The sequence below is a fragment of the Danaus plexippus genome, chromosome 2 (genome assembly GCF_018135715.1).
Source record: "Danaus plexippus chromosome 2, MEX_DaPlex, whole genome shotgun sequence".
NCBI lineage: Eukaryota > Metazoa > Arthropoda > Insecta > Lepidoptera > Nymphalidae > Danaus > Danaus plexippus.
This window is the reverse complement of record NC_083537.1, coordinates 563,529-671,773: the sequence shown is the minus strand read 5'-3', so window position 1 is coordinate 671,773 and position 108,245 is coordinate 563,529. Positions and strand designations below refer to the sequence as shown.

General features: G+C 36.6%; 2 protein-coding genes across 28 annotated transcripts; one reads left to right on the top strand and one right to left on the bottom strand.

The window, feature by feature from the left end:
* Window positions 1-8,351: 8,351 nt before the first annotated feature.
* Window positions 8,352-76,714, top strand: LOC116779806 (voltage-dependent L-type calcium channel subunit beta-2). 25 transcript variants are annotated; one of them, XR_009752580.1, is made up of 14 exons: window positions 8,356-8,503; window positions 10,520-10,628; window positions 50,579-50,614; window positions 68,385-68,501; window positions 68,877-68,996; window positions 69,231-69,411; window positions 70,937-71,156; window positions 71,460-71,583; window positions 71,943-72,083; window positions 72,223-72,390; window positions 72,620-72,749; window positions 73,110-73,151; window positions 74,844-74,925; window positions 75,347-75,486. XR_009752580.1 is itself a non-coding variant. In XM_061521070.1 (13 exons), the coding sequence occupies exons 2-13, from the start codon at window positions 10,560-10,562 to the stop codon at window positions 75,643-75,645; spliced, it is 1,650 nt and encodes a 549-aa protein (XP_061377054.1). In that variant the 5' UTR covers window positions 8,352-8,503; window positions 10,520-10,559; the 3' UTR covers window positions 75,646-76,714. The 25 variants fall into 25 exon arrangements, 21 of the variants coding, with proteins under 21 accessions (XP_061377054.1, XP_061377053.1, XP_061377052.1 ...); XM_061521070.1 differs by lacking the exons at window positions 71,460-71,583; window positions 73,110-73,151; window positions 74,844-74,925 and adding exons at window positions 71,306-71,429; window positions 74,331-74,396 and having other exon boundaries at window positions 8,352-8,503; window positions 69,231-69,390; window positions 75,347-76,714; XM_061521069.1 differs by lacking the exons at window positions 71,460-71,583; window positions 73,110-73,151; window positions 74,844-74,925 and adding exons at window positions 71,306-71,429; window positions 74,331-74,396 and having other exon boundaries at window positions 8,352-8,503; window positions 70,937-71,144; window positions 75,347-76,714.
* Window positions 76,715-77,697: 983 nt separating this feature from the next.
* LOC116779454 (uncharacterized) lies at window positions 77,698-107,973 on the bottom strand. 3 transcript variants are annotated; one of them, XM_032673743.2, is made up of 5 exons: window positions 107,777-107,973; window positions 93,997-94,152; window positions 79,898-80,154; window positions 78,751-78,928; window positions 77,698-78,657 (listed from the first exon to the last, which is right to left on the bottom strand). In XM_032673743.2, the coding sequence occupies exons 2-5, from the start codon at window positions 94,129-94,131 to the stop codon at window positions 78,331-78,333; spliced, it is 897 nt and encodes a 298-aa protein (XP_032529634.1). In that variant the 5' UTR covers window positions 94,132-94,152; window positions 107,777-107,973; the 3' UTR covers window positions 77,698-78,330. The 3 variants fall into 3 exon arrangements, with proteins under 3 accessions (XP_032529634.1, XP_032529633.1, XP_032529636.2); XM_032673742.2 differs by having other exon boundaries at window positions 93,997-94,149; XM_032673745.2 differs by lacking the exons at window positions 93,997-94,152; window positions 107,777-107,973 and adding an exon at window positions 81,301-81,545.
* Between the last annotated feature and the right edge of the window lie 272 nt (window positions 107,974-108,245).

The window sequence follows — 108,245 nt, the reverse complement described above, 5'->3', positions numbered from 1 at the left end:
TTATTGATATATATTTTGTATATAATAATTACATGTAAAACATCGACTACATCTTATATTGCATCGTTTAGCGAAAACAGTTCTTTTAACTCTACGGTACTTGGAATATGATAATAAAAAATTCTAAGTTTCCCTAACTTACCCTGTGCTCACATTAATACGTGTTGACGGAACCTAAAAGGAAAATCGAGGCGGGAACAGTTAAATAGTCCTGAGGGTTGATGCAACTGAGTTTTTATTACAAACTGTTATTATATCTTAACTCCACTCACACGTCTTACATGGTACGAGTATGTGTGAATGAAATAAGACAAGAATTTTCCGTCCGTTGGCTCTTTTTCTTCGTTTAGTTACAATGGAGCTATTCTTTGATAAAATTCTCCTCGTTTCCTACGAAACCTTCAATGTAGGGAGTGCGATTGAAAAGAATTTCGAATGCTTATATAAACTTTGTTCCTCACAAACAGTACATTTCTCTGAAGCCTATTGGCGATGAATCGATGTATCCGTTTGATTCTCACTATTGCACCCTCCTCACGAGTGCCTCCTACAGGCAGGGGAGGGGACCTCTACCCCCCGGGAGGGTAACGGCGGCCGTGGGGGGTGGGGAGTAGAGTGTTAGTTCAGTAGAAGCACCGCTGATGTGTGTGATGTGATATAGTGTATCCGTGATGGTGTCGGAGTTGCTGTTTTTCCTTAAACAGATCCTTGAAGTGCCGCTACACGAAATGCCATTATTCAGTGCTCCCTTTGTCTGGTTGCGCCAATCGATTGATGCGGGCCGTTACACTTGACGGGGTTTATTATACGTGTTAGTTTGTTTGATACTGTCTTCCATCTTTATCGTCTTCGTTGACGTTTTTAAAACCAGAAACGTCATCACGGACCACGGACGACACTGGTCCTGTTTTGTTACCTTTTTACATGAGAACTCTTTACTCTTTACTTTTGAAAATTAATTTTAACGATTCATTACACATTAATTTTAATATTTTTATAGTATTTCTGATGTTGGTAATACTATTCTATTACAACTTTCATTTCTTTATGTCTATTATCATTTTTATTACTTCGGTTTTCGTGTGATTGTTGTTAAAATTATCTGAGTATTAAGAATGAATTATTCGTGATATTGTAACATATATATTCATAAATCAAGGATACTGAAAAAATAACTTTAATGAGAGCAAATAGGATTTCTTTTAATTGAGCAAACTATACATGAAATAAAAATAAAAATAACATATAGGTATTATTATAAACTATTTATATAAAAAGCACCTCAACATTTTTCGATTCAGTAACACTATGAATTGCGGAAAGCGCACGGAGCTGAGGCTTCATTTGAAGCCGCGAATCTTTTGACTGAATCACGTTTGAAAGCAGTGAGTCACTTCAACTGACTCTGTTACTCATTGACTGTAATGAGTAAAACGTACTTAACATTTTGGAAATACCAGTTCCGTAACATTTACGTAATTAACATTACGCTTACTGTATCGTGGAGCTTTTAATTTACGTTCTTATTTTTCTCTTACTGTGTAACTTTTTATTATTTTTTGTTTTTCTCTCGACTCTTCAAAAAGACTTGGAAATCACTTTATATCTAGGTTTTGTTTTTTTCGCGTCGCCGGCCGTCGCCGGCCGTCCTGACCGCGTAAACAAAATAACTAATTCAATACCTTACATAACGTCTTGTATCTATTTTTTGTTACTTATAGTATTCACGAAATATAGGATTTTGGATTTCATCGAGGTGAAGCTACTAAAAGGTGTCGTAAAGGACGGACGGGTCCTTTCATTTGTTATTGAGGGATAAGAGTATTCCGGAACTTAGAAGATTTGACAGACTTATGAGGGATGATGAGGAAGAAGGACCATACGATAGTTTGTTTGTTATATAATGTTTATTACATTATGTGTGAGAGTTGACAGTTCGAACTTTTCAGCAAATCATTTAATATTTTTGTTTTTTTTTTTTTACATTATAATACTGTTCAAAAAGGTCGCAATAAAATTGTTAAACTAATAACTGCATGATAACGTTTAAAGCCTAGTGGCGATTGAACTTAAAGTACGGAGACTCGGAAGGGAAACCGTCCCAATAAATTAACCGGACCAAAGATCAATAACCGTCCAGTCCACTGGATGCGGAAGCAGTGCGTACATCAGCCGTCAAACCTACCCCCCACCACCTCCTCACCTCCACCACCTACCTCCCTCCACCGTCTAAATATAGACAACATACCCCCCACACGTATGTTTTGGTCATCTTTTGCGATCGGGAAAGGGATGGAATTTGATCATTGTGGTGTACTCGACCGGCGGTAGGGTTGACAAATAAAAATATTTTACGAAATTGAAAACATTTTCAATAAAATGTCGATAATGCAGACCATTCATTGATACATAAGATTACACTTAGTCAAAATGTTTACTTGAGAAAAACACACATTCCCAATAATCAGCAAAACAAACAACAGAAAACGGTCGATAGTTTAATTTAGTAAATAATGAGACCAAGTAGAAATTATAATTTAGTTGGTTGGGGTAATTGTGAGCAAGGCACGGGCTTGGGGTCACGCAGTGCGAGTAATTACACGATTTAAGGCACAATAATGTGAGCCTCAGTGTAGTAACGTGGCGTGCGTTCGCTGATGACTCTACCGTCTTGGGTTCTCTTGGATTGCTGATAAAAGGCCTAACAATTTTTATTTCACATAACTTTAAAAAATCCTTAGCTGAAAATATATACAAAACGCTATTATTTACTTAAAAGTCATGAATGCTATGTATTTTTATATCATTCTACTATTTTGTTATTAAAAATTAATATCGTAGCGAATAAATTGAAAAGTTCATAATCAAAGTGTACGGAATACACAAAGTGAGTTCTGAACGCGAGTGCTCGCGTGACCTGCACCGCGTAGCTCCGGATCGTTGCTAGTGTTCGCTTCCGCTACTAAATTGCCCCTGAATTGCCTGCATGTAAACCTCCCCGCTTCCACCCCCATTAATATCATCATACGAGTCGTTGTTTGATGCGTGCTTTCATGCAGTTCACGACTCAATAATCTGACTGATTAAGATAATTGTACATATATGTTCTAAAACTCTTGCCCTGAGTACAAAAATAGATTACTCGTATTTACAATTATGAATATTGCCTTATATCCTATGAATAAAGAGTAATGGACATGTTATGTTCAAAATAAATGAAATTAGAAATGTAAGTATTGGCAAAAAGTTTCACGAATGCCTCACTATTATATCAGATTTTATTTGTTCATCACTAAGGGCATTCATTGAAACCCAAAGGGTAGCACAAATATGAGTTAACGCTATTGGTTAAGTTGTTCACGTTCTTGTTAACTAAAGAGTTAGTGCACCAAAGACAGTGAGTACGTACAGTCATACTATAGAGTGATAGGTGTCCGGATGACTAGTGATTAGTGTCGGTGAGATGGGCGCGGTGCGGTCGATACCCTCACAACTACCCTACAATAAACAGGGGGACGGTCGCCTAAACTTAAGTATTGATTCGCGCGAAACGTGATTTGTACGCGTTCATCCAAAGTGCAAATTCGACTGCATCTCGCCGCACGAGATAACTCGCTGCGACGACTCCGACGTCTACGACGGAAATCAAACTAAACGAGAAATGTACACCGAACCGGGGATAGGTTTTCGCTAGTTGTGATCGTTTGTCCTCTGCTGAGTCGTGAACTATGGTCAATAGGCTGAACGCGGACGCACCTTCTTCCAGTAACGCGGCGCGGACACGACACCTGGCGAGTTATGACGACCTGTTTTATTTAGTGAGTGCTGGTGTTGGGCGCTGCCTTCGTAGCCGATACATTATTCGAACGGCAGCGGTTATTACTGTCTCGTGGCTCTGATTTATGGTATGGACTTACCTATTTCTCATTAAATGCCAATTAATTATTCCTAATAACATTGCGTTAGTCATCTTTTAGTGGCAATCAAAGTTTTACTGCATATAAACGAAACGGAGTATAGTGAAAACTAATTCACATAAATCGAAAGGAGGAATAAATTGTTAGGTCGCTCAATAATAATATCCGCGGCGACAGTAAGTAGGACGGTATGTTATAAGTTACACGGATTCGTTAGAAGTATTTCACAACCAGTTATATTATTATGTATGGAAATAAACCTCCGAAATAATTACCTCGTTAATGAGTCGGAGACGTTCGGATTCGCGGACACTCCGAGATTACTGTACCTAATGGAATGCGGCTCAAATTAGTGACCGATCTACAAATAGTTTTATAGATTGTCTCTAGAATCTATTAAATATATTTTTTCTAACGGCCATAAAGTGCTAATATGAACGCCGGCGAAACAATCTAGATATCTGTTATCAATCGTGAACGACTCGCTGGGAAACGTAATTTGACCGAAGAGCTTTTATTTTAATCTCTTTATTTTATCATAACGGTGTACGAATAGTGTAGACGAAATGAGACGGAATTAAATCAATAATTTACTGCGATCATATAAATATATGCGTTTGGAGATGTGAAGCCTATTATAAATTTAACGGAATCTGGACAAAGAAGTTATAAAATACGGAATTTTTTTCTAATGACATTAGCAATTTAAATATTAGAAGAGATATGTTTTTATAGCACCGGAAATGATTTGGTTCAGTACAAGTAATCCGAAGACTACGGCGGCGCACATAACGCGTGGGCTCGACTTGACGTGGGACTGAGTTTAACCAGATCGACATAAAATACAGTCAATTCAATAAATTCTAAATATTAAGTTAAGCAAGCATTTGCTATACTTGGAGTACCGTTAACAAAAAAAAACATTCTCGACAGCCGCTTACGGCAAGCCAGACTGCTAGTAAACGATATGAATAAGTTAACTTCATTAACTGGGATTGTTAAAATTAGCTTCATTAAAACACTCTCATGGCTGCGGAGGCTGGGACGAAACCGTGATACTGATGCTGTGTACTCAACAGATCGATTGTCTTAAATTATATTTTATTATTGACCACAACTATGTTCGGTAGTTATTATTGCAACATCAGATTAGACTTGTGAAAACATACGGCCGCAATAGAACCGCATGCTTTGCTATCTCTCATATATCACTAATATATTTCTCAAATATTCAATAAGGTTAAAGACATTTTTTTTCGCGGACACGCTAGAAGAGATTTAAGGTAAATAACAATAGAGGAACGAAACAAATATTACGAAGGTAGTTCGAAAAAACATCGGTACATATCTAAAACACGAATTGTGTTGCATATATTAAATAAGATGTTTATATTTAATGTGTGATACATGGAGAAACTTTCACTTTACTTCACTTCACTCGGTAGCTCACTAGACAACACCAGCTCACACACAATAATGAACTTGCTTTAATTCATACTAATTGTCGCAAACCGAATCATTCTCCCCGTTTATGTGATTTTGGATGTTTATATAACCCTGTAAGTCCGAGTGCATTTTCTTATTCATAATTTACTTAAATAAAATAAATATATTAATAATATAAGTGATTGTTACACATTTATTGTGTTTATATTTTTCGTGTGTTGAAAACGGTATTCATATACAGAGGCAGCACTTACATTGTTTGGTTATGAATTAAATGTAATTATATTAAGTTTACCTCAGCATATATTCTACAAACCGCTATTATTTAATCTAAATTATGTATTACAGATGCTTTATATGTAACTGTAACGATATATAACGTAATATTAATGTGAAATTTTATTTAAGATGACCTATCCTCGTTCGCTGTCCATCATACGTCCTAAATATTTTCCTTACTAGACTGTTTTAATTACTCAGTATGTGTTAGATATTCATTAGATTTTTAAACGGGTTTGTTTTTAAGTTAAGAAATTTATAAATACATACGAATTTAAATTGCAAAACACGAAGATGACGCGGAATCCCAATAGAAGTGATTGTAATGGCTTCAAACGAATACGTAGCGAGGAAATCAAAATATATTTTAAACTGGTGTGTGACATACTGAGTGTGTGTGAGTTTAGTCGCTTGTCGAATATAAATAACGTGTATTGTAGAATTATTAGAATATATTTAATAACAATTACAATAATGATATCATTAAGAGAAGTCACCGAGTCGGTCTGTTAAATATTTGTCTTAATTAGTTACACGCAATGCGTTCCTTTGTTACGAAATGTATAACGGGATTTTTGATACTAGAAGCTTTTTAACACTACCTTACATATATGTGATATGTAATTTCATATCTTTCATATACTTTCTATAAGTAATAATATGGAAATATATCACTAATGATCGTAGAGTTAGCAAATATAAACAGTGCTCTGAAAATATGATTAATCTAGATAGCGGTCGGTTTTATTAAGTACTAAATAGATTTATTAAAACATTTCCTTAAATGAGTAATATTTCTCGTATTTATTGCATAACAATGAATTTTTTTGACTTAGTGTAGATCACCTCCCGCGACTGTGACATGTAACGCCCTCAGTATAAACTAACACTTGATATTTCTATGCGGGATATTCTCCTTTTAAATGTTGGATATTTATTTGTATCAAGATTGTATGAATTTATAATTACCACAAATTTAAACATTGCAACTATTATAAATATCGATATACTTTCACTTCAATTCAAGTACATTTTCCGTATATTTCGACAGTGTCTCCCCCTGTTCAAACTTAGTGTTATGATCTTAATTTCCACTTCAATATGTCAAATGTCAGTGTAACATGAATTCCTTCTGTCAAAAAATATATTAAAATTTTTCGCGTCTTCGAAACGGGTCATCGGGATGAAAATCGCGATTCTGAAATGTTGAGAACTACCCACTCATAAATACTTCTTTGTCAAACTCTCTTCTGGCTCTATATTTTAAATCTTATATTTTTTCCTCAATGAAAATTATATTAAGGAATTTGATTGTTTTTAAAGATTCACCGATGAATGTGGTTGACGAATATGAATAAGGGATAAAATAGCTTTCAGTAGCTAAATGTATTTAAAAAAACGTTTCGCGCGAAGTTTTAAAGAGCTCATAATGTAATGTTTTAAGTGTTGTGAGATCTTTCTAATTGTTAGCTCAGCTGTAACTTAGTTGGTGAAATTAAACAATAACAATACTGATTTAACATGATTCTTAATTCACTACTAAACAATGATATCGCAAAGATTTAAACTGATCTTAATACGGACGGCGCTATTGTAATTATCATTGTAAGCCTAACAGAATATTGTCAAAACGTTCCTTAAGGGTTCTCCGTATCGTAACCGCATCTATTGTTATTAGAACACAATCATCACAAACATACAAACAGTGTATGGAGTAATGGGTAGCCATTGATAATTATATTATTTTCTGTCAGCAAAATGCAGCGCCATCTTTCTGGTGTAATAAGTAATACTTGTCACTCCAACAAGACGGAGGAACCCCAGGACGAAGGGCCCAAGAAAAATGACATCATTAGTCAGGGACAGTGAAAAACAGCGACCTGCCCCCAGCTGATTGGAAACCTATTAGCCCGAACAACATATACATAGGTATACTGGTACACTATCAACATACTATATTAACGTAAATGATTGTTACAAGTAAAATATATTTAAAACAAATCATATATTTTATATAAATACAATGTTTTTAATTATAGCTTTATTCCACACATATTGAAAAGAGTTTATATATCAATTGCCAATCAATTTCTTTTTACGTTGAATTAAACGATATACAGCGACATCTAGTAACAGTCTTTCCGCAACTATTTTTAATTCAATACAATTTTTAAGTACCAGTGTGTTTATCATTTTTCTTGAATTCGATAAAATTGGAATCTTTACTCTGATAGTAACAAAGTTCGTATGAACTAATGTTTTTGAAGAATTCAATTTGTGTATGATTGGACTTGGATTTCTTTTGATATTTATTTCATTAATTATTAGACACTTGCTCATTGAACAGTATCATAATGTTTGCTTGACATTGTCTACAAAAAGTAATGCCACTTACCCGAATAACGGGTATTGTGGCAACACAGGAGCCGCGCGCTACTTAGGAGGTTTCATAGCTTTCTTGCATTAAATGACTTCGCCACCGTACTTCAATAGCAGGAGACACCGGAATTAATCATTATTCTCCTTTCAATAAATCAATAAAACGACCATTAATTTTAGCATAGAGTCGGAGGCTGCTAAGTAATAGAGATCCATCAGGTCTCATTAGTAGCGGACGGGGGCGCCACCGGCGGCCGGCGGCCGGGCGCCTACATCTAGATCAATACGACCGCCGGCCCGAGCTCACCCGACATCCGCCGAAGGTTGCCGAAGGTCCGCCAGCCGTATGACAAATGTCACGGCGAAAGAGCCTGCAGTGTTCAGGCTCCGTGGAAATTCAGTAAAAAGTGCATCAACTGACTCAGTGAAAACTGCAGTGAAGTGAACGTTCGGTTGTAACAGTCCTGCGAACAGTGCTCAGTGTAAGTAACTCGTGTCGACCATTCAATGTATGCATGTGTTTATGATCTGACATACCGAGTAAATATTTATGAAAGTTAACAGAATTTGAGGTGAGTTAACAAAAGTAGAGGTTCGAATCGTAGCGGCTATTAGTAAACATTGTATTTGTCTTGGATATTGTCTCTTGTAAGGAGAATATTGATTTGGGAGGAGCATGTTTAAAAAAACTGAGACAGATTTAAAGTCTTGGCATTTGTTTACAGTGGCGACTCTGCTAAAGTGTGCATTACTAAAACAGAATTGAACCTGCCTTCGATTTAATATTAAGGTTGCCTTAAATTTATATCAGTAAGGTTTTTTTAATAATACTATGGTTATGGATAGTGCGCATGTGCCAAGCTGATGCTTTGCGTCATGTTTTGTTGAATAAACATTTTATAAATAAAAATACTTTAAAAATAATAAAATATAAGTATAATAATTATCACATATATTCTTTCTATATATTCTTTCTTAAATTATTATCTTATTTGTTTGCTCGAAAATAATAATAGACATTTTTTTTTATTTTAACCTATTTTTTATTATATGTTTTATTCGTCCATTAATTAAATACTTCTTTTGTATATAATTCAGCGATGCTTTCAGTATTTTTATCGTTGCGGATTGCAGTTGTTTCTGCAGGTATATCGACCTTGACCTACATGTGTGTTCTCTACAAGATGCAGTGACATTTATAATAAACGAAGCCTCCTGACATATTTATTTTCCATTTATTCAATGATAATAACTATATGTGACCGAATTTAATTAATTTTAACTGTCACTGTCACTTTGACAGCTAAATGTCACGTTGCGAGAAAGAGTCGGAGATAAGTTTTTGTTTTGTTTTTCCTTCGATGCCTTAAAAGGAAAGTTTCTACGGGGCTTAATTCATTAAACTTTGTATAACATTAATGTGGATCTTCGTTCTAAGAGCCTCATTTACGAAACCAACCGTGACCTCCATTAAAACATTATAGTTGTTTTGGTACATTTCACCAAAATTATTTTGATATTCATAGGTCAGAGTGACAAAACTTCATATTAACTTGTTTCTTAGTCGGAATAATCTACCTCTATCCACAATCTAGTTAATTGTATTTTCAAACCGTGACGCCATCTTGAATACTGTATAAACATATTAATTACTCGGCTAACAAGACCGTAGCGTGTGTCACCTTAGACCCCAACGGTATTTGTCAAACAAGGACGTTATTAAATGAGAATAACTTTTACGTGCAATTTTTTTTCTATTATTCGATCAAGTATTTACAGTATACAAAGTTGTTTGTTAAATAGATATAAAAAAAATATCTGGACGGTAATGAAACTGAGCATTTCCATTTGTCAGTAGACAGCATTTAATTCTGTATCGTTTATAATTTATTTTCTGGTTTAAACATACTAATTAGAGGTACAGTTATTTAAAAGGAAAGTTGTATTAGGTTTGTATGTAAACAGTCCACGATATCTGCTATTATGTATGAGTCATTTTCTTAAAATGAGCGAAGTCAGATGAAGACGTTAGTCGTATGAAGTACATCACAGTATTGCCGTGTTAAATCACACCGGTCCGTCTGTAACGCGATCTCGTTGACATCAGCGGACAAACAACTTTCAAACGCTATTAACCTTTACTCCCTGTTCGATGCCCGTTTTCTAATACTACCTTTATAAATTATTTTTAAGCATTCTTGCCATCTTGTGATGTATTCTTCGTTATATGTTGTGAAAGTTTTTATTCTCGTGTATTTGTTACGGAGACATTAGTTTAATTTATTTATGTATGGTCCTTGAAACGTTCATATTATTGTGAAATTTATAAAATGTGAATACAAAAATGTTTCTGTTAAATTGTGTAGCGAATGACCCGGGCTTATTTTCGTTAAGATTAATCTAATATATAAATACATGTTTACATGTTTATATGTATATTCCTTATGTATTATATAATAAACGGTCGTCCATACTGTGTGTGTATGTGTGTGTTACAGCGCGGCGCTGAAACAGGCGCAGGGGCATGCGTCGCGTAGCATGAGCGGTGCGCGCGCGCACGAGCCCCGCGAGCCGCGCCACCACCGCTCACACCCGCACCACCACCAGGTACGGTACAGCCAGATAAAACCTACGACCTACCACCAAGACCAGCGAGGCACAGGCCGGCGAGTGGGGACATCGATTCATCGATGTTATCTCAAACCTCTGTCGTTATTATTATAAGTCGTTTGCGCACAGGTGGAACAGGTAACGATGACCCCATAGTAAATACTCTAAGATCTAATTAGATGCTATAAAACAATTGCACTTTCAGCCGAAGCGTTTGAATTATACTAATATCTGTAGGGTATTGTATGTGAAGTTGTTTTGTTTGGAGTAACGAAACAGGAAAAATGTGTTAAAATATATAGAAAGCGATTATTAAAGAGAAATGAACGATCTCCTGCAGACCATTCATTAGACGTACGAGTGTGAAGTTTATCTCCTTCTCAGACGGTGGGGTGTCGACTCATCCGTTATTCTGATTCCGTTATTCGGAAAACAAAGTAATCTTAGCGAAGTTAATAAATGTCTTGCAAAGACAATTAGTCGGCGAGGCGAGGAACAACTAACACCACATTATATAAACGTACGGCTTGCACCACCCACACGCGACACTCAGTTAAGGTGACGACTTTTATGTCACGCGTCGTTTTCATATTAAAACTTAGAAAAAATACATAAATCAATAACTTACGTAACGATGTTCGATAACTATTTTTTAATTTTATTCTTGTGAAATTTTAAAATAAGAAGTGAAAAAATGGTTGTCGAAACTATTCAATACCAGTCTTTTAGAATATCGACGATTGTAAAGGCTTCGCCTTAAAATGTTTTTCTTGTAACAATTAAATCGTTTTCAATTTGCAAATTTCTGTAATTATTACTACAATTAGAGGTCGCCGTTTATGTGCTCCACTCCAAAAAAGACGGACACTTTTTCTACGAATTCTCGTTCCTAAATTTTAATACTTCGTTCCAAGTTTACCGTATACTTTTATTTATTTAACTCTTAATAATAGCATATCTTTTGCATGTAAAAAAAATTCTTATACTGGTCATAAATAAATATCCATTAATTGTTCCAGCGAATGCAATGGTGACATTTGAATCGGTGATTACGTTTGGTAAAAGTAGGCTTAGCAGAAGTTAGCACCCTCACATTCAATAACCTACATTAATACTATAGTGTGCCAAGGTTTGTGAATGAAAATCTTTTTTCGTGCCGTGTGTAATGTGGCTATGAACACTTGGGCTAAGCCTACTAATGTGAAATGTTACTTTAATTTTAATTACGTACTGGGTAGGTGTAATCGATTAAACGGAACGTAAACAACATCTATTGCCTCTTAAACGAAGGCTATTGGTTTTTTAAATTTTCTACACCACCTTCTTCTTTATTTTATTTTAAGGTTGTGTATAGAATATTATAAACTAATCGATTAAGATAAATAAATACATATAATTTAAAATATATATTTTCTTGACAATATTGGTATCATAAAGGGAGGAGGCACACACAGTTGGTATCGATACTTGAGTATTGTTATTGGTATTATTTGATCATCGCCCACGTAACACTTAGAGGGAGCGCTTGATTTACGATCCAACCGACGCTGTCATTGAAGTGTTTTAATGAAATGTTGATAGTTACAACTATAGAGTCTGCTTAGGAAATTTTTCGTTTCAAATTAAAATATGCTAATACTGATCAATAAGAAGTAATCGAAAAAAATATTAAAACAAACATGTTGATATTAATTTAAGTCGCCTCTCTGTTTATCTTTTTATGTCTGTTTGTCTTCATATTATAATATTTTATGAATGGAGTGACGTGAGCGGTCCGATGACTCGTCTCGTGACGATCTCTGATTGAGGTTTGATCGCATTGAGTGATTTTTCATTGGTCTTCTATGCTACTGTCGGCGTGAGGGGCTGCGGTTATGATGTCACAGTATTGGTAGTGAAAGATGTTACGTTCTATCAATGAAGAGGAGCGGGAACTTGTTAAAAGGCTTTCCCGTGATAAGCTACTAATATGTATTTCTCAGTGGATCAGTCTCGTTGACAGCGAGGTCGTGAACATACAAACAGTAACCTTTACGTCTCCAAACTTGTAAGTGAAAACAATTAGATATTGATCTCATGAAGTTTAGTTGAAGTCGGCGTCAGGAATCTTTCAACGATTTTCGTTTCTGTTTTTCTGAATAATTAATACTTTGTTTTTTTTTTAGAACTTTGACTTTTTTAAGAACATAAAGTAAGATCTGTTAGTTCCCACATTGCGTGTGTGTGTGTGCGATGGGCGTGCCTTCGGCGTTCCATGAAGCGAGCAAGGTCGTCTCGTCCGACGCCGGTGTTATGCGATTTGTGCATACACAAATAAACATACACTACACAGATTAACTAGACTAGGTCTTTGATCCATCGCTAGCTTTGTTTAGCTATTATATTAAAATACCGCGTCTCATGATGAACCTTTTAAATAACGTGTGACAATATTGTTGAATACTAAATACATTGCAAAACTCTGTTAGTCAGTTGCAGTAAATAAAAGTAGCTAAGGGTCTATGAAAAGTTGCTGTAGATGACATCATAGTTATTATAATTCTTAAAACAATGAGTTACATGTGTAGATAGAGCTAATTCACGAACAAGGTATGTCAGGACACCAGCACATGCGCACGTCTGTATAAATAGCTGAGGGTTTATAATGCTGGAGCTCGTCGGACCCGTTACAAGTTGAAACAATAACCCTATGGGAGTTAGTTTTTTCGTGTTACGTAAGAATAGCGAACATAACTGTGCTGGTCGGGAACAGAATCCGCATACCGCGGCGGCGTCGTATTATTCAGTAGTTTCCGAGAAAGATCCAGAGAGATCGGCATAATATATTTGGGCGGCCACGGCTGGCTCATTATGCGGTAAGGCCTACATTCCGCCGGCTTACAATTTGCCGAATAAAAAGTTCGCTTTGTTTTGACTATTGTTTTGGACGACGCTGTGTCCTGAACGTGTAGAGGGGCCGGACAAAAAAGTTGATTCAATTAAATCTGTCTAACATACGACCTACGTCGATAATTTATTTTTGTGGCTTCTCTTTATTACTTTTATTTTATTGCAATTAATTTTCTTCTTGCCTATGAGATGTTTAAGCAAAGCTGTCTATTTTCTTGTATACTCCTGTACAGCATCACTCCCAACCATATATCACTTTGTCTCATCTGACTGATTGTTATTCCCGCATCACTACCCTTTTAAATAAAATTCTTTAAAATTTTTACGTGTTTTAAATATTTATTGTCGTGCCACTTCTGAACTGTTCGTTGTCTTCGTATGTAACGCGGAACCTCTATCTTTTTAAGAACATATTTCTTGGCTAATTAAATGCTCCCCTAAATAGCGGCCGTTATTCGGTTTTTTGGTAGCGATTTAAATATTTCACTGTTATTAGTTGTTATATGTTGCGAGATCCTTGGGATTCTATTGGAGCGGTATAATAACTACTTCACTACATTTTGATATATTGTCTTCGGAGTTCGGGCGCTTTAGAATAAGACAGTTAATAATAAATGTTGAGATTGCGATTTGATAATTGTTTACGTAAATATCGATTTCAATGAGTAAAGTGAACTTCTGTTTCATTGTTATTTGAGTTTTTAAAAGCTTAACATATATTAGTAAACAGCGAAACAATATAATACAGAGCTCTTTTTATATTTGTTTTCCGAATTGAAGCAAAAAAATTTATGTATAAACAAATCTTAAAAACATACTTGTCTAGAAAGGAATCAGTTTGATGTTTTTTATTATTAATTTAGGAACCCACCGCTGCAAAGACAAGTTTAAGGTTGTCTAATTTGTCGAAATTGGTCAACAAGATAAGAGGGAACGCGACATACGCACACACATGAAGCATAAAAAACCTTTTTTTAGCAATAGGATAAAACCTCTTCCGTTAAAATTAATGTTTTAATTTTATTTTTACAAAAACACTTATCGCTCTCGTCCCAATCTGTGTTTTAAATAACAACAACAGCCGTTTGTTTTGCTTATAAAAACCTTCTAATATTTTACGACTGTCACAAATAGACCCTCAAATGTCGCTATTACATTGAACTCGACCAAAATGGCCGCGAAAATGACAAGAGAACTGACGCGTCTGGGTTAAGATTGTAAAGGTGCCCACACACGCTCTAATGAACCGTCGAAGATTTACTGCCCTGGTACACGCAATAACTGCAAATGTGTGGAACCTAACTCATACAAGTACATGAGTTGGACAACACTTAGTTTTTGTTGTTTACTATCTGTGGCGGAGACTTCCACCAACATTTTACACAGACGGATATACCAAGAAAAAAGGTCTCGCAGAATTATTTATACTTAAATGTGTGGATTTAAAAGTTGAATATTGGTAGTATGTTTGAACTTTTAAAATGAAAAAGAACATATACGACAACAGCGTTTTTATAAATCTATCACTAACAGATGATCACAAAAACTGTATTAATTTTTTCCTTAATATCGTTATAGTTTAAGAAGTTATAATCATTATAATTCAGTTGAATTATAATATCACAGTGAATACACAGGCCCCTTGTATATATATAAGTTCATTCAGAAATGATTACTTTGAAATACTTAGAAATTTGATTTCTATAACGCAATATTTAGCTAGAATAAAAACATCCATTTGGTCTGTTGAAAATGAGAACTACAAAACAGTTGGTAATTTAAACCAGGTAATGTATTAATATTCACAAAAAAAAACCTATACAAATAGCTAATGACACAAGGAGATATAAATCCAAGTCCCACATACAAATGGATTTCAAAAAGTAGAGTAATTGATTCAAATGGCGACATTTTAAGACTCCCCACATAAATTAGCATTTACGTTCTAAGGCGTGCATTAAAATCTAATATGGCGCTGTACGAAGCGGCCCGTGTAAGGACAGGTCTACGAACTAACATTTACGAGTGCCCAATTCATCGCATCCGCGAACTAATGACTCATGTTTGTATATTGTGATATAAAGATTTCCTCAATATATCAAACATTAGACAATCTAAACGACTCGTAATTAATAAATTGTAAATATTCAATGTTCCTCTCGTACCTTGCGATGCGAGTTTTTAAACGAGAATTCAAATACCCGCTTCCTTCATTGTGCTAATCGCTTGAATCACGCTCTCGTGTTGGAACTATAATGTCATATTTATATTAATTAATAATTTTTATGTGTATATTTCTTATAATTAAATGTAGCTTCTTTAAATTCCTCGTTTGTCTTGTTGGTTACAGCTACTGCGTAATAGTTCAAGTTATTTCGCAAGTTCCATGAATCAAGACCGCAACACAAACTTCAATATTTCTAGCACAGTTCTATATTTTTGTTTAAGTTAAATATCTCTTCTCAAACTTAGAACTTCATATTATGAGTCATCGATTCCGTAGTTCCTTTTTCTTCAACATTGTCATTTTCTGTTCGTCTAATGTCGTTAATCGACTTTCGCTGTAAACACAACACATTATTCTCTAACTAAACTAATACCACGGCCTCGCTTCCGTATCATCGACCTGCGTTACTTAAGACTGTCTCTGTCTGACTATGAATTTCATTCCTATAAAGATCAATTCTGTTACTTCTACATATAAAAATATGTTTCTGATCTTTCACTAAAGACATTTTCACGTCCAAGCACTGCAACTGTCATATATATATGTATTTTATCACTCGTAAGTATTGTATCGTCATAGTATTCGTCGCCCGCCGACGCTATTATACATTAATGCTGTAAATCCTCCCGAGTCCGTGCCAGAGGTAGCTCGTTTTGGTCGATCTATTTCCGCTGCACTCCCAGCGTCTGACACAAGTCACCACACGTGCGACTCTCTTTGATGTCGTCTGAACAAGTGAGCCCTTAATGAACGCTGCAATTGCTTTTACTTTTAACTAACTCAAGTACTCGTCGCGTGTTCCGACGGTTTTGCAATTATCCACAATAATTATATACATACATGTCTTATCTGCAAATCTTTTAATGGCGTTTAAGTGAATTTAATTCAAAAAATTAAGTCAACGAAAAGGTTTTCCATTAATGAATTTGTTTACTAAGGGTTTTTATATTTCTCAAACGTGGTTTTATATGTTCTAAAAGTCCAATATCATTTCATTTGTCACATTACCGTTTTCACTGTCACACGTTTTTTTGTACTTCTGTATAAAATCAACAAGTTGTAGAGTCAAAACAGAATGAGCACATATGTTTATATACTAGGACGCATTCTATCTCGTGTTTCGGAACGTGTGGCGAGCAATTTTTACTTTCATGGCAGTTACAAAATGCCTAATAGTACTATGAAATGTGATGTCTCTGATGTCACGACATGTATATCTAAACCTTTTCCAAGCGACGGATTATTTGTATTTAATAAATCTGCTCTTTGCTTTGTTTATTAATAAATATTTTTAAATAAATACGTATTGTTTCGTCTATTAATACTTCATCTTCCTTTCGTTACTTTTTAAAAACAAGTAAGATGTATATCATTTATAATGACCGCTTATTTTTATTATGAAGTTGTTATATTTATCTGTGTTATATAATCTAAAAGATGTATGTAACATATTGTAGATATCAATTAATTGGGTAATATATATACACATATATATTATTGATAAATCTAATGGAAGAGCATTGTGTCGTACCACAAGCAGTTTCTGCTTAAAAGAATGCCCTGGTCACTTATTTGGTAAACAAAAAATATATTGAAACAATAAACTAATATATGTATATATATATGCATATAGTGTGTTTCCATGCTTTTTATTTGTGTTAATAAATTCTGAAGTCTCAATTTATTAGCATAACATAAATCTCAACACATCATGTGATCATGTCACCTGGCGTCTGTCCGTCTGGTGTGTGTTCTGGCGTGTTCTTTAAAATGCAAATGCATTTCCATCATGAATCAAATTAAGTAAATGGAGTAAAAAATATACGAAGAATATTTTATATTTCCTTTATATTTGTTTCCACTTTGTTTGTTTTAATTACCGAGTCGGCGATAAGTTAAAGTAATGATTGTTTAGATCAGAGAGAGACGGTTTCACTAAAAGTAACCTGAACACGGAGCGTATATTCCCTGTCGCTGAGAGACTGTTTCACAATTGTATAGATACTATATTTGCAAAGACTCACCAAAATTTTCTCTCTCAATCTCCCAACATGAATAATTCATACTAGCTATCGATAGCGACGGACGCTAAGCGATTGTGTCCGTTCCAAACTTTGCTGCGATCACTTTTACAATCGTATAATGTTTTTGCAAAAACTTCATTTAATTAAAACTGTGCTGTAATGAGTTACGTAACATGTTAGAACGGTATCACTGTCGCCGTGGAGATGTGTTCGATATTTATTAATAAAAACAGATTTAATGTTTCGCAAACAATGTGTGACCGTTCCTCTTGTATATTTGAACCAGCTTTTAGAGCGGATTCAACAATGTTATTATTACGGTTTTAATATTTAGAGATTTAATTAATATTCATGAATAAGACGGACAAAGGAACTTTTATATTCTTAATGAATAGGCTAATCTGCGTATACGTAATTCACTTACAGCGTATTTATAGCCCGGTAAGAATCTGTAGAGCATATCAAAGCTCCTGGCAGCATTTCGGCGCCGCACTTTTATTAGTAGGTGTGATATTTACGTGTACAATTCAATATGAAGAGCGTTTAGTGCTCTGCGTGTTATATGATACGTTAAAAACTTTTATTGTTATATTGCGGACGTTACTCGCCGGTTGGACTCAATATGGCGACGCATGTTCGTGTTTACTTATAAATGATATAAGTTAAATATAAACGTCGTTGTAACTGCGTACGAGCACGTGCTGATGGTTCGAGGGCTGGTTGGGAAGTGGGTCAGCGTACCCTTGACTGACCGCGGGCGGCGCGCGCGCAGCGGCCTTCGACGGCAGGGGTGTCAGGCTGCACTTGAAACGAGATGAGTTTAGGGCGGGAGGAGATGGGAAAATGATATCACAATATATGGTGACCAGTTAGCTGTCTGTATATATACGAAGCCATCCCATGTCTTGTTAATGTCAGTGTTAATATTATGTATCGCTAATATTATCACGCCACTATAATGTGTATAACTGAAGAAATTAAATATATGTCATTAATTATTGCTTGTGTATTTTTATATAATTTAATTTCTGCTCTATACTTAACTGATATATCATGATTATTTATTATTGTAAGCGAGGGTCAGATTCCTTAATTAATACGATTCCATATATTTGCTGCACCGTTCCATCCCTGTGTTGAAGGTGACCCGCCGTCCCCGGCACGCGAGGCCCCTTATTACCCGACAGGTGCTCCGCGTGTTCGCAGGCCCGGGTAAACCAACACTCGCAGACATCATAACGGTTATCCTGCAAACGATACTATACCACTGTGAGGTTTAACAAACTTACAAGGAATTAAAATTATTAAAAAATGATTACATTTATTACACATGTGTAGGAAACAGAGGATTTTTTTTAAAGAGAGTCTTAAATATAAACTTAACAAAGAAAAATGTCCTGAAATGAAATACAAATAAATATTGCATACAATTTTGCAAACCATTGTATGACTAATTGCACCATTCGTATGTGTCGTGTAAAATTTTATTCCTTAAAAGGTAGATATATCGAGGAGTGAGTAACAGTCGAGTTACCGGCGAGTAACAAATGAGTTACTCACTGCGTGTCATGTAATTATTACTCAGTACGCGCTTTTAATTCCATAACATTTATTGCTGTCTGGTGTTAATATTTGCTTCAATTCATAAATATGTCACAAAATTATTATTTTTTTTATATTTCGATGTAGCCTTTATCCTAAAAATACTTTTTTTTGTTATTTAGCCGTTTACTTTTAGTAAAAGAAAATATGTTAACTTTGTTTATAATAATCTTTGTAATATATATTAAGATGTATTCGTAATCTTACAACGGTCAAACCTTTATGGAAGCAAACATTTATTTTGGATGTCGCGTTGAACGCTAACAAATTATGATATTAAAGGAATAAACGCCATTTGTTAAGACCTACACATTATTGTTAATGTATACTCATATACAGAGCGTATCAGGTTGTTTGTACTAAACTATCACTGACAGACAAACATTTGAAGTGAAAGTCGAACAATATTTCTTTGAGCTTTAAAGCCACGAGACAAAATACATAAAAACGCAGACAAACCTTAATAAGTTAATCTAAGGTAACGAAATATCACGCGGGGACAAAGACGAACACTCAGACGACAACAAACTGAATTTACTGAGGTTCAGTCGTTAATGTGTTGTAATAGAGTCTAAAGTCCTCCGGCTGAGCTGCTGATGGCAGTGTTTGTTGGGAGGAAATAAATAATTTGGGTGGAGAGATGGCGCGATAAGAGGTACCTGAGATTCGAGTACTGATCAGGGCTGGCAAAAATGTTTTTAATTAATCAAAACGAATTAAGGTGCCTTTATAATAATTAACGGCTTTTCTTAAGTTGAAGATAAATTTTATCCGGGAATATAATACTTTTCTTACTTTTGCACTCATTAATATCTTTTATGTTGTATAATTTCTAAATATTGAGGCATTTAAACAAAAAAATATAATCGTCAAACTGCATACCACATTAAACTTATCTCTTACTGTAATATATAAATTTAATCTCTAACAAGTCTGTGTGTCTTAAGCAGCGAGACGGCGAGATGGATCTTAATGAGATCTATCTATTAATTCGATGACATCCCTAATGCAAAAAAGTGTTGCGGGTACTGAATGCACATTAAGATTCCTCTCGCAGCCTCCGCGTGTCTCTGATTGTAATGTTTCACCTGGTATCTGTCTTCGCCCACGGCCCCGGCCTGCCTGCAGACGTCACCGCCTCGACGTGTACTTACAGACATATTTACATACAGTTTTAGTTTTTATAACTTAACAAAATGACTCACATGTAAAAACAAACGAATTTGAATATAACCTTATTCGTTATAGTTGTTTTTTATGAACCTCAATAATATTTTGTTTTGCGCATAGCTGATAGCGAGATTTATGAACAGTAGTTTCTGTTATGACCAGCGTCTATACGCTCAACCATCGGAGTTATACTTTTCATTTCGATATCATTGGCTTCGTAAAATTTATATCTATAAATAAAAATTAATTGATAACTGGGAATTTCTCTGGGAAGATCACGGGTTTTCCTGAATCAAAGAATATGTTAAACTGAGCTGAACAGAACACATGATGTGAGGCAATTTTTGTGCCTTTCTTAATTTAATGATGCACTTATTTTTAATACGTATGCCAATTTTTTGTCAATAGAAAAGTCACATCTCCAAGGAACGCCCTCCCCGTCCCCCCAACCCCTCGACCCGCGGCCACCCTGATGAAGGTCCGCAAAATAAAATAATATAATATCTCTTAACCGAATCTATCTTTTGTTAAAATGGATTCATGGATGTGAGAATATTAGAGCTGTTATTGAAAAATTATTTTTATTCAAGGAAAAATAATTAAATAAATTAACTGTCAATTTAAGGAGTACTTTTATTGTATTTGTTAAAGTTAGTATATTTTTTTTTTGTCACAATAACTCTAAGGATGGTGCTAGAGAAATGTCCTGAATGTATAAAAAATTGCCTCATCCAAAGTATCTTACATCCGACAATGCATATCACCGCACTTTCGTTTTTATGCTGTTAAAATGTCCCTTTTTTAGAACATTTATCATGCGGTCAGTGTTTCCTTGTATTGTTGTCAAAAAACGAACCAAACGAAATATTTGTGGCGGAGAAAAATATAGAAATGCTCACTTGTTTCGCATATTGTGGTTTAGACAGAGCTCGGAATAGAAGCTGAGTTGCTTCAATTAAATTATTTCACTTTATTTGAGCGTTATATTTTATTACGTAGATTTCTTAAGTTGCAAACACTTATATAATCTGTAGCTGATTTATATACAAGTGAATGAGATGTGCAACATCTAATCTCATCGCTCCCAATCTGGACCGCGGAGGCACATAACGCTCAAAGTGAAATTCAAATACCTCCGCAGACATTGTCTTATCAAGCTCAAATTAGTGTTATTAGCAATCTCGTTACCTATCAGATATGTTATCGGTGATATTATTTTGTTTATTTGTATATCAAATATCGAACCTGAGGATAAATTACGATAAACATATTAAAATCTAATTAAACTTGTCATTGGTTCCGTATAACTGACTATTAATATGGTGGTAATGTAATGAGTGGTTCGTGTAATTTACTCCATAAACATAGTATTGGGTAAACTCGGAGCCAGTCTCCGGTAATGCACGCACACAGACAACTCGGTATCTTCATAAATTACGGATATTCAAATGATTTCGATACTCCCGCAATTAACACCGACTGGTTTTTAGTGCTGCCTCTTCCTTACATATCGATAATTTATTGCCCTCGATATTATACTCGTTCACGTTTAGAAGGATTGATTCTTAATTTAAATAATGTATAAAGGTTTGTGACAGACTTCGTTTTATTGTTTGCTGTTTTGTACTTATCTCTGTTTCGTCTTAATTATATAGGTCTTAATATTAAGGACCAATTTTTAATTAAATTATCGTCATTAGATTTTTGTGATATGTGTGTCGTAAAATAATCAATAATATTAAAATACGATATAACGATATCAAAACATAATCGAATAAAATCGATACCTCGATGAATCATACGAGATAGGATCCCGTCCCTAGTTCAACAAAAATAGTTTCACCCGATAGCCAATAGTGTAATGAATCTTTTGAGTACAGAATAAGATAATAACGTTTTCATCTAAGTGTGTTCAAGTGTGGCCTGTTTTTACAAAATTCAAATTCTCAATACCGGTTTCCGTGTTCCGTGTCACCGCACTCAGCACTTATATACTTTATTCACTCGTCCTTAAGTGTTTTATTGTCTGACTCGGTTTTCATACAACTATCATAAAGATGACTTTTGCTATTAAAATATTCGGATGACCTTACTGATAGATCTCGGTACGTTACTCTCTGGTTAGAGACAGTAACATGTCAATAAATTTTAAAGTGAAAATTCTCATATCACCGAGAGCTATTGAATATTTTTCTATTTTGACAAGAATAATATATATATACGACTGTACAGATAAGTAATTAAAATTGCGTAAGTAAATATTAGATTGTGATATAATTAATTATTATAATGACCTTTAATTATTCTCGTCATTAAAAAGCATGTGATGGTATTATGAAATCCAATAAATATATCAATTTCAGTTGCATAATATGAGAGGAAAAAACAATAACTAAGTTTTAAGATGATCTTTTTTATTTTAGAGAACACGTTTTTTGTTTGTTTGTAAGCCGTGTGTACATTTCTGAATCGATTTAATTATGACTTTATTTCATTAGAATAATGTTTTATGAAATGATCTTATTAAGTCCAAAGGATTTTTCTTATTAACGTTACATATAGAAACGTTCCATGAAAAGCAGTTCGAGCGCATGTATACTTAGTGTAAGTTGCCGTCGTCACACATACAGAGAGTTAAGAGTTTTTCATTCATATATCCTCGCAAATTATAATACTAACGTAGGTTATTGAATGAAAAACGGGAACTTTCGTATCCAGTATAACAAAACGTACTTGTACTAAGCATACTCTTATAAAACTATAGATTATAAAATAACCTTGTATATTTTAAGGCGGCTAATATTTTCAGTCGATCAACTTCTAGATAATACAAGGGCTTCATTTACATTTAGTGTGTTAACTACTAAAACGTTAGAGCTTTAAGACAAGACAGAGAAGTCTAATTGAAAAAGCGTCAAGAGACCAACGTCACTTACGATACCAGTGAATAATTCGGTCCGAAATATTAAATAGAATATGAATGTATTATACGGTGTGTCGGAACAAAGTCACCCACACGTCCATACATCATAAACACCGGACGAATATATCAAAACTATATGCTGACCGACATCAGGATTTACCGGCCGTCTGTCACTCGCCTTACAACCGCTTTGTGAACATATAGATTTATGAGATTTATTTAATGAAATGCCATTTGTAAATAAATTGAGGCAACGTCAAATATTGCTATTTTAATGTAATTATTGAATTCACATCATAAAAGACGATCGGAACGAATCGGATCGCCGGCACCGGCCTGTTGGGAGACTAAGAATAACATATACGACTTTCTAAAACATCTCGAATAATGAGCGATCTTTCATAGAGGATACGCGGGTAGAATTACTTTGAGGATATAATATTATGTGTAGAATTTTGCTAATTAAGTAGTTCGTTCTATTACTCGCTATTTTTGATAATTTGAGGAGCTCTTGCTAACAGTTTGGAATCACTTAAACGTCTCAGAACCGTCCGGAATGACCGAATCTGCGTCTGCGGACAGCTGTGAACGATTCATTTCATAAAACAAAGCGTACCGAAGCGTCAATTGAGCTATTGTACGAAGTAATGGCCGCCGTAAATCTCCAACGTTAACTGCCATTGGCGATCCTTTAGTGACCGTTAAACTTACATGCAAATAAATAGTGTTCCTCAGTTTTAGGTGAATTTGATGTTTTAAGTTACTAGGTGGTCGTGTCTGAAACTGTTAACAGATCTGTGTGAGGTGTGAGATAAGATCACGTCTCCTAGTCTAGATTCGACACTAATGAGCGTGATTAAATGCCAATATTTCTACTTATGAGGGATTGTAATGTAGAACAATATCAAATATCATAATAATAATATAAGACATATTTACAAGGAGACGTTATTGTTACTTCTTAAGTTATCCTGAGTTGGAATGTCTTGTCCAGCTCCCTGTTTTCTCTACTTCTTTAAAGGATACAAACACTTCACATAACATCATTCCTGTCTTACTTTAACTTACTTACTGTACGTCTTACTGTATTTCTTAGTTTTATTGCTTCTAGTGGCCACACGATCACACACTCTGGTGCTTCATCTTCTGTTCAGTCTACACTTTAGAGGCTTCATAGACCTAGCAATGTTGTAGATTTCCTGCTATCTAGACTCCTCATTAAACTCCTTCAGACACAGACTTCAGTGGAGACCTACATCTGATTACAACATTGTCGCAGATTTTTACTTAAATACTACAACTGAGAAAAATATAAATGCTACTAAGATTTTGTACAAATATCTCGACCAATTAAATGTTTGTCTCCCTGAACTTTATCATATATTACAGTGCTAAGGGAACATCAGCTATTATAGTGTCCTAGATGTCAAAAATACTGTTACATCGCGGGGGTAAGGCTAAGGGAATATTGAAAAGTGTGCCAGACAGTCGGAATGTGGGCATTGCAGTGTGTGATCAGGGGTGGAGAGCGGGTGGCGGCTGGTGAGGGTGACTGTTGTCTCAGGGTGGCGCGGGAGGCCGGCGGCGCTCCGGAGGCAGGCTGGCTCGCGGCGCGCGCTCCGACCCCGACCTGCAGACTCGTCTGCAGCCCAACCTCGACACCTTCTGGGTTTGTACATGCTATCAGCTGTTGGAACTGCTGTCTCACCTAGGCGACGTTCCTCCATACGACCAGGGTATAAAGCAATTCCAACAACTGTTACACAACCATTATACGAGACACACACATCCATAACTCACAGTCACGTGAGGAAAGAACGCGGAGTATAATTAGTAATTAAATAACATTACAAATGTAAAATAATGTATAATTTATGATGATTAAAATGTGAAACTTGGAAACCAGATTCAGAGAGACCCGTGTCATTTCGTCATCATTAGTAGCGCTCGGTAGATAGCTTTGTTTGTCATTACATGCAACATACATACATACACACAGACTTAAAGATACGAACACCAAACAGATGTGTTATTGGAGCCAGCAAAGGACATCACTATATATAATATATGAAAACAATCTCCGCTTTCACTTTCTATACATTTTCTAAATGCGATGACGCGATTTAAACTCAATCATCCGCCATTTTCTTCATTAGAATTGAACCTAAATTGAATATTGAATTACAAGTGAATCAAGTGATGTGACAACAGCAAGCGTGGCTCGGTATAACTAAAATAAAATAAAAACTTATAGTAGAGGAAAAATTATCAACGATTCTGTTTCGTTAACAATAATCAATATGTATGAAGATTTTATTCTCCCCGACATTAAAACCTCTTTAGACGAGCAATAAATGACGCAACTGATCGGACTTGCGTCTCGGTCAAAAAAAAAATTAGAAACATTAAAATGGCAAAATAAAAACTAAACCTCAACGTCCTCCGTCTACTTACAGTCATTAATTCCAAACGAGACTGTAGGTGTCTTCAATCGTCCTTAAACTTTTAGACAAAGAGGTTCATCTACCAAAAATTACATATTTTATTACCGATACTTACCGAACGAACGCCGTAGTTGTAAAACGATCTCTATTCCTACAGCCGTAGAGTCGACCCGGTCGCGAGCGCCGCCTGACCCTCCTTCTGTTATTTATTGCACATTGCGTGGATACTCGTTCCCAGACATTATTCTAATATAATTCGTATATCGAAATGCCGAATGTTTTAATAGAAATCACTGACATTGTTTATTACTAACAGTACCGTCCGCCGCGTGTTCCCAAACTTTTATATATATCATTATTATTTTATATGTTTCTTTATATTACTATGACTTTCTTTTTATTTTTCTAATATCTGTCGTTGTACTAAAACTGTATTCTCTACAAATATGAAGAGGAGTTATGATATTTCATATACATACATATGATAATTATTCGTAGTAATTCATTTATAACTAGGAGCTTGAGTGAATCCTTCTCAGATTTCCATCTAGTTGAATCTGAACTAGTTCAGTTCACGCGGCATCGCCTGTGCCTGTGGTGAAAGCGTGCGATAGCTTCCCTTGCTACGTGCTGTAGAGGTACTACGCAGGCCGCTACGTCCGTAGCCTCAAGTTTGGGAAGCGCTACCGTCGGTCGGCGCTGTCGTGTTTTATGGCGTATTATGCTATAATAATATTTTTTACTTAGCACGTTTGTTTACAACCTGTCTGTGTGTGTGTCTGTGTATGTCTGTATGTGTGTGCGTGTGCGTGTGTGAGTATCTGTGTGTGCGTGAACACCGCTCACTTTAGATATTTAAAACATAATAAAATTATAAAGAATATGTTCCTTTGATTTACACTGGTGAAGTAATTAGATACGAGACGTGGTTTACGACCCACTAGCCACTATGGAACGATACAATAGATAACATATTATACAAATAATTTACTTGACAAATATTATTATAGGTAGGTGTATTAGGAATTGTGGAGAAACGAATGTTGTGTAATGTTTTTAAATGTTTTTTCGAATTCTTAGTACGAGTACAGTCAGTGAGTGAAACACTCTCTGTTCCGTGCTCGGCGTCACTCAACTCAGCTATGTAACTATTCCTTTGTTATATTCATTTATGTTTGCACTCTCACATCTTAGAGCTTTCAGGTTTTTGTTGTGAAACATTCACAATAATTTTATATATTAAATATTAATTAATATTTAGACGTGTTTTATAATGTGTTGAATGTTTACACGAGAGAAATGAAATGAGTCATAAAGTCTGAGTAGTGGGACGTAATGACGAACAAACAGACAAACTGATCAGTTCAATTGTAACATGTATTGTAAAATAAAAATATAGATAACATAGAAGTAATTGATTTCTGTCATAACAATCTCCCATTCAATGACACGTGAACAGTTTTTCTTGTTCTTAATATATTAATAAGTTAAATAAATATGACCATTAATAATCTCATTTATTATATATAATAAAATATATATTTAATGTATTTTAAGGAATTTCTTTAATTTTCTTTTATATATACATATATACGTAATAAAAATTATCGTTATCTGTAGTAGGACAGCCAGTACTAAGTGTAAACGTCCGTCTGTCCGTCCACTCACAGAACATATATCAGATCCACAGATATCAATTAAAAATGTAATCTCAGTTATTAAGACGATTAATAGTCGGACCACACGCGTTCAGGTTACACTGCACTCTTGTTAGACAAACAGACCTACATACATATAGTATATTTAGAGTTTTATAACATTTCGTGTCTTCCATTGACCTTTGATAGTGTTTTTCTGTGTTCAAACCACTATTCACATACACAGATACCCACATATATCCATTCTTATATATTATGGCCCTAATGTGTACGGAATAAGATTAATCTCATTATATAACGACGAGTTGTTTTATTTCACATAAAATTCATGAACTATTAACGTCAAATATTATCGCGTATCGGAGATGGAACTTGGAAAATGTGTCAAAGTTTTTAGAATCCATAAAGCGCGTCCCGCGGCCCAGGACGGCGAGCTCTGACGCTGCGAGGATTTATAAGAACATTACAACTCACCGGAGTTTTTATTGAACGTTTTAACGATCCTTATTTTACTATCAAAATTTTATACTTACTTCTAGTTAGTTTAATTAGTTTCGACGATTAAGTATTTGATCGTCGGCGATGCGTTCGGAGGCGGCAGGGCGTGGTATGTCGCTGTACGAGGCTGGTTCCGGATATATTATTTAAAAATCCCTTACTCAGTCACTTGAATGGATTCATTTTTCTGAAAAAACTAAACATTTGTCTTTAACTACCCTCATATCAAAGTAAATGACACCATGCTGGCATTTCAAAATAATACTGTGAAACAACAAACAGCGAGGAGATGTTTGTTAGTAAATAGTTTTTAACTATCTCAATATAATCAATAATATCTCGAATCCTGTTAATTCGAGTCCAGCAACATAAAACGTATCTCTGATAGCCTTGCGGTAAACAGTTTTAATATCTCGGCCATGATCAGATTGTCTTGAGCCTCGTAAACGATGTTTATTGTACAATAACCGAATGATCTCTGTTCGTCTCGACGCCGGCCATGTGAGTATTGTGAACGCATTTTTATGAACCGGCATTAACTCCCTTTTATATGAATCTATATCTGTTCCGATGTTATTGGGTTCATTTGTAGCTACTTAATGTATTACACGCTTCTAGTTCGGTTTTATTCGCCATCAATTCGTTTAGGGGACTCCATTATATTTAAGGCTTCGGACTGGTCTGTGTGGATATGGTTTCGCTCATTAAAATATATATAAAATTTCACCGATAGTCAGGCATCACAAACAAAGCGTCGATGCGACTGGTTTCCGAGTTTAGTCTCTGTTTCAAAAAGGAACGTGTTTCACTAGGCTCCCAGTACACCGAGACCGCCGTCTCCGTTTATTTCGGGTCACATCTCGTTATTTCTATTTTATTGTATGAATACATAATGTTATGGCCGCCGTAGAGTTGCGACACACCGCCAATTGCCGAACTTACTACGGTAAATTGTCAAAGATTAACATTCCACTAATTGGATGTAGAGGAGTGACCTGTTGTCGCCCGGACTACAGGATTATAAAACAACTTCATAGTGTTAATAGTTTGATAGAAGAAAGGATTTTAAAGTGTTGTCCTACCGCACTCTCCGTCTCGTTGTCTCTCCCTAATGTAACAAAGTCCTCTCGTCCTCTTAGCGACAAGTTAATAAAGATCCGTAAAGATTTCCATCCATAAATAAGTACGTTTCAAACTTCAATGATAGATTAATAAACAATAGCGTTTCCTGCCACTTTGCATATGGCCGTGACCACGTCGGTCCTCCTCTTCATGGACCACAATATATACTGATTGATGGAAATTATATGTCGGATTACAGCAGCTATACAAATGTCTCTTCATTAACCAATTCATGTATAGTGGTTCGAATTGAATTCGTATCGGCCATGAATATAGACAGTGCTATTTATGTCATGTATCTGGCGACATGTTAAAAAGAGATGTATGTAGTTCCTTTCGCCGTGTAGGTAGAATACTGCATCCGTCCCTTCTGCGATAATACTGATCTCTAGCGCCATTAGAATTGAATTTGATAAGTAGGTATGTGGCATATGCTTGTTTATGAGAATCCCATATCTTTATTATTCAAATTGGTGGCCAAACCGGTCCGCGTTAAAAATAATTGCGTCGGTGTACTATATAATATACCTGTATGCTTTAATGTTTCGATTCACGAATATTTTATTTTATATCGGACCTCTTAGAATGTGATTATACAAAAACAATGCACGCTAGCAATAAAATTGACGCGGATATTAAATTTATTGAATTCGTGCGAAATATTTGGCGAGGCGATTTCCTCTTGGAGATGATGTGTTTTATTCCGTTTACGTCGGGTGCGTAATGTCTTCCGCTCGTCTCGACTGTGACGAATTATACATTATTTTTATGTTTCTCCTTGTACGTACTCAGCTCCCGTCTGCCGCTAGGCTGTTGGCGCTCCACGGAACGAGGTCTCTTACCGCGCATTAAATAATCCGATTCCATTCCATCGCGTCCCATTATCAAACGTTACACACATTATTAATGAATTATGTATACGATAAGCAATAAACATCTCAGAGACGTTTACGAGGAACAACTCTAATTAAAACGGTTTAGAAAGAAAATTTCGATTATGGAACTATAATTGGTGAGAGACCTGTTGGCTGTCGTCTGAGAAACGTTACCATGAGGTCTGAACACCAGGCCATAAAAATAAAATTCAGACAGCTCGTCATACACTTAGATATAAATAGCTGACGTGGGTCAAAGGCCTTATGCCTATTGAAAGAAATTTGATAGCAGGTCGAAGTGAGGCTGTACGGCTAAAAACGTTAAATTATGTTGAATATTTTAGCATCACAAACTAGATTAAAGATTGATGTCTCCAGATACAAGCAAATTAGCGAACCGCTGTTGTGTCGTCATACGGACATTACCGATATTCAATATATAAAACAAGTTTAAATTCTTACAGAATAGAACATTATTATAGTTATGAAATGAAATAAAGAATTATGTATTGCGTGGGAGCAGAGAAGTCCATCGACCCGCTGCAGTACAAAGCGTTATAGGCACAGCTCAAATAAATATATACTTATATACGTGGAGCTAGCTGAGAGTCTAAGAAATACAAAAACTTTCTACGTGATTTACATTTCAAAAGATATTGAATATTAAAATACAGCGCATTGTACATGACCTACCAACACCTTGCAGGACGATCGGCTATCATAATACGTTGTAATGATTAAATTAATCGTTAGAAATAAAAGTCAATGGTCAATTAGTCATAGGAGTTAGTTTAAATAGATCGAAGCAGTTAATTATATCCAGACCCGTTTGAACTCGCCTTTCACCAGCCTCGTGTTTTATCGTTCAAGATATAATGTATTGTAAAATGTCCACCGTTCTTCCAATGACCCTTGTAATTATTAACAGCCTTTATCTTCTACGGAATGAGAACGTATTTTATGGTTTCTAGCAACACGAACAACGAGCACTATTCAAGTAATGGCTTACAAAAAAAAATTTAATACTTGAACACACCGTTTACAATTTTTATGATTTTTCGTACTATTTGCCATAAAAATATGATTGATTCAAAAGGTTATTACCTAAAAAATATTGTAGAGATTTCCGATACAAGATCAATAAGACGCCTGAATAATACAGTAATGATCAGCCCTCTGTTAATAGTCTAAGTGTAACAGACCAGTGAAGCCGAGACGGTCGCTCGTGAAACTGTATCTATGGACGAATTAGTTGGCCAAGTAAAATATATCAAATCCATCGTCTCTAAGTCCGGCTCCACACATGAACGTCTATTTAATTCACTTCCAACAACATGTTAGTTATTATTGTCCTAACAACAATAATACATATAACTATTTGATGGTTGTATTCTCCTGTCTCACACTACCTTTATCTTATCTTAATTAGACATTTCCAATTAAATTAGTACTGAAATTTTAATATCACTGCCGACTCACGTTGACAAAGTTATTTTCTTATTACAAGGCTTCTATTATGCTAATGGCTTTATATTTTTACAAGTGACATAACGTTTACATGTATTTCGTAGTAACTTGGTATCTCAGCACTTAATACTTAATTCCCATACAGCTTTCAAATTTCACTGCTGACTCTAATCAAGCTACAATTGTGCTTTCAATTATAACTCTTATTGCCGTGATATAGAGTCGAATTGTTTTTAATTAGCTATAACTGTGGTGGGGACCGAACATATCGTTTTGAAATTCCGATTTTGTAGATATAATATCTGTTAGCGGAAACATTTGGCCATTACCAGCATGTTACCAATATAGAAGATTATAAACTCACGGGATAACTTTGTCTCCGCGAACGCTGCGTTTTCTTATCACTTAAAATACACTATAAAAATACAAATCTTATATCTTAAAAATAAAGATGATGGGTCAAATCTAAAGTCATCTGTGGTATCACTCGTTTTAGTCGAGTGTAACCTACAGCTGTAACGTTAAAGTGACGACGCCACGTTTTAGTTTTACGTTTTAGAGCCCCGTGTTGTCTCGCCCAGAGCGTGCTTTATTGGCTGCGATCCGATGTAATATATTCAGATGGCAGATCAAATGATTTTAATTAAGCAAAGATAGTTAGATCCAGCGCTCTGCATAACGGTCACTGGAGATATATTAATGCATGAGAATAAACATTATTTAAATAAGCTTTGTTATTAACAATTCAAGTTGTGTCTCTTTATACTGGATACTTTATAACATTATTCATGTTTATACGATACTATGCTGTACGACATTTTTTTTAATTTAATTTAATAAATGACGTTTCTTATCACATACATATTTTCGAGGCTTATTTAGCATAAAAGCATTTAAAGTCTGTCCGCAACAGACATTATAAACGGACACGTACCACAAGCTTATTTTTATTACGACTAAAATCGGTTTGTATGAACAGACACATGTGCATTGCTAGTTACAGAGCTGAGGACATAATTTTTTTGCGCACAGATGTACAGGCGCGGATGTAAGCAAATGCTCGTCATGTGCACTCTTACAGGTCCAGTGCGATACTTGTGGAGTTCTGTGAGAAAATGTGAAAACCTTCAGACTAAAGAGCGACCTTTCCTGTAGAACTCATCCAACAGATTTCTTATTCGACCAAAGAACATTATTTCTATTGAATTTCATAAAAGACTTATTCATTAAAAAATACTTAAATAATTTAATACACGACACGTATTTCACTCGAACAATTTCTTTTAATATTAAACGCTGTGCGGAACTCTCCTTGTATTTCGTACCCGCCATACACAACTTGAAGTTAGTTTATTTTTTGCGGCACTTTTCGGAAGTGCAAGGAGCGTGCCATCTGTCGTCTCGGATTACAAACTATTTGACCCCCGTCTCACCCCGCGCGACTCTACCACCGACCCTCAACCCTCAACTCTCACCCCACACCCCTCACCCCGCTTAAATGTGCCATCAAACTGTGCCAGTTAGACTAAAATTTATATTTTATATAAATTTATGACCTTTATAATTGAATTATTCTTATAATCGTAATTCTGCAACACCAAAATCTATGCCTCGATATAATCTGCAACTTCCTACACAACAATATACAAATAGGTTTCTATAAATCGGTTCTAATCGGTTCTATAACAGACGAGCCGACGTTTCAATACATTTGGCAAATGCTATTTGTAGCGAAATAGAATCCAGAACTACGTGAGATTCTTTTCATCGAAGTTCACCTAAAAATATTTATTCATTCTAAGGATTTTAAGCAAGTAATTCGCATTATCATCACAATACGAGATGATAAATCTGAATGATAATCTTATAAGTATCATCGAGCAAAACTGCAGGAAGAGACTAGTCATGACATAATATACAAAAATATATCACCTATGATTAGCTGTCAGTGTCGTGAACAGTAAAAACAGAACGTCAATTAACGGAGTCGGTTAAAGGATTTTTGATGTTTTATGATAGACAACAATCACAGCCAAAACATTGAACCGAACATCCGATAAATGACATTTAGATTACTGCGCTTGTTAAATTTTATATACGTTATTAAAGTGTCTTAGCTACACGTACTTTTGTGTTTTTATGTTGTTGCGAATGTTGTAAGATTGGAAGTAATTATAGCGTTTAGGAATTATTCCGATGTTTTGATTCTTCACAGATAACTATAAAAAAAATTTTTTTTTTCGCTTTCGATGTCAAATAATCATTACTTATAAGAATATTAGTAATAATGAAAAGTCGACGCGTTTGGATCAATCTCAATAAATTACAATCCGCGAAACTTTTCCTCTTATGACTTAATTCCATTACTTTTAATATAATATTTTTTTAAATCAAATTCTTTAAATATGTCAGTAAAATGGCGAAGCACAATGAAGGTTTTAAATAAGGCTACCATTACCTGAGGTTATATTATTTTATATTGACCTTCATTAATCATATTTTTTGTATGGATGTACCTGCCTGTACCCTGTACCCTGTAATGCTTTTAGATTTAAGTCCTTTAGATATGACCCTGATAGGGATTGTCTCTTATTTGTAGAGTATGGACAGTGTTCCGTACATAACGACGTTTCTCTGATGTTACGTTATGATATAGGATTGTATTTCATTTATTTCGATATTCAAATTTATTTAGTGATATAATCAATCAGTGCGCCATCAATACGCGGACACCTGGACACCTGGAGATGTGAACTGTTTTTTTCTATACAATAATAATGAAGGTTACGAACTCTTATTTGTAGCTGCGGAACTCTAAAGGATCTTTTTGTCAAGTAACTCCTAACTATAAAACAGTTAGACCCACCAGCGTTATCCTTTTAATAATATAACCGATTGTCTCTCGTTTTTGTAACGGATCGTGTGCACAATATTATATTACGACTTACGTCAAATCCTGTACCTGTTTCTAACTTCAGCTGGCACGTTGTATTACTATCTTTATATCGTTTATGATAAAGTTCAATTTCGATCGCAGCCAATTCGTATGTCAAGTCAATCGTAGATAATTTGCTATCAGTTTTAAACTCTATGCCATAGAATTTATTTTGGGAATTGTTTGCAGCATATGTAATTTATGTAGCGGCGGGCAAGCTATACTGAGCTTTACTGGTACATGATTAAGTCTATGTTACAATGGCATAGTCGACATGTGTTATGTTTAAAGCACAATTTAATTCCGACCAGTTGACAGGTAGGATTTTTTTAATATTTACGGATATCAGACGGGGGTCGTTACAACCATTATCTTCGCACTAAGCAGGTAGAATTATAGAAATATAATACACGGGAAATTAAATTAATGATAAGAATGCTCTAGGAATTTGTAATATCTTAGTCTCACATCACCTTGAGTATTAAGTATTGAGGATCGGAAGAATCAAGTACCTTGCTCTTTCCTTAAAGTAAACGTTGAAAATGGCAAGTTAACAATTCAAATAATGTACACAACACTCGGTCATGTACAATCTTCAATTATTCTACAAAAATCTAGACACATATTTTTACATAGCTTCATAGTCTTCATCTCTTAAGGAGATTGCTGTCAGTAGCTTGGAATACATAAAGGTAACTTCAGACAAATATGTTTTACTTTGTTGTCACAATACGACCGCATTGATGTGCTTACATGTTCATTATACTTCTATCACCATTGAGCGTTGTTTAATTTTTTGAGAACAAAAGCTAATCTCATGAAGTTATATTCTGATATCGTGAGATGAAACGGAATATCATCATCGACCACACCGCGCTTCTTTTAGTAGTATTCAGGGCATCGTCAGCCTTAGGCTAACTTTCATTGCCTTTTCTTCGTCATAGGATCTCTCAAGCGTGTTTAGAGCGCAGCGTTAAAGTCTTCACTTAAACTCCTGAGAAAATCTTCAATTAGAGTCCTGTATCCTGTTCTTGGCAGTCAATAAGAAAGAGTTCCTTAGTATTACGGGTAACTGAAGCTATACATTTTCTCCACGCCACAGAAACTTTGAATTAACCTAAGAATATTGTACCACTGCTGGTAATTCTGTTAAGATTCCAGATCACAACTATGATCTCAAATTTCATTTCCAAGCTTCTTTAAAACATATTACTATCGTTGTTAGAAGTTCTCATTGATCCAGAACATATCGGACATCAGAATGATTTATAGATATCGCTGGAAACGCCTAGAATCTGAAATATATAAAAAAGCCATAGCCATTATATGTGATAAGACAAGAAGAAGTCTAGAGCGAAAACTAAGGAACAAAGCACGTGTCTGTAATGCTGACAATAAATTAGGTAAAAGGTAAATACATCCTTTTAATTATAAACAATTCTCATTCAAATCTCTAAGACGCATCACCACAAGCTTCCGAGACACATCTCCCACTCAATATCTTTTTCGTAGCTAGTAGAATCTGTTAGACATAAGAAACGCGATAAAAGTTTAAATTTGATTAAATACTCTAATGAATTAATTCGATTCCAAGCCAATAAATTGCGTTAACCAATCTCGCTAACTAGCTGATAATTACAAAACCTGTGAGAACTTCTGCGAGGTATCGTAATGGCTAATTTTATTGATCTATTTTATTGAATTGATGAAGATGGCTTCCTCGACTTGACCCAAGCCTGCTGTTATAATTTATATTACGAATTATTATTGCTTAATGTTATTTAATATCTGCGTTTTTTTTCTAAATCTAAGTAATTTATTCTTGTTAAATGGCATTTATGTATACCAGAAATACTATGTATATTACAAGTAAAGAAGCAGAACTATTGTACGGTTAGTTGTGTATTTACTAAGTGACAGCCATTTATTCAGCACTACATCAGGCGATGCGATTAAATGATTATTGATGAACCACTTTGTCTTACTTATTGAAAAAATCTATGTATTAAATATTAATTCTTGAAATAGACACCGAAATAATCAAATATTTAAATGGGGACAGCGATATATGTGACATAATGAAGTGAATTCCGATGTGGAAATCTCTGTATCATGTAAAATATTCAGTTAATGCAGAATTCCATTTTAAAAATGGCACTATTGTGCATTTGAAGTGCACTCCAACACTATGCCTACTCGTGGAGTGATAGCGAGTGAACAATCCCAATACAGAGGGTGGCTGGAGCGGCTCGGGGCGAGCGAGGGCGATTCGCACCAGTCGCGGCGATAAATCACGTACGGTTTTTGTGACGGACGTGAGAATATACAAGCTCTGGCGATCGCATGCAATATAATGCACGTGTGACATGGACATTGAGACTTTTTGTTGCATTGTGCAATATTCGCTATTAGTTTTTGTATCTGTTATATATAGCCCGGGGTGAATGGAGATTGTTACAGGTCCCGTACAGGTCCTCCCTTCACGACATTCATCCTGATCATTGTGAACATTGTTGGTGCACTTGATGACAATTAAAATAGTTTTTAGCTTTGATTTTCAGATTCAATGCAAAATATTACACCTAATATTTCAGCAGCTGTCTTAAGCTATGATGAGTGTTATATTCTGCACTCACCCGATACCTGTGAATGGAACTATTTGCACGTTTTTCATCCACTATATTTGTTTGAGTAATAATTCTAATCTTTCGTACCTGCAATGTGGCGTATAGTTGCTATTTGATAAAAAAAAAATGTATGCATTATAGTTTTAACTACGAGTATAATAATTGGGATAAATAAGGCATTGGCATCAAAGTCGGTCCTAAACAAACAGAGCTTGCGAGAAATGTTTGTATAGTACAAGGATGCCTTCATTTGGTAATTGTCACATGATCCTGGCATTGTATGATGTATGTGAAACGGATATCCCTTACTTAAATAATAACATTTATTTAAAATTCATTAATTCACATTAGGCGCAGTGCTACCTAAATACTCAATCAGTAATGCAAGGCATATGGCCTTGATAACAAGACTTTTCTCTTACATGATTATTTTTCTGCTGTCCGTCATCTATACGACGCGGCCTGTATCTGTAGGTGATAATCCTATTTCCTCGAGTATCTCCGTCGCCGTATAACCTTCAGCGTGTTGTACTCGCCGCCATGGTCCATTGTGCTGAACTGGGTCGCTCTCGTACTGAGGTGGTTTCACTTCACTCTGCCTTGAGGATGCTTCACTACTGAATCTAGTTAATTTTCTCTCAACTCTTTGATGAGTTCCGTTGTTAGTGGTATGAACGTTTATGAACGTATTGTTTTTTTATCGATTAGTTTTTTTAGATGTCTAGTTTTTTCTTTTATTCACGAAATGCCTTGTAATGTGTGAGTCGATTTAAATTTAATTTTTTCAGCTATAAACAATGTCTACCTAATTATATATTATAATTTGTTATATAAATCATATTTAGTTGCGAAATAGGTACATTGGCAGATTACATATCTGTATGTTTATATAAATGAGCGTTTCCTATAGGGCAGTTTGTCAGTCGATCAGTGTTCATCATCAGAACGGTTTGGTTGGCAACACTCAAATACAATATTATGAATTGAAATAAAAATTCATTGACCTCAGAACCCACATCTGCTCTTTGACTATCAAATAAGACTTCAGAGGTAAATGTACTGAAAATTTTAAATTATAAAACGTTTTCTGTATATATTACCACACATTATACTAAATACGAAAACTCCCTGCGGTATTGAACGTAGAGAGACATCTGTATTGTTCCGAATCCTTCATTAAGACATTTACAATAAACGCACAGCTCTATAAGAAGAACGTCTTTATAATCATATAGAATTATTTCGTAGATTTTTCATTTTTGCAATATTCTTGACTTACTTTTCATTCATCTATATTTCAGGTACATAATGCTTCACCGTTTTTGTTGTCGTTTTATCAGACTTCATTACATATGGACCACGTCTTTGACAGACAGTCTGTTACTGTCCAAACTCATGTTTTATAATTTATAAACATTTCATAGGAAGTTTAAGACATTTTGTTTTTATTCAACATTAACTATAGAAGTCGATTATATTTTAACTATTTCAATACTAATAATAAAAATAATTAAACCCGCTTAAGCTCCTATTTAACCCTAAAACAACACATTATTCATAGACACAGTGTAAATTTGGAAGTCTGTCAATACATTTAAAGCATCTTTTTACATATTTGAAAGCTTTAGCCGGAGGCATATTTTTAAAAGAATCTCAAATAAGCCAAGTGCAATAGGTTGCATTGCTTATATAATCTGTATCTGAATCCAGAGCATTTAGCTTAAAGCAGGTCAGGTATAGTCAGACTCCGTGTGACCTAGATCTTTTTATAACCAGTCGGGACGTTGAAGAAGCGAGGCTTTCAATGTATTTTCGACTTTATATATTCAGATGGTTTAGGAAACGGCTTTAAACACTAATATCGGTATAGTCTGTAGGTCATATATTTTAGTCTCCATTCATCAGGGTATTAAGAGTAACAGTGCCTCTTTAACAGTATCGAGAACATGATTTCCTGCTTTAAATATTCATTTGAATAAAGTTAATGTTATACAGAGATTATTATTTTTTAAGTTATGCAGAACTGTAACGACAGATTCATTATAATAATTTTACGCGCATGTGAGTCGAACCATCCGTCTGCGAGTTGGTAAAGGATGCTACTGAATGATGTCTTCAACACGGAACTGAACGGGAAAACAGTTACTTACAAGAAATAAGAAATGCAATTATTTAAATTATAACAAGAATATAAAATTATCAACAAATGTATCTAAATATACAGAATATTGAATTGAAATTAAATTATATTTTGTCATATAGTTCGTATTTATATGTTAACGTTAACGAGTGTAAACATAAAATTATTTTTATTTAAACGTGATCTCGTGGAAATCTTTGGAATTGTTTTGATACCTTTCATAGTCACCCGCATTAAGCATTTGAATGTATTTTTTAATGTCATAGTTGGGAAGCGAAACTTTGACCTAAAAAGTTTTAGGAAAATAAAGTAAATTTTGCATAAAAACTAATACCTGCGCGATGCTCGGTCATTTATATAGTATATATCTGTGCAGAGTATTTTACATGCATGAGAGGATATAGCGGAGCAAAAGAAAGTCTATCGGAGCCTACATCTAAGGGAGAGGACTTCAAAGGCCGGCTGCAGTGCAATGCGCTTCGATAGATTCTTTGATCACATTAGACGTAAGAACTACACATTCAATATATTTATTAATTGTCATCAAATACTTTAAAGGAGTGAAGAAATCACAAAATTTTTTAGTTTCTTTAAGATTTAGATAAAATACTTTTCACATTCTTTTTAAAACTATTCACAATTTTCCTTTACTTCATTACATTCTTAGTTCAAAATGATGGCCGTATTCTCGTATGTCAGATTGAAATCTAAGAAAATGTGATTACTTACAAAAAATAACAATTAATTAGGAATGTTTATATAGAACCATAGAAAGCGACTAGTTCTATGAAGTATTGAAGCGTTACTGTCTTCAAGCAGATGTGATGCAGCTGTCGGAGTGGATCTACAGCTTAGCTAGGGATTCAAAGACTAGGTCTTATACTGACGATCAAAGTCTTCATCCGAGTGCATACGATTTCACGTGCAGATGCATTCACAAAGGGACTCGTATAATTTATCTCATCGGACACTGATAATTTTATATATTATTAAGGGAATGTTTCCATTTCAGTGGAACAACTCTCAGGTACATCCCGAGCTCATTTAGAACAACAAATGATACGTTCATGTACCACAGAATGCCATTAACATCGCCTCATGATGACTAACACCAGTATCTCGCAAACTTTCCCTTTATTTTTTTCATTTGACTGTGATACAATTGTTTTTATTTTATTACTCAGAAATTTGCAGCCGATATGGGGAATTCGTTATTGATGATTTCTTCAAACAAAAAAGTGCTTTAACGATGTTGAATAAGTTTGGTTTCGCATTTAAACTAGTTGTACTCGTGGGACGTTTCAAAACGTTACATGTATGAGGAAAATTCAGGTGCGATGAATGAACCAGAGGACTCGTCTCACGGGGATCTAACATTCAACTTATGTACTATTGAACTTACATAAGTCCGCTACAGTCAACAGAAAGAGTATCTGTGAAACTAATGTATAAAAGTTTCTTAACGGAACAAATAATGATAGTGTTTTAATCCGAGTGTTCATTAAGATCGTATAAAACAAGGTTCGAGTGCATCGGCAATATAAGGTTATAAAACAAACGAGCTACACGCCGCCGTTACCAAACACTATTGCCCTTAATCGCTCCATTTAGTTGTAGCCGGAGTCGCTCGCCATATGTAAATGCATCGGATCCTTCTGAGAACGCTCCAACTCGCTCCCTAATTATTTTTAATTGCCGCGATCGTGTACGGCCTTCGAGGATGAAGTTCTTAGCATTTTTTTCGCGTCTAGTCACTGAATCGACGATTACTATAAATGAGTCATGTCTTCAAAGGCAACATGCGCTAAAACAACTAGTGTTTTTTACCTGACGTTCTTAGAACGCGAGGGTACTCGTAAATCAGAGACGGCGCCCTGTTATTTGGTTTCGTTCATAAAGCGAGTTAGGGCGCGGTAATTGCAACATCGGCCTCAAGCCGCGGGTGCTGCCATCGCGCCCTCTTGATTACTGTAAAATCTGTACTATTATTTTTAGCGCCATATTAACGGTATCCCTTGCTCCCTCGCTTAACATTTCTGATGTGATTTTCCTGTTACTCGACCAGTTTACCGCTCTGAATGAACGATACGAGAGGAAACATCGGGATGGTCAGAACGCGTCGGCGTCTTCAACATTATGAAGGACCGCTTCAAGTTTCTAATTCATAAATGATCGGTGATACGATGATGCATGACTGAAAAACCACAAAAAATAAGTTACTAGCTTCATAGTTTTCACATTTACCTTAGTTCTTATTCTTCGTTTTACAAACGTAATATTTCCGGTTTCTTTCAAAAACATTCAATAACAACAACCTAACTATAATTATTCAATAACGTACCTATTATTTCCTTAAGTCTGTTTTGTACATACTGTGACCTAGCGTCGACTCCCAAAGACCTTGTCCAAATTATACATCGGATTCTTTAAGATTTTAAGTTGCTAATCTTGAGTGGCGTTTTGTAAACTCGTAATGCAACCAAGAACAGCGCCGGAGGATATTGTTTACCGTCTTGTGGATCTACTTCGATGTCTTATAATACCTACTAGGTCACCAGACTAGTTAGGTCTCTGCTAATATGATCACGTTTTAGACATATACCTACTATAAATATATAATGTTTTAATTCAGTTCAGCCGTATGTCCTGGGACGATGGTGTCACTAGTTGAGGCTTTGTCCATTTTTTTTTTCTATTCCATTGTGTAACGAGAATTCTCTTGCGGGCAATTTAACAATTGCTTTTAAATAGATTTAGGACAAGTGTAATGGACTATATTCAATAAAGTATTGTAATTTTTCCATATCTATAAAATATATTGACCACATTATAAATATGCATATTCGTATTTAATGCGCCGTAAGTACATATGTAAATATATTATAGAGAATTTAAATGGACGGATGCATCAAAAATATTAGTCGAAGGGTAAAAATGATAAAAAATATAAAGCTACATATAAATTCTGAACTCCATTAAAAGGCGAAAAGATTTATCTGAGAGACCTCACCGATATACTTTATAATATTGTTTGCGCAAGCGCAAGTGCTGTCTTCAATATGAGTATCCTTACCCAGCCATGTATCACACGCTTTGATATACATTGCTCTTTATGGGTGAGCTTATATGTGTTTCGTATGGATAAAATCGGCAATGTATCGTATGTATTACGATGCGATTCCTTTAAGGTCGCCACTCACACATGTAGAGGTAAGTAGCAGTCCACACACGAGTAGTCGCAGGTACCAAAAGTTAATTGCCTTTGTATGTAAGTGAAGTCTCTACCTGTGATGGTCGGTTTAAGTGCGGACAGCTCTCGGATAGTTTTTTTTACATTACTTAGTGATTATTTTATTAACGCTCTGAATATTACATAGTAATATTCTCATTATATAAATACATAAATACATATAATATCATGTCATATGTGAAATTCACGTAAAATATATTTGTTTTCATTTTAATTTGCTCAAAAATATAAAAAAAAAAACAAAAAAAAAGTCATATTTTATTTATCCGGAATATAATAAGGTTGTAAATATTTTTTTGATGTCATATATATTCAAATTAGTTATAAAATGCAATAATGCCGATGAATTTAGCTTTTACGGCAGAAACATTGACTTGTTATTTTAGCGCCATCTCATAAACTTAGCGGACACGTCTCATAGACTATATAATTACTATCTACAGCAATAATTATAAGAGCTGAACTGGTCAATCGCTGTTTAATTCATAATAACTATAGTAATATATATAATAATTACAACACATAAAGCTCGCCTTCAAATCCTCGTATATATTTTTTTGGGTCAATACCGTGTACCTGCGTTATAGATCCGTAATTTTTAATTGACAAAAAAAAACGTATTGGAACGTTTTAAAGAGGAATTCATTTTTATTAGTCATATAAGATATGAGTACGGCGGCGTGGGCTCGACAGAAAATGTTTGAATCCACATTGTCATTTCAATATGGATCTTAAACCCATTGTATTTTAAAAAATGCAAAATACGGTAATGTTTGTAAACTTTTCTATTATAAGCCTTTGGTCCTCTTTTATTATTCCAGCTTTACATTATTCGATTTACACAATGGCGTATCAACTTGTGTCTTCTGCTCGAAAGGCGTATATAGATTTTTTTGAAGTACTGTCACAATAGCATCTGCGACTCTCATAATCGTTTTACAAAAATCCCACAGACAATTTTAGAATCAATCACTGTAGCGTAGAGAATAATTCGGTTCAAATGTAACTCAAAGGTAAACCATGGAGGTGTCGGCTGTACAATTTTGATCTCGATAGTACAGGTAGACGCGCCCGAACAATACCTGTTCGAAATTCAAACGCAAAAACGCGGTAATGAGCGCACTGTCAAGGGATAATGGCTTTCCATTGTCTATGCGGCCAGCATCGCTCCTGAAAAAAAAATGTAGTTAGGGTGAGGTTTTTTTTGGCAAATAGTTATAGCAAAAAGTTTTGCTTTATTCGGATGAGAAAGTGATATATTTTTTGTTATTTATAAATCATCTTGCATTTATGTTTTATGATCGCCATTCTATTTGATATATTTTTGTGAGACAATCGTTCGGAATGAACGGAAAGGCGCGGCTGGATATAAAAATTATTTAAATATGCTAATATATAGGAAAAGATGAATGAATTTATTTATAAACTAGTTTGATTGCAGACACATCATGGAGAAAGGTTTCGAAGTAACCATTTAAATATTGGTGAAAAATATATTTTTTATGTTTTTATTATGGAATTTTGATAGTTTAAGACATGAGCTTATTAAATTTATTCAACTTAAACCTGAGACGTAAAACTGACGCCTGACATCAATAAATATATTACAAATATTGAATTTAATATTAATTTATGAATAATTTGTAATCAATCCTATATATTTTTTCTTCGGAATTAACTTGCTTGCTTTTAGATACATTTGTAGTAACTACGATTAATTGTGTACAATTTGTTGAAAAGCTTAGAACTCAAATTTGTTAATGATTTTGATAATTGTGATGTATTTTTAAATAAATTGAAGAGCAAAACTCTAACTATACCTGTTTATTGATATAAATGAGAAAGGCCTAAAATGTGTCTGCTTACATAAACTATATTGTACGAGTATGCTAATGTGACTCAATCATTCCACTTTTTAATCAAAACAACTTCTAATAAAGCACCGGAAGCGAACGGATTTGATCAATACACAACGTCTCGCGGTAAATAACCAATTATTGGATTTTTAATACAGGTATTTATAAAATTAACTGTATTCTAAATTTTTATTTATGTTATTTTATTATTTCTCTAAATGTCACTTTGTATATTGATATTAACTAACTTGACGACTTTTTAGGTTCGTATTTGATGAACTCGACAACACCGTAGAACTTTCTAGCGTTTATATATCTCAAAACATATCCTTACTTTTATTTACTTCTAAATAAAAACAACACGAGATGTAATTTAGTTACAAAAATAAAATGTCGCGCCACGATCATCTCAATAAACTACCGAGTAATACTTGTATGCTAATTTGTAAATTAGACGAAATCTTAACTAAAATTTCCATTGGTGGACATTTTGATCGCTATGCCCGCAATTGTAGGAATATTATCGTCATTTTATGCTAATACGACCGTCTTCGGCCATTAGGTGAGCGCGCACAGATAAATTATGTGATGCGCGGGCGCAAATTTAGTATTATTTCTAAGCTCTTGATTCTCATAACGGTTGTATGTCGTGTATCGTAGAAAGTATGTTATGTATCAATATCCGGAAAGTTCTTATGCTATCCTTTTGTTGTTTTTTTTTTTCTTAACGACTCTTAATTCTCGATTGTTTTAGAAATAATTAAGAATGCCAATTATTAAATTCCCGAATGATTTTGTGTTGATTAACCGTAATGAAATAATAGCATTCTCGATTTCGAATTTCTAAAACGGAGACTCATCTGTCAAAACTGTTTAATGTTTCTAAAAAGGTTTCAAGTCGACCGGAGCCGACTCGTTATTGTTATTTATATTAAGACTGGCCGAATTGCTTCGACCCCGCACTTATTAAAAAAAATAAAACTATAAGTTAAAGGCGGGAACATTCGATTCTAAGCGTGATCCGGCGTAGGTCGACTTTGGATCGCTCCGGGTTTCTGGTAATTTTGTGTCCAAGTATACGGAATGCTGGGATTGCGATGTTTAGGTACGTGTTTTTTGTTTGTGTGCGAGCGGGACGGACGTATAAATAAGGGTCGTTTGCGAAGTGCACTAATGGTGTTATATTATACTGTACTGGCTTGCGGGTTACCTTTTTGTATGATGTATTCATTAGATAACACGATTACTTCGTGAAGTCCGTATTGTCTCTCCGAGGAGGTTTTTGTTTCACGTCAGCGTCATCCGACTTTTTTTTCAACCATAGCTACATACAGGTCATGAATTTAAGCTACATGTATCGTCATATACTCAGAATAACAATGATTCACTTACCTTCAAATTTCTACATTTAAAATGGAAATTCCACGTCATAAATAAAATAAACATGTACGGTTTTTTTAAAGACAAATTTGAGCATTTTCTAGAAAAAACATTTTTTTTATTCTTCCTTCTATTTAAGGATAATATATACGGGTATATACAATCCAAGCCAAATATCAATTCCGAGGTTTCAAAATAAAAACTAATTATAATGAATGTGAGCAATACAAAAACCGTATAAGATATAGCGGTTCTCGGAACAATAGTGATTTGCGCTGAACTAATCCAGAGATGTAGCGCAATGGGTCACATTGAGAGCTGGCGTCCTTGGACCCTCCGACCATCCGCAGGCAGAACATCGTAACTTGAGTTTTTATATATTTTGAACAATACTCAATTATATCATTGATACATTAAAGTTTGAAGGATGTTTCATGAAAATAAATCTTAGTAACATTAAGTTTGAAATAACTCACGTGGACATTTTAAATCAAGGTTTTGTAGAGTACTTCCATAAATATACAAAGATCTTATAAAATACACGATTATTTTTATCCTTTCAAGTCTTTAGCGTCGACGGCAGATACAAATCGAGAGACATCCGACTCTTCTATAATAAAATATTATATACATATAAATTTCACAAATAAAACTACGATTACGTGTAGATTTCATAAATAGATATACTATATTGAATTTCGTAAAAGGCTGGTCTGTGACGAAAATAGTTACAGATGACGCTCCGCATGTAGGGTAGTCGATGATACGCGGATCGAGGCCACGTGATAAATGGCAAGCTCTAAATATACTATTAACATACGAATGCTGAATGGTAATGTCCATTTATAACACCGATCGATATTATATTTATTGATTATTTGTACCGATAACAAATATATATAAAGCGTGTTTTATTGTTAGAAAACGGTTTAACCCCCTTCGCTCTGTCGGCGACGCGTCCGATCCCGTAACCTTTGCAGTTAGCTGCACTGTGCCTGAGTTATTATTACTAATTTCGTTACAGACCACAGAGCATCAGTTCACAGAGACTGACCTACGCTAGTTACACGAATTTTAGTTAAAAATAAAGAGCATGAAGACAGTTAAAGTATGCAGGTCTGTCTACAAATTTTATTATTGAACCTATGATCAGAGTAATCTGGATGAAGTTCCTTGTTTTCCATGTAATCTCGTCTCGTGAGTTCTCTACACCGGTTTACAACCCATCAAACCGTACAATAACAGCCATCGAACTGTCATTTAATTTATAAAACAATATTGTTTTATGGTGTTTTTATGCGAATTTTTTATTCCCTCTACCGGTATAGTATCTATGTTACAATTTTAGAAGGTTGTAAACATTTAATGGGGTAAGTTTTACGACTGACGGCTTAGGTATAGGGGCAAGTTGTGAGGTATTCGGATTTACGTTTAATGATCGGAGCCTTACGCCTCGGCGGCTTAGATCGATGCTATGCTGGAGTCCATAATTCTTACATATATATGGACTCTACGAGCTACTTCGAGGTTTAAACTTGTAGGCTTATAATGTTCGGAATGGTACTGGTAGGATAGTTTATTCCTTTTTCGTAGTGTTTGAGTTCTTTTTAAAATTATATTCTGAATCAGCACCTGATGATGCAGTCGCGGACCAGCGGACTGTATGATTTATGATAACACACGGCATCACAGCAACGGACATGACGCAGGAGCATCTGGCTCCAACCACCTGACCTGATCTTTATGCATAGTCTAAGTCTGCATCTTCACGTAACCTAGGAAACGTTTCTCGTTTCTTATTCCATAACCTATACGTACGTTATAATTATAATTTTCCAATATTTATGGATAAAAACTGCTAACACTTCGTATGTAGTGTGACAATGTCAGTTGAGACTAAGCGTACAGACTACACCGCGAAACACATTAAGAATACAGGTGTATCGGTACTGGAGATCTGGAGGGAGTCTTCTGAGTAGATAGAAATATAAGAGAGAGAAGAAGAATATATATAGTGTTGTGTATTACCATGTGAATAAAGTACATAGAAAGTAGGTCAAAACATCTGCTGAAATGTAAACTTGGAGTCAGCTCATGATCGACGACCTGACATTAGAGATTTAACGAATTGCTAAAATAGTTCCAAATTAAATATTCATGCAGATTGTCAAGTACAGCATCTTTTGAAATTATCTCGTTAGAAATTTCTTACTTGAACACATCTTACACGAAAATCTTATCGAATAAATATCAAATAACCGTAATAAATTCTGCGAAGTATTAAATTGAAAATGAGAAAGTGGATTGGGAAGAGAAAAGCTTCGAATCCGAAGCGATCGAGTTAGTGGAGACAAAGCCTCCATCCGGCGCGCACCCTCCAGCGAGGCCGGAAGTGCAACTGGGTCACTCCGCATTCTATTCACTTTTACCTGAATTTCAAAGGACTTTATATACTTTCCAGCCTTTTAGTGTCGGAGATAATGGCGAGCCAACAGCTCTAAAGAACCTAATTTCGCTGACGGCCGACATTACACCAGACCATTCCTCAATATTTATGGCCAATTATTTAAAATCAATTATCTTTATACATATGCAATTTCACAACAAAACCAAGGGCGAGACGTTGGAGTAGTTGTGGTAAGAGTGAAAGTAATTTCACAGATCACATGACGAGGACATGCCATCGCTAGGGAATCCTAGGTTCAGAAACACGACCAGAGCACTCGTTGTAACTATACACTGAGGTACCAGGGAGACGCGACTACACTTCAACAGGCCCACCGCTGAACATAAACGATCTCATTAGTGCCCACATAATACTTTATTGTATCGACGTGAAACATAAATAACCGTTTTTAAAAACCTAAATGCAAAAATATTGAACAAATGTCGGCAAATATTTTGACGACTCATCGCACCTGCCACCGAGACCTTCGATATTAAAGACTTGTTATATACAAGCTATAAGAATATTGAAGGCATTCATTATATTATATTATAGTAGCATAGTAGTATATAATATTATGGTATGTAGACAAACATTGCCATACATTTCTCTATTTTAGCTAACTTACGATACGCGGCAATTTGGCTATAGCGTGTCGGGACACGTATGTGGCCAAAGGGAATAAGGTCCTCGGGGGTGAGGAAGGAGAAGGAGGGGGTCAGAGACGACGCCCGGGGGCTGGTCGGGGTAGGGGGGCCAGGCCAGCCTCGTGCCCTTCGCCGGGTCACCTTGCCCAGGTACATGCGCGTGCGTCTATTGTGCAATCTGACACTCGATATAAACCCATAATAACATCGCCAAATTACATGCACCCTATGGCGAGGCACGAAGGACGATATTCCGCCACGCCGCGCCGTCAGACCGATACTTTATTCTAACGAGTTTGATTTTTTCAAAACCAATTGCATTTTATAGTTGAGCGTGACAGGATAATTTAGGAAAGGAAGAGTTCAGACTTTTTGCCGTTCCCAAACTGTCTTGCTCATGCGATTTTATTCGTGTATGTAATTTTTTTGTCGGCTCGTTTTGTTTTTGTTAAGTTTCGTGTAATTATCACGAGCGATTGATATTCATAATATGGGCAATTGTTTATAATGTTAAACACTCCTTGCCGGTACTTAATTGCGCCGGCCACGTTTTTGCCGGTCTGCGTTCGACTAACAGCCGTCGCCGAGCACTCTCAGCGTATCATTACACATCGTTCCTTCCTCCTTGAAGATCTCGCCGGTTGTGACACGAAGGCTTCCTCATAGCTAACGCCAGACGCCTCGCCCGGTCGGACACTTCTTTGTCTCTCACAACATTTTTTATACTCGGACGTCTAGTGTGTCGAATTGTTTGATTATTTCGCGATGCGAACTGTAATGCATTAAGATATAATGGCTACCAATTAAAAAATATATATTTCAATTATAAAACAAAACGTAACAACTGAAATAAATAATAATCGAAGCAATAAAATGTTACATAAAAATTATTTCGCAAGCAACTAACATCGCATCGCTGTTTCTGCTCAGGAATCCTTACAAGTATGTAAATTATATTTTGGACACTATGTTACGATTATACCGAGAACTGGGTCGTTCATTATACAACACATGTTGTTTTTGTCAATCAGTATTAAAACTAGATAACGGATCCGTCCTATACCTATGTCACAGATATACAATACTGTACGTTACACAAACATTAATAATTCCCTCGGATAGGTTCCAGTCAACAAATTGTTGTAACTCTGATGACGTGTCAACTTAATATAATCTGACCGTCAGTACTTCTCGGTATTGTCATGCTCCGAAGATTCTGATTCATACTTAAGATTGCAATTACGATTGTAATTCGCTATTCGGAAATAGTATATGATACATATTATAGTAACAGAAATACTCTAAAATAAAACAAAATTAAAGAAATATTTATAAATAGATTTTTATTTTTTTTTTGTTGTACTACCGTTGTGCCGTTTTGTAGTTATAAGAAGCGTTCATAGACAAAAGCGTTTGGACAAAAGTCCACCATATAATTTTAAAGTCATTCTAGATTTCAATACAAAAATTACTCAGATGATTTAAATACATAACTGTTAAGTGAATGCAATCAATGTTGATAGATAAAGATTTAAATTATGTTCTTTAATTGGAATAGATCTCAGCGGATAAGTCGGTTAATGTGTAAGTTTGTATGTGATGCAGCATTACGTAAACATGGACATAACTTTAGTACATAACACGCTCAAAGCTTCAAGGTCCATATCATTCCCATCGATATTTTTGGTCCTCTTCAGCGTTATCTGTGTTTTGTGTCACTCTTTTCAAATATCAATTAAACCGGGACACTTGTCTTTTGTTCCACAGGAGTCTTCGCCCACCTTGACGCTTATATCGTCCAAGGTAAGTGACACAATGTTAATCGAGCTGATGCATTATCATACCGCCAATAAGCATCATCATATCACGGCATTACGGGACAGGTTCCCCGGATTCAGTTCCGACGTTCTGTAAAAAATATGTACGTGTGGAATGTAAATCATAATCCGTGCCTCCATCCAGCGGACGGTTCATCATCACCGCTTACTTATATCGTTAACAACAACTGTTTACTGTTGTGAAGCGCTTCTGCTGGCTTACAAAACATGTTTACTCAATGTGATGTATTATTGTAAGGATCTATTGAAACAATTCAACATGGTTCTTTATCAAACCAATGCCCTCATTGATTCCATGTTAGAGGTTCTATATTCGGTGATTGTATTTATCGACATTCCAAACGATAGTCGTAGTATCGCTCGACAATCTTCAGTATCCATTAATTAGTAATTATCTTCTTTCATTCTTCCAAAGGTCCGTCGGGACAAATTGTGTGCTAATGAGTTTGCTTTTTATTACATAAGGTACCTCGTTATAACAAAATTGTCTGTGCGTTTCATTCTTCATAAAAATATTTGCTCTATCAGAGACGGACCACACAGACACTTCACTGGCACTGAAGTTGTCAGTCTCCTTAATATACTGATGTTTTTGTTACGTGTCTGACATAAAACAGTGTGGTAGGAATACATAAATATATAGCATATTAATTAATCTCAAGTGTGTTATTGAAAACTTAATGATAATGTTGAATTGATTCTACTCATATGTAATAAATATAACTGTTATTAAAGAAATCTGCCTTCATCAAAAAACAACAAACAAAACATTCTATTGACCCGAGGAGGTTCGATCTTCTGAGAGAGATATAGAGAGGGACACGTGGCGGAACTGTCTAATATTTTGGACAATTATTATTAAATAATAAATCTCCACATAGCTCCTCTCCCGCCAGACACGTTAGGATGTGTTCAGATCTGAAGCAGGCTGTCATCGGCGGATGATTGTCTTAATTTATTTTAATTAAAACTGGTCGGTAGGCTGAAGGCTCGGAGCGCGCTCGTGGGTGGTGTCTTATGACTTTTTTCGTCGTGATATATTACACGGAGACTTAATTAGACGGAAAATAATTAATGAAATTACTCTATGAGTAACAGAACGGTCCGAAACCTGATCCCAACGTTTACTGGAAATATATTTGGGTAATAGAATTAATGGTCAAAGACCTTGTGACTAGTCGCCGGCGTGGAATTGGAAATTTTGTAAGAAGTAACAATTCCACTTCAATAAATAAAATATATTTAGACGACTACTCTAGGACCGCTCTACATTCAATGTTAACTCGCGACAAATCTTAATGTTACTTCTATTAATATGTCCCCGTATATATAATATGTGAGGTCTTTTCTGTTAGTTATGTCTTAGGTTAAAAGTTATAGCTCCGACTTTTACAGAGGAACTCAGTACCTAATGTTATATCTTTAAATTAATTATATATAAAATTAGTCTTAAATTTATATAATCAAGTTACTGTTGATAAGTTCAAGATTTTCGTTGTCACTCCAAACGGACAGTCACTCGGTAGGAGCAAAGTAGTAAGGTTGGTGAACGCCGACGGGCGTCCGGTTACAACGGCCGGGTCACTTTACATTACCGGTTCACTCGGTATTTAGTTATTTGTAATATTTATAGACGATTAACTCACAAAAAACACAACGAACAAAGAAATATAAACAAAATTATGTCGTAAAAAAAAATCAAACTCGATTAAAGATTCGTTTAGAGATAATTCAATTTTAATCGTTAACTTCCCAATAGCCTTATGAATGCTTACATTTTTTGCACTCTGTACTTTTTGCAACAAATTTATTAAATTTTTTTGCAATTAAATTCATACTCAAAGTATCGCTCTTCCGTCGAACCGACGTCTCTTATTATGGAGTTGATCTTACGTGTTATTAATACACATTAATATAACCCGAACGGTACATTTAACTCGGACCTTTGACCTTTACATAAAAATATCTTATTTATTGGCGATATCCCGTTAGTTCGCCGCGGAATGTTTTCTATCAACGTTCCCAGTAATGCGTCCGAATATTATTACCTTTAATATCGAATAACTCTTAACTTTTCTGCTTTACAACTCACTGTCGCCTCTTATTCGTGCACTGTAAGATATGTATCTTATTCAGTACATATAATTTTCTCATTTGAAGTAAGGATCTATTCTGGTCTCGGATCGTCGTTGTGCACGTGAATAATCTCCATGTCTGATTTATAGGAGCTCAGGAAACAGCAGAATGAGATGTTATAATGAAAATAAGTCTGTGTATATAAAGGTAATGTTGTGAGAGACGCGCGCCTCATACCGACACACGCCGCGGATGCTACTTATTGGTAGAACTGTTTTAACGGCTGTATATTAATGTATCTACATACTCGTATATAATCGCTACCCAATAAAAAAAACATAAAAACACGCAAGTAAAATTTAGATGTGAAATGTTTCAGTATAAACTTTCCGAATAAATTTGATCAAAGCTGCTGAGATTTTTTGGAGTATCGTGATAAATAAACTATCGATTATCTCAAAATGACCGGCTCTGGATTATTTTAACTCTGTGGTTGTACAAAACTGACTAAGTACGAAGTGTCTCTGTCACCAGAAATAGCCAGTGCACTAAGTCGGTAGTGCTGCGGGGGGGTCGAGAGGAGCTCGAGGGGTGACTGAAGGGGGGAGGAGGGTGCGGGGGACGGGGAGTCATTACAAGCTTCCGCCGCCAGCACGTGGCGCTTGCGGTTTTTTTTTACTACGGAGCGGAGTTAGGAGATTTAAAGACAATTATAAGAGTAAAGTGCTCTTTGATTTTTCTATCTTTTGAATGAGTCGGATGTTCATTTATCATATTATAACCGCTCAAAGTTGAGGAATTATTTCAAAATAGATCTGAGATATACTCTTCATTGGGACTTACATTTCTAGTTAAGACTTTAAGAGGGTTTATACTGATTCAGACTAAACAGCTCCAATGTAAATAGCGTTCAGTCACTTTGGCTCGAGGGACCTAAAAATATAATTGTAACGCTGTTTTAAAGATGTTTCATGTTCTGAACAATCAACATCATCACTGACTGATTGTAATCACTCACTTAATTGTTGGGCATTCATTTGGCAACACGTGTATAGAAAAAGAACTGGACATTGCCAAAATAGTTCCGTTAAAATTGTGGTACCGTGCTGTAGAACAGCGATCCGTTATTTTATAACCAATAAAGTACTGCGACCCTAGTCCATAATCTTTATAAAGTAGAGGCGGAGCTATTCCACTGTGTGGCAATACCACCGAAATAATACACGCTGACTGTGGCCTGTGGGCGGGATGCACTCCGCACTCGGATAATTGAAACTCGGATGAGGCATTTGGGGCTGGACAGAGTTAGCAGTCTATCATCTAATGTACACACTAACAGACATACCCACGAGCTTGAAGTAACTTTGGATATAGCAAATAGGTATATCTTTTACTTAATATACATGACCTTTAACGATTTTTGCTTTCAGTATTCAGTTGACATAAATATAATTCTGTTGTCTTTGTAACTGAGCTCCTCCGATTGAATCGTTCTATTGGACGCCAGCACCACTTACCTCATCCATACAAGTGTCACGCGATAGGTTAATCCGTGTACATTTTATATGTCCCCGCAGTTTATCTCGCTTCTAATATTATTCACGGGCCGTTCAACGATATATTTACACTTTTTAACTTGTTTTCCTCTCCAGCGTCACGTTCCCACTTACTACTATCAATTGATATTTTTAGCTTTCGAATGTGATGGTTTGTTTTCTATATTTAATGTACGACATATATATTTTCAATACACATAGTTCCAACGGCATTCTCAACATATTACTACCGGTCGACGTCTACATCACAGACAGAATACTGTTGCCATTTTGTTATTATGCCCTTAAAAGTATTCTATTATGGGGAAAGCTATAAATTATTAATATTTTCTTGCGTTACTGTCACACTGTCCGTGTGTCCGTCTGGCCTTCTGTCTATTTGCTTATTGTAAACTAATATTAAACATTTGCAGTCGTTAATCTACCCTCCTCCGCTTGACTCACGTTCACGTCTTACTGTTCTTTTGAACGTGTCTTATGAATGTTATCTTTTACTCGCTCTGTTATAATTAAATATTAATCATTCTGCAGAATCACAAATATATTAATAACGAGTAATCCACGTGTTATTTATCATAGTAATTTAACGAGAATTCTTGTATTATCGCCTAGTTAACTACACGATACCTACGTATATAAATTGTCACTGAACACGGAACAGAAATATAATTTGATATCATACATCATCATACGTGGAAAATATCACCGAAAGACTGTCTGCAAAAATAAGTAACCTGTAGGTAGGTATATTTTAATTTCAATCTCAGATCACAAATTAAACTTAACATATGATATAAATTGTCATTAAATCCTGGTCATATGGATGATTAAAGTCAGTACATTTATTAAGTTTAATATACTTATATATATAATCTACTCTGAATGTTATATAGTGTTCTCAGTTAGTTTAGAAACTAGACATCGTCGATCACCACGATATGTTTTAAAACACAAAATCATCAAAACTAAAATCAACTACTTCCCATTTAATTTGTATATATCGGATTTATTACAAATTCATTATTTTAAAGACAGGACGCCAGCCTCGCTGACGTCTCTAATGTCACTTGTTTCAGTAAGTTCCAGATATTTTAAAATGAAACTTCAATTCTTCTAAATGTTCTTGTATTTCTCGAAGGTTCTTTATGCTCCGCACTCGCTGAACTCTGCAGTCCCCTGTCGTGCGTCCAGACGTCATATTTAAACCAGAATTCAAACATAGTTCTATTCTCTTTGATTTCGTTTTACTTTTAACAATAGTAACGACGACCAATAAGTTGTTATAATAATTGATGCCAGTTATTTTCATGTTGCATCCGTCATTGAAGCTGCTTGCGCCGATATATATGTACAGCACAATTCAATTCCATTCTCAACAAATAATACATTACTGAGGTCTAAAGAAAATATTCAATTTCACTAGTTTTTATCAAACTTCTGCATCATATAGGTCACAGTACCCCGGCTCGTGTACAACAGTGCATGTTCTGTGTTCTGGGGAACCGTACCCCTCATAGTCTCCTTCTAGCAGACCACCAGCGTGAGTGGTACCACCGATATAAACTTTTCAAACATTAAAGTATAGCGTGTCGCTCTGAACACTAAAGCCTGTCGGGGAACGATTCAACTTCACAACTAATGGGACTAGTTGCGGACGTCTCTTGATAAGTAATTAATATTTATGCTCGTTTTCACGACGACGCTTTAATTTAAACTATTTGTATGGAATATATTAAAAATATTTTCACCAGTCAATGAAAGTTTTACCGTTGCAGCGTATCTTCTCAAGGAATGCTGTCTTCTAGCCACGTGGATGTTTTTCAGTTGTTTACGTTTCAATACCGTGATGTCATTAAACAGTTACTCAATCTACTATTTTTATTCTCCGTGCTCCGCCGTGTAGCGTGGGTATATTTCGTAATGCTTTCATATAACACAACCCTGATGACATTATTATATAGAGACATCTATTTAAAGTGACTACTGAAAATGCCAAAGGAATCTCTCGCCGCCATCGCTTATCTGTTCCTGATTATTTTTTTCTAATCTAACGTGTACCCGCTAAGTGTTATATATATAATTCCCGTATCAGTGTATCGTAAACACTAATTCTAATCAATACCCCTCGGCGGGCGGAGATGTCGGCGCCTCGCGTGCCCTCCTAATTGTACAAGTTTGTTTCACTCCGATGCTGCCTTCACTACGACCAGCTACTCGCTCCAGTCTCGTTATATTTTACAAAGTGGAAAAAAAAAATATTGAAATAAAGGTTTTATTGAAAAGAATTTCTTCTCACTAAGGTGAATGTAGAATTGTATTACTGATGAATTAATCGAGATATACGGATTATTTTATTCTAATGAATATAATTTTAATAAAATAATCTGTTCAATAAATCCACATCACTCTTGCCGAGTAACAGTTTGTACATTCAAGTCGTTGCTGTTAGTTGCCGGTGTGAAGACATCACGGTCCGTGCGTGTCGGCCACACTTACACCTGACTTGTAAGTGTGCGGACTGCGTGAAATAGATGTCTCGTCGCACCTCTGACTCACACCGACACCCTCCGACACCCCCGGCACCCTCGACACCCTCACACACCCTCACACCCCTCGACCTCACCAGCCCCTTGATTTATTTTCAACTATTTGTAAGTTTCACGCAGCTTTTGACTTTTATATTCGTCATTATAATGTTCTAGTTGTAATTAGTTATCGCTTGTTTCGACTTTTGTCTTTGAAACATTTTTTAAAGGTTAAATTAGAATAAATTTTTACATTACTATTAATTTTATTATAATTTATCGGGTTTATAAGCGAGTCAGCCTCCACTGAACGTCACATGAGGTTCGAATCACAATTTAAAATGTACAAATGTCTCCGAGACGTTTCCCCGCCTTCCGTCCGTCTGAAGACTGGCGATTGATATCTGATAGCTTACAGATCAGCTTCAGAACAGACGACTTAACTCGGAAAGTCCGTGAGAAAAACAGAAAAATATAGAAGTAGTAAGTACCATACCTAAAAGTGATTCGGGTTTTTCAACAGCATTGTTTAAACTCACAAGTGACAACAGTATTCCCATCTCTCATACATCCCGACACATTATATATTAACGGTCGTTTCTTTAACAATAAACGTCTTGTAATTCAGACTATAAATTCGTACCTTTAATAGTCAGCTGAAGCGTTGTTCTGAAGTCATTTAGTGTTTCACGCGAACCATAAACGACACGAATGAATTACAACGACGCCATCGAAAACTTTGTTAAGCATTTTAAAGGGGACTTCTTTGATGGAGGGGTAATGTATCATGATGGAAATGAGGTTTGGTTATGCCTTCATGTTACAAAGCTCTATTAAAATTCACGCGAGCACAATGACGGAAATTTATATTTAAAATTTTTCTTTAACTGAAATTGATTTAGCAGAAGTGTTGTAGTTTTATTGTATAGTTATGTTACAGAATGATATTATACATTTACTGTGTGTCATTCGTCTGTAAGCGTCGCCTCAGCGGTCGTTATAGCGAGTGTTAACCCAACATTCCGTCACATGAATCATTATTATTGTACTTCTATTGACTATTATATTTTAAGAGCTATTTTAATCTTGTTTTCGGTATCTTTTGTTTATCACTATTTTTATTGTATTCTATATTAGCACACACTAAAACTCTTTTCTCTGCCTTCCTGAATGTTGTCTGGTGCGGAATGCATAGCATGAATCGCTTTTATGCATAACATTAATATACACGTGCCATGAAGAAATGAATAGGTAAAGTTTTTTCAACGTTGCTGTGCTCGTTAAAGTATCGCTTTTCAACTTTATATAACAAAAATTAAATCTTATGAGAAATTTAATCTCTATTTTATAGTTTAACTTTATATTAGTTTGTGTGAAACATTGAAATATGTTTATAATTTATTTTAAAATACTTAATTTTTACATACGTTTGTTAACAGTGGTCAGCAGCAAGATAATACACGTAATTATTTAGAATATTGACATTAATTAAAATTAATTTATCATTGCTTCATTACCTACTTCTCGTTTCTACGATATCTTCTATCAATCAGTTTTGGTAAAGAAATCGCTTTATTGAAATACCATTGGTTTATTTAGAGACAGTTTTAATAAATTAATGCTATTTAATATGTCTGTAAGATGGAAGTGTCTCGAGTCCGAGTCGTAGTTGTATTACTCGTTATATAAATATCACCCTTTCCTGGTGATGTGAAGTGACTGCCGCCGAATGGAGACACGGAAATATCTCTTTTCCGAAACGCACTACATTTTAAATAAGAGGGGCCGATGAACTCTCATTAAAGGTTTGAAGAAATCTCACTAATTTCAATATCCATCGCCGGTTTAGTTCCCTAAGCGAGGACTGCTCCCCAACTAGTACCGTAATGAATTCCATGTCGATCGCAATATAATTGCCTAGTGTTGGGAAACGTTTTAACTTTAATTGAGAGCTTTTCTTAACATGTAACGAATACATAATAATTTTTTTATTTAATCTTAGAGTCGTTATACTAAATATCAACAAAGGTTTTCATTTGAGATGTACTTTATTATCATTTAACTCTTTGTATTATACTATATTTACCCACAAGCAAATACAAAATTAAAGACTTAACATAATACAACATAGACGTATATTTAAAAAAAAATTACAAGTTATAATTGGTATAATCGAAAGTATCCATTGGACTGAAATGTCGACTATCGATATATAATATTATCGTGATGGCTCATCCCTCCAAGTGTCACATTACACACCACTCGCGCCTTATTTTTATTCTGTCAAATAGCAACTGAAATAAAACCGGCCATAATAAAAATACCATCAGTACTGTTATTGCAGGAAGACGGGAATAGAGTCGTCCGCTCACGACACGTCACGTTAACGAATACTGCTCTATACAGGTAATTAATATATACTATGTACTATACGAGCGTTTATTAAGAAACAGTTTTATATTAAATTCGAGACTCGTAGGATTTGAGAGTGTTTAGTACGGAGTATACCGGCCGAATGCGCTATAAAATATGTCAAATCTTTTCACTTACAAGCAATGTTTCCAATATACGTTTATCATTTTGCATTTTATCGTCTCTGTCACTTCTCTCAAGCTACGCGACTTTCCTCATATTTGATCTGCCCCATCCGCCACTAGCGCCCTATCGCCTCTCCTGAGACATGTTTGATCTTATTTACCTGATTTGAGAAGATATCACTCAGTTGATAACCTATTCAGAACATACGAACTATTGATATGATTGTAAAATTGACTAATTCAATCGCTTCTTGGGTATCTTCTCTTAATGTGAGTGGAACACCATTTTGATCGTCTTTATTTTTTTACTATATAAGGAGGTGATATATGTTTGTACTGAAACTATTGAGAAATGCTTTCCAAAGTACTGTTCTGCCGAGGCTCGTATGAGTCACATTAATGATTTGAACGAAGTGTTCGTTCATTTCTTGAATCTGTTTATAGAAAACGCTTTACATGCGAGCTTACTTACAATTTATTAGAACAAAAAAAAATCTGAACATCTCATTTATATAAATATATAATTTTAAGAATACGTATATTACTAACGAGATTGTATTAAAGTTTGTGATTGTTACACAAATTTTACGAACCTTCCAATTGGCGTCAAAAATATTCAGCGTCTTCAGTACTGATTACAACACTAATGAGTGACAACTGTATAATATATTTGCCGTTTTTGAATTTTCTCGACTACGAAAGAAATAGCGGAAGATATATACACTACCGTCCAAAAGTCTGGAAACGCCCTGGTAATTGACTAATTGAAATAAAAACAACAATAAAACACATAAGTCATGATTTATTACTATGATTTCTTAATCACACGTAAGATTAACATTAAGTAAGAAATATTCAGTACAATTAAGTGCACAAATTATGTAATTTTCATTAAATTTGGGCCTCATCACAATGACCACTCTTGATTTTAATTATTTCTTCACAAATTTCATTCATTCATTTGTTTATTTTAGCGAATTATTCGGAGTCCAGTGACTTCCACTCATTTTGTAAATGTTGCCACAACTGTCTACATAGTATGTGTGTGTGTGTGTGTTCCGGAAGCTGTTATCGTTTTCATTTCGACAAACTCCTGGAGGCTTTGATTACAAAAACATTTTTAAAGCCAGCACATAATTTCATTTCATGAGCAACACCATCAGTACACAAAATAGGACTTCATCGAGTTACAGGCATCATATTGTTCGGTGGTCAAACCGTTGCCAGGCGTGCCAACACCTCAGCCATGGATCTAGTCTCTAGGAGTCGTGGAAGAACACACACTATATTACCTACATAACCTCCTCACCATACTCAAGAATGAATGCGTTAACATTCAAATACCTTCTGCAGTAGCTTTCATATTGGACTTGCACCGCCCTCCGAAGAGTTGTTGTCGTTTTATTTACTCTCAGAAATTCTAGATGTCATCATAAAAATATAAAATATAACCACAGAAAAGTTGCCAATCCAAAGTAAAGCCTTCTTAACGTTGATGAACGTTGAATCCGCAACAGTTGAAACACAAAAATATGTGAAATGCCTTTTAATTAATTCCTTGAATATCTCTTATAACTTGTGTCGAAGTTCAATGTTCAGGAATTTAAAAGTTTGAAGTAAACTCGATACAGATGAAAGGGAAAATCTACAAAATTTATCAGAGAACCTGTTAAATAGCGTTTAGTATTCAAAATATTTTATAGATTAAACCGAAGGGCGAGATTAAAGGCCGAGGAATAGAAAAACTCGCTTCGAACATAGCTGGAGTTAGATACATCCGCATAATGCACACTTCTTACTTCGTATCTAAATGTAGTATTCAAAGTCTTTAAAAACTATATAAAGTCGGTTAAATCTCGTAAGCCGCTACTGAAAAAAAAATCATTTATCACCTCACTATTTATTTAAATACTTGCTGAAAATAAACAAACTTCCTGAACAAAGCGAAATAGGACTTAACTGTGTCAAGTTAAGGTCGATTTCGTCGCCGCCGCGGTCACTGCGGAGCGACATCAGAGACATATCAAATGTAAGTGTTACTTATACCGTAGTTAGCTGTTAACCAAATATGTCGCCGGGTGAACGACCAGTCTATTTCAGTTCTTAATTATATGTAGAAATGGGAATGTCTACTGAACTTGTTGCCTCGGCAATATTTACTTATATGAGATCCGTGTGCATTAACATCGGATGCTGGAGTGATAGAACACGAGTTGCATTCCGATGAGATGTTTTATTATATTAAATTCACGTTAGCTATACGTATATAAGTTTGAAAAAACCTAAACGTTTAGATAAAGTGGAAAGACGGTGGACTATTTCGTGCATATTTTTATTCTATCAATAGTTCCAACATTAAAAAAACAGGAGTTCACTTAGTGGAATTACATAAATTGACATTGAATAAAATATTATATTAGGAACAGTAATAGTAGTAATATACTTAATACAAACAAAAGACTAACTGAAATAGTAAGCAATACTGAGTCGTAAATAACTTCTACAATTGCAAATTATAATACGCGGGTATCGGACAGCAACGGCTTTAATATTGCAACGCATCCGACATACTATGTACATACATTAATGTTCCTCGATCTATTTCGTTTCACATGTTATGTTGTCATATATTCCTTGCTCCGTTGTTTAATATCTCACAAACAATACGATCCAATATGTAACAATTCCTTTACATGTGTTTGTATCAAAGCTTGGAATCATTGACATTATAAAAGCGTGTTTATATCAACTATATGTTATATTGTGAAACTCACCGCGTATTTGTGACGCTAAAATCTGTTATAAAGTATCAGTCTATTTATTTTAAGAACAATAAAATTAGTTCTCCGATTCACAAACTTCGCGCATTTCAGTGATTTTATGACGTCTTGATAGTGTTACTAACACATTTACTGGACTTGGAGGACGAACCGACATTTTTGTTTAAGCACTGAGGTCGTAATTCATTCATAATCACTGAATATTTTACAGACCATTTTCATATAAATATTCTTAATTACATCGTGGCATATTTATAATGCTTACTATTTTGCTTAAAGTCCTGGTAATTTGTAGTTTTATTTATTCTCTGACTTGTGCTGCCATCTGTCTATAAATGTCTTAACTATACTAGCGCCATCTCTTAGGTACGTACAGAATTAACGAACATGACATATGATACAACTCTCAGAGACTGCAGTTTGTTAACTTTCCTACAGATGGCAAGAGTGAGGCTTTCAACAAAATTTTCATGAAGAGGTATATTTTTATAATTAATCTTTCCTCCTTTAATATTAATACTAATAGAAGATCAAGGTATTGTACGACTTTTGTGACACTTTGTGATCTTTGTATGATAAATTCATACGTAAAGAAAAATAAAAAAACTGTACCCGACTATCTGAACATACCCTCCATATAGATGATAATAAAGATGTTTTTGGAAATGTTTATCATGAAATCTAGACATATTTCAATACTTTTGGATCAGAAAAATCATAGTACTTAAACTTGGCAAACAAAAATCTGACAGGTCAATGTCGGTAAAGACGGAACCACTGATTCCTGAATTAATTTTATCGAATCGTTGTAGTCAAAGAGATCTTAAACTTGCGTACATTAAGATACACATTAGCATGCAAACACTAATCTATTGGAGGGTACCACGTGGTTCGACATTAATGAATTTATGCGTTTATCAATAACGTTTGTTATACATTGAAGAATAATAGATAATAATAGACCCACTCGGAGGGAGACGCATTAGTCACAGATGACATGGCGTAGTGACAACGATAGATTAACACAAAATATAACAACAAGTATAGTGTTGTAATGTAATGACTTGGTACTTGTGGGCGAACTAACGTTGTACGGCCAGCGTGACACAAGTGTCCCGCCTCTCGCCACTCGCCAGCGACTCCGAGATGTGATCTGAAGTACGCTGAGTCTGTATTTTTAGCTCGCGACGGCTGCTCGCGCGGCGCTCGCCTCAGGCGAATAATATAAAATGTGTAACTTCGAACGTTCATAGTGTTAGTGAAGTGAAGTGAACCGTGACATGTGTGCATTATGACGAAGGCTATGGAACACTTTAGGAGGCAGCGGCTGAGACTCGGCAGGAGGAGGGTACGTTACTGGCGCGCCGCTTGCTCGTTGTATAATGACTTCCCTTAAGATTATATTGTTACCTCACTGACGATCATCGCGAACATGACTACTAAAAAATGTGACGAGCTCTGGACGTTAGGAACTTATTGGACGGTAGAAATCTGTTAGCACCGACCGAGACCGTAGTAGGGTGTGGAGTTAGTTGATTGAGTTAGATCTCTTCTCACAATACTGTAAAAATCTTTGTTTAGATGTAGTCAATGAGCGGTGTGATGTATCGCGATGGTCAAGTTTATAGTCCACGCTGAGTCCCGGCTTCATGAATGAGGCGTGACTCAGTCCGCGGCCGAGCACGGTGCTGGCATCGTACTATATACATCACGGGTATCACGGTGACTGGGCTACACGGGGCATTACTCAAATGTTAAGCGACCTTTAACAGTAAATACCTATATTAAATGTGTTTTTCTGTTTAGATACAGCAACATTACTATCGATAAATAATAAAACTATGTTTTTTATCATAGTTTTCTCAGTCGTTATTTACTTACGGTATATTTTAACTACAATGAATATCTACTATATAAATAATACTCTTCGACTAAAAAATGTCTGGCGATCGATCCAAATATTCTGTTGTTCATAATAGTTCTTTGGTGTGTCATGTACATTCCTTTCGAGTTTGTGTTTTTCGTGGAAGCAGATGGAAGCGACATCAGCTTCATGCCAGTACATAAGTGTGATGACTTCCTCCGTCATAGAGCTATGGTGAAGATGTCCAGACCTGTTGGCATCACACCCGTAACATCAATGATCAATGTCATTGATCATGCTGTCAGTGAGCCTCGTTCATCGCCCTGTCATTCACTGACTCGCCCTCACCGCCCGTATATTTCTGCGCCGACACTCCATCTTCCTCCTCTAAGCCGTGTGAGCTGGTCAATGGGCCTGTCTCTGGTCTCCGTGGCAGAGACGTCTCGTGTCGGCTGGTCTACGTCACATGTAGGTCAACGACGTCTCCGGCGCGGCGGATTTCATCGATCTATGGTCCGCGCATGCGTCGCCCGTCCATTCAACAGTCGACCCTAACCTCCATCTAATAGACCTCAAATTACCTCACCGGGAATTTAATTTTCCGTATACTGCAATTTGATTTGCAATGAAATATATTTTATGTTTTGTATCGTATAACTCTCGCATACGGCTCTTATTCGCATGTACTCCAACTAATTCGTATACAAAAGCTCGTAATTCCTTTGAATCTTATCACGTGGTAGTAAAGTCGATATTGTTATTAATTGTATTTTCGTTTGTAGGCGGCTAGTTCGGACACGGCTGACATTTATTTCCGGATCCCCGAGGCCCATGAAACTAATGAAGGGTATCATTATTTGAACACTTCGTAGTTTATAGAGAAGCTAAGTTTTTTACAATTAACAAACTCATCTGGTTTGTGATATGAGAGACAAAAAATGAATGAAACGCAGGACAGTACTGTTATTAAATGTGAAGGGTGAAGGTATATAAGGCACTAGACAGTAGTAGGAAATCCTTCAGCTATAACAGATTGGTTATTTCCCTCCGAGTGATGTCAGGGTTATTAATGTCAGATACAATATTTACATAAGACACGTTACAACAAAAATTACAATAAAGTTTACATACTGATAGACTTGGAGTCAGCTAAAACATTTGATTTGCATTTCTCTGATAATAAATAATAAAAAAAGGCAAATAGAAGAGACCGAAAAGTAAAATACTTAAACGATATTACATAAAAAAATATTCTTTCGTAATGAATCATAGTCAATACATTATTGTAGTGTATCTAGAACCAATAGTAGCATAGTTGATAGTAGGGTAGCACGCGTCGCGTTACAAGGATCCCGGGTCATGTAGTTAGTCAGGAGTCGGACGGCGGACGGCGGGCCCGCTGTGAAGTGTGTGTGTGCTGCGCGCGCACCTCATTCAAGGTTCGGCTACGGCGAAGGAGGGGGAACGGGGGGCGGGGAGCTGGAGCGGTCAGAGCCGAGCGGGGCTCGCGAGCGGTCGGGTGTGTGTGTGAGTGAGTGACCCCCCCGGCGTGGCCGATGCGTGGCCACCACGGCAGACCACGACGGAATACCGCTGGTGGTCCAGAGCGGCCACCACCTTCCGCTGCCGCCATGCCGTAACATGATGGGGTACAACAGCCACGAACAAGGACACGGCCACGGGTACAACAAACTATTCACGCAGGTGCGCAGTCATGGCGATACGGTCGGTTTGGTGACGATCAAGAGTGTTGTGATGGTTGTGATGGGGAGTTGATACCGCCGGGGAGCATTGGATGTAAATCTTTGACCGAGGACTTACATCGGTACAGTGTATGACGGTTCGCGGGTGGTTCTGAACGATGATCGATCTGTATCAGACTCAAATCTTAACGCACAGAGTTCGCGTTACACTATTCTGTTAGGTATATCCTCGTACGGAATTTTCTCGGATATGTTTCTCTCTATTTTATTTCCGTTATTTTTGATGCTAGTTCTAGTTCAAATAATGCGATTTCGGTTCAAATGTTCCGGGAGCACTTCAGTTCACAGTAAATAATCACAATAAAGATGTAAATAATGTACTTGTAGCTTCTCGATGAAATAATATTTGCCACTTGTTACCTTTAGTTAGTGTAGTCCCTGATAACAATAATTACGTCAAAATAGTATTCAATTCCTAGATATCTTTTAAATGCTGTTTCTATGTAATATTTAACTCGATTACGTATATGTTAAGCGGTTGATCAGTTTGTAAGTCGTTTTATTCCTGCCAGAGCATCTGTGTCGTGTCCGTCGACAGCTCGGTTAATAAAACATAATGTTTAGATAACAGTGAAAGCCGATTACCTTTATTACACTTCGACGTGTTATTTTTAAAAGATAACTTAGAAAGATAATATATACAAAATAAATGACCTAACTTTACAAATGACATATGTAGTTAAGAAAACATATTAACATTCCCAGACAGGCCGATTTTCCATAAGGCATAAAGTATAATTCTCCATTTGCAATTTTCTTACGAATTTTTCTTATTATCTTGTGGGTGTAATCTGTAGTTTTTGTATTTAAATCTAGTGTATATATAAAGATAGTGTGTTATAATTAAATGAAGTATCATTGGATACTTTAACATTCAAGTCTCTCGCGGTAACATTTACACATACAAGATATACACAAAAGCGATTAATCATTGCGTTGTGTATCATAGCTGTCGATCTAGTTTGATATGAATCCTAATAATAAATGTTTGAAGTAGAGTGCTCCGAGGGCATCACACGAATACGGTACTGACGCTCAGCTACAAACCGCTCTACGTTGCATACGGCTTGTATCATTCCAATAGAAATCTTGAATGATTCATAACTGGAAAATGGGAATAAGTTTATCAACAGTAAATTGTTTTATGACGCCTTTGTAACGTATCGTATGGACAAAAGGACTGTTCGTTCGTTTGTAATATTTACTTTATTTGACTGAATGATATGTATTATATGAACAGTACATCGATAATCTGTTACCGAGATGGAAACCGTCCAGTCGCTTCGAGGAGGTTGAATGACGTCACCGTTTCGATCCACACTCTGGAACACAGCCTTATTTATATCCGCCCCGATCCGTACAACACTGTTTTTATTTAGCTTTTGTATGTACTGTTTTGTTAACCGCAGCTGAGCAAGTTAATTTCTAAACATTGGATGAACGGGTTGCTTATAAGCCACCTCGAGATCTATACGCGATGTAGTTTTAAAAACACTATCTAGTCTGTAATCCGTACCAGACTTTACAGCACGCTTTATAGCACACATCACCCCCGCGTTGTGACATCCGAGTGGATCTTTATACATGCATGTGTCTATATACTGTATATGTCTATATTTTGATCCTGCATGTCTGTATGTACGGGTACTTGTTGAATATTTATTTCATTATGTTTTCAGATGTTTTAGTACATATCGAGCATGTTTGTCTGATTTGTTGTTTGTGTGTGTTGTCCGTTGCATGCAGGCGCCAGGTCACCTCGACTGCCTCCAATGAAACACTACAGGCCGCTGGTAAGGTTGTCGTTTGTATAATATTGTAAACTTTATTGCGAACGCATGTTTTTCTGCAACGTTTGTTTTGTTTTATCGTTAGTGAAAGCTTTGAATGTCGAGTTCTGATAAATTAAGTAAAAAATTCGAGCATAAATACTGAGTTTATTTTTTAAATTTTGCTATATTTTTCCCTAATACATAGTGATCTGGTCGCATTATAAACTAGAAGATCCGCTAACTCGATTAGCGAGAGAGTGACGTCACGCCTGTATCACACGCACAGGGCTGTTCTGTATGGCTAACGAGATTAAACGAATAGTCGAGAAAATAAGACGCAGACGCACAGATTGTTACAGTCGATAGTTGTGGAGTACTAGAGACGAAGACAACGAGACGCTGTTCACTTTCCAACACACAAGAATAATTTTTCTACATCCCATTAATATATTGTAAAATTTTTATCTAGATACTTGTAAGTTGATATACTTTGGACTTAGGACTAACTTAAACCAAGGACCGTAACGACATTGTGAGACGAGATAACATGTACTTTAAATTATTCGTTAAATGAGTACATAGTTTATCGTTTCAACGTAATAAATATTAAATGTAATACATCTAGAGCTGTTCTGGTTATTAAATAAACTCGAGATTTAATAATAATTTTGCAGACAAAGAAACGTTGTAGGAAGCGAGTAATGTCGATTTTGTGAATTTTATAAAAAAAAAAAGTTATTCCTTCAATTACTGCTACTGGATATAAGACCAATATAAATGTATATCTCAAACTAAGTAGAAATAATTTAAGAACCCAAACACTGGAATGTATTATAATATGCTAATGATGAACCACTTCCAGGGCTCGGCGGATTCGAACTACTCGCAGCCTTCATCGGAACTATCTTTGGACGAGGGGAAGGAGGCCCAGCGACGGGAGAAGGAAGCACAGGCCATATCACAGCTCGATAAGGCACGGGTGAGTCTGAGAGAGGGGGAGCCGGGAGCAATGCTGTGGGGCTTAGGCATATGGGACTTGGTTACATTAAACTGCCACTGAAATATTAAAAAAATCTCGTCACTCGCCGTTTGCAAAATTCAAAATATTATAAATGCAAAAGTATGTCACGCAAAAGCTACTGAACTTATTAGGGGGGAACATTACAGTAATGTAGCGCAGATATCAGATTTCCGTGTTTTCCGAGGAACCACAGCAAAACAGTTATTTTTCGTCCAAGGTCACGTGACATAGAGTATAGACGTCGCTGACGTTTTGGGGCAGTAAGTAACTCTATGATGTCATCAGCCACAACTAGTAGGTAACACATTTGAAGTATTTAAAAAACTGTTTCAGTCCAAGCCGGTAGCGTTCGCAGTCCGCACAAACGTCGCCTACGATGGTACCGCGGACGACGACTCCCCGGTCCACGGCAGCGCCATCTCCTTCGACGTACGAGACTTCCTCCACATCAAGGTGCTGTTCCCATTCCATGATACGCTCTGTGTGATTCACCGCCATTAACGAAGCGCTACTAAACTCTAACTGAAATCCATCTCAAGTTATACAATCTGAGTCTCCAGACTAACCTTTCCCCATCTTTCTCAAGGTCACAGCCTACACAGATTACATTACTAATTATTCAGATCAGGTTTGGCTTATGAGAAGTCAGTGTAGTCAACGCTGAACGTCGGCCGTGTGATGTTCCAGGAGAAGTATGACAACAACTGGTGGATCGGCCGCCTGGTGAGGGAGGGCTGCGACGTGGGCTTCATCCCGTCCCCCGTCAAGCTGGAGGCGGTCCGCGCGGGGCTCGCGGCCCGACGCTACCCCCGCCCGCCCTCCGCCGGCGCCCCCCTCCCCAGCAGAGGTAGCACACCCCCCACGCCCGGTACGTCACCTCGCCACACTTCGCCACACGTCGCCACACTTCGCCACACATCGCCACTATACACTCGGTTACTATTCCTAAAACCAGCCAGTCCAATCGGTGCCTTTCTACTGCTTTTCTATCCTCAGCGACATATTTTATGAAGCTAGGTCGCTACTCAATGAGCTGTCTTCTCTGGATGTCTTTAGGAATGATAACCAAAGGAAATATATTTATCATTCCATCCTGACAAACAATTGTACGATAAAACTAGTGAGCTGTCTATTATCAAGCGCTGTTGTTTCTTGGATGTTGTTCCGGTTTCACTAATCAGTGTAACGTTATAATAAGAATATTAAAAACGAATGCTTGTAACGGTTCATACACTTATTGACACTGACGCCTCTTTGGCACAAGATGATGTCACAGTAGTGAGAGATCCTCCTGCTGTGGACCAACCGACACGCAAAAAAATATTATATATGACTGTACTGTATTATAAAGTTATAATTGCATTTCCTCCGCCTTATTTTGTCAAAGTTCTAAGAGGAACAATAAAAATCATCTCGTGCCAAACACGTGCAGAGCAGTTCATGCCATCTCTATTGCTGTCGTATGTTAACAAGGCGGTCGCTCGCGCCGCTTGCCGCTGCGCGACCGTCCCTAACCACCTAACGACCTACCAACTTTCATACATGAATCTGGTCTCCGAGCAGCTCCCACAGCGCGTGGGGGCTGTCTCGCTCACTGCCACCGCCCGAACTCATCATTCATCGGTGAAAGTTGTGTATTTCCTTGGTCTGTCGCACTCATAGTTGACGTATTTTCAGATGTCCCCACCATCGACCGAGGTAAGCTCACCGTCGACCAGGAAATCTTTCCAATTTTCACCCACAGTTAATTTGGCCTTTTATGATTGATTGTTAACTCAGTGTAATATTCTGTTTTGTTTATTCTTGGTTCGCTCTTCCATCTCATGCTCCATGTCTCCTACTTCCCAGGATCGTTGTCTTTCCATCTCTTGGGAACACAATGAAATCCTTTTGAATATATTTTTTTGGTGATATCTCAATAGATTGTCCGCTGAGAGCGTTTTGTACTCTATTGAGCTGTCACTCCCGGCACGTGAATGTCTTCGTTGTGAAGTGTGTAATGTTTTCTTTAGTTTTCTTGTGCCCGGTGCCGTACTGAGGTCACGGTATGAGCCCGCCCTGTATGTCGTGTCGTATGTATGTATGTGTAGTTGGTTCCTACGCGAACACTTATAGTAGGCTTTTTGAATTCGTAACTGGTCCTGATTTATTTGGGCATGTTTTATGTTCTATCAGATCCTGCCGATATGACTTTTATTTTTACGTCTTTTTTTTTCTTGGAATACTTATTGAGAGCGTTCGAAATAAATTCAAAACTATCAATACCGTAGATGGGCAATGAAAATAATACTGAATGGATTTTTAGACAGACTTATTAATTTATATTTGATGAACTAGAGGAAACCTTCCCTTAGTATTGTTCTATGAAGTGTCCCAACAAGTCGGTCTCACAGGCGAAGACTCGGACTCGGCGGGGCGCGGCCGCGGTGCGCCGCCCGCCGGGAAGGAGAAAAGGAAGCCGTTCTTCAAGAAACAGGAGGCCTGCACGCCCTACGACGTGGTGCCCTCTATGAGGCCCGTCGTACTCGTGGGGCCCTCGCTCAAGGGCTACGAGGTCACGGACATGATGCAGAAGGCCCTGTTCGACTTCCTGAAGAGAAGGTTCGAGGGCAGGTTGGTTCGTTGCATGATCTCGAAGTTACAGGTTGATTAGTAAGACTACTCTCAATGTCATTGATAGCATTAAGGTCGCGCCCGGGAACCCCTCGGCCACGGTCCGTGAGCTCTGCGATTGATATAAAAGTGCAACTCGTGGGTTTCAGGATAATAATAACCCGTGTGATGGCGGACATATCGCTAGCGAAGCGGTCGCTTCTGAACAACGCCTCGAAGCGGGCGATCGTGGAGCGTTCCAACTCCCGCTCCACTTGCCTCGCGGAAGTCCAGGTACTCGACTCATCAATGGCCTGTTTCCAGGATCATCATCACCCGGGTGACCGCGGACATATCTCTGGCGAAGCGTTCCTTGCTCAATAACCCGCCAAAGAAACCGATCATGGACAGAACTAATTCGAGAACCAATTGCTTGGCCGAAGTTCAGGTTCGGTGCACCAGTGTTCTGTGCGAGCTGATCCTTTAACACGTAACGCCGCGCTCCTGTGACTATTTTAAATGACTTTAATAACATCACTTCGTCCAGTGTTCATAACATATTTTTGAGTTTCTCGACTTAACCGATATAGTTGCATGAGGATTTTGCTGATTTTTGTTGAACCGCGTTTAAACTAACAGCACCTCTCCATGATGATGCATACCGTCGCCTCAGAGTACCCGCACTGACCGAGCCACCGGAACTCACAGTAACGGAGCATTTAAATCGACGGCACGAACCGCATCAACCGCATGCTCCCATCACCGAGGGTGCAATGAGAGAACTGATCTGTGAGGCGAATGTTCCAGACGGAGATCGAGCGGATCTTCGACCTGGCGCGGACCCTGCAGCTGGTGGTGCTGGACTGCGACACCATCAACCATCCGTCGCAGCTCGCCAAGACCTCGCTCGCACCCATCATAGTCTACCTCAAGATCACCAGTCCCAAGGTCACGACCACCTCTCAATGTGACTCAGATAATCTTATATTACTAGATGCATCGTTTAAGGACGTTTTTTTTCACCACAAACCCTATTGGTTGTCCGTTATGAAACATTTACGTTAATCAGTGAACCGCGTGTCTGCAGGTCCTCCAGCGGTTAATAAAGTCCCGAGGGAAGGGTCAGAGCAAGAACCTGTCGGTCCAGATGGTGGCGGCGGAGAAGTTGTCTCAGTGTCCGTCAGAGATGTTCGACGTCACGCTGGACGAGAACCAGCTCGAGGACGCCTGCGACCACATCGCCGAGTACCTGGAGGTGACTCACCACACTAGACACTAAGGACAGACAACAGACACTAGATCGTGAATACTTTATAAAACAACCATTTTAAGAGAATCTTAGGACGAGCATTAAAGTAGACTATTCGGTTTTCACATAACAATAGTTAAACGATGAGCCGTGTCGTGGCCGCGGTTATGATTGTAACGATACACCCTGTAGCGAGCGCCGGCTGCTGATTACAACATGTGTGTCATACTTCCAGGGTTACTGGGCGGACACCCACCCGCCCGTCGTGGAGCCGACCGCCAGAGCTCCGCACGCCTCACACGCGCCCCTACCGCACCCGCACTCGCACACTCACGCGCACGCGCACACACACCATGCGCAACCTGGTGAGTACAGACACACGGACACCGACATCCACGCACATGCACACGCACACACACACGGACACACATACACACATACATACATACACTCACACGCAAAAACAATTTCAGTATAAGTGTTTAAACAATCCCTCGCCTTACAAAAACTGATAAAGAAGTGAAATGAATGATCCCACCACACAGAGACCTCGCCACAACACACTCCGTCAGAAACAGATTAGTTAACTCTGAGGACCGTCTCTTACACGATCCCTGGCGCGAGCGGCTCGCACGAGCGCGCGTGTATGTGTGTAGGGCAGCGATGCGCGAGGGTGGTGGGCCGTGATCTGATGCTATGTTTATTAAACGGTGATATTTACCTAGGTTATACAAGCCGAGGCCAAACGCTGTCTGAGTACTCCTCAGGTACATTCGACCAGTACTAGATGTCGTGTCTCGTGTCGTGTACCACTAACGCCCTCTACACTCGCAAATATCAATTAATCGCTTTAAATGTTCAGTTGTCTCATACTGTTTGTGAAGTCGAGAACTCTCTCTCAAGCCAGAACTAAATTAAGAAGCTCTCTGTTATCAAGCGAGGACACTATTCTTTATCTGTGAACTGTGTGTAACTGGAATTATAGTTGCAATGATAGTTTCCGAGACTCTGTTTCCATCAGACCCTACTAACATGTAACGTGCAACACATATTACTCTCCATTACTAACGACCAGCTTCCGTCCATGGTCTCTTTGGGTCTCCGTCAAGTCTCTACATAAATCACTTCATTACAACTCATCGGTTTCTATAATAAAATTTAATGTCAAAGATATAAAAGGTTGGGGAAAAAGAAATCCACTATTATCCGCTAGATGGCAGTTTCAGATTTAGGCTCATTGGCATTGGAGAGGTGACATTTGTAGTATTAAAGTGCTATGTCTGGATGCCACAACAATTTGCAGAAAAATAATGAGAGACCGAATTGCCACCAGCGAAGAGTCGCGACGACAGAAAGGAGCTCGATGAATTTCTTAAATACACGATAATTGGAGATGAGACCCGGCTCACACGCGACCTGGACCTGCTGAAGCTGGTCACAAACGGTCAGCAGTCGCAACCAGGAGAGGTCTTGTGCGATCGACACGACGCTGGGTCACGCGTCCTCAGCGACTGCGTGAGGGAAGGGAAGTTTTAATGCATCCGCCATACAGTCCGGACTCGGCAACAAGCGATTGTCAGCTTTTTCTACAATGCAAAATTTTCTTTATTGGAAAAAAGTTGGCAACTGGGGAAGATTGTGAAAATCAAGTACTAGAATTTTTGGCACATTGAGATCAGGGAAACTCTGAGAGATGAGAAATGATGATGAAGTTGTTTTTGATACGCCAACAAACTTTATAACAAAAAGTTGCATATTCCAATATCTCAAATTTAAAATCGAACCATCCGAAGCATGTTAGGTGAGGCTAAGGTTGCCGAAAACCTTAGTGTCATATAAATGACCGCGCAGGAATCTTCTTTTTTCCCAGCCTCAGTACCTCAGCGTTTATGATATCCCTTTAGTATGTATGTAACTAACCAACTAACCGTTCTGTGCGTGTGTTGATCCCCCCGCTCACTCCGGCGGACATCGAGAGAGGTCCGACTCCTACAGTTACGAGAGGGGAAGAGGTAACGAATTAATACTACTAACTGCGCCCTGCTTTACTCTGAAACTGACGTTCCTGTAGTTTTTCTTAGCATTCATTTAATTTCCTAGCGAGTTTGTATTAGAACGATCTATAATCATCTCTCCTATCATTACCGGACGCCCGCAGCACCTCCTCAGCCTCCCTTCTGAACTATATCTCTTTAAAACTTATTTGTGTCCATGTTTCCCTTACACCTGGAGGTTGAACCGTTGTTTGTGGTGACGTCGCTTGTTGCTTGAAGTAGTTCACGTTAGTAGTTTGGAAACGAATCAGATCGATCCTAGTCTGTAGATGATACAGACTACGGTGACACGCAAATATCACTAGTAGTTGTATATATGACGGCGCTGTACAGTTTTAGCGTAGAGGACACGTCGCCGTCATCACGGTCATGTCACGCTGCACTGACGTCATCTGTTCATTTCAGTACAAGCCTCTGGACAAGCGCATTAGCCTCGCAGGACCATCTCCAGCCCATTACATAGCCGTCTCCGACGAAGCCTTTCCAGGTTGAACCATTTGAATCGTTACCAGCTTGTCTAACCGGGGTGGGGGGCAATACTAACAGCCCTATCGTCCACTTCGACGGCATTCTGTCGCTTTTCCGTCCGCTAACCTCCTCCAGACCATCACACGTGCCGCTCACACCGCGCCGAGCCGGCCCGACTCCGGCCTCCAATGTATCGGAGATCTGATAACGTCAACGATTCCAGAAGTATCGATGTTCGCTTCTGCAGCAGCTTTAGTAGGTGTGCTTTTCCGCAGCAGAGGCGACCGGTGGCGTGCTGCCCAGTCCGGGCCGAGTGCGGAGAGAGCTTCACCTGGAGCCGTGAGTGTGGCGTGACTCCCTCGCCATAACGAGCCCCCGCGTGCATACTAACCCTAACAACCTTCTCACTCCCCGCGTCTAACTTTCCGTGTCTGATACAGGGCGAGCCCGCGTGCCGAGGCCCGAGAGGCTAGAGGAGGAGTACTACCCTCGTGAACACTACCAGCGCTACCCGCGGGACTACTCCAGAGACTACCACGAGGGCTACTCGCACGACTACCCGCACGGCGAGCCCTACGACCGCGAGGCCTACGGCCACGACTACACGCGGGACTACGGCCGGGAGCCCTACGGCCGGGAGTCCTACGGCGGCGGGCGGGAGGAGCGCCCCGGCCGGCCCAGGGAGCGCGAGCCCTCCGACGAGTACGGAGCATCTCGCCGCGCGCTCAACGCGGTCTAGCGCCCCCCTCCCTTCCTCCCCCGCCCCGTATCCGCACCTCTGACATTTCAACTCCTGACCGTTCGCATGTGGGTAGGAGTCAGCCGCGTGTCCGCCAGTGAAGCTAGTGAGAGGCCGCGGCGCGTCCCCCTTATTGTTTAGTTCGGACGTCGCCGGCCACATTAGTATCGTTTTAGTAACTGGCGCCACCTCCAAGTTCCTCGGCCGGAGTCGGTCGCTGGATACGTTAGTGCTTAAGATTCGATAAGTCTGATACTGTACGACCCGCGCGTCTGTGCCGGGTGCGGGTGCGGGTGCGGGTGCGGGTGCGTGCGGGTGCGTCCGGTTCTTGTTTCGCTGAGCTTGTGGCACGCTTCCTTCCGCGAGAGTGCAGTGAGGACGGTCGGCTTGTGTTTCTCTCACACTCCAGTTCCACAGCAATCAAATAAGTTAAGTCCAATAGACACGCTCCCGGCTGCCGGGACGCCTCCGGTCGGTTCCCTTCAGGGTGTGATCTTCGTATGTCTGAGTTACTGAGCACGAGTTGCCCGCGGGCCTCGCGGCCCACGAGTTCCGTTTGAGGTTCTATATACTGCGTTGTGTTTTTCGCCCTTCGTTATATTTAATATGCTTCTATGGGGTTTCTCGATGTTTTGTGTTCGCTGAAGTTTGTGAGCCGTCTCCGTCGCCTCTGTGCGTTCGAGCGGAGTTACCCTGAGAGCGTTTTTATTAAAGAAATATTTATAGATTTATAACGACCGAGGAGTTAGTGTAAGGAGTAATTAACTCGAAATGCCTTGAGTCCTGGTCCAAGAATCCCGAGATTCTTTATTCGGCTGTCTCGTTCGATCCCTATTTATTTTTCGAAGTGTGATCGTAAATGATTAGTTAGCACTGTATAGCTTTCGATCGTCTAGTTAAGTTAGGTAAGCCACGGCGCTGTTTTGCGTGAAATGTATAAAATTTAAATATAATTTAAGTGCCGTGAGATATTATCTGTTTCCCATTTTTTGGACATACTCTTGTAATTATAATGCATCGTCTGTACTTCATTGTTGCAATCATTTGTAAATAAAATACTTTATATCGACTGACGTGTTTTTCTTACATTCTAATATCCCACAGGACCTGACGCAAAACTTGTTAAATAAGCTCTGATGGCAAATCAGCCTCAGTCAAGACCTCACGTCATAACCTTAATTTTTTTTCTCTACCTATCGCATGTAGCGTTACAGCCGGCCGTCAGATGACATAAAGGCAAAGGCTCCAGTGTTTGGTATTTACGTTTCATGTACCAGTCACCTGGGGTGTGTCAGCGTCAGGGCAACGAGGAATACGCATGTTAATTGCAAGCTTTCAATTGTTCAGGCCGGCTTGTTCCTGACACACAAGATGTATAAATCCTAAGATGTGTCCGACAATACCACGAAGAGTGATAAATACTATTTATGACTTACATCGACTTCTTCCAAACGGAGAGTCGCATCGGCCACACAGAACACGACTAGCATTAGTGCGAGGACTATAGGACAAATAACACTCACAAGAAATGAACGAAGGCTGTCTGGTCATGTTCCTGTTCAGGTAGTAAAGTCCAACGCTCATTACTCTCAGTAATGTATCTGTCATCATAGTTACTGACTGACAGTTTTCTGTCCTAAATAATAACACGGTGGAATTAATTTTACAGTTTTTATATTATTGCTAATTTAAAAAAAATGCAACAAGAAATCATTTCAATAATACCTTCATTTGCTTTCTGCGTTCCTAGTATTAAGCCACATACAGCTCTGTCATGTAGTGTTACATCGGTGAGCTCTAAAGACTCAGGTACAAAAATTAGATAAAAACATATTCAATCATCTTGTTCGATTCTGATGGCGCCATTGTTTTTGTCTGTGTGTTGCACGCCAGGCTTTTTATAATAAGAATCATACATTGTCGCGTAAATTATATGACAATATGCTGCCAGTTTGAGAATATTCAAAGTAACAGTAGGTATATCTACGTAAGGTTTTTTGTCTTAAGTATCTGTGATAGGTGGAGCGCAGCAACAACGAAATAAAACAAGAGTTAGAAGAAAACAATATATTCTATGACGTCCTTGATAGATCCCCTCCGCGGCGGCCCGCCGGGAGCCGCGCCGGCGCTTCAATAAATAAACATCACAATACGTAACAGATAAATAATTCTTATTTCATTTACTCGCTTGCCTCTTTGGTCTCTACTAGCTAGTTACAATTACCTATTTACATAATTTAACGCTGTCCATGTTAAAACACACAGTAATCACCTCTAACGTCATGCAATACTGTCTACAATACCGTGCGCTTTGAGCATGGTCGATACAATTTTGATTTCTCATAAGATTCCGTGGTTGCAAGGCAACTTAGACTAGATACAAAACAAACAGGGTTTCAATTAATGGACGATTACAATAATCCCAAGACTTTATAGTGTGCATACATTCAGTGCAGTAAACCGCCTTAAGAACAGACTCGTAGGACCGTCTCCGTCTCCCACTCTCGGTTCCTCCCACGTGTTCCTCGCCGTACACCTCTTTGGTTCCTCTGCGCCCGGACCGACCGGCTATACATTACTTTACACTATACACAGTCACCTATTTACAATTCACTTGAGTCTCTTTCTCGCAGTTCTCTTGTCTTTCTCCAAGTATCTTCTCATTCTGACTAGGTTCGTCGCTAGTCAGATGTAAAGATAGTCATTTTTTGTTTCCCTGCAGTAACTTATGCTGGGAAACTTGTACACGGGACTGTATCTCTTGTCTCCTTCCGACTCGAGAGACAGGGCTGATAGTGCTCTGGAGGGCTCGTCGTCCTCTTGCACGGGTTCCGGTGAAGGGGCAGGAAGAGAGAGGGAAGGTATGGGGAGGGTTCGCGGCGGGAGCGGTGGCGCCCGAGGGTTTCTTCTCACTCTGAAGTGACAGTCGCTGTCTTGGGGCCAAGCGCGCTGCACCATCAGCGGTAAGTCGTCTGGATGTAACTTCCGTTCGTATTCTTGAGATGGCGACACCTGGAATGAACAAAATTTTATTGAATAAATAAAAAATTGAGAAATTGATTAAAAATTCTGAAGTCAGCATTTTGACGTCATCGTGACGCTAACCTCATAGAGCGAAAATCGTTCTACACCCTCCGTTGAATCATAACAATGTAGTAATATGGCGAGGAGCTCGTCGGCCGTGGTCCTCTCACTGGCCAGGATACACTTGTATTGAGAGGAAGACATCAGCGCCGAGTCGTATATCTTCACGAGACCTCCTGGACGCATCTGAAGGGAGAACCTGCAATGAGTACAAAATATATTAAAAAAAAAGTATACATCATTCGGTACAAATTTGAGATTTAACCAACGGCTACTTATAAAGTAATAAAATACATATAGTTTTAACTAAAACTAGTTCAATAGTACATATCACTCGTACGGCGACCAATCAACGAGTCAAGTATTTTCCTTCCCTAAATTACTATACATGTGCTAAGCTATTTACTTGTATCTGTCAGAAACTATAAATTTTTATGAGAACAGTAGCTTACTTAAGAATCGTATGTATGTACATAATATTTTAAATGATTCCCTGAGCGGACCCTGTGTAGTTAGGTATATGTTACCGACCTGCTACCTTACAGCACTAGTTCATACTAGAGTCCTGAGTAAACAATACCATCCACCGTATGTTGTTATCCGTAACGCGATACACTCGCTCAATAAAGTATGGGATTTTTAAAGTTTTTTATTACTGTTTCTATCCAGAAATAGAGCGGCCGGAAGGGGACGGGAAAGAGACAAAAATACCGACATTTTGGGAACGCTAGCCGGTGGTCTGCTTCAGGGAATCAAAGGGTTTTATATTGTTGACAATTGTTACTTATAAATACTGATTTAAATACCTTTTGTTTTAGCGAGAAGGTACTACTCGATAATGTAACGCGTAAATACTTTCAACATGCAATCAAAAAGGCCGTGACATCTTATAGATACTATACTGAATAGTTATTTAATTAGGACCATAATTATGATTGTATTGTTGATTACAATTTTTAAATAAGTTGATAATTAAAACAGTGACCGGAATACGCTGTCTAAGAACATCTGTATTATATAACTATCCTTACTGGAACTAATATGAAATCACTTTTGATTTACTCATGAAATATTTTATTGTTTTCGAAAAGTATGTTTGAAGCCATCCAAGAGGATTAAATTTAAATGAATCTTCCGATTTTCGTTTCGGAGAATAGTGGAGACTCACTTGGAATATCCCTTAGGATGACAGGCCTGCAGTGCGGCGGGGCGCGCGTCGTCATCTAGCAGTAGAGTAGTCCTCAGGCCCGCGGCCCTCACTCGAACCTCCATACTAAGATAGAACAGCCTCGGGTCCCGGTGCCTCATCCGGAACTTCCCCAGCAGGGTCGCCACCACCTCCTTGGCGCGAGTGCCCCACGTCACCGACAAGGTCTTGTACTCGATGTCCGGACGGAGACATCGGGCGTACACTTTGATTGTGGTCTGCAAAACACTTCCTTGGTTAGGTTGCTTGGATTTTCCAAAAAATACACAACTTTTTAGCAGAAGTTAATAAAATTGCCTTATTAGCTTGATACAGGAAATATCTTTTATAAAATCACCGTCGAACAGAATGTTTCCAATGAACAGTAAGGTTTCAGAGTGGAAGGGAACTTAATTGAGAATAGTTTTTACACACATTGATAAACCTCGCAAAAACATGAAGATTCTTTAGAGAGATAAAAGGAAACAGGACATTGAGAAAAAAAACAGGAAAGAACAGCTGTGTGTGTGCTTTAGTGACGCACTTACATGTGTAACATATAATGCGCTGACGTCTATGGGGATACGAGTTCACATAAAGATGGTCAGCTCTTTAAAAACTGCTATAAGAAATAGTAGTTACAACTATAAATAAGAAATTATATAATAAAGCACGCGTCAAAGTATTTTAGATAAAAACGAAACGTTACATAGTAAAAGACTTTTTTTGTAATATTTCTGTTAGCCCTGCGGCTAAGACAGCGTCACCGGGAGAGTGGAGCAGCAATGAGACCGGCCCGAAGTAATAAATGTATTTCACAATGCAAATGAATATTACAAGTTTTAAGTTGTTGGTACCTGTTGTTATTAAAGTCAAAGCAGATCTCCTTACATCTGACATCCTGTACACTGCTATGTAGCCGCAGACTTACCGCGACGAGGATGCAATCACAAATCAATATAACGTTTAATAAACTAAAAATTGTAAAATATCCCTCACTCAGTTCGACATTTTAGATCAAGTTTGTGTTATTGTAATGCTATGCAAAAATATTTTTAATTTTGCAAACCAATACAAATTAGTTGCCGTTTTTGAACACAAAATTAGGCGTCCTCGGAATATCCTGTCATCTAGCAAACAGATTGCGCAAGTAGGTTAATATATTATATTAGGCTTTAGAGGAAATGCCGCAAAAATTGCAGCAAACGTTCATCGAGCTTATAAAATTATTAGTCAACGTATCAGAATGCAAGGATTGTGGCAAATCAGGTTCCCACGGCCGCTGCGCGAACTTCAAAATATACAATCGTAATACGGAAAAAATATATATTACTGTTAAAGTTATTATATTGTCAATAACTAATGCGTAATGAACGCTAACTCACGTGGATATTATCCGGATGGAAAGCTAATCGCATCCGAGGAGCGGGCAGCGGAGCTCGCCGCTCCATGACACTCGCGTTCAGCGGCGGCACGGACTATACTGAGGAAGGGAGCTAAGCGCGCACGAGGAAGGGCAGCCCTGAGGACACGCAGGGCTCCGACGGGGTAAACTGATACACCTGCTCCCCTTACAGGAAGTCACGGGGAGTATCGTAACAAGCGATCCATACACACTTCATTGTGCAACTCAATGAAAACATGTAAAATGTTACAAGTGGAACATGTTTCCTTCAATAAAAAGAAAGCGCCGGTAAAAGCGCATCTTTTATTTCTATACCCGTCCTAGAGGAAATTGAAAAGTGTCGCCGGACACGGCGGGCTCGTGTCATCATTATTATAACATTTACTTATAATTGGATGCACAGAAACTACTTCTAATTATTTTAAATTAAAACGCCAGAACAGAACAGAAGCGGAGAAATGAATCAAATGAGTTCATCAATACCGCGTCCCACGCTGAACTCAGTATATCTGATTGCATTCATATCGCCATGTGACCGTAAAAATATGCGCTTGCGCAGTTAATGTATTGTTGTTTTAATGTAAGGGGGAAACATATACGTGGCGGTGAACAGAGTAGTATTATATGTAGATATTATTAAAGCAATTAAATATTTTCGCCGTGGTATTTTCTATCTTTTTGCACGAGGTAAGTCATATCTTCTATCCGATCACGTGTCAAGTAATAAGTATTAACAGACCGTTAAATTGAAAACAATTTTAATGCTTAGGTCAGAAGGTTAGATAAAGTGGAACCGTGACTTAACCGTCGCTTGAAAGTGATTTCAATTTTATATTTGGATCATTTCCTTAACCCTTAACTGTCATTAAGCCCCTGAACATCCATCGGCCATACTACATCGATTATCATCACGTCATCGCGATTATGAATGTCGATTATGGTAACTTGGACCTTATTATAATGTAATAAAGTTCATACCAGCCTTATTAATTACATAACTCGCTTTGATTAAATACAGCTGAGGTTAGAAGTCGGATGTTCCGTTTCATGAACTAAATAATCCGTCATTATTCGAGTATCAGCAATAACAAGAATACTAACTTTTTTCTGTCATTACTTAATTTTCATTCTATTTCCGGCCAAAAGCTGCAGGTTCCGGTTCCCGTCACATTAAAAATATGAAATCTAATAAAGTGTATTTATAATAATCCTAATTCTAATCGGACACAGGACGCCACGAATTGTACGAATGAGGTGTGACGCCACTCCAGGAAATTAAGCAACGCGTCATTTTGATCTCTATAGGGGCGTGTTAGGGGCGATAATTGACTTAGCGTTTTTAATAGAGCTCCCGAACAGTTAATTTGTGCATCCGCCGGGACTCGAACCGTGGTCAATGATTCGTGATCACCGCCCGCTATTGAACTATAACGTAGCAAACGACGTACACATTTCCTACGTTTCTTTTCATCTTGTTTAGAAACTAATCATACACACGATAGATATATTCCTTCAAACAGCCCCCTAAGATGTATGTGTATAAAGCGTGATGTATAAGATCCTTCTAGGATCATATTTACGAAAATATTGTATCCACGTTAATGTGCGTAATAGGCTTGCCGAACATTTGTCATCAAAATATGTACCTCTTTTTATTGTTTGTTACTTCACTGTAAGTTTGTGTGTGTATTATTAATAATAGTTTGTGTGTGTGTGAGTGTGTTCCTGTTGTTCCTCAATTTCAAACTACTTCTATTGTATTCCCATTACTTCCTTCAATAGTAATGTTATGGCTTTTTCATACGTTTAATATTAACATAATTGGGGATGTATATATATGAATTATATCGATATGAAAATATTAGTAACGAATGTAACTTTACTATAAACCCTCATATATTTTTAGTAAGAATATATTAGACAGCGACGAGTCTTATTTTTGTAAATAAGTTGTTTATTTAAACCACACTTTCCTCGGTAAGCTCCGCCAGTCGCCAGTCGCCAGTCGCCAGTTGCCTACACTTGCTACTCGGTAGTAAAACACTTTTAGATTTTTTATTTCAACTGTCTCTAATTTTAATTGTTTCCAAGGACTGTTCGTTTATTATCTTTCTTAAATAGATTTAATATATAATTAATAAGTAAACAGAGACGGAGTGTGGTTGAATAATGTTCTCGTTGATATATCAGAGCACTTTGTATTTATTGAAATTCAATTCCAACATTTCACTCAAAATAAAAACTGACATATTGACAAAAAAAATATGTTTTTGAATGATTTAAACAAATACATAATGTTGTATGTGCCGAGGGACGAGCACGTGTTTCAAGTGGCCGTACTACACTCGCGTGTAATTTGTTTGGATAGAACGAGTTTAATTAAGACAAAAGCGACTGAGACTATCCAGCTGTCAGCTGGCAGCCGTCTCTACACCTGGAGTCTGGACTGAACTCTCACACGGAAATAGACTTCATTGTGACCAGATTAGATTTGTATTAGATTTATATATATGTAACCGTCTCAGATTAGGAGACGCTTTTTTTGGAACTTTTATGGAACAGATAAATTAATATCACGGATAGGTCTGAACAAAAAACTGTTTTTAATATACGATCAAATATTAAAAAATCACCAATGAAATAATAAAACACACAGTCATGTGAAAGGGGATACGTTATTAACTGGTTTTTGTGTCTCAGAATATATTTATAAATAGAAGTAAAGAGGACAAAAACTGTACCAGACTGTCGTGAGCACGTGTCGTTGTCGTGTCGCCTGCTAGGCGTCCAGGTGGCAGGATGTCAGGACGTCTCCAAGTTAGAGGATTCATCTGAGGGACGGTTGTGACGTCACAAAACCACAGACTACTATGACGACGGTGAGAATATTACTTCACAAACATTTGCCGCATGAAAGTTAATCGTTTAAGTCGTAGAATATGCCTACATTCCTGTTAGGTCATCAACTATTTACGGGAGGAGGATAACCGCGGATAATACTATAAAACTTACATCAAACGACTGGACGGCGATTATAAAATTCTGTAGGCGTCATAACTTCCTTGCACGGAGATCTTTTATTGAATGCATTAACATATATTTATGGCGAGAAGGAAATGCAGACATTCCCGGCGGTGTTGCGGCGACCGTGAACTTTACGAGTTATGTCATGCTGGGTTAAGTTGTGTCATATTACACAATAGTAGTTAATGAAACAAATCTTTAACACAAACCCGCCAATAGATCTCTGTAGCGATGACATCACTGAGCATGCACTGAGCTTCAATATTAGACATTGACTTATTTTTCTGGCTGTTGTATTTAATGATTGTAACTAATCCTAGTCCAGTCATAAGTTAACCAAAAAACTGGGGACTTACGAAGATATTTCTGTATATTTTCCTGTAATTATTTCATACCGACTAATATGAGAAAATCGGTAATTAGGAATAGCTAATATTGAAATATTTCAATGTCAGTTTTATATATATTTGTTTTTCCGATTCCTGTATACCAACTATGTAACAACGCTAAATGAGTTGTAAAATTATATAGTTTTATATTAGTGTCACAACTGAAGACTGTCCCTTCATACATTATAAGTGAAAATGTCTATCTGATGCAGTTTAGAAATCATTATTTAGACAGTATGTAATGTAAACACGCGATGTTCTAAGTTAACACGTGGTTATATTCATTGATTCCGTCCGCTTATATTCTTCCGTCTTGTACAAACTACTGCAAAATGCAATCAAAATTTTGTAAATAAAATGTTTTAAAAATATTTCCACTAAACCCAAAGATCATCCACACACGCCAATTCTTATCAGCGGATGTTTCCTATCAGTGACCTTCAGGCGGCCGCGGCGCCGCGTTACCGGGAACTAGGATTATAGCACTTACTGTTGTGTACAGTGGTCTAATTGTGTCTAATACAAACATAGTAAGAACTCGGAAAAAATAGCTTTAAGCGGACGTTGATAATAAGATAAAATGTATACGAAAAAACATAAGCCCGAGTAAAAATTTAAAAAAAAAGAAATTAAAATAGCGCGCAGATTAGAATGACACGTTGACAGATGGAATCGTCGGAGGTCACCAGATGCGACGTTATCTGACACTGATGTTAGTAGGTTTAGTGTTTTAAGAAGCAAAGGTTCACTTAGCGCGAGGAAACTTGAGCTCGTTGATCGCACGCGGAAAATAGTCTGTTACTGATTGAGGGCTAGTAATATCCCAACACTAGCATAAAGATATACTTTACATAAATTTGGATACTAAAATAAAACCAATAATGCTTTTTTTGTTTTTCAATAATATTTCACACCTATTTGAGATATCAACATTAAGGTGATCAAAAGTGTCGTATGTCATTTAAATACTATATCGATAAAAATTTGAAACATCGATAAGTATAAACACTATGGTATAGAGACGCCGCAATTAGTGAGGAGCTGAAAAAAAAAAATAAGACAAACTAAACGAAGTGGACCCAGGATGGCGTCTTCCGAGAAGACATCAGCGGGGACTTTATAGTTTTATTTATGAAGAAAAAAAATACGTCCATATGCTATGCAATATTAATCGTTTTATGCACCTCATGTGCACATAACCCTTTATATACACCGCGTCACGACATATGTGCACTGTGAATGTGATTATTGTAATATAAAAGTATCATAACGCAGCACGTAGCATCGCCGAGATCTGGAGCGCCGGCGAGATGCAAGAAATCTGTGACCTAAATAAAAAATGATTACTGCACATGACAGACGTACCTACCTACTGTATGCGCAGGGTCACTTAAACTATCACATTATTTAATATTAAATGGTATAGTAAATTGTAATATTTTTTAAATTCAAAAATGTACAGTTAGCAAGAAGTAGCAGACATATACATACATTTAAAAAGATTTATTGAGGTAATTAATTTTAATTCAACCTTAATGTTTCGTATTCCGAAGTTTAAGCTCTCTTTATGGAAAATCTCAATTCGTGGAGGCTTGAAGGTGATGTCGTAGGTTTGTGTTAGAGGTTGAAATGAATTAACACGTCTATGTTAATTTGGTTAGTTTATAATAAAGGTATTATATTTTATATATATAAGTTTTATAGTATAGGCACAGAGACCAACATAAACTGTTAAGGTTTAAAGATGAGAAGGGATTCGTCACAGCCGATTGGAAACATTCCCGTCACTAGTCCGTGTCGACTTCCCTACCGGTTGGACGATCACCGAATACTATACGTATAACAGTTTTGGACGAATGTAAATTAAGATGCCATTAAATATTTACTTATTTTATGAATCATATAATTTAAAATGTACCTCGATTTCAGTTACTAACATTTCTCATCTTATTCTTATTTTAAACTGTTAAAAACGCTTTAACGCAACTGTCATATCTGTCGAAAAAATGTCTTACGATAAAATACTGTCATAATACAAAGTAAAGGGAGTTGCAATTGATTGTGTTAATGTTTTTATAGTACCTTTCAAATCATTACGCGCTGAGAAATGGTTTTTAAGTAAAAAAAATGTAAGATTACTTTTTCGTTGATATGAGATTAAATTGTCAATGTAAATTTTCGATTTCGTATTGTTAAAAAAAACTTGTTGAAATATATTGTATCCGTATCATGTGAATACAAATTCAAAATACATGTAAACAAGCTTTACTTCAAAGCCTTTTAATATTATCAATGTAAATAATAGCTATAGTTAAATTTAACATAATTTCAACTTCTTGTCCTTGTGTCACATCTGAAATATTCTCTTTAGCGATTTTTGTTGTTTTGTTTGTTTTAATAATTTCTAATAAATTGTCCAATCATTTTCCAAATAAATTTCGGTTTATATCGGTGTCACTTATTGAGCAACGTTTCAACAAAGTTCCAGACAAATAGAGAGAAATAAAATTTATTCTACAGGGACGTCGTTACCGTATGATATATGGGACAATAATAATGTTTAAACAGTCAAATTTTCTCACAACAGCGCACTAAACTTATTTTATTACATTATCATAAATAAAGGCTGTTTATAAATTAATTTTAAAAACCACATTACAATCAAAGTGTACTGCAGTGAAACAAGGCTCAAGGAACACGGCCGTATAAAATATTTATTACATGAAGTTACCATCAACACACGAATTAAGAAATCAAACGTGTACATTACTCACTCATATTATCCTTATAAAGTACGCCCAGTAGAGTTTAACAGGAGCGTTACAAACCAGAAGATTATTATCTATGATGCTGGACTTAAAAAGACATCACTTGGACCAGCTTTATATCCTAAACGATCCTGTCGGCTTGTTTTTAATTGCCAAATGTGTAGCTCACTAAGCAACTCGCTACAGTAATGGACGGCTATATTTAGGGCTAATCAACATAGAAATCTCTTTTTATATCCGTAACAAGTACAAAAACTAATCCTGACTAAGCACTGCACTAGAGATAGCAAGGTCGTACTACATTGACGTACTTAGACAGTTGTCGACTGATACGAACTGGTAAGTACGCACTTGCTTCTTAAAATATCCAATGACGTTCATGCCCAGTGTGTGTTCTCATTAACCAATATATATAAATATGAACTAGTAAAACTAAAACATTACTTATACGATTTAAAAAGACTTCATCATAATTCTCCGGTTGCTATGAATACGTTGTTAGGAAGTGTCAGGACAGGTTGCAATATTTCTGAATGTCGCAGGTAGATCCGTGATTTGTGCAATATCAAAACTCCGGGGCCGGGCATTTCCTAGAATGTCGAGGTCGTTCGCGGTCCGCGTCGCGTGCCTTCACTTAAACGCCACTTGAGTGACTTATTTGTTTTTCAAGCACACTTAGTTTTTGTTTCACTAAATGCACGTTAATCTGTTAGACTAATATAAATGTTCTAAGTAAGTCTTACGAAGAACAAACCTCATTGTGGTTTTAAGACGTTAAAAAAGCTATTAAGTCTAAAATTGGAATTGATTGTGAATGTCTTAATGTACATAATATTGCATTAAGTTTCCTCAAAGATTTTTTACATTTGAATTTTAAATTGAACGTACTTCTTACTTTCCGGGTTACGATTAAAACATGAGATAAAAATTTTAAAAAAAGCAGTTTACCAACAGCTCCAAAACACATTTAATAGTAAACATGGGCCGGTGGAAACATTATTGTTTTCTGATCCGCCGACTGCCGACACCATGACGTCTGTATATCCGGGCGGGATGACAATGGGCCTTCCGGTGGACAACTCGTCTAAATTGACCCCCAATAAGGGCCGGGGACTAGCATCCGGGTTAAGGAAGATCACAACGCATATCGACAGATTAAAATTTAGATATATGCAGAAATATTATTATATTAAAAATTGATCAAGTAATCTGCAGAAACAAAACAACACGCGTTTTACTTTGTCTTACTGAACTAAAATCATCTACCATTCTTATATACAGTTGAAATTTTTTTGTATGCAAAACGTCAGCAAAAAAAAAATCTGTCGTAAAAATCGAAAGCCAACATTCCGTACTACATGTCAGAAGCTTTTATCGTAACGCGTTATCGATTATGGATTTTCACCACAGAAATGAGTTAAAAACTAAAGAAAGGAATAACTAACGTAGTATTAAGGAATGTGTCAAAGCTTTGAATAAAAATTTTATGGAAACTAATTCAAACACAACTGATAAATATGTCCAAATATAAGCGCTTAATATCCGTGTACAAAATTTTATATGGATAGTGCATGAAATTTAAAATAATAAAACATAATAACAAGACTGAAGAGGAAAAATTATCCTAAAATTAGAATTGTTGAGATAAGTTAACCCTAGCCCAGTTCGCTTCACTAAACATAATATAGATGAACTACTTTCCAAAAAAATACCTTCCTGTTTGCGTTTCTTGCGATCGATATTTTAAAGGACATCACTAATATCATGATATACTTTCGATAATGTATTGAAGTGCGTACGTCGCGCCGATTTAAGGGTTATCCTGAGGTCAATTAGGATGGCGACGGGGTCACCGATATCAACTATTACAACATAATTATACGTGTAATTAATATAATAATAAAACTTATAAAATAACCTATAACATTAATGACTAGTTTTTGTCCTCGACTCGCTACAAGTTATCTTATATTGTGCATGGAGAGAAATAAGTAGTTTGCTCCTAAGGTACGTCAACCAGATGTTAGTGACATCTTTATTCCGTGTCAGGTTGGTTCACGCTAAGCGCGATTGTTAAGACGTGTTCCCGCGCCAACTTCACAGATTCAAATTATAAATTATAGCCTGTATCTTACTCAGATATCCAAGCTACGTTATCGGAAAATTTCATCAAAATACTTTCATCAATTTTGACGTAAACGAGGAACAGACATTTATAATATCAATAGGAAGCTGGTTTAGAGGTTTGTGAATGTGACGAAAGTATATTTATGAAAGAGGAGAGTCGAGGTTTCGGTCAGCGTGGAACGAATCTACCACAAACGTGTATTTTTAGAAGATAATGTAACAATATTGTATGTTAAAAAGTAAAAACCGGCGCTACTGCATCCATGCATTACATCTCGATAAGTTTCTCAGAAACTTCAGTGCACCGATTAGATAAGTCGCTCCATTTACTAATATTATTGATGAACTCAAAACGTTCCGAATCTATTTCGATGTCGTTAAAGTGACGAACGTTCACGTCCCCAGTCTGTCACACTTGATACTGAGATATAATGTTTTAACATATTATAAGTGTTGTTTACGCTAGACGGAATGTATTAGATAAATTTGTTATTCGTATATTACAAGAGAAGACAAGAAAATGATACATAAATGATTTAATAGATGATGCTGTCGAATATAATGCAACATTAAGGTTATGCGGCCTAGATAACTCAATTACTAACTAAATTATTTTGTTTAGACTTATTTAACATCCAGGGAGGCGGGTGAAGCTGCGGGCATTGTCTTGTATGACACGAAATGATTGATGTTTGTAGTTGCTTTTTTTACAATCACGTATTGTCGTATACAGATGTGTAATATGTTGTCACATTTAGACTCTGGAGCTTGAAAATCTTTACTAAATTCAAAGGATGTTAATAAAGTAATGGTCCACAGCCTACCGCCTTCCATCCACCTGTTGTATCCGTGAAATATTACAGTCGGAGCACGCGCCGACGGGACACGCAACACCCGCTGGAGGTGTTCGACAAATGTTTCTTTATCAGACCATTGATGGCCGACATTTATCAATACTCATGTAATAAATATGACTTTGAAGAACAATTATTCATGATGGTCTCTGTAATATTTGTTTGGTTAAACACAACGAAACATTGACAATTTTATATTTGTCTTCTCTCAATGTTTCTTAATACAACAATTCCTTTATGTAACATGCAATGTTTTTGCAAGTTACACCTAATCTAATTCATTTCGCCGGAGGTTGTATGAATATTATATTTATATTATTCACGTGCAGCGGAAGTGACGACGCTTCCGTGTTTCATTGTACGGGAACGTGCTCCCTCACGCACAACCACCCACCCTAACATTATACTAACTGTTTAAGTGTACTTACTACTTGATTAGTACAAATTTGGACATCTTAGTACAGAAAACACTGATACCTTTAAGAAATCGAATAATATTGAACAATACGTTCGTTTGAAACAGCTTGAAAATTGAGACATCACAAGATAATGCCTCAATAAAATAAAAACTTACAAGATGCAAAAATTATGACACAGCATGTGAATCCGTCCGAACAGTTAGCAAACGAATAATTGTTTCTGAGAAATAGTAGCGCTCTCTAGTAAACGCTGGGAGAGATTGGATTCTGTGATCTGAGTGGTAGAGTTCGAGATGCGATGTACTTTACAATGTAATCTATTGCACTGAGACAAAAGAAGCCTCATTAATATAATAGCGGAGAACAATACAATATGTTGGGTGCAGATGTCAACGCGGTCGTGGGAAATGAGCTCTAGACCGTCGGCCGCACTAATACGTCACGTATAATGCGTCTTGACTTGTGTTGGAATGTATATGTTAAAATCACCTTTATTAACTGACGCTAAATAATATTACATTTCCTTAATCATTTTTTATCAGAAGCATTGAAATCACGAAAATGAACGGTTTCTCTGTGCTTCGAATAGAGTTATTAAATGTTGTCGCTGACGTTAAGGTTGTTAACTCTTTCAAATATTACAAAACAGTTCGCGATATTAAAGTTTTTTCTATATATAATAACTGTAGTATAATTAAATTTCTGCTCTGACAGTCTTTTCTTCAAGTCTGGATCGCCGTTACTTTCATTATAATAGAAGTGTACCACTTCTTGTAGACTCCCAGCCTTTACAGAACTGTGTTATTTCCATAACGCTAACATTTTTTATCACGTTTTCTTATTTCGTACGAAGAAAAGGACAAAATTACCGCAGTAGAAAGCCGTGATAAATATAATACGATATCAATGACACATTATACAGAGCGGTTCTGAACCTGATTTCAGGAAATATATAATGTTGTGTAGATTATACAAGTCCTTCTGCAACCATTAACTCGTGGCGGCCGGCGCAGAATGATGACTTCAGACAATGACAGCAGTTGTATCAGCTAACAACACATCTGCGGTTAGTAACACTAACGAACCATGCCAGTAGAGTTCACATCACTCGAGTCAGTCAGATTGCGGTCCGAGAGAACAGCTTGATTGTGAATAGAGGACAAAGATCGAAAAAATTTCGAACAGACGGAGACGTTCTAACTGTCTGAAGTTATTGAAACAAAAAACATGTATTTTGTACGATAATATAAATTTCCTAGGCAAATATACAATCACAATTCGTGATTATCATCATTATCTTAACTTTTATATTATAAGTTAATGTACTTCAACGGACAGACATTTTTCTTATGATATTCACTTCTTCATTTATATACAACACGTTGAGTAAAACACAAACAATATTCCTTATTGTTAATTACATGTATAAAAGCTGTCAATGCTTTTTCATTGTCTTTTATCTTAAGAATATAAAAATAAATATAATAAAATTTAATTGCGTTTTTAGCAATAACATCTTTTTATTGTTTTCGCTATAACTTAAATCTCAACAGTTTATTCGGCGTGACCGTGACTTGTTCTACCTCAGACAATATTAATGAACCATCTGACAATGACGCGATTTCAGCATTGTTCCTCATTTTTTAAAAACACCTTATTAATTAAAGATGGCCGACTCAGATAGACGACGATTTCTCAATTGTTTGGCACATGGGAACCGTACCGGTCGGCATTGTGAACGAAAGTTAGCAAAAACTTTAAATAAAACAAGACCAGCGACCGCAAGAGATATGACACCTTACCAGTAACCTTTATTGTTAGATTGACGTGTTAGTAAAGCCAACATTGCAAGTTAAAAATGGCGGGATCTGTCAAGCGGGAATAAAAAAAAATAAACATCGGCATAAAATGAAGTCTATTGAATAGATTACTGTATGCCCCTGACCTGTGAAATCTAACAAACACACGGAGACTCCTCGAACTGGTACATCACAGCCATACCGGTAGGTAAGGTTGGACACCAGCAATGTACACACTCCCTTATAATGAAGACTAACATCGTTACTTGATACTATATGCAAACTATTGATAACATGTTATTTGATAAGTACACAGACGCTTCCTGCCACTCACCGGGCTTGGAAAAAATATTCTGTTATTCATTATATTCAATGCATTAAAATGTATATATATAAAATATATTCAATATTATATAATAATTTTTAACAACAAATGACCTTAAAGATATATTATTCATTGCTGTTAAGTAAGCGAAACGTTAAAATAATTAAAATCGCGTAGTGCGTCCGAAAATAATAGTTTTGTTTTAAAGAATATTTGCGAAAGCCTTTGATCTCATTAAAGAAATATTCGAATATAATCTCTCTGGTGAAAGGCAATTACGTCGAGGACCGGTAGCACATGATGACAGTTGAACACGGAGGTTGGAGGTCAGAGGTCAGATCAGATGAGACACATTAGGATACTAGTACAACATTTATACACACATCCTTACAATAACTATAGTATAGTATCTTCGTCGAGTAAATCAGAACCGATCTAAAACTCCATCAAGCAACGGAAGCGGAAACGAATAGAAAAAGTGACTTATTGAAAGGATGCGGCGGCAGACGATAAATGAGATTCAATGTTAATTTTGCACAGAGACCACCCGCCCGGCGGCGCTACCATCAGCGCTGGTCGCGGATATGAAGTAGTCATTGGTGACATCAACGAAACAAAATAACACACTAACCGTCATATTAACTTTCTAAATTGATATTGCGTGAACCTCCCAAGACCGTGGGTTATACGAAACATGAATACACAGAATAACTAACATTTATACAAATGACAGTAAATGGAGCTGACCACTTGCTTAATCTATTGTTACACTGTTGTAAGGCTTTTGTAGTTCTGAACTCGCAACTTAGACGTAATTATAATGCACTGTTGTATCGCTCGATTCTTACCAATAACACTGTATTGTGTTCAAACTTTTAATAAGGTAAATGACTAGAGACGACCCATGCCCTAATCTTTAGTTGTCTTGGAGCTTTCTATGAAGGAAAGTTAAGTGTGTATTATATACTTACAGTGCGATGTGATAAGTCTGTGACGGAGTCGTGCCTGTTGTCCAGACTGCCGAGACTGCAGCAGGAGGCGGAGGAGGCGAGGCTGACGGAGTCAGCGCGGGCGCGGTGAGGAGACACGGCCACGTGCTTCAACATACCTCACTGATGACGCCGCTGCTGGAACAACAACTAATGTTCATTTGTCTGAATTAACAGTATTTAATGTGACATATTTAGTAATACTAGACCATCTTATATCAGTCACTAAACTATTGACAGTCTAAGATCTTGCAGCTTTTCAATCACTGTCTTCTTATGAACAATAAAACGTTCTCATTTTTATCTTGAAAAAATCGATTGTAAAGTGTATTGACTGTAAGGATAGTGTTAGAGTTAAACAAACGAAACGCTCAGAACAAATAACCTTCTCTCAGCGGCGGACACGGCCGCCCGGAGCACGTGCTTTATGTTATTTAGCGACCACATGTTGGAGACGAACGCGTCTTCTTAGAAGGCGCTACCTGAGCTAGCCCGCGCTCCCGACGACATCACACATTTAACCGACCAAATTAAGGGTTGAGAAAAATTACGATGGAATTTAATAAACGATGATAAATCTTTAAACGGATAATCTTCTCGTCACATAAATAATGTCGTTGTTATTCAAGCTAATCGTTGTGTTCCAATCATCTTGACAACCGTCTATTAGACAATCAAGAAGCTTCCTCTGTGGTAACACGTATTCATTTTGTCGTCTATTTTGTAATGTATAATTACTCGTGGTTAATACCAGGTGACGTCACGCAGTTGATAGTGAATACTCGCTCATCGTTAAAGAAGACCTTCACAGTTCACCTCACCTGTATTAATGTCGTACTATTTTAATGAAGGAATATGGTGTGGTAGGTTATCTTAAAAAACGCTTCAGGCCGATCTTCTGGGAGGGTGATTCGATTCTAGTAAAACAAACGAATTGAGATACCTAGGCAGCATTCCATACACTTGACAACTACATAATATAATGTAATAATTTTTCTATTCCAGTAACCACACTGTTAAATGAGTTTTAATACTTTTTAAATACTAGTAAGAAGAAAACTTCTAATCATTCAATGAATTCACCGTGCGGGCCGGGTCCGTCGCGTTGCAGGGAGTGGAGCTTCAACAGTGCCTGGGACTTGCGACCCAGGTGTAGGTTTAAGGGGCCCCTATCTAACGCGCGTTAAACGCTCATCTCCACCGTCCAAGCTCCTCTCTATACATAATGCAATTTGAAACGAACCTACTAGGGTTACCTTCGAAGTACGATCTAGAATGGATTATGTTAGTTCTGGACAGGCTCAAGTCTTTTAGTAGGTTGTAGAGAGATTTAGCTGTTATACCTCTCGCTCCCACTACTTACGCGTAGAACTTTACGAATGTTTTCAAATTACTGCTTTTAAATATATACCAGCATAAATTAGAATTTAGTTACAACGAATTAGCATTAACATTAGCATTTGTTTCACGACGTCCTTATATCAACATGTATGAATTCCCTCTAACTTGATAAACGTATACAATTTGTAATAATAAAGACACACTAACTATAAAATTATCGATAGTATATTTTATTACACAGCTTAACTTTTTTCGCCCATCTATCACATGTCGAATTACAATCGGCTGTGGAGTAGGGGTAAAGTCAAATACGATTAGAAACACTGTTTTGATAATTTAAATGGGAAATTGTAAAAGAAAATTACTTTCTTAGAGATTTTATAAAGATACATAACACTCGTTCCTAAATAGTCTCAGCTATGTATACGAGGCCCCAGATGACGTTCCATGTTTTTGATCTATAATTTACTGGGAACTCCATTTTCTCAGTATACAGTTATGAACACGTGATTAGTTCTCACGCTCGCGTCTGATGCTGTTTGGAATCAGATACATTAACATTACGTTCAACGGATCCACGGGACGCAGTCAATAAGAGACGTTTAAAAATCATTATCAGAGATCACGCGAATATAGTTTCCACTTAAAATACAATTATTTTTAATTGGTTATAAGAACTTCTTTTCGCCCTTATACAGAAAGATATATCTCATTTCGTTTCAGCCTCCAAGAGATGCAGCGAGGCAAAGTTCAAGGACTATATATCACAATATTAATTAATTTAGCGATGGGCTGAATACATTTAAATATTAAATAATAATACCCTTATAAGAGGTTACCTCTTTGATTGTCCAATGATTTTGTTCTTCTTGATAGATAAATATTATATATGATATATGTAGTTCTTGATTGAAAATTACATGGTGCATTTTTATAGTAAGTTTAACTAAAAGTTATTAAATGTCTGCTCTATAAGGGAAGTTCAAGGCGGTATCTTGTACACACGTCTATAGTTCGTAAAGCACTTCATATATATTTATGTAAGTATCGTGTTGTTAACGAGTCGTTAACATTTAAACTGAAGTCGTTTTTGGTAACATTGACTCCGCCCACGGAATAAACTCTCGATTGTTAGTCCGCAGTCACAACACGATCCGATACCCATTGAAATTAACAATTGATATCACCGTATGGTAATACGAGATTGCTTATGAATAATAATATTTTCTCCGGCGTTTTAATAGAGAATATTTATTATTTAGCATCATTTGGATAATAAGTACATTTAAAATAAAGGCTGAGCATATGTGAGCTCGTAAACAGAACTTAGCTAAATACATTGTATATAAATAAAAAAAGGTCTTAATTTAAAATGTAAATAATAAATACTGTAAAGTTATATTTTTTTTTGTAGGCAAGTAAACCGCTAACCAAATACGGTTAATTCAAACACAATTTGCAATAACAGGGAATGCATTAGCAGTGAACTGAAAGGAGCATTGCACAGACGTCACATAAATCCACATTGGAGTTGTTTCAAAACAATAAAGGTTGAATCAGACCCGCTGGGTTGAGGAGCTAAATCTGGACACGTGCAAACATACAAATGGAAATCGAGTTTCGGAAACACAAATCAAAATATTAACACTTAGATTCCGAACGAATGAACCGAGAACACTGTTTCTTGATTAGCTATATTACTATTTATATACAAAATAGTAGCACAATAAATAAGGGATTAAAAAATATTACATACGTTATATTATATACTTATAGGAAGAAATACACGGACTTCCTCTGTGCGAGTGATGTAAGCACGCACAACACGCATCGCATTTCCCAAGGAAATATATCATTAAAATTGAAAATACATCACACTTTGTACACGAACATACGAACATACAACATGTACATAGTTACGACAGTAACATCATATCACGTTATAAACCGAAGTCGCCTTGTGGAGTTAGCTCGACTTTGTGACGTATACCTACTCATGGAACTTTATTATCGGATCAATTTACAATCGATTGAATTCGCGTAGATTTCTACAAAATTTTAACATTAAAAGTTATACGAGCAAGTTCCAGATTTATACTAATAATTAAAAAAAAAACAATTTTATTTCAAAGCTATACCGAAGTGAACAAACTTAAACTGAATAATAATATCCTTATTCCTTCCAAGCCTGAAAGAACTAGTTAACTCCCTCTTTTTTAAATCATTTTTATACCTTCAGATGTAGTGTTTGAACATTTTCCAAAACCAAGAACAGTGTGTAATCATTTTTATAACATTAAATACAATATGAAATAAGTTATACGTGATAATTAAGAGTAGAAAAAAAACTAATTGTTATAAGAAATAAATAATAATTTAAATTTAACAACTTCCTATATTCCTATATATAGTAGGAACTAGATACATACAAAAGAACATCAGCATTATGGAAATTAATAGTTTAATGATACAATAACTATTAATAGTATGTTAGCGGCCATTTTATATTCTACATGGCTATAAAAGCAATGACTAGAAAAATGTACGTGAAAAGACAGACATAAACATATTAATTAAGGTATTTATGAAGGAAGCCGTAAACGGAGACGGGAAGTGGGAGGTGTTTACGAAATTATAAATAACATGAATTAAACATTATGATATTCACGATCAACCGCCGTCTAATGTCGACCATGGTCTACTTGGGTCTACTGTGGTCTACTATAGTCTACTGCTATCTAATATTGCAGGTATTCATTATTTATCGTGATCATGCCTTGTTGGTAGTCTCGTTATAACCATTCGACATAACTTAATTATTATTTAAGACTAGCTTTGAGTTACACTAACGATCTTGCTAAATTCCTAAACCATAAACATAAATCCAATCAGTAATCTATATGTCTTCGTAACATCATTTCAAAAAAGCTATCAAACATATATCTCCAGCACATATAGATCTGTATAGACAGTAACGGATGTGTCACAATAAAGATTAAGACAGAGAACTGTCAGTGGAGTGGCTGTTCCTTGATGAAGGCATCCAGGTCAGGCAATTGATAAATACGGAATAAACCACTACAGCATTAATCATAGACGGAGACAATTACACTGAATACCCGCCTTCTACTGCTCACAGTGAACTACAATACTACATACAGATGTTTGATTACAGTTCACTATACATGCAAGTAATTCTAGAATCTAGATAATTTAAAGAGAAAGTCTGACATATTGTAACCAAACTTAATTTTAAATATGTCATAAAGAAATTCAATTAAAAGAAAACACTTTTGTTCCTTTTTTCGTTTATATTAGTTAAAATAGTATTGTTTATATCGAAAAAAAATTATTATCAATATTCTTAAAAACTCTTTTTTAACAGCAACTTTAATAGTTTAAAGATCAGTCAACCTGTAACATTGGTGGAGTGAAACTCGACTGAGACGTAATGGGTGTCGCCTTACACGTCGGTGTAAATCAAGAAGTGTCCGTCACCAGAACATCTCAATATCATATAAAACTGTCATTGTAACTCAATAAAGACACACTAGACGACCAGGCGACGCCCCACGGTCGGACACAGCCTAACCAGACTCGAACACTGACAGGCCTTAAGGCGCACACAACGTAAACTAACTTAAAAATACCAACATGAGATTTAATTCATCTAATACGAAACATCGAAACAGTCGGTAATAGATGCGTGTTGTGTATAAGCAGTACTAAATCAAGCCGGTGAGCGGAAATGAGGTCCGAGCGATCGCAAAAAACATTGAAACAAGTGTAACATACTAATGAAAACGGGACTTGATTGTTAAATGTGTTCTGATATTAAATAGAGACGCCGCTTAAATAATAATTACTTTGGAATTGAAGTTTTCTTTCATACGACGGTGAATATGTCTCTGGTAAATGACGGACATCATTTGTTCAGCTTAATACTCAAATATTCAAACATTCCCTGGTTCGATAAGTCTACAGGCTTAATTTTAATAGTTCTTGCCAAAGGCTTTACTCGTGTAAATTGTTACTTGTTTGTGTCCAATCTCTCCACCACGGTGAACACAATATTTACCCAACAAGTGAATTAAATATAACATGGTTAGCTATCAACTTCTGCGGGAGTATCACTATCAGCTACAAGACAATTATAGTTTTACGGTTAATTTAAACGTTAACTTTTACCTTCCCTCAAAAACCTGCACTTCAGTGACAAACTTTATTATTTATAGGATTAGAACGTATTAGGTACATGAGATCATAAAAAACAATACCTCTTAGATCGATACATACTTGTGACTTTATAATTTTCGACATGGATTTATACATAACAAGGGAAAATATATTAATATTAATACAGCGAGCACATATCACGTGTTAAATATAAATAAACATAATTGAACAAAACGTAATTAATGTGACGGACTTAGTGACAGTCACACATACAAATGAATTGAAGGAGAGCAGCAGAATACATCGTGAAGATATTATACAGAGGAGGAGTTCCACGAGGGAGTCGTGATGATGCCTGATTTATAAAAAAGCTTTCAGAAGATTTTTACCCAAAAGTCCGCTGTATTCTGTTTATTTATTAAAATGTACGTAGAAAAAGTGTATTAGTGGAAAACAAAAAAGACATGAAGACAAAAAGATACACATTTAGAAATAAACTTAAAAATACATCTTACAATGGATTATAAGTTTTAAATCTCTGAACGACGTTATTATTCGTGGCGCGCGCAAATATGTTAAGCACTCGTCACAGCCGCATGGGAATTTGATCCTTTTTTCCTTTGCACTTGAAGGTCGTTATTGTATAAAAATATAAAGGACGAAGCCTACAATGTCACCGATGTATGATATATTAATACTTTTTGCATCGGTTTCTTGGAAGGCGTTTTATTTTTATTACAACGGAGGTCAGTGGCTTCTATTGTTGAATTAACTGTTGATATGAATTCATGGGCGGTAGAGACTATCAGGTGCTTCGATATTTTATAAAAATGATCACGTCCCTTGGAGCCCCGGTGACGTCCCGCTGTAGGATATGAATTCGGATTCGTTTATTAAAACCACAAAACCTTAGAGAAACGCACTAAACCTTCCCGCGACTGCGACCGTCTTGCAAACCATACTTTAATATTAAAGTGTTTTACATCAAACAAACCTAACTCGTTACGTTCGCTAACTTGATAAAAACTGTCGCAAAACTCTCAGCGACTTGTTAACCAATGATTAAAAATAGATGAGCGGTTACGAGTGCGTGTGAACGAGCCATACAATAACTGGTTATTATTAAGCAATTACCAGATATCATCTATATGTATTTATTTTCAGATTTATTTTCTTTACTTTCTTTTTTTCACGTACTGTATTTATTTATGTTACGAACCGCTGACTTCTCAACCTCTGTTATTGTTTCGATTATCTTCCTTCATATCTAAACGCAGTATTTGAATTTTCGACCACTTCGGTTGACTAATGCCATGGACCCGTCACGCGCACGATGAATCCGTGGAATGCTGTGAAGTTTCGTCTCACAAACCATCAGTGAGATCCACTGTCCGACTGCCGGTCTATACATTTACTTTAAAACAATTAAAATTCTTAATAACTCTCAAAGAAGCGTTCTATATAGAAGGAGCAAAATAAAAATTGTTTTGTATCCAATCTTTTTAATTCTACGTCTTTATATGGCAGGAGTATATACAATTACATTTTTACGACTTTCCCAGCCGCGAGACCAGAGAAGATCTTACAAACTCGCTATTAAAAATGACTTAAAACTAGTTTTATATTATTAGCAAAATAACAATTATTATTTATAATGGGAAACAACTTTTTATGACGTCATTAGAACACAGTTTACAGGGATCCGGTCTAGACTTGATTCAGCTCTCAATGGTTTATTAAACTCTGATTACTTGATTCTGGTCCATATTTTTGATGGACGATCTTTCACAACATTAATAAATAAATGTCATACATTAAAGTGAATTTTCTCACGGACGCAATACTATAAACATATCAGAATATTAGAAAGGTTAAGATTTAACGAGTAATAAATAACTATAAGGCAACAATAAGATAACAATCAAGATGTCTGCGGAGACAGGAGAGTCTCGTTCCTCCTACCGGAGTTCGTAAAAATAACAAAACTACACCAAGATTTAAAGACACAGATTTTTGGAACACAAACAATATATTTCTTTTAAATAATTGCGTGTGAAAATTTTAATAATTCGTGGAACATTGTAAAAGGCGTAATTTTGACTTTCTAAAATATAAAGAGACGAATGTTTACACGCGATGTACCTCGGAGTGAGTGTTGACAATAGTTTATTGATATAATAAATGAAACGACTCAGTTGTTCATACAAATGTTCTGAATCCGATAACAAGATACTCTTATGGTGATAATACTTCGTGTTTATTGTTTTATATGCGTTTTGAACAGTGGCTCCAAATGTCGCAATTTCCTCAATCATGTTAAGTTCCCAACGGAAAACTGACTCGAGCACCTAATTAACGGAATCCAGAATTAAACTCGCAATCTTTATATAACTAAATTTTTACAACAATTAATGTTACCGTTTCATAGATATATTGAAATGTCTATAAATAAGTTATCCATATTTTTATATCAATACTCAGACGATTCTGAGAGCATGATTCAATATATCATAACAAATGTTGATAGTAAAACGCTTCTAGCGATCTGACGACTGTTACTACTAAGCGTAAGAGATATTTAACTTATTCCATGAGGAGGATTAAATGAAACATTAAGTAAAATAGCACTAAAGACAACAAAACATGTGTACATATATTGTTGGAGCTATTTATAACAATCGTGACTTTATTTATGTACAAGTGGATTAATGAGTATTAAGAAATGACCACTATAAAGTGATTCTCACCGCAGCTCCGTAACTTGACCTTAATATTATATTTTATGTAATCAATACAGTAATATTTAGTTTAATAAAAATTTTGTTCATCGTGTTCATTTCTAAAGTACAATATATTATAATACAAAAAGAAATAAATTGCCGGTAGAATTAAAAGAAAACTGTCGTATAACTATTTTTAGTATTATGCTATACATTAACATAAAACTCTCTTATTAGGAACGAATATATAAATGCGGTTCAAATCAGTGTTTCGTTTCAGTTTATCTTGATAGGTTGTTCATCTCCTTACAGTTATCGTACGTATCTGCTTTTAATTACAATCGCGCCGGTGTGCAGAAACAATGAGCTGTCAGAGACTCGAACAGACTCCTTTTGAGACGTATCTGGAGCGAGACTTGCAACACACCTCACTGGTACAATGTTTTAATTACACTCATATTAAACATCGACAAAATATATAAATTTAAATCAAACTCAATATGAAACAGGTTGATGTTAAAAGTAACCAATTCCCTACAGTTGCCTTCCTTATCAAAACAATTTATTCAGTTTAAATGTTGTAAAACTTAAGGCTTACTGAGAACCTCTTAAGAGAGACATCCAAGTTCTCCGATCTTGCAGCGATTCCAGAACGCTAAACCAAGCCTCGTTAGATATAAAAGGTTCTCTCGACTGCTGAGTTTCCGAGTCTTAATTCCATCCTACACGTCGTTAACACAAGGCCGTCAAATTGCATCAATTTTGTAGTTTCGGAGTTATTCGCAATGGAGCCGCTGTAGGAAGACGCCGTTAATTGGTCTCTAATTGAATGGAATGACTCTAGCGTTCAACGAGCTGCCCTCTGATAGGCTCGGACACTTGCGCGCTGTTTCGTAACTCGAAAGCATAAAATATGTTATAAAAAATATCTATTTAACCGAATATTCTGCAAACGCATTAAATAAATCATTCATTGAAATATTTTCACTTTGGTATTAGATTACAATATAATCAATAAACAGTTCGTCTAAATCTAGTAATAACTCATTGTACGCTCGCTCCTCCTGCGCACGCGCACCGATAATGTTCCCTATTTGTTTGTAACGATAAACTATACATAGGATAGTAAAAACGTTCCCGTAACTCACAACACCATAGTTTATAGCACAAATAAACATTAAATTTAATCGAACCTAATTTGGGAGGTGCTGGGGTTTGGACAGTTAATAAATATTTTTATTCACGTAACATAAAAATGGTTAATACTATCAAAATATTTGAGATTTTTTTTTAAATTATTTTACAGACAAATCAATAAAAAGTATAAAGTTTAAAAAATGGTAATATTTGTTTCCTCGGTACAACCCTTAGGCCATTATTTATAGTTCGTAAATTTCTCTCGTCACTTTTATAAATCCATCACTATACTAACATTTTCTATTTAAGATAAAGTTAAATGTATCTTTTGTAGGTAAAACATTGCTATATGTATATATATATATAATTTTAATTTAATTTATACGCCGACTAAGATCATAAGAACAAGTTTCATAGGGTGACAAACCACGGTCACTAATAAATACGTAAACATATTTAAAGCAATAAATTAACTTTTAATGTGTGAGTAAGGCAGATGGCGGTAAGTGGAGGTAATTGGAGCAATGAAGACGGCGCCGAGACTTCATCTGTTTGGATAACACGTACATACATACATAATAGATTATATATATATGCATATATGTAGTACATAATATATTCAGTCCGTCCCATGTGTGTCTGCTATCGTTGTACATATTTAAGCAAATAGCAAAACATTTCTAACCTCATTCCAAGTGGACGTTATCTCCTTCAAATGTAAACAGCAGACTTACAGAGCTTAGCCCGCATACATTGATTGAGTTTTATCGCGAATCGTGAATTATTAACTAGTGTTGATATATCGACCTTTATAACTAATAGATCAATATAAAAAATATATTATTTTGATTAATTTTCTATACATAAATATGTACTTAATTGTTATTTAAATTAAATTTGATGAATCCGCGGGAACTGTTAAAGACCCTAGGTATTGTGTATGTCCAGAAAATAATAAGTCCGCAATCCGCAGGGCAACGTCCAAGAGGAATGCTGAGTGATTTGAACAACGGCCGAGAGAAAAACACGGCAAAAGCTCGATAGAAACGACATCACCGATTAAATGAAATTTTAATATAATCGTAGTCGATCAATGAACAACTGGACTGAGAATTATTTATTTGAATTAAATACTACTAAAATAACATAGAATTCTAAATGACATACGCGTAACATTTTCTATACATGGAAACGATACTAAATTCGGCTTCTCATACATTTTAAACCGAGCACTAGTTTATCTTATAGCGATATTTGATATAATAAATATCAATACTATAATTGGTAAATGTTCAATAACCGCTGAACCAAGACCTCCCAACACATAATGTGTATGCCTCGCACGCGACGCGTTGTTTTCTACGGACAGTTTTGAGCCACTTTCGCTACCAAACAACGCTGCAACAGTAATTGAAAACATTCCTCAGCACTGACACCTGTGTTAAAAAATAATGAATACAACTTCGATACTAGTATTGTAGTAGACAGTAGTAATATAGCGGAATTATTGTAACGCGGAACACGAACAACTGTGTCAGAATTCGATTTATATCAAAGGTCGAGCTGATTCACAAATCACAAGTGAATCATCAGTGACGCCGTGACACCGTAACTTCTCGGAAAACTATCCAATAATTAGACATGAATTATGGAAACGTTAGAGACGTATCTGGCTTAGAAATAAATGTGTTCAGTAACGTGAGAGTATATGGTATGTTTAAATTTACATTTCATTATGTAGTGAAAGAATAAAAGTCTTTATACATTGAAAATATCAACCTTATTGACGTTCATTAAGGAAATTAATAAAGTATGCGAATCAAGAATATAGTTTAGAAGCAAACACTCCGCAATAAGTCATACCAATAACGTGAGTACCATCAGCCGTTCTATTATGTCACTCAAATTTTTATTAAATTCTAAAGAACGAGCGTCAGTTAACCATCAACTTGTAAATAACGTGAACATTAATATCAAATAAAAGGGGATCGAACTTGCTACTGCTCAAAAATAAAACCGCAAAGGACTCGAATAACTGAAATAAAAATGTCGCAAGTAAAGCCGAGAGCGTGGGAGAGGGCTCCATTGTACAGAGATCTCAACAAAAAAAACAGGTCTGCAAGAGTGAAGCAGAATGAAGAAATCGCGGGAATATAGCGCTGAGTATGAAACAGTTAATGTTAATGATGCCATTGAAAATATAGACTATAAAAGACTGACTTAAAGAATATATGTACGAGATAAAATAAAATTACTAACCTGGAATGAGATATGAAGTGTTCAATGTTCACTTTAATAAACATAAATATATGAAAATGTAGTGGAGCGACTGTTACAAAGCACCCCGACTTTAAAAGCGTGAAATGGAATTCCGTGATGGGACGTGATAATATTGACCTTGCACAGAACGAGCTGGAGAACACTCGCTCGTAGATAGAAACTATCCTAATCAAACAGTCTTATCCGAAAAGGACTATTTATAATTTAACTTACAATATACTCCTATATAAATAAACAGCATATTTTGTATAGAATCGTTTTAAAAATGGAAATTAACACAGCAACTGACTCAGAGGGACGGACTTGTCGCACGTTTCGCGTTATCATAGAACAAAACAGTGTCTCATGAACAAGCACAACAGTAGGAATTACTCTTTCTTATCAGCTATTTTCTTCGCTCCCACAGAAAATGGAACGCCCATTACAATCACAGTTGCGACACTAGCTCGCGTAATTAAAATATTGATGAATATTCAATCTATAAATGCTATGTTTGTATTGATTTCTTAATTGAGTTCCAATTACAGCGCTCTCGAGTCACGCGCGTGTAATGTACCATTTCACGCACCTTACTCGTGTGCCATAAACCGAAATCCGTGCGATATAAGAGTTTTTAACCAATATTTACTCTTCATCAAATATCATTTCATTAAAATATATAATATTTATATACAAAAACATACTCAGTAAACTGTAATCTGTATCGGTTTTTCCCGTCAGGAGATTTATATCAATCATTAAGTTACTTTATTTCGTGTAATTTAATCGAAGTCATCAGAGTTAATTTGATTACATCTTAACTTATCGCCCGCCATCACAACCATCAAAGATGCTATTGAAATATTTCTTCATTATTTTTTATTTAATTATCTATAAAACAAAAATAAAACAGTTTTCTTCTCGAAAGATATATTGTGAACCATGCTGTGAGTGTATTCAGTCTGATACAAAAGTTTTAATGCCCAAAGCAGAGACAGTTTCTCGATTAAGATCATTGGCCTCCAAGCCTTGTGTCTCTATTGTTTTAAAAAAGTGTCAATTAGAACATTATGACGGAATAGAAATTTCGAGAACTATTCAAGAATTGATGTTATATCAAACTTAAAGCAGATTCTATTTTCAAAAATCTTAAATCAATAAATATCTTAAAAGGCGATTTCATTTGTAATATGTATTTTTTCACATACGACTACATTAAACATTCCAAGCTATGAATAAATCGGAATGCATTTAAATGTTCACAGTTCGCAGGCCATTCCTCATATGAAGGAGGTTGGACGCTTCCTCACTTAGCAGATCAAACAAAGATCGTCCAAGTAATTTAAGATAAACTTCTATTCTTTTCATGCTAACTGCAGTAATGTATCGAAGTAACTTTTTCAGCGAGTATTTAGAAATCAAGATATTTAAATTTATGTAAATATAGGCTCAATATTAATGTTACTTTTACAAGACGATCGTTACATAGTAGATAGGTGACAAGAATCGATCGGTTATTTTCATAAATAATTACTTCCGACAACGTACAGACTTCAAGAAAAGCAAAGTGACTCACAAAAAGAAAACAAGCTGGCTTAAAGTCCGCCTGCTATATCATGATTCACACACAGATGACATTCAGGCCTTCCTCGACACCTCGACACTTCAGAATCATTACATTTTACTACTTAATATTAAGAAGTACATCTATACTATATAACTATTCAATAATCTTAAATCTCATTACTGGCTGCTGTAAAGTACAAACCTTTTTTTGTAATTTGTAATGGAATGCGAGCCCGCGGTGTTCAACAATACTATTTAACTAAGCCAAGTACAGACGGACGGAAGCGTCTTGAACGGATACAGCAAGGCTTTATTAATAATACTGATCCATTATCAAGACTGTTAACATATTACTTGATTACAATTGTTAATATTTCGGAAACTACGAGCAACGAGTTACATTGTTAGAAAATTACTAAAAGAAAAATTACTAAAGAAAGTCATACGTAATTACCGGCTTCTTCAAAAGTAAACAAGTATTACCACTGCGCGTGTGGGCTCGTGTACAAGAAATACTTCGAAATAACAATGAAACATACAACAAATCCAAGAAGAACACTCACCGGGGACAGCGGCTCCAGTGAGATGGAACGAGCACTGTATACAGCCCTTCAGGGCTCGCACTGGTTAGGAAACTTCATAACACAGACACATAAGAGTCAGTCATAAAGAACTGCACCAAGAAACATCGACGGCGCGCTTCACTGCAACGCGCGACACGACCCTCGCGCGCGAACTCTCGGCGCCAAGTGAGGAGCCGCCGACAGCCGCTGGAGGCTGCGCCCCGACCTCCGCCCTCCGCCCGCTTCGGACAAACAAACACTACAATATGGACGTGTCACGTGGATACCTTACTATAACTTGGATTTCATCAGACACGATTACTAACAAAACCGATATCCTCGTGGTAATGTCCCGCGTGTGGTCGTGACGCAGTCGTATGGACGACGACCTTGAAGGACGGAAATGTTCAACCAGCTACAGGAATCTAGACGAAGGGAAAGGCAGGAGTATATACAAATAATACATTCA

Coding starts and splice junctions, on each gene's coding strand:
- LOC116779806 (XM_032674272.2), top strand. CDS start 10,560: ATGAGCGGTGCGCGCGCGCACGAGCCCCGCGAGCCGCGCCACCACCGC. Junction 50,615..68,384: donor TGACGCTTATATCGTCCAAG/GTAAGTGACACA, acceptor AACCACTTCCAG/GGCTCGGCGGATTCGAACTA. Junction 71,157..71,305: donor AAGAGAAGGTTCGAGGGCAG/GTTGGTTCGTTG, acceptor CGTGGGTTTCAG/GATAATAATAACCCGTGTGA.
- LOC116779454 (XM_032673743.2), bottom strand. CDS start 94,131: ATGTTGAAGCACGTGGCCGTGTCTCCTCACCGCGCCCGCGCTGACTCC. Junction 80,155..93,996: donor CAGACTTATCACATCGCACT/GTAAGTATATAA, acceptor AGTGTTTTGCAG/ACCACAATCAAAGTGTACGC. Junction 78,929..79,897: donor CATCCTAAGGGATATTCCAA/GTGAGTCTCCAC, acceptor TACTCATTGCAG/GTTCTCCCTTCAGATGCGTC.